Raw genomic sequence first — 121,818 nt, 5'->3', positions numbered from 1 at the left:
CGTTTATGTTTTTCTTTGCAGCCTAACATTCGTCCCTTTAAGTTCTTGTTTTCAATCTACAATTAGCTCGTTTAAATTCTTGGAAGAAGTCTATAATAAGCTTGTTTATGTTCTTGTTTTCAGTCTACCATTGGTTCGTATTTGGTCGAGTTTGCAGTCTACCATTAGGGATCATGTTTTTGTTTGCTGCCTACCATTAGCACGTTTTGTTTTTGTTTGCAGCCTATCATTAGTTCGTTTATGTTCTTGTTTGCAGTCTACCATTAGCTCGATCATGTTTTTGTTTGCAGCCTTTCGTTAGTTCATTTATGTTCTTGTTTGCTGACTACCAGTTACTCGATCATGTTTTTAAGTTCGTTAATGTTATAATTTGCTGCCTATCATTAGCTCGGCCATGTTCTTGTTTGCTGACTACCATAAGACTAGCTCGATCATGTTGTTGTTTGCTGACTACCATAAGACTAGCTCGATCATGTTGTTGTTTGCTGACTACCATTAGCACGTTACGTTTTTGTTTGCAGCCTATCATTAGTTCGTTTATGTTCTTGTTTGCTGACTTCCAGTTGCTCGATCATGTTTTTAAGTTCGTTTATGTTATAATTTGCTGCCTACCATTAGCTCGGCCATGTTCTTGTTTGCTGACTACCATTAGACTAGCTCGATCATGTTCTTGTTTGCTGACTACCATTAGACTAGCTCGACCATGTTCTTGTTTGCTGACTACCATTAGACTAGCTCGACCATGTTCTTGTTTGCTGACTACCATTAGACTAGCTCGATCATGTTCTTGTTTGCTGACTACCATTAGACTAGCTCGACCATGTTCTTGTTTGCTGACTACCATTAGACTAGCTCGATCATGTTCTTGTTTGCTGACTACCATTAGACTAGCTCGACCATGTTCTTGTTTGCTGACTACCATTAGAATAGCTCGACCGTGTTCTTGCTTGCTGACTACCATTAGACTAGCTCGATCATGTTGTTGTTTGCTGACTACCATTAGACTAGCTCGACCATGTTCTTGTTTGCTGACTACCATTAGACTAGCTCGATCATGTTCTTGTTTGCTGACTACCATTAGACTAGCTCGACCATGTTCTTGTTTGCTGACTACCATTAGACTAGCTCGACCATGTTCTTGTTTGCTGACTACCATTAGACTAGCTCGATCATGTTCTTGTTTGCTGACTACCATTAGACTAGCTCGACCATGTTTTTGTTTGCTGACTACCATTAGAATAGCTCGACCGTGTTCTTGTTTGCTGACTACCATTAGAATAGCTCGACCGTGTTCTTGCTTGCTGACTACCATTAGACTAGCTCGATCATGTTGTTGTTTGCTGACTACCATTAGACTAGCTCGACCATGTTCTTGTTTGCTGACTACCATTAGACTAGCTCGATCATGTTGTTGTTTGCTGCATACCATTAGACTAGCTCGACCATGTTGTTGTTTGCTGACTACCATTAGACTAGCTCGACCATGTTCTTGTTTGCTGACCATTAGACTAGCTCGACCATGTTCATGTTTGCTGACTACCATTAGACTAGCTCGACCGTGTTCTTGTTTGCTGACTACCATTATACTAGCTCGACCATGGTCTTGTTTGCTGAATACCATTATACTAGCTCGACCATGTTCTTGTTTGCTGATTACCATTATACTAGCTCGTTCATGTTCATGTTTGCTGACTACCATTAGACTAGTTCGATCATGTTGTTGTTTGCTGACTACCATTAGACTAGCTCGACCATGTTCTTGTTTGCTGACCATTAGACTAGCTCGACCATGTTCATGTTTGCTGACTACCATTAGACTAGCTCGACCGTGATCTTGTTTGCTGACTACCATTATACTAGCTCGACCATGGTCTTGTTTGCTGACTACCATTATAATAGCTCGACCATGTTCTTGTTTGCTGATTACCATTATACTAGCTCGTTCATGTTCATGTTTGCTGACTACCATTAGACTAGCTCGACCGTGTTCTTGTTTGCTGACTACCATTATACTAGCTCGACCATGTTCTTGTTTGCTGACTACCATTATACTAGCTCGACCATGTTCATGTTTGCTGATTACCATTAGACTAGCTCGTTCATGTTCATGTTTGCTGACTACCATTAGACTAGCTCGACCGTGTTCTTGTTTGCTCACTACAATTAAACTAGCTCTAATATGTTGTTGTTTGCTGACTACCATTATACTAGCTCGACCATGTTCATGTTTGCTGACTACCATTATACTAGCTCGACCGTGTTCTTGTTTGCTGACTACCATTATACTAGCTCGACCATGTTCTTGTTTGCTGACTACCATTATACTAGCTCGACCATGTTCTTGTTTGCTGATTACCATTAGACTAGCTCGTTCATGTTCATGTTTGCTGACTACCATTAGACTAGCTCGACCGTGTTCTTGTTTGCTCACTACAATTAAACTAGCTCTAATATGTTGTTGTTTGCTGACTACCATTATACTAGCTCGACCATGTTCATGTTTGCTGACTACCATTATACTAGCTCGACCATGTTCTTGTTTGTTGATTACCATTAGACTAGCTCGTTCATGTTCATGTTTGCTGACTACCATTAGACTAGCTCGACCGTGTTCTTGTTTGCTGACTACCATTATACTAGCTCGACCATGTTCTTGTTTGCTGATTACCATTAGACTAGCTCGTTCATGTTCATGTTTGCTGACTACCATTAGACTAGCTCGACCGTGTTCTTGTTTGCTGACTACCATTATACTAGCTCGACCATGTTCTTGTTTGCTGACTACCATTATACCAGCTCGACCATGTTCTTGTTTGCTGATTACCATTAGAATAGCTCGTTCATGTTCATGTTTGCTGACTACCATTAGACTAGCTCGACCGTGTTCTTGTTTGCTCACTACAATTAAACTAGCTCTAATATGTTGTTGTTTGCTGACTACCATTATACTAGCTCGACCATGTTCATGTTTGCTGACTACCATTAGACTAGCTCGACCGTTTTCTTGTTTGCTGACTACCATTATACTAGCTCTATCATGTTGTTGTTTGCTGACTACCATTAGACTAGCTCGACCATGTTGTTTTTTGCTGACGACCATTAGACTAGCTCGACCATGTTGTTGTTTGCTGACTACCATTAGATTAGCTCGACCATGTTCTTGTTTGATGACTACCATTAGACTAGCTCGACCGTGTTCTTGTTTGCTGACTACCATTAGATTTATTCTATCATGTTCTTATTTGCTGACTACCATTAGACAAGCTCGACCATGTTCTTGTTTGCTGACTACCATTAAACTAGCTCGACCATGTTCATGTTTGCTGACTACCATTAGACTAGCTCGACCATGTTGTTGTTTGCTGACTACCATTAGATTAGCTCGACCATGTTCTTATTTGCTGACTACCATTAAACTAGCTCGACCATGTTCTTGTTTGCTGACTACCATTATACTAGCTCGACCATGTTCATGTTTGCTGACTACCATTAGACTAGCTCGATCATGTTGTTGTTTGCTGACTACCATTATACTAGCTCGACCATGTTAATGTTTGCTGACTACCATTAGACTAGCTCGATCAAGTTGTTGTTTGCTGACTACCATTATACTAGCTCGACCATGTTCTTGTTTGCTGACTACCATTAGACTAGCTCGATCAAATTGTTGTTTGCTGACTACCATTAGACTAGCTCTATCATGTTCTTGTTTGCTGACTATCATTAGACTAGCTCGACCATGTTCTTGTTTGCTGACTATCATTATACTAGATCGACCATGTTCTTGTTTGCTGACTACCATTAGACTAGCTCGACCATGTTCTTGTTTGCTGACTACCATTAGACTAGCTCGACCGTGTTCTTGTTTGCTGACTATCATTTTACTAGATCGACCGTGTTCTTGTTTGCTGACTACCATTAGACTAGCTCGACCATGTTCTTGTTTGCTGACTATCATTATACTAGATCGACCATGTTCTTGTTTGCTGACTACCATTAGACTAGCTCGACCGTGTTCTTGTTTGCTGACTACCATTAGACTAGCTCGATCATGTTCTTGTTTGCTGACTACCATTAGACTAGCTCGACCATGTTCTTGTTTGCTGACTACCATTAGACTAGCTCGATCATGTTCTTGTTTGCTGACTACCATTAGACTAGCTCGACCATGTTCTTGTTTGCTGACTACCATTAGACTAGCTCGATCATGTTCTTGTTTGCTGACTACCATTAGACTAGCTCGACCATGTTCTTGTTTGCTGACTACCATTAGAATAGCTCGACCGTGTTCTTGCTTGCTGACTACCATTAGACTAGCTCGATCATGTTGTTGTTTGCTGACTACCATTAGACTAGCTCGACCATGTTCTTGTTTGCTGACTACCATTAGACTAGCTCGATCATGTTCTTGTTTGCTGACTACCATTAGACTAGCTCGACCATGTTCTTGTTTGCTGACTACCATTAGACTAGCTCGACCATGTTCTTGTTTGCTGACTACCATTAGACTAGCTCGATCATGTTCTTGTTTGCTGACTACCATTAGACTAGCTCGACCATGTTCTTGTTTGCTGACTACCATTAGAATAGCTCGACCGTGTTCTTGTTTGCTGACTACCATTAGAATAGCTCGACCGTGTTCTTGCTTGCTGACTACCATTAGACTAGCTCGATCATGTTGTTGTTTGCTGACTACCATTAGACTAGCTCGACCATGTTCTTGTTTGCTGACTACCATTAGACTAGCTCGATCATGTTGTTGTTTGCTGCATACCATTAGACTAGCTCGACCATGTTGTTGTTTGCTGACTACCATTAGACTAGCTCGACCATGTTCTTGTTTGCTGACCATTAGACTAGCTCGACCATGTTCATGTTTGCTGACTACCATTAGACTAGCTCGACCGTGTTCTTGTTTGCTGACTACCATTATACTAGCTCGACCATGGTCTTGTTTGCTGAATACCATTATACTAGCTCGACCATGTTCTTGTTTGCTGATTACCATTATACTAGCTCGTTCATGTTCATGTTTGCTGACTACCATTAGACTAGTTCGATCATGTTGTTGTTTGCTGACTACCATTAGACTAGCTCGACCATGTTCTTGTTTGCTGACCATTAGACTAGCTCGACCATGTTCATGTTTGCTGACTACCATTAGACTAGCTCGACCGTGATCTTGTTTGCTGACTACCATTATACTAGCTCGACCATGGTCTTGTTTGCTGACTACCATTATAATAGCTCGACCATGTTCTTGTTTGCTGATTACCATTATACTAGCTCGTTCATGTTCATGTTTGCTGACTACCATTAGACTAGCTCGACCGTGTTCTTGTTTGCTGACTACCATTATACTAGCTCGACCATGTTCTTGTTTGCTGACTACCATTATACTAGCTCGACCATGTTCATGTTTGCTGATTACCATTAGACTAGCTCGTTCATGTTCATGTTTGCTGACTACCATTAGACTAGCTCGACCGTGTTCTTGTTTGCTCACTACAATTAAACTAGCTCTAATATGTTGTTGTTTGCTGACTACCATTATACTAGCTCGACCATGTTCATGTTTGCTGACTACCATTATACTAGCTCGACCGTGTTCTTGTTTGCTGACTACCATTATACTAGCTCGACCATGTTCTTGTTTGCTGACTACCATTATACTAGCTCGACCATGTTCTTGTTTGCTGATTACCATTAGACTAGCTCGTTCATGTTCATGTTTGCTGACTACCATTAGACTAGCTCGACCGTGTTCTTGTTTGCTCACTACAATTAAACTAGCTCTAATATGTTGTTGTTTGCTGACTACCATTATACTAGCTCGACCATGTTCATGTTTGCTGACTACCATTATACTAGCTCGACCATGTTCTTGTTTGTTGATTACCATTAGACTAGCTCGTTCATGTTCATGTTTGCTGACTACCATTAGACTAGCTCGACCGTGTTCTTGTTTGCTGACTACCATTATACTAGCTCGACCATGTTCTTGTTTGCTGATTACCATTAGACTAGCTCGTTCATGTTCATGTTTGCTGACTACCATTAGACTAGCTCGACCGTGTTCTTGTTTGCTGACTACCATTATACTAGCTCGACCATGTTCTTGTTTGCTGACTACCATTATACCAGCTCGACCATGTTCTTGTTTGCTGATTACCATTAGAATAGCTCGTTCATGTTCATGTTTGCTGACTACCATTAGACTAGCTCGACCGTGTTCTTGTTTGCTCACTACAATTAAACTAGCTCTAATATGTTGTTGTTTGCTGACTACCATTATACTAGCTCGACCATGTTCATGTTTGCTGACTACCATTAGACTAGCTCGACCGTTTTCTTGTTTGCTGACTACCATTATACTAGCTCTATCATGTTGTTGTTTGCTGACTACCATTAGACTAGCTCGACCATGTTGTTTTTTGCTGACGACCATTAGACTAGCTCGACCATGTTGTTGTTTGCTGACTACCATTAGATTAGCTCGACCATGTTCTTGTTTGATGACTACCATTAGACTAGCTCGACCGTGTTCTTGTTTGCTGACTACCATTAGATTTATTCTATCATGTTCTTATTTGCTGACTACCATTAGACAAGCTCGACCATGTTCTTGTTTGCTGACTACCATTAAACTAGCTCGACCATGTTCATGTTTGCTGACTACCATTAGACTAGCTCGACCATGTTGTTGTTTGCTGACTACCATTAGATTAGCTCGACCATGTTCTTATTTGCTGACTACCATTAAACTAGCTCGACCATGTTCTTGTTTGCTGACTACCATTATACTAGCTCGACCATGTTCATGTTTGCTGACTACCATTAGACTAGCTCGATCATGTTGTTGTTTGCTGACTACCATTATACTAGCTCGACCATGTTAATGTTTGCTGACTACCATTAGACTAGCTCGATCAAGTTGTTGTTTGCTGACTACCATTATACTAGCTCGACCATGTTCTTGTTTGCTGACTACCATTAGACTAGCTCGATCAAATTGTTGTTTGCTGACTACCATTAGACTAGCTCTATCATGTTCTTGTTTGCTGACTATCATTAGACTAGCTCGACCATGTTCTTGTTTGCTGACTATCATTATACTAGATCGACCATGTTCTTGTTTGCTGACTACCATTAGACTAGCTCGACCATGTTCTTGTTTGCTGACTACCATTAGACTAGCTCGACCGTGTTCTTGTTTGCTGACTATCATTTTACTAGATCGACCGTGTTCTTGTTTGCTGACTACCATTAGACTAGCTCGACCATGTTCTTGTTTGCTGACTATCATTATACTAGATCGACCATGTTCTTGTTTGCTGACTACCATTAGACTAGCTCGACCGTGTTCTTGTTTGCTGACTACCATTAGACTAGCTCGATCATGTTCTTGTTTGCTGACTACCATTAGACTAGCTCGATCATGTTGTTGTTTGCTGACTACCATTAGACTAGCTCGACCATGTTCTTGTTTGCTGACTACCATTAGACTAGCTCGATCATGTTGTTGTTTGCTGACTACCCTGCTCGATCATTTTTGGCACATTATATTTTTGTTTGCAACTTATCATTAGCTTATTTTTATGATCTTTTTTTACGGTCTACCATTAGCTCGATCATGCTCTTGTTGCAGCCTACCATAAGGTCTAGTATGTTCTTTTATTCTAACGTGGCAAATGCTCTTCATAAACCAGCTAAACTAATTATCTTCAAGATACAGTATCAATATCAATTTCAGTTAGAGTTTAGCACATTACTTTTCAATGTTTATGACATTATGTAAAATTTATGACATACATTCTTTTACATTAAAAAATCAGTATCAATTAACAACTTTCGGATTGATTTTGACCCTGAGCTCACATATACGGACTATTGTTTTGTTCGATTGACACTGTATAAAATGCGAATCCAGAAAGTTAATTTCCAATGTCATGTGCGAGTATTATTATTGTAGAACAAATGATAAGGGGACAATGATTTCGTTTTGAAAATACAAAACAATTGATTTGAATGCATTTTTAACACAATTTCATAAGAATATGGCTAACAATGTTCATTTATATGATTGAAGTACAGAATCTAAAATAAATTTATTGAAAGAAATTAATTTTGACATTTGATGCGATGCATTATCACTGTAAATGCGATCATTTCTGATGTGGAATTTTTCTAGATGCGATGGATTTTCATTGTTGTTTTATGTGATAATTTGAAATGTAAAAACTGATAATATTCATTGACATTTACAATTTGAGTATTAAAACTGATCGTATATGCAGTAAACCATTCTGAAAAAAGTCATCCGTTATGAAATGATTTATTCTGTAGCGTTCGTTGAGCATTTTCGCAACAGAACTATACCCGTCGTTGCTAAATATAGCGAGAAGAGAATATGTTTTCTCTTTTGAAATACACATCTATTCTATTTTGTTACGACTTGACTATTCGCCATTTCTACATTTGTAACATTTTAAATTGAAATTAAATAAATTTTTCGTTTGTTTATTTATCATTCAACGTTAGAAATTTATGGCATATACAGTGAAAATTAGATTTCAGGCTACGCACTTGATATACACTTTTGACATATGCAACCAAAGGAAATTAAGTTCGGATTGGGTACTTAATTATGTTTAGCAAGGCAACATTTTTACTTATTTGACATATACACATGGAAAAAAGTATTGCAACACCTTGATTTTTTAAAACTTGAAAAATCAGCCTCTTTTTTTGGATGAAATATAATAAAATATTTGTATAATATTATTGAAACATAGTTTATGATAACATTGGCATTTAAACGAACAAAAAATGTTTGAAAAAAATATGATTTATATAACCACATTTTTAATAACAAAATGAAGTGTTTTTTTATACAAAAAAATGCATTTCACAACTTTTACTGTAGTCGAACTTTACAATGTCAGACATTTCAAAATTAATCTTCAGATGACTGTTCATATCATGGGTGATCGTTATACGCCAAAGAATCAGTACTTTGTGCGCCACCTCCATTCAAACGGATAACCGCATCATAACGTCTCCTAGCTGATTCCTGCCATAAATCGACTAATTTGTTGCTGAGGTAGCAGTACCCATTTCTGATGAAGGGCATTATTTATTTCATGATATGTTTGAACTGGGGTGTCCTTTCGCGCACTTTCAGCCCAATAGTGTCCCATATATGCTCGATATGGTTCAAATCCGGGCTACGATCGGGCCAAGGAAGATGAACCGAATTCTATTGGAACAATGGATCTTCCTCCACGATGCTAATTTTCAACTTTAGCGAGCTGTGCACTACATTGGATACGGAAAACTGTGGGTCTGTTCGTAAGCAAAGGTCTCCGAAATGGTATTCTCGCACGATAACCAGTAGCGATGTCGATGTCGAACAGTTCTTGTTAAAAGGCTCCTTTATACCCACCACTCTCTTTTTAGGATTGAATTGTATGCAGTGGGTTTCCTTCTGACCAACCTTCATTATGCTTGATTTTCCCTAGCAAATGGTAATGGGGGTCTTCATTATCTCGGAAGGTCTTTAACATCGTGTATTGCCTGATTTTTATTCTCAAAACAACTTATAGAGGAATGGTGATGACCAACAATACGTGCAGTTGTTACAGCGACAACCCTGCTTCTCTCGTGCTGATAATCTGCCATCTTGCTGCAGGTAAGAGTTGTCGAGGACCCATTACAAGGTGTCAATCACATAACTTTAAAAACTTGGTTATTTAAAGTGTTGAAAACAATGAGGATAAAAACATCTGTTTTGCCGTTAACGGATACAGTAGCTGCATGTGCAGATAAGAACTTATCGAGTCGATATTTATTTATTAAACTCGGGTGATACTTAAATAATGTTTAACTTATTCTATTTTACCAAATTACATTACAAAAAAATAAAGAGTGTTTTTTTAATTTCAATTTCAATTTGGTGTTGCAATACTTTTTTCCAGGTGTATATAACTCTTTTAACTTGTTGTTTGATTTTTGTGAACTTGTGAACTTGTAAGAAATTGAGTCCATGTTCAATATGTGCCAGACGTTGATGAGGTTTTCCCCATCAGTTTTCTTGTAGACTAAATTTCTAATCTAAATTTACACTAAATATTTGTTTTTAAATGACTTTATTCATTCTGATGTTATTATAATATCTCTTGTCAGTTGTAATCTTTTAAATATATATACACGTATAATATATATACACGTATAAATATATACACACGTATTATATATGATATAGTGGATTTGTGAAATCTTAAAGACACGTTGAGTTTTGTAAAATCTCTAAATTGAATAGAAAGTTATAATTATTTTTTTACTTGACATTAAGTTTGTGATTTTTCTAATTCAGTACTTTTTTTACAGATTCTTTAGGAATTAAGAAGAAGTAAACATCTTTTTTTAACCCTCTGGATGCTAGACGGTGGACTCGGTATCCCAAATAACTACTTCTCTATTGGTACGAGGCAAAAAGACTGCATCAAAATTCATTGATCTTCAAAAGATGGGTACAATTACATAAACAAAGTTTTCTTTGGCTTCAGTGATAGATTTACAAAAAACTATTCTTTCTTTTTGCTTTGTTTTGAGGTACTTGACATTACTTTCCTGGCTTGATACTTTATTGAATTAAATTCTATGTTCCATCTCTTCCTTACCGTACATGATGCAGTGAGATGCACACTTCTTGGGTTTGTCAATTTAGTGCACATTTGGTCTTTCAAACAGTTATCACACCTATCATTGCATTGTCGGGTAGCTGTTTCCCTAATGTTCACCAAATACTGGAACTATTACACTAACTGAACAATTTCTATATTGAACTTTCAAATTTTCACAAACTTTAATTTCAATTACCGCTTTAGATTATTAAAGCCTTAATTCAGTAACAAAATGATGTCAAATTGTATAAAAATAAAGATGTAATGTATACGTCAATTAGACAGCAATCCAGCGACACAAACATACGATTTATCTATTTTTCCCTATTGCCAACATTCTGTTTGATTGTCGGAGGGTTTTGGTTTCCATCGACTATCATAAGGTTTGAATATATCATACTGAGTCTCCGTGATCATCGGCCCTATATAATATATAATAATAAAGCACCGAAAGAAACGCCGGGTTTAAAATTTCAATTTGCGTCATGCTATCACAGTTATATTCATAAGATTATCAATGTATATTTGTATATTATAAATTAAGCGGTCTTAATGTCTAGCATTCTATATCATAAATTCGTTCATTTTTAAATTAAACTCCAAACAGACCAGCGAATGTCCTTAAGTCAGCATATATATAATGTTCACTTGACCTTTACTTGACAAATCAAACTATTTTTATTGCAATATTTGACGGATTGCCTTATATGGTAATGAAATCGTACACACTAGATAAGTACAGACTGAACTAAATAGTACTTAAGATATGATATCTCGAGTACTACAAATTGATCGGGGATTATCTATAAAGGTACTCTCATACGATGACACTTCCTCACCGTACGTATAATACAAGCAGGATGAAAAATTGGAAACTTCAACAAAATTGTCCGCTAGAAAAAAAATAACCCTTTTTTTTACTCTAAACTTGATTATGTCTTCTTCTTCGTAACCGTATAACGCAAGAAGTTATCATAATAGTAAAAGACAATTAATTTTTCTACATGATATTATTCACAATATGACAGCTTCTTGCGTGAACATTATCCTGAACATACATGAACTATTTGCCACTGGACGTTAAGCAACCAACAATCCATCATGTGTGAACTTTAAGGTTCTAGAAACATTATTTCGTATGACTGAACATGTAACCAAATTTTAAAATTCTTAAAGATAATTTAAAACTTTAACTTGGCAGATTTTGTTTATTTATGTAAAATTAAGAAGATGGATATTAAAAACCAAAACAACAAAATAATTCTTCTTTTCAAAGCTATTTTTTCCATTAAGAAATGGATCAAATATTGTTGGTTAAGAATGTGCTTTCTATGCACAATATTACAAACAAACATGTACTCTTTGCCCTAGACCAATTTGCTTTAATTGATATTATAAAACTATCGTCTTTTGATGAGGGAACTGTGTGGCCCTTAACACTTACAAGAAAATGATATATATATATATATAAAATAGATGTGGTATGATTGCCAGTAAGACAACTCTCCACAAGAGACAAAAATGAAACAGAAATCAACAACTATAGGTCACCGTACGGCCTTCAACAATGAACAAAGCCCATACCGCATAGTCAGCTATAAAAGGTCCCGAAATGACAATGTAAAAACAATTCAAACGAGAAAACGTTTCAAATACAAAATTTGTTGTAAGTAGTTTTTCCCCCATATGATTTGACAACTGCATCTTTTAGGCCTCAGAACGCAGTTGTTGTGTAATGTTTTTTTTAAGAATAAAAGCACATACTAACTAAATTGCACTTGCGTTTCGTATCCCTCAATAAGATTTTTACAGCGAAGTATACTTCTTTTTGGGTCAATTTATATCAAATTTTCAAAATTGTTGAATGATATCTGCCTATGTTTGCTTTGTGCATTTGTAATCTATGATATTCTGATATAAAATAGATAACTGTTCTATTAAACATTTACACAATTCAACGGTAACAAAGTTTAGCGTGATGGTGCAGTTATGGGGAATATGTTTTGAATTCTAAAGTAAATAATTTTAACTTATTACTAAGTTATTATAATAGATATAGGAAGATGTGGTGTGAGTGCCAATGAGACAACTCTCCATACAAATAACAATTTAAAAAGTATAAGTATACTCTTAATATTAATTTCTCAAAACTGGTGTATATACAAATGGGAATAAATACACATTGTTCACTCTCTTTAGATTACACATGGCAGTGAACCCCCCCCCCTTTTTACAGCTTTTAATTTACCCTTGATAAAGTCTTCTGATTTCTGCTGATATACGGACTTGGAAAGTTGCAAGTCGAATTGCAGTACCAACATTTCAATATGGAAATGAGTTTTTTTTTAAACCTAGAAAAAATGACAATTGTTTAACAGTAAATAAAACCCGACAATGTGTCAATCCATATACGTCTAACTGAAGATGTGTCAATCTAAACGTCTAACCGACAATGTGTCAATTCGAACGTTTAACCGACAATATGACAATCCATATACGTCTAACTGGCGATGTGTCAATTCAAACGTCTAACCGACGATTTGTCAATCCGAACGGCTAACCGACAATATGCCAATCCATATACGTCTAACCGAAGATGTGTCAATCCGAACGTCTAACCGACGATGTGTCAATCCGAACGTCTAATCGACAATGTGTCAATCCATATACGTCTAAATGACGACGTGTCAATCCATATACGTCTAAATGACGACGTGTCAATCCGAACGTCTAACCGACGATGTGTCCATCCGAACGTCTTATCGACGATGTGTCAATCCATATACCGCTAACCGACGATGTTTCAATCCAAACGTCTAACCGACGATGTGTCAATCCAAACGTCTAACCGACGATGTGTCAATCCGAACGTCTAACCAACAATGTGTCAATCCATATACCGCTAACCGACGATGTTTCAATCCAAACGTCTAACCGACGATGTAGTCAATCTGGACGTCTAACTGACGATGTGTCAACCAAAACGTCAAACCGACGATGTGTAAATACGAACGTCTTGACAATGTGTCAATCCAAACGTCTGTACAATAAGCAGCAGCTGTCATCAGTCAATGGAGTATATCATTTAAACTGAACATTGCTTAGACGAATGAACTGATAGGACCAGACCATGGTAGTGAGAAGAAATACTACAATATTCAGACTAACTGAATTATAATAAAAGCCAAATAAGACAAGAAACTCATTTATAACAAAAATTAAACATAGAACCGTTAAACATAACATGTGACGTAGAGTTTCTTGTTATATCCAACAATCTGAACCCGAAATAGTAGATCCGGTTAGGCCTTTTTTTGGCCCCCAAATATTGCAGTTTACAAAGTTGTTGAAATGTAAATTTTTAGCTATTTATTGGAAAGTAGAATACTTTTGTTAGTTAAATATGGACTATTTTTGACAATGCTATGCACAAACATCGGGTTTTAGCATCAATAACATATGCAAAATTATTGAAACCTTCACAATTGTAGCATTTGCGCAAGTTTAAAGACGGTTTTTGTTTAAAATGAAAGTTGCCGCCTTTGTGTCCCCATCAGTCTAAATGTGTTCAGTCTAAATATTTAATTTTTTTGTTGTTGATACTAATACATACAATATATACAGGAGCCTGTTATTCAGTGGTTGTCGTGTGTTGATATGTTCCATAATTGTTTTTCGTTCATTTTTTGTATATAAACTAGGCCGTTAGTTTTCTCGTTTGAATTGTTTTAGATTTGTCATTTCGGGACCTTTATAGCTGAGTGACTATGCGGTATGGGCATTGCTCAATGTTGAAGGCTGTACGGTGATCTATAGCTGTTAGTTTCTGTGTCATTTGGTCTCTTGTGGAGAGTTGTCTCATTGGCAGTTATACCACATCTTCTTTGTTTATATATAAAGTTTGAGACTGAACACGAATGCGGCTATTAATATTTTAGACAAAATCTGAAAAGTGACGTTTTATGCATATTTGAAAGATTTTTCATATGAAAGGCTATAAAGCTTGAATTTGAGCGTTTTTAATGACCAAATCTGTTAATAATTTTTAAATAAAATATTTGAATCAACTTTAATACACACTTTTGTCTTTAAAAAATGTCTTGCGATGTTCTTTGAATTTTATGCCGAAATGAGCCTATACTGGAACTTGTCCTTTTATACATTTCTCTTTTGAACCAAACATCCCCACAATGGACAATATTCAGATTCCCAGGATCCAGCCTTACCTCTAATCAGTTCACAATTATCTCAACCATGATAATACTAGAAGCTAGAAGTTAGAAGTTAGAAGTTAGATTTGTTAATGTTTCTATATATAACAAAATCAAACCACCTCCAAAATCTGACAAAACTCTGTGAAAAAATTATCGAAACGGCGAGTTTATGAAATTTATCACCGAAACTAGATCTTATATATCTGCTAATGCGAGACTCCTATGATGTCGTACATTCTGTCATTTTCATATAAGTGTCCGTTTATGGGAGAAGTTTAGCCAAAATTTGGTTAACCATTACGTATCACATTTGTATATTGATGTCAGCTTATTGTATAAGGCAGAATTCCGCATTAGTTGGTTAAAGAAAAAAAGTCCATTCCCACTTGTTTTCGAAGAATGCTGGATACCAAGTTTGGTGTTCAGTTAACCAGGTTTTTAGTTAACTAAAGTTGTCAAAAGAGAAGGTTTTTGGATATTTAAAAGGACAACAGACTCCAATTGATAGTGGTACAAAATATTGTTATGACTTTGTTTGGCCGGAATAACTAGCAGTATATTAAAAACAAAACCCTTTATTTTATTCTGCAATAATATGTAGAGGCATATATATGATATAGGAATCAAGTTTACGTGCATGAAAGGTAACGTTTTCCTTAGGTTTTTTTTATTGACAAGCAACTTACACAAATAAAACACCTCCTTTTCTGGAGATAGAACACTTCACCACAAACAATGCTTTTTTTTTTAGAAATTCATCCATATATTTCTATTGGAGATAAACCATGTTTTTTAACTGAGTAATAATCCAAATTCTGGACTGATGGATTTGCATATAGAATTGCTCATATTTATAGCTCAAACCATGTCACCAAAATAAGGATAGTAATACTAAGATGGTTTTGATAACAATTATTTCAAAACAAAAATACATGAAAATAGTGTATATATATACAGCACTATAAAATGTTTTGCTTTGAACTAGCTAAACGAACATTGTAATCACGTATATAGTTACAATCCAATTGGAGACGGACAATTCTTGTCTTTTAATACGGTTATTTTGAAGTTATATGTGCTGTTGTAGCTGTTTTTGACTGTTATCGGTTTTCTTACAATTGAACCTATTGTTGTAAACTGTTTTTGTTAAAAAATGACCCTTGTTAATTCTTTTATTTTTTTGTTTTTGAATTCACTGTATTTTGTTTTCTCATTTAAGATAATCCAAATTGCCTGATCGGTTATCAGTATTTGAAATTTACTGTAATCTGTCTTGTGCGAAATAAAAAAAATATAATGTTAACCTGTAAATGACCTTCCCCTCACACACAAAAACACACACTCATGGTGGTATGAGTGTCAATGAGACAACTCTCCATCCAAGTCACACTTTGTTAATGTAAACCATTATAGGTCAAAGTACAACCTTCAACACGGAGTCTTGGCTAAAACGGAACAACAAGCTATAAAGGGCCCTAAAAATTACTAGTGTAAAACCATTCAAACGGGAAAACCAACGGTCTAATCAATACATGATAAAATAAACGGCTGCGCTTTAGCGCATGATACGCAATATGCCACCCATGACCTAAAAAGGCAACTATGTTAATTATCTATCAGTCATTTTGTCTCCGATCTTGTACATGTACATCATTTCCAACTCAAATCACACAAAAATATTTATAGATGCAAGTGGATACTTGGGACTGGCATTAATCAGACTCTAACGGGACCTGATTTTATTTTTTTTAAATGTTTGCCGAATCAAGTTCAAAATGTATTTCTCAGCCTACGGTAACTTTCTCGGGCCTCATTCTTATGTTGCTGTCTGTCCTGTGTAGACTTGGTCTATGATATTACGAAGCTAGCACTTTATTTTTAAAATGTTTCCGAAAGTATATCGGATTTACTCTGTACAGACCAATGAGAATGTTTACACTTGGAACACAGGAAATGTTATTCGGCAAAATAACCAAGTTTAACCACTTTTCTACATTCCATACTAACAAACTATTTTCTGTATGAGTTTCAAAGTCTTCTTGTATTGTGCTTTTTTGCCTTATTCTATCCGTATTCTCATCCAGATAAATTTCCTTTTTCCATTTTGCCCGAGCGGTGTTTTTGACGACCATTTTAACACGAATTAATAGTTTTACAATTCCCCGTTTTTTTACACATCATCCTAAGTTTCTATAGACAAGATTTCTATTTTCAAAAAAATTTCATTGGGATACGGCGTGCATCATGAAAAAGTTTTTATTGCAAAAATAAACTAACTTAAGGGTAAAATAAAGTGATAAAACTCAGTCTATTTTGCATAAGAACATATATAGATAAATCGTGCAGATGCTAAAATATTAAAGAAACAGAATATGAATTAAAAGTAAATGTAAAGTAATACATTTTTAAAGGTTAACAATGAGCAGAAGAATTGCCGGAAAACTATAAAACAATCTATGTCGAAAAGTTAACCGTTACGTATTGCATCAAAACTCTCGGCACTCTGTATTTAGAAAAAGTAACCGTTAAAAATGTCACATAGTTATGATTATCAAAAATATTTTTTTCTTTATTATGTAATCACTTTGCTGCATTGGCTTGTATGTGTGAACGTTATTCGATAACGTCAGGAACGATAACTCGTGGCGTAACGTCATTCGGTATCGTGTTACCTTAAAAGAAAACGTAAAATCTAAAATTTATAAAAATGGAAATGGAGCTTATGTCAATAGATATAAACAATTTATCAAAGTTGCATAAAATTTTGTGAAAGTGTTAGTTATTGTCCCAAAATTGGAAAATCCCCCCTTTTTTAAGCATAAAAATTCATAACACGGAAATGTAAAATCTGAAATTTATAAAAATTGAAAGGGAGCTAACATCAATAGATATAAACAATTCACCAAAGTTTCATGGACATTGGTGAAAGCCTTTTTGAGTTATTGTCCGAAGTGTTGAAAATCCCCCTTTTTTTATGAATAAAGCCCCATAAATCCAAAACTTAAAATCTGAAATTTATAAAAATTGAAAGGGAGCTTACATCAATAGATATAAACAATTCACCAAAGTTTTCATGGACATTGGTGAAAGCATTTTTTTAGTTATTGTCCGAAGTGTTGAAAATCCCCCTTTTTTTATGAATAAAGCCCCATAAATCCAAAACTTAAAATCTGAAATTTATAAAAATTGAAAGGGAGCTTACATCAATAGATATAAACAATTCACCAAAGTTTCATGGACATTGGTGAAAGCCTGTTTGAGTTATTGTCCAAAGTGTTGAAAATCCCCCCTTTTTTATGAATAAAGCCCCATAAATCCAAAATTAAAATCTGAAATTATAAAAAAACGAAAGGGAGCTTACGTCAATAGATATAAACAATTCACTTAAGTTTCATGGAAATTGGTGAAAGTGTTTTTGAGTTATTGTCCGAAGTGTGGACGACGGACGGACGGACAGACGGACGGACAAAGGCAGTGGCGTAGCTTGCATGTATGCTCGGATGCTCAAGCATCCACATCATTTTGACAAAAATAAAATAAAAATAGCAGCAGCTTAACATTATATGTCATATTTTATCTATCAAAGGGCAATTAGGAGCAAGGCATTATAACTAAAAAAGCACTATTTTCTTTTTCTTTTTTCTTTTCAATATCTTAAGAGAAATAAAAGCTTCACAGCAAATGAAATGTGATTTCCATTACAATTTATATTTTAAAGGGCCATAACTGGTTAAAAATATTTGATTACGACTTATTTTCCAAATTGTCAAAGACATTGCTTAAGATATGAGTTTCATTTAATCTAACAAAAAGTGTACACACAGTGGCGGATCCAGGGGGGGGGGGGTTCCGGGGGTGCGCACCCCCCTTTATTTTTGCCGATCAATGCATTTGTATCGGGACATATGTTTTGCACCCCCCCTTTGCCCTGGGTTAGCCTGGGTTAGCACCCCCCCCCCTTTCGAAAATTCCTGCATCCGCCCCTGACACATGAGAGTGCTAACAAAACCAGACGATCGGACGCCCGGTATTTTTATGTCTCCTGCAAAGCGTTTAGCTCAGTAATCAAAAACCAAAAACCCAAGGTTGTAAACTCAAATTCCTGGAAAGAGAAGTCACTTCAGTTCCTATATTCCGAAGTTCCTAAATTTTACAGAAGTGCCGCTGTAATGAGGTCCGTTTTTGATATGTCAAATATAAGATTGGGTGGGAAACTTTACATCAAATATTAACGAATTGAATGATGGTAGTTTCGAGGAAACAATAAAATTTGGTTAAAAATATATGAATTGGTAGGTATTTTGAATTTAAACAAAAATCTAACTAGTGTCGGATTCTGGGGGAGTACATGTGCTTAAATAAAAAATATTTTTCTGCATAAAAAGGTCAAAATTTATTTTCGCCTCGCTCCGCTCGGCGAAACATCCATATCATTTCAACCCTGGCTACGCCACTGAAAGGTATACCAGAATACGTCCCGTCTAAAAGACGGCGTATAAAAACGAGAAACACTTATTAACCACATCATCAAACGACAAACTACTGAACATTTACAAATTGTGACTTGGATGGAGAGTTGTCTCATTGGCACTCATACCACGTTTTCTTATATCTATATATAACACTATAAGATTCACTCGACGAAATATTCTTCTTATAACGGCAATTAAACGATGTCAATTGCTCAAACATCACTTCTCGGTAAAGGTTTACTTCCTATAAGTATAGATACTAATTATAGCACATTTGAGACATTGAACAATCAAATTGTTAATAGTAACGTACGTTGCATACATATTTTGCATCTTGTCTTAAAATGTAGTACCTGACTGGATTAGTTTGATCTCATTTTAATTCTCTTTTAGTTTTAACGTTTAAAATCAGAAAATGCTTCCGCATTTATTTAAAGACTATTTGAGGCAAATGACTCTCTAATGAACTTTAGCGAGTTGACACTATACTTAGAGACACCCGAGATGTTAACCTATAACATATTATATTTTATTTCCACTCTTATGTTCATTTCTTAAATATTTCAGACAATATTTGTTTTTCAAGGAACAATATGCAAATTTGTTGTACAGGTCTATTTTGAAAACACTTCAAGATAAAATATAAAATTCCCCTTGTGTATAAGATAAGCACATATATTGTTGTAAATGGACTTTATTCAAGCTACTAGTAATCATATATATTATACTCGGTGCATTATATTTGCTACTCGTCGCCATTTCATTTGCGCGCATTCATTTAACAGGAAAATCAGGAATTTTTTTAAAGTTATTATTTTATGTTATGACTTTTATTCTTTCAAGTGCTTTGTGGTTTTTATGTTTGTAAAGTTTAATCATATTGATAATAAGGTCATATTGTTTTCGCCGATATAAACTACAAATACGATCCCCAGTAACATCGTGATATATTAGTACGAATATGTTTAATCGACCTATCTAAAATACATGTTTTTCGTTTCTTATCATTTTTTAAAATTATCTAATATTTTCTCAATCGCCTATGTCTATGTTAAACATAATTAAAAGTGTTTTTTTATGTACGAATTTATCGGTAGAGCAAAACATATCCTTTAAAATACTTCATATGACCCGTTTTCTAACCCCGACACAACAAGCCTTAGCTACATAAACTGTATAGTGGAGAAGCTTAGTTTCTAAATTAGTGACTTGCTATCCCAAAGATAGAGATCCCCGCCAATTCGGTCACGGTAGTACTTTGAAAATTAAATTATGCGCTGTTACTTGCGCTAATTTTTCCGATTTGCATTTTCAACTTGTAAAGTTCAAAACAGTTATGTAACTTGCAATGTATGTGAAACAAACAGATTTGTCTACACAATGACATGGATTTGTTGTAAAGAAGGATACATTAAGTATCTTAAGACATTTACTGACAAAATAAACAGGATACCAAAATGACGCACGGACAATCGGATGTGGACACTGTCGAGTGCCGTATATGGTCATATATTGTATTGTAAAACCATTTAATCCTTTTGTGTCTTAATAAAACTGTGCATGCCGGTATTTCTCATCATTCAGATTGTCAACTCTCCTATCTGTTAGTACCTCTAGTTTGTAAGGAAAATGTGTGACGACGACGTAGCCGCTTTAGTTGTAGACAATGGATCTGGAATGTGTAAAGCTGGATTTGCAGGAGATGATGCTCCAAGAGCTGTGTTTCCATCCATTGTCGGAAGACCCAGACATCAGGTATGTGAAAGTCGCACTTTATTACTTTAATTTTAAATGCTTTTTAATATTTTAAGGGCCTACTGAGATGCTTACAATAATTATTCACACGCAACTATCGACTAGCTCAAACACTTCATATTATCATTTTCTTGAATGAAGAACTACATAAAATTATACATATAGATAGATTTATGTCGTTTGTGTATACTTCCGAAGTTGTCCCCGATATCTATGAAAAAGGAAATAAATAAGTCTAATAACAAAAAAATGTAATTTCCTTTAAGCATTTTTTTTTATGCATAGATAACTTGAATAAATGATATATAATGCACTGTGTATTCTCTTTGTATATTCAAATACTGATTTCCTGCATTAAGTTTCCTTAATTGAACAATTTCTCGTTTAAATTTAAGCTTCCGTCACAGATGAAATTGCAGAATCAGTGTTAACCTATAGTTTATGTCTTTCAGCAAGATACAAAAAATTAATCATACTGTGTAAAAAATAAATGTATATTTTTTTTGCCATACAAAACAGGGACAATTAATTTGATATATTTGTTATTTGTTCAGAATATCCATTACCGCCGAATGCTCTTAAATCATATATCCCTACTTAAACCAATTTAATCGTCCTTCAATTAAATATTAGTTTAAGAATTATATCTAGAACCGGAATAAAGGCTTCGAACGACTTTATTACATTCATTAAGAGGACCTATAGATCCTTTTAAAATGTCTGCACCATTTTGTAAATGTTTTTGTACACTGAGTATAATATATGTGCATTCGTTTTAAAACGCGACAATTGACACTTTCATATCGGTATTCGATATTTTTGAGTCATAAACAGTTTATCACTTTCAAGAAAAATAAACCTACTTCGTGTTGACCTTTCTAAATGCCATGCATTTTACTAATATTTTGCATAGTTGATATGACATTGTATATGCAGTTTATGATCGTTTGTCTGTAGTTTCTGTTAGTTAATCATTTAAAAATAACACACTATTCATATTACAGGGCGTAATGGTTGGTATGGGACAGAAAGACAGTTACGTCGGTGATGAAGCACAGAGTAAGAGAGGAATCCTAACTTTGAAATACCCAATTGAACACGGAATTGTCACAAACTGGGACGATATGGAGAAAATCTGGCATCACACCTTCTACAATGAACTCCGTGTAGCACCAGAAGAACATCCCGTTTTACTGACAGAGGCTCCACTCAACCCTAAAGCCAACAGAGAAAAGATGACCCAGATTATGTTTGAAACCTTTAACTGCCCAGCCATGTATGTAGGAATCCAAGCTGTATTGTCCCTGTATGCCTCTGGTCGTACAACTGGTATCGTGTTGGACTCTGGAGATGGTGTATCCCACACTGTGCCAATCTATGAAGGTTATGCCCTTCCTCACGCTATCTTGAGATTGGATCTTGCCGGACGGGACCTGACAGATTACCTCATGAAAATTCTGACCGAACGTGGGTATTCATTCACCACCACAGCCGAGAGAGAAATCGTCAGAGACATTAAAGAAAAATTATGCTATGTAGCACTAGACTTTGAACAAGAAATGTCCACAGCCGCATCATCATCATCATTGGAGAAGAGCTACGAGTTACCCGACGGACAAGTCATCACTATTGGTAACGAAAGATTCAGATGCCCAGAGACCATGTTCCAACCATCATTCATCGGAATGGAAACTGCAGGTATCCATGAAACAACATACAACAGTATCATGAAATGTGATGTTGATATCCGTAAAGACTTGTACTCTAATGTGGTTTTGTCTGGTGGTACCACCATGTACCCAGGTATTGCTGACCGTATGCAAAAGGAAATATCTGCATTGGCTCCACCAACAATGAAAGTCAAGATTATTGCTCCACCAGAAAGGAAATATTCCGTATGGATCGGTGGTTCCATCTTGGCTTCACTCTCAACCTTCCAACAGATGTGGATCAGTAAACAGGAATATGACGAGTCCGGTCCATCCATCGTCCACAGGAAATGTTTCTAAACAAATAACTCAAGTTTAATAACATTTTGAAAACATTTATCGTAAGACAGTTTGAGACATGAACACAAGCAAGTGGCCATTGGTGACTGTTCTTTAATTACATGTACCTATACAATATTGTATTTATGATTAGGACACAAATAAAAAAAGATAGTTGATTTACAATGGTTTTTTATGAATTGTCATGATCAGAATTATAAAATGATTTCCAAATCTGGTATTCATATCAAAAACACCAATATATATATATATATATATATATCAAATCTAGTATACTACCAAAACATGATTTATTTATATCTCAAATCTAATAAACAACTCAAAAGTATCTATGACGATTTCAAAGAGCACTTAAACACCAGCAAATTCCAATAACATTGCACCAACGTAACTATACATTTAATAATTACAAGATAACTTTAAAAATACAAGGATAAAGAAAGAAAAGAAACCCAACAACGCTACACAACACAACTGTATACAATGAAAATAGAATTGGTCTGATGAAAAAAATGAACTAAAAGACATTATAAAAATATATCAGCACCTCGAAATAAAACAAAGCTTGTTTGCTCGTTTGCACGCTCAATCGGATGTAAAATGTACAAGGTTCACATTGTGACTCGCAACAGATATTTAATGATATCAATGTGTAGATACAAATAATCCCTTAGAGTTTAAATGATGTGGATGTAAGCAATCATGTGCCAACGTACGACCTTCAACAATAAGAAAACCCAATACCATATTATTGGTAACAACCAAAAATAATTTCATAATTTATAACAAAATGATTTATAAAAAAAAAAACCAGAAACGACAGACATGAACCATCGACAACGGAAGACATAAAGATTGTGGCGGACTTAAACAAATTGTGAATGCTGAACTCTCTCCATACATAGGACAGTGGTGTAACAGCACAACATTAAACAAACTGTCAAAATCAGTTGCAATTGCCTGAACTTAAACGTTCAGTACGAGTTGAAAACATATAATAAACATAAAACAATAGACACAAAACACCGTTCACGAGACTTGTAGTTTATAAAAGCTAGCTCAAAGGCAATTGCAAGTAAAAAAAACAAATCTTGTTCTCCAAGTGGAATAAAGTTCAAACGAACATATCACTGGCAGCTAGAATAAAATAACTTTAATGAAAATGACATTTATTTGGTTTAAAGAAAGATGTCATAAGTATCTTTAAACTGTTATACAATTGGAAGCGGATAACTAAATGGTACAAGGTCAATAGGATTTGGATACTGTCGAGGTCTATGTGTGGCCATTTGTTGTTAAGTTGCCATATATTTAATCCTGTTGTATCTAACATAAAACTGTTTATACCATAATGTCTCTCCATTCGGACTACTAGTATCCTATCTGTTAGAAGCTTTTAAGGAGTTTTGAGAAAAACTAGTAATGTTTTAGTGTTGGACAGTGGATCTGGACTGTTCAAAGCTGGATTTACAGGAGAAGATTCTCAAAGAACGATATTTCCAACAATTTGCAATCAAATGTATCAGGTTCGTGAAAAGACATGCATATATGCAATTCCTAAGTTAAATCGTTTCGTAAGAATCAAAGAACCAATAACATGCATTTCTCCCTCATTTTCCACAACTTTTAAACTGTACTAAAACAATTGAAGTAATAATTGATTCCCCTACAAATGTACCATGTTGGAATTTGGAACTGCATATAAAATCTTGTATAGATTTAATGTTGTCATTTAATTTAAAATTTAGATTTAAAACAATTTGTCCGGAAGATTGATTGTTATTGTTTGCTTTTTAAGTGCCAATCTGCCTAAGAATCAGGCAGTGGTGAAAACATGACCCAAAAAAACCCACCCAATTTGACATTGATTTCAGTTCATAATATGTAGTTATGCACAATAATAACATTCATTTCCATTTTCTGTTCTGGTAATAGAAGATACAATTTGGTTGAAATGCACTAGAAATTAACAAATAAGGGGAGATAACTCTGTAATTTGCTATCATTCTAACCGATTTTTTAACCAATTTATTTGATATTACCAGACACACACAAACGAAAGACTAATACTTTTTAACTCAGGATGATGGTTAGTATTAAATAGCATGATTAGCTCGGTGGGTTTTTTCTAATCATGTTTTAATTTTTACCTAAATTGCCTGATTCTTACAAAGACTGGCACTTAATGCCAAAGTAAAAAAATCAAGCAAAACAAAAAAGAAAACCGTGTCGATGGTCTTCTAGTTGCGTACTCGCCTCGAGTGTGGAAGTCGTGGCTTCGACTCCCGACTGGGTCAAATCAAATACTTGAAAATTGGCATTTGTTTGCTCTCCGCTAAGCACATTACATTTTAGGATAAGACCATAGGCTTGTCAAATTGGAGTTAAAATAATGTGACCGGGTAGGGGTGACATTTCTTCCTGCGCATTGTTACCCTTTGTAGCTAGCGCGTTACAAATCCAGCTCATCTAGTTATTTTGTATTCATCCTTCAACGATAATTTTATCACGGTATATCGCTGTCGCTCTATTCGTTCATCCCAGACAAAAAGTGAAAAATCTAACGTCCTTTGTTATGACTTCATAGTTAGCGACAAACCGATATATAACAAGCAGCAACGAATGCTAATCATTATATATTAAAAGCTCCTGAACTGAGGCAATAAAATTGAGAATGGAAATGGTGAATGTGTCAAAGAGACAACAACCAGACCAGAGAGCAGTAAACAGTAGAAGGCCACCAAATGGTCTTCAATACAACGAAAAAATCCTGAACGCAAAAGCGAGCTTCAACTGGCCCCTAAACAGAAATGTGTACTTATTCAGTGATAATGGACGTCACACTAAACTACGAAATATATAATGAACTAAAAGTAAAAATCATGCAAGATTAACAAAGGCCGGAGGCTCCTGACTTAGTACTGGCGAAAAAATGCAGCGGGGTTAATCATGTTTTTTTAGATCCCAACCCTCCTCTATACCTCTAGCCAATGTAGATAAAACACACACACACAGCAATACTCAAATTAAAACTCAGTTTAAAAAAAGTCCGAGTCTGATGTAAAAATAGGTAACTAAAGAAACAAAACAAAATGAAAATGATACAAACATTAACAAATGAGTACTAGCAGTTACTGACATGTCAGCGCCAGACCTAAATTAAACTGATCGAAAGATTATGTCTTCATGAATATCAAGCACTATCCCTCCCGTTAGGGGTTTAGTATCATACCATCATAAAATATATATGAGATGAACATAACCCGTATCATGCAAACAACTGGTTTTAGAATAAATGTGTTTATTTCCTATGCAATAACCCTATAAGTGAATCAATATTAAAGCCAAAATATGCCATCTTTAATGACCTGACAACAATATCGTAACTATATCCCTTCTAAATAAGTCTGTTTAAAAATTATTTTTTTTTTTATCTTTTGAGGTGAATGCCAACATTGTCGTGCTTTGTAAAGAATATTACCCAAAACAATTGGATGTGAAATACCTGAACGTATAAGATATCTGTCCATATAAAATTTGGCGGGGTTACACATATAGTGTCGGTGCTCAACTTTTACCGTAACCTGGGACAATGATGTAACGACAAAATCGTTTGAACAAATTGTAAAATATCAGTTTGAAATGGATTTACTCAACAGATTGACACTTACATAAACTATAGGTAAATACAAATGTTGTTTTTCAAGTTTGGCTGTTACTGAAAAAAACTTTTACATCACATCTTTTGATTTTTACCGTAATGTTGTTTATAAAGCCAGAAAACTTCAATACGATCCATTGACTTATTGGTCTTTTAAATCAACATATATTTTAAATATAACATTTTAACATCGTAGTAAGATCTTAGCATATGTTTTTTGTTGGTGGATAGTTGTTTCATTGTAATCATGCCCCATCTCATTTATTTTAAACATGATGAACTACAATTTTCTTATGACAAAGTCAAATTATCAAGTAAATTAATCAATTACAGCCGATTTCAATGAGTATGTAGCTAAAGGTAATATCTTTTGTTAGCTTGCTTGCTAGCTGAACCGTGAAGTCATTGTTAGGTAAGGTATACAACCCTCTTTTCGATGTAGCCTAGTCCTTAACTGACATATAGATTGGTTATCTGTTGGACTAGTCTACTCTTTAAGGAGGGTAGTTTGCCTAACCTAACAATGACTTCATGGTTCAGCTAGCAAGCAAGCTAACCAAAGATATTATCTTTAGCTACATACTCATTGAAATCGGCTGTAATATCTAAATGAAGTATGATACAGATTTCCATGGGTATATAAAAAAGAAGATGTGGTATGATTGCCAATGAGACAAATATCCACAAAAGACCAAAATGACACAGACATTAACAACTATAGGTCACCGTACGGCCTTCAACAACGGGCAAAGCCCATACCGCATAGTCAGCTATAATAGGCCCCGATAAGACAATGTAAAACAATTCAAACGAGAAAACTAATGGCCTTATTTATGTAAAAAAATGAACGAAAAACAAATATGTAACACATAAACAAACGACAACCACTGAATTACAGGCTCCTGACTTGGGACAGGCATGGTATGGCCTTTTTTACGGTAAGAGTTAATAAACGTATGATACTGAATTCTATGGATATGACTTTTTTAGTAGGAGTTTATGTTAAGAATTGAATGCTCTTTTTTGTAAATTTATTGGGGTGTAAAAGCGTTGACCGAAGTACATTTTGTATGAAGCGCTTCATACTAAAAATGTGCGCACGGTCAACGCTATTATAACCCTATAAAGTTTAAAAAAAAAGCATTCAATACTTATAATTACATTTTTACCTATAGGATCATGAAAACACGCCTTTTATCAATTTTTTATTTCATTTACCTATGCACTTTATTGTGGGACCTCGTGTCATCATGAATGAAAAGTTGCATTGTGTAATGCAATTGATTAAGGAATATCACGAGGTTGCTAGTTAGCCAATCAGAATAGCGTATTATAATGAAACATACATCTAATGTAATTATAAACGTATGATACAGATTTCCGTGCGTACAACATTGTTTTCTGGAATTGCTATTATCAGATATGCTCGAGTATTTAAAATGATCGAATACATATTTTGCATGCGTATTTCATATAATTATACCCCCTCGTAAGTCTGAATGACTTTTTTCATAATAGTATAATTCTTTTTTCTTGTGATAGAAACTTTGTTATAACATAAGAGCTATAATGCAAATCCAATGATGAAAGTGAATCTGCATTTATTGTTTGCTCGATTAAGAAAAAGACCAGATTTGGTAATTTGTAAAACGTGTTTGTTTTAAACTGAGTTATACTGTGTGTATTGTTATGTGTTTCTATATTCTACATTGGCTAGAGGTATAGGGAGAGGGTTGAGATCTCATAAAACAAGTTCAACCCGCCGCATTTTAACGCCTCAGGAGCATCTGGCCTTTGTTAGTCTTGTATGTTTTTTTCAATTTTAGTTCATTAATATGTTTTGGAGTTTAGTGTGACGTCCATTTTCACTGAAATAATACACAATTTTATTTAGAGGCCAGCTGAGGACCACCTTCGGGTTCGGAATTTTTTCTCGTTGCGTTGAAGACCCATTAACGGCTCTTCGGTCGGGTTGTTGTCTCTTTGACATGTATTCCCCATTTCCATTCTTAATTTTATTGTGTCAATCATGAATGCAAATGTTTTTTCTAATTCCATTAACCTCCTCTTTCAATAGTTTCACAAATCTACTAATACTGGACAGTAAACCATTCTTACAACTTTTTTTAAATATTATAACAAAACCGAAAAGTTAACACGTTAGAAACATTTTCTGTGTACAATACATGGACCAGACTCGTCGTATTCTTCTTTACTAATCCACATTTGTTGAAACGTGGACAGTGATGCTAAAATTGACCCTCCAATCCAGACAGAGTATTTTCTTTCTGGTGGAGCTACTACTTTAACTCTCATAGTTTGTGGCGCCAATAAATTGATTTCCTTTTTCAACCGATCAGAAATCCCTGGAAACATGGATGATCCCCCGGAGAGAACGACATTTGCATAAAGGTCTTTCCGGATGTCGACATCACATTTCATAATGCTGTTGTATGTTGTGTTATGGATACCTGCGCTTTCCATTCCAAGAAAAGAAGGTTGGAACAAAACTTCAGGACACCGGAACCGCTCATTACCGACTGTAACTATTTGTCCATCCGGAAGTTCATAGCATTTTTCCAAAGAGGAAGTAGTCGCCGCTGTTTGCATTTCCTGTTCAAAATCATAGGTAACAAAGCAAAGTTTTTCTTTAATGTCTCGTACGATTTCTCTTTCGGCAGTAGTTGTGAATGAATATCCACGTTCTGTGAGAATTTTCATAAGATAGTCTGTGAGATCACGTCCAGCTAGATCCAATCTCATGATAGCGTGAGGAAGGGCATAACCTTCATAGATGGGTACGGTATGGGTGACACCATCACCAGAGTCCAACACAATACCAGTTGTACGACCAGAAGCATATAAAGATAATACGGCCTGGATAGCAACGTACATGGCTGGCGAGTTAAAGGTTTCGAACATAATCTGTGTCATCTTTTCTCTGTTGGCTTTAGGGTTGAGTGGCGCTTCCGTCAGTAAAATTGGATGTTCTTCTGGTGCTATCCGGAGTTCATTGAAGAAAGTGTGATGCCATATTTTCTCCATATCGTCCCAGTTTGTGACGATACCATGATCAATAGGATATTTTAAAGTAAGAATTCCTCTTTTGCTTTGTGCTTCATCACCAACGTAGCTGTCTTTCTGTCCCATTCCAACCATCACACCCTTTATATGAAAATTAAGATAAAAGAGTAACTTTAGAAATATTCCTCTTGTTAAAGAATCATTACACATTAATATAAGATTATAATTTATGATGGAATGGTTTTTATGTCTTGTTTGTTGATTAATTTCTGAAAAAAAAATATAAAGTAAAAAATCCGAAACTTCATTCCGATATATATACCCTTTCATTACATTAGGTTGAGACAAACTAAAGTTAGAGAACAGGAACGAAAAATGTAGCATTTTTTGTATATAAAGGATCATTACTCATGACGATAAAAGTGATGCCACCCACTTTCTGTATTTTGTGGTAATAAGCACTGCGTATAAGTTCTATAACATATGGTTGAGGCAAACATAATGTGTAGCAATAATGACAGAATTGTTGACAATGGCATAATTTGATGTGGAGCAATAATGAATGAATTGTTTACGATGGCATAATTTGATCTGTAGCAATAATGACAGAATTGTTGACGATGGCATAGTTTGATGTGGAACAATAATGACAAAATTGTTGACAATGGCATAATTTGCTGTGTAGCAATTATGACAGAATTGTTGATGAAGGCATAATTTGATGTCGAGCAATAATGATTGAATTGTCGACGATGGCATAATTTAATATGTAGCAATAATTACAGATTTGTTGACGATGGCATAATTTGATGTGGAGAAATAATGACATAATTGTTGACGATGGCATGATTTGATGTGGAGCAATAATGATAGAATTGTTGACGATGGCATAATTTGATGCGGAGCAATAATGATTGAAATGTCGACGATGGTATAATTTGATGCGGAGCAATATTGATTGAATTGTCGACGATGGCATAATTTGACGTGGAGTTATAATGACAGAATTTTCAACGAAGGCAAATTTTGATGTGGAGCAATAATGACAGAACTGTTTACGATGGCATAATTTGATGTCGAGCAATAATGATTGAATTGTCGACGATGACATAATTTGATGTCGAGCTATAATGACAGAATTGTCGACAAGGGCAGAATTTAATGTGGAGCATTGATGACAGAATTGTTGAAAATGGCAGTTTGATGTGGGGCAATAAAGACTGAATTGTCGAAAATGACATAAATTGCTGTGGAGCAATAATGCCTGAATTGTCGACGATGACATAATTTGATGTGGAGCAATAATGATTGAATTGTCGACGATGGCATAATTTGTTGTGGAGTTATAATGACAGATTTTTTAATGAAGGCATAATTTGATGTGGAGCTATAATGACAGAACTGTTTACGATGGCATAATGTGATGTCGAGCAATAATGATGAATTTTCGACGATGGCATAATTTGATGTCGAGCTTTAATGACAGAATTGTCGACGAGGGCGTAATTTAATGTGGAGCATTGATGCCAGAATTATTGAAAATGGCATAATTTGATGTGGAGCAATAAAGACAGAATAGTTGACGATGGAATTATTTGATATGTAGCAATAATGACCAATTTGATGACCATGGCATTATTTGATGTGGAGAAATAACGACATAATTGTTGACGATGGCATGATTTGATGCGGAGCAATAATGACAGAATTGTTGACGATGGCATAATTTGATGTCGAGCAATAATGATTGAATTGTTGACGATCGCATAAATTGATGTGGAGCAATAATGACAGAATTGTTGACGATGGCATAATTTGTTGTGGAGCAATAATGATTGAATTGTCGACGATGGCATAATTTGATATGGAGTTATAATGACAGAATTTTTAACGAAGGCATAATTTGATGTGGAGCAATAATGACAGAACTGTTGACGATGGCATAGTTTGATGTCCAGCAATAATGATTGAATTGTCGACGATGGCATAATTTGATGTCGAACTATAATGACAGAATTGTCGACGAGGGCGTAATTTAATGTGGAGCATTGTTACCAGAAATTTAGACGATGGCATAATTTGATGTGGAGAAATAATGACATAATTGTTGACGATGGCATGATTTGATGTGGAGCTATAATGACAGAATTGTTGACGATGGCATAGTTTGATGTCAAGCCCTTATGATTGAATTGTCGACGATGGCATAATTTGATGTCGAGCTATAATGACAGAATTGTCGACGAGGGCGTAATTTAATGAGGAGCATTGATGACAGAATTGTTGAAATGGTATAATTTGAGGTGGAGCAATAAAGACAGAATTGTTGACGATGGCATAATTTGATGTCGAGCAATAATGATTGAATTGTTGACGATGGCATAATTTGATGTCAAGCTATAATGACAGAATTGTTGACGATTGCATAATTTGATGTTGAGCAAAATTTTTTGAATTGTTGACGATCGCATAATTTGATGTGGAGCAACAATGACAGAATTGTTAACAATGGCATAATTTAATGTCGAGCAATAATGATTGGATCGTTGACGATGGCATAAATTGATGTTGAGCATTTATGACAGAATTGTTGACGATTATATATATAATATGATATGGAGCAATAATGACAGAATTGTTGACGATAGCATAATTTGATGTGGAGCAATAATGACAGAATTATTGACGATGACATAATTTGATGTGGAGCAATAATGACAGAATTGTTGACGATGGCATAAATTGATGTTAAGCATTTATGACAGAATTGTTGACGATTATATATATATATAATATGATATGTAGCAATACAGACAGATTTGTTGACGATGGCATAATTTGATGTGGAGAAAAAATGACATAATTATTGACGATGGCATGATTTGATGTGGAGCAATAATGATAGAATTGTTGCGTTGGTATAATTTGATGTGGAGCAATAATGACAGAATTGTTGACGATGACATAATTTGTTGTGGAGCAATAATGATTGAATTGTCGACGATGGCATAATTTGATGTGGAGTTATAATGACAGAATTTTTAACGAAGGCATAATTTGATGTGGAGCCAAAATGACAGAACTGTTGACGATGGCATAGTTTGATGTCCAGCAATAATGATTGAATTGTCGACGACGGCATAATTTGATGTGGAGCAATTATGACAGAATTGTTGACGATGGCATAATTTGATGTGGAGCAATAATGACAGAATTGTTGACGATGGCATAATTTGATGTCGAGCCATAATGATTGAATTGTCGACAATGGCATAATTTGATGTGGATTTATACTGACAGAATTTTTAACGATGGCATAATTTGATGTGGAGCAATATTGACAGAATTATTGACGATGAAATAATTTGATGTGGAACAATAATGACAGAATTATTGACGATGGCATAATTTGATGTGGAGCAATAATGATAGAATTGTTAACGATGGCATAATTTGATGTTGAGCAACAATGACAGAATTGTTGACTATGGCATAATTTGATGTGGAGCAATATTGACGATGGAATGATTTGATGTGGAGCAATAATGACAGAACTATTGACGATAGCATAATTTGATGTGTAGCAATAATGACAGAATTGTCGACGATGGCATAATTTGATGTGCAGCAACAATGACAGAATTGTTGACGATGGCATAATTTGATGTCGAGCAATAATGACAGAATCATTGACGATGGCATAATTTGATGCCGAGCAACAATGATTGAATTGTCGACTATGGCATAATTTGATGTGGAGCAATAATGACAGAATTGTTAACGATGGAATAATTTGATGTGGAGCAATAATGACAGAATTGTTGACGATGGCATAATTTGCTGTGGAGCAATAATGACAAAATTATTGACGATAGCATAATTTGATGTCGAGCAATAATGATGGATTGTCGACGATGGCTTAATTTGATGTCGAGCTATAATGACAGAATTGTCGACGATGGCATAATTTAATGTGGAGCATTGATGCCAGAATTGTTGAAAATGGCATAATTTGATGTGGAGCAATAAAGACAGAATTGTTGACGATGGAATTATTTGATGTGGAGAAATAATGACTGAATTGTCGACAATGACATAAATTGCTGTGGAGCAATAATGCCTGAATTGTCGACGATGGCATAATTTGATGTGGAGCAATAATGACAGAATTGTTGACTATGGCATAATTTGATGTGGGGCAATAAAGACAGAATTGTTGACAATGGCATAGTTTGATCTATATAAAAAATGACTGAATTTTTGGATGGCATATTGATGTTGAGCATTTATGACAGAATTGTTGACGATTATATATATTATATGATATGGAGCAATAATGACAGAAATTGTTGACGATAGCATAATTTGATGTGGAGCAATAATGACAGAATTGTTGACGATGGCACAATTTGATGTCGAGCAATAATAACTGAATTATCGACGATGGCATAATTTGATGTCGAGAAATAAATACAGAATTGTTGACGTGGCATATTTTGAATAAAATGCAGAGAAACGTATTCTCAAAATATGTGTTTTGTGATGAAATATTAGACTGCATCATTAGAAAAAGTCAAAACATCTTTCTTTAATTTGTTTAATTTAAATGTAATATGTAATAGGTTATCTGTTTATATTATTTTTGTTAGGTTGATTCTATTAAAAAAATTTAAAGGCCGCAGACATGTTTTATGGCCGATGACTTTCAAGTTTAAACGATCCTTCTTATAAGAAAAAAAAGTAGTTTGCAAACCTGATGCCTGGGTCTTCCAACAATGGATGGAAATACAGCTCTTGGAGCATCATCTCCTGCAAGTCCAGCTTTACACATTCCAGATCCATTGTCAATAACCAACGCTGCTACATCTTCCTCTGACATGGTATAATTTATAGTTACTCTATCAAAAACAATGTCAAGTATCTTTCTAGAAAAAGAAGGACTTTGGCAAAACTAAATTTACATTTTTTTCACGTAGTTTCCGCTCAAAACTTGATAAATATCCGTTGTCGGAAATAAAAATAAATAAACTTACGCACTTATTTAGTATGTCCATATGTAAAATACATGTATACATTAGACAAATTTGAAAGAATGGATTATTAGATAACGATGCGTTAAAACCCAGTAAATGGACCAATTTTAGTATCTAATTCAATGATTTAGGTACGTTTACGTAAAGGAATAACAGTAATGGATATTTACCGATTTGAAGAATTACTACTGTCGCGATTGCCAATTTGGAGTTTTAAAAGCGAAGTAAAACGGATAAATGATGATAATAAGAAGATGTTATAAGTCTGCCAATCAGACAAAAAAACTTCAAATTACGGCTTTCATCAATGATAAAAACACGATCCGTATAATCGGCTTTAAAAGTCCTCGACATGAAAAATGTGATACAATACGACCGAGAAAACTACAGACTTTTGTCACCAGAGACTGTTCCCTCAAATTGACAAATCTGAAGATCATAAACTTCATAAAAATAAAATATATAAAAAATATCGTCCACTATGGCAAGCCATTTTACTATTTATTCTAACTTCAAGATATCTCATATAATATATAAGATATCTCATAAAATATATAAGATATCTCATATAATATATAAGATATCTTATATAATCCAGTTTTTATAAGATATCTTATAAACTTTAGAAGATATCTTATATACTTTATAAGATATCTTATAAACTTTAGAAGATATCTTATAAAGTATATAAGATATCTTCTAAAGTATATACGATATCTTATAAAGAAAATTATATGAGATATCTTATAAATTATATAAGATATCTTATAAAGAAAATTATATGAGATATCTTATAAATTATATGAGATATCTTATAAATTATATAAGATATCTTATAAACTTTATAATATATCTTATAAACTTTATAAGATATCTTATAAACTTTATAAGATATCTTATAAACTTTAGAAGATATCTTATAAAGTATATAAGATATCTTATAAAGAAAATTATATGAGATATCTTATAAATTATATAAGATATCTTATAAAGAAAATTATATGAGATATCTTATAAATTATATGAGATATCTTATAAACTATATAAGATATCTTATAAAGTATATAAGATAAGATATCTTATAAAGTTTATAAGATATCTTATATAATTTATAAGATATCTCATATAATTTATAAGATATCTCATATAATTTTCTTTATAAGATATCTTATATGCTTTATAAGATATCTTATATATTATATGAGATATCTTATGTTTTATCTTTTCTAGTTTCAGGATAATAACTTGTGTATTAGTATTTCTATTGCTCTGAAATTGTACAACAATGTTTAATACCACACGTAAAAGGTTGGGATTCATTTTAGGGGTCATGGGGGCAACAGTTTAGGAATTAGGGGCCCAAAAGGGGCAAAAAAAAGAGATTTTTTCTAGTTTCCAGACAATAACTTGTGTGTAAGTGTATATATCTCTCTGACATTGTACCACATGGTTCTATATAACACAGGAAAGGTTGGGATAGAGTTTTGGGTTAATTTCCCCAAAACATGTAGGAATTAAGGGTCAAAAACAAGCATTTTCCTAGTTTCGAGACAATAACTTGTGTTTAAGTGTATGGATCTCTCTGCAATCGTACAAGATTCCTTACTACAAAGGAAAGGCTGGGATTGAATTGGGGATTATTGCTCCAAGTGGGGTTTCTAAAAGTTAAGGGGGTGGGGTCAATTCTTTAAAGGGATTCATATTTTTTTTCTTCAAAATTTATTTTGCATTCAATTGCACAGTATTGCGCAATAGATTTGTTAGATCTTTGACCACATTTATTTTGTGTCAGAAACCTATATTATGTAAAACATTTGATCACAATCCAAATTCAGACAGTATCAAGCATGAATATTGTGTCCAAATTTGCCCCTATTGTTCAATGTTCGACCTCTGCGGTCGTATCAGGCTGCGCTCTGCGAAGCATTTTATTAAACAAATGACATGCTTTAAATGGTCCATTTAATTTGGCTAACAATTTTGACTTTTCTCCTCTATACACTAAACGTCCACACAATCTTATCAAAAAAAGTTTTCCTACTTTAATATGGTCGTTCGATAGATCTGGTTTCAAATTTATTTGCTGCAACTCTTATAAAGCCGTCTTCTCAAACAAGAAGGGTAAATATACTAGATATACTTGGATGGAGAGTTGTCTCATTTGCACTTATATCACATCTTCTTATAATCTAGATATACTTACTTGAGATGTAATGAGATGATTATATATTAAAGCCAGAAATTCTCTCCTTAACAACATTTATGTACGTTTCGGCAATACAGTTTGTCGACAGATTGTAGGTATTCCTATGGGTATCAATTGTGCCCCTTTAATAGTAGACTTTTTCCTTTCCTATTTTGAATCACAATTTATGGCCAATCCAAGTAAAGACCCGTCTAAATTTCATTTACTAGTAATTGAAAAGTTCAACAACACATACCATTATCTTGATGATATTGTTTTTGTTTAATTTTAATCAAAAAATCTTTTAATATATACGGTCGAAATTCACAACAGGATCTTACCTTAAAAAATCAAATTTTACAGTAATGAGTGTTTATCCCTATAGATTTAGACATTTCATAATTAAACCAGAAACTCTACACCAAAAATTATGACAAAATGAATGATTTTTCTTTCCCTATATATTGTTAATTTTCCTTTTTTGAACGGTGATGTTCTTCTAGCACAATCTTATGGTGTTTATATATCCTAACTCGTTCGTTATGCCCGTGTTTGCAGTGGCTTTTTTTTTAAATTTTAATGACCGCAATCTCTGTATTGCTGGTTAGGGATTTCATTACCACAGATTACTTTAAACCTTTACTAAATTCTTCCATAGATACACAGATTTGGTTTGCAAGTTTGGCTGTTCCCGAAGAAAACTTATTTCAGACGGAAAAAGCACATCCTAAATTTTACGGTAATGTTGTTAATCGAGCCCGAAAAAAATTGGATACGATCCGGGTAATCTTATTAATACTTTGAATAAACTTATTCTAAAAGGTTACGTATTCAACACTGTAATTAAACCTGTGAATACTATTTTATTAGTATAAATATTGATTTTGTTATCAGAAAATTAAAAAAATACTAAATATGATATACGTATCTACTTTCAACAATCTGTCGATACCTATATTTTGACATTGCACAAGATCATATTTTTCTCCGACTGTAAATGACGTCTTTACACTAAATCCATTGGATGTTGGATGTGTACCGATTGCTATTTTAGTTTTAAAAAGACTTAGATACATGATTTTTTATAAGTTGTTATAGGCTTTTGACTAGCTGTCAGTAGCTATGAGTACATGTTCTTTCAGATCAGTACTTAGTGTATTTTTGTTGTAAGGGATTATGAATGGATATATACCAAGCCACGTCCATGTTTTTGTTTTATGTTTTTCTATGTATCGATCTAATGAGTTGAGCCTTTTTCAACTTATTTCTATAGTTCTGTCCCAGGTTATGGGAGGGTCGAGCGCTCGCAAACGTGTTTAACCCCGCTGCATTATTTAATGATGTGCCTGTCCCAAGTCAGGCGCCTGTAGCTCAGTGGTTGTCGTTGGTTCACGTCTGTCATATTTGTTTTTCATGAATTGTTTTGTTATAAATTAAGCCGTTAGTTTTCTCAATTAATTTATTTCCTATTTTTCATGTCGGGGCCTTTTATAGCCGACTATACGGTATGAATGTGTCTCATTGTTAAAGGCTGTATACGATTGCATATAATTATTTACATCCACTTTGGTGGATAGTCATCTCATTGGCAATCATAACACATATCTCCTTTTCTTTTTTTATAACTTATAACAAAAACGTTTTACGAAAAAAAAAGATGGACAGTCATGACCGACGACAACCACTGGACTGCAGGCTCCCGTCTTGGAACATATGATTATCTTACCTCCTATACATTTCTAGGAATATGATTGGTTAAAAGCGCCCTCGTGGAGACCGTGTATATTTCATATTAGGTTAGTAGGGAGGCGGGGCTTATCTCATACACGGTTGGTAGTGGTGTTACGTCCCTTTACATTCCTTATAAGTTATTAGGGAGGCTGGGCTTATTTCATACACGGTTAGTAGTGGTGTTACGTCCCTTTATAAAAACAAAACGGTACTGAGAAAAGAATCGTAAAGGTTTCAACAGACGAAGAAAGTGATGATTAAGATTGAAATAAATTCATAAAACACATTTAAACCTAACAAGTTGTTATTGTTGGTATCTGTTTTTGTAGGGTCAATGGAAGTAGTTTCTTACAGCGGATTTCATTGAGTGTGTATTCAAAGGTAATATCGTTGGTTAGCTTGCTTGTTAGCTGAACCGTGAAGTCATTGTTAGGTCAGGTAAACTATCCTCCTTTAAGAGTAGACTAGTCCGGCAGATAACCAATCTATCTGTCTGTTGGACTAGGCTACTTCAAAAGAAGGGTAGTATACCTGACTGATAATGAATTCACAGTTCAGCTAACAAGCAAGCTAACCAAAGATACTACCTTTGGCTACATACTCAATGAAATCTGCTGTAATGCTTACAGTATTGAAGACTTGCTCATTTTGATAGGTCACTAGTCTAAATTTCACACGTCGAGCTTCGCCCTCATCCCATATGGAATTTACTGACCCCATATATACCGCATTAGGTCACTAGCACACTATGTAACTAATAATATCAACTTTAAACATGTTGGGAGGTCGTTAAATGTAAGGGCTAAAAAATATGAAATATTTTTGAAATTGAATAAATATAAATACGGCTTCTCTATATGTCTGTACAGTTTAGTGTCTGTGGTTGTATCTACATAGTACATGGTAACTGTCACATATACATCAATGGTAATTAAAGCTCTTGACAATATATTATTAACAAAAACACAAAATATTAAAAGAAAATATGTACAAATGGCTTAGTTATAAATAACATTGTTGGTTTATCTTGCAAACTCTAATGTTTCTGTTTTAAGTCTGTATCACCAATATTTCTAATACTTTCGTCGAGTTTCCTTTTACGATATTGGTTATGGAGACGTTTTCAATCGCCAAATGATGTGAAACCCGATTTTGTGTCTTGAGGTTATTCTACTTTTAATCATTGACAGGTTTTACTTGTGTTTTTTTTTTAATTCAATGATTATGTGTGAGTTTTAGAACTACTGAAATAAATTTCTCAAATGGGCATAACAATTGCTTCGTTATTTAAGATGATATTGCACCATTGAAGTCGTTCAAAAAATGGATTACGTGTTTCCAGCATTAAGAAACTTTCCTTAAACGTAAATATTTTCAATTCATTTCAGGATGTTTGCTGCTCAGTTTCATAATATATAACTTTCCATAAAACTAGTATATATCGATAGGGGATTAATTGAGGAATCAAAAAAGAAAAAAAATATAGGGGTCAATGTGCTTATTGAGATATTAGCCATCGGAGTTTTGGCGGGAAAATGTTCTCTCTTGATTTTTCATAGCTTTATCATTGGCCAGTTAAAATTCTCAAAAACTATTAAAAAATAAATAAAATTTTATAAGACTTTTACAAATGGCTTATAATTATACATGTAAAAGATTTATAAAAAGAAAAATGGGGGTCCATGGGCAAAATTTTTTAAGGCATTCAAATGTTAAAACCAGAGGATTTCGAGAATCTGACAAAAATTCCAAACCATGACAAGCAGACATCCTTAAGGCTGGTTGGCTAGAAATATACATGATTATTGACTGCATATGTTTTAATTTGTAACACAATGTATTTCATGTATTTATATGTACTTAAAACATATATATCTATCTATCAATATTTTTTCTATTTCATTTTAATTTTTGAGTGTGAAATAAAATGTTACATTGATCGAGAAAAATAAAACTTCAAGTAGGTAAGTAAGTAAGATGATTGATTATTATTTTGAAAAATATAATTATAGGGATATGCGGGTATGGTCGCCAAATGGAATGAGTGTCTAAACCGGTTTTAAGATAAATTTTTGTTTTATCATAAAATTTTATCGCAAATAAATCACAATTGAATGTACCCTAATGGCATAGAATTGAAATGTAATTTTTAGTTTTAGGGCAAACTTTAATTGTGTCATAAACATGAGTATTATTATATGTACCCCAGTAAACTTGAATGACGTATACTCGATACACCTGATTAAATAATCACTATAGGGTTGACCATATATGGATTTTTTTACCTTACAATTCCGAGAAATCTCCGCCCATTTTACATATAAAGTAGACACCCACCTAGGATTACTTCACAATACTCTAACAAGTTGAAAGGTTCGCACGTGGAGAAATAACACCCAAGAAATAAGCAGAGAAAATGTGTGACGACGACGTAGCCGCTTTAGTTGTAGACAATGGATCTGGAATGTGTAAAGCTGGATTTGCAGGAGATGATGCTCCAAGAGCTGTATTTCCATCCATTGTCGGAAGACCCAGACATCAGGTTCGTTAATTTCTTTAGTTTTCTAATTACGAAAAAGAACCGGTCCCAAACCGATTACACATGTTTCATGTACCAAGAAAAATACCACGATTAGAAAGGACCACCCCCTGTTCCCACTTACACCTAAGATTTTTTACCAATCAGTTTGATATTTGATAAATTTTGTTTTCCCAAAAAAATGTTAGTTGTTTTACATTCATCAGTCGATTCTGATGCGTTGTTTACTAGTTAAAAGTAGCGACGGATGAACTAGTGAAAGAGTAAAAAAGTTTGAGAAATGCAATACTTTTTTTCTGAATTAAAATATGTTGCCATCATTTCCAAAACAGCAATTCTTCCAAAACAACAGTTCTCCGTAAACATTAAAATACGCTTTTTTTTGTAAAACAATCCGGATATTTTTTTTGGGTGATAATCATCTCAGAAAATGATGTCGGATACAAAAAAAAGTTTCTTCTTCTGCCATGCCGACGAAAACGTCTGTAATTACTAACAATATTCAAAATCTAGATCGTTTAGATTGTCTGGTTTGATTTTACCTATCACAGAACTATGTTGACCACTTTTATTAAGATTATTAGATGAAATAAAGATATGTCTCTTATATACTATTTAAAGTATTTTTGATATTTGTTCAGATTGCAGCCGACTTGGTAGTTCGACGAAAATTGTCTTTTTTAGATTGTTTAGAAAAATATTTAGTTAATTCACACTTTAACCTTTTGGTATTTCCCTGCAAAAATTTCCGGTTAGACGTAGAGATTAATATATGCTGACATATGATACCATGCCCTAATATTGCGGGAAGTAGATAACATGGTGTACATTGGCCCTCTCGTGTGGAGCCAATAATGATACCTTTATCAGCGAACGATAACCAACAATTGTACTACCCGACAAGTTTAATATCATGCTCGAATTGCAAGATTGTATTAACATCATGTCCTAGATTGTGCAAAACAAACAAAAACCAATTTTGGTCGTAGAGACACACAAAACAAATATAAGAAAAACTTAGCAATGATAATTAACGAATTACTGAATTGTACTACAAGATGCATACTTTAAATATTTATTGTTCTTGATACCTATAAGCTGTATTGCTTTTTGAAGCAAGAATATATACTACTCTAAATAAATTGCAAAAACAACTTCTATAACTGACACATGTGACAATATATAGCAAAACAAACTCTCTCATTGCATTATTGATAACATACGAGTTAAACCTTATTGAATCTGAAGAAACTGTTGCCGAACTTAATTTTGATAAGTATATACTGGTAATCTACCAAGTTCCATGCAAACATGACCACTCAATCAGCTATTGTTACTTAATCTATTCCTTGCAATTTTATTAAGTAACACATCACATACCACACATATATCTCGTTAGGTATACTTATGTAATTATTACTTGTTTGAATTAATGTACTTGTAAGTATTACGTGTTTGATTAATAACTATATACAAAAGTATGTACTTCTAGTAGGTATATGTTTCATATCTATATCATCTGGAAACGGTTCTATATATGAAAGCCATTTGGATTCAAATAAATGTTTCTGAAAACTAACACGCACACAAAACACACTGAGACTATTTCGATTAAGAATTTTACAGATATTTAAAGCAATTATGCCAATTTATAAGTTGCACAATACTTTGGAGCAGATTTTCATTTTGAATTTCTTTTATCATTTAGGGTGTAATGGTTGGTATGGGACAAAAAGACAGCTACGTTGGTGATGAAGCCCAGAGCAAAAGAGGAATCCTTACATTGAAATACCCAATTGAACACGGAATTGTCACAAACTGGGACGATATGGAGAAAATCTGGCATCACACTTTCTACAATGAACTCCGTGTAGCACCAGAAGAACATCCCGTTTTACTGACAGAGGCTCCACTCAACCCTAAAGCCAACAGAGAAAAGATGACACAGATTATGTTTGAAACCTTCAACTCCCCAGCTATGTACGTTGCCATCCAGGCCGTATTATCTTTATACGCTTCTGGTCGTACAACTGGTATTGTGTTAGACTCTGGTGATGGTGTTTCACATACCGTGCCCATCTACGAAGGTTATGCCCTTCCTCATGCTATCATGAGATTGGATCTTGCCGGACGGGATCTCACAGACTATCTTATGAAAATTCTCACAGAGCGTGGATATTCATTCACAACCACAGCCGAGAGAGAAATCGTAAGAGACATTAAAGAAAAGCTATGTTATATGGCTCTAGACTTTGAACAAGAAATGTCCACAGCCGCATCATCATCCTCATTAGAAAAAAGTTATGAATTACCCGATGGACAAGTTATCACAATCGGTAATGAAAGATTCAGGTGCCCAGAGGCTCTTATGCAACCTTCATTCCTTGGAATGGAAACTGCCGGTATCCATGAAACAACATACAACAGTATCATGAAATGTGATGTTGATATCCGTAAAGACTTGTACGCTAATACCGTATTATCTGGTGGTACCACCATGTACCCAGGTATTGCTGATCGTATGCAGAAAGAAATTACTTCATTGGCTCCATCAACAATGAAAATCAAAATCATTGCTCCACCAGAAAGAAAATATTCCGTCTGGATCGGTGGTTCCATCTTGGCTTCACTCTCAACCTTCCAACAGATGTGGATCAGCAAACAGGAATATGACGAGTCTGGTCCATCCATTGTGCACAGAAAGTGTTTCTAAACAATACATTTACTGATTTGGATTGTGCAATGTCGTCCCATATCATCTAACATATATACAAGGCAGTATATCATGTTATCCGTCACTCGTTATATTTAACAGTCAAGTGTTCAAATTTTCTCTTGTTATACATTTTTATATTTGTAATAAAAACATAAAGGTACCATATATAAAACCTTGCATACAATAAACAATATGGCGCTCTATTTTAGACTTGATTCTTTTTCCAAAAAGTACTGATTAAACTGATACTATCATAGATGTTTATTGTTCGTCTTTCTTTCAAGGAAGTTCCTAGGAAAATTTGTGACACATTTATGTTTCTTTCCTGGTTTTTATATTTTAAAGAATATTATCTAGTATGCATATCCTACATTTGTGACTAAAGAATATTATCTTGTATGCATATCCTACATTTGTGACATGATAATTTGGATTTGTTGTTGTGTTTAAATGTCTCATCCTGATGAATCGTATTTTTCAATTGGTCTTTGGTGTTTGACTATTTTGATGTGATTACAGCAGTTTCCCAGGTCAATGCAGAGTCTGTGGCGGATCCAGATTTTTTTTATAAAAAAGGGGGGGGGGCAATTATTGCATTAGAGGGGTTCAAGTCGTCCTTCAGTGATTCACTTATTAATCAACAAAAATTTCCCCCCAAAAGAGCCAAACCGTAAACCTAAATCCGCCTCTGAGACTTGAATTCTCTCAAACATGGGTTAAAAGCATTCGGTATGTGCATTTCCCAAGTCAGTAGCATGTAATCCTTCTGATAGATTTAGTAGAAAATAAAAATAGGGGGGGGGGGGGCATATATTATTAAATTATTGTATAATATCGTATGTATAAGAACAAGAACTTGTGAAATTTAAAATATACAATACAATAAACTCTAATAGATAACAAAAAAAAAAACATACGAACATACGATTGAAACAATGACAAGTTTAACTCGCAAATTGATCCTAAAACTTTGCCAGAATCGGGATTAAAGAAGCTCGGTGTTTGAAACTAGTGCATCATACCAGGTCTTTTTTAAAAGCTCTTTATCTCGTAGATTTTCATTTTCTAGAGCACATGAGATCACCCAAAGTTTTGGTGGGGTTCGTGTTGCTTAAGTTTTCTATGTTGTTTCTTGTGTACTATTATTTGTCTGGTTCCTATTTATTTTTTCGCCATGGCGTTGTCAGTTTATTTTCAAACTGATGGTATCTTTCGCCCCTATTTTGTACAAAAGGGGATAAATTATAACAGAAGAAGCGTTTTGGAGGTTTTTTCAAATAAGGAAATGTGATATGTTTGACAATAAAACTATATATTCAATTGAGTTCATCTGTAGTCGATTTTAGCAACCATAGGTCACTGTACGGCATTCAACAATGAACACAGTCCTTACCGTGCAGCCAGCTTTAAAAGGCCCTGACATTACAAAAATTGAATCAATTCAAATATAATAAATTCAAATAAAAATACAACGACCTGACTTATGAAATAACAAACTAAAAACAAAGATGACAGACGGAAACCAACCACAAAATGCACGTAAATAAGAAGCATGTACACGAGGCTATATTAAACATGTTTGTAAGCGCATAACCCTCCTCTAGACTTAGGGTCATGGTGTAACTGCACCAAAAAAAAAGGACAAATTATAAATCCAATGATATTTAATTTTCATTGGCCATACTTTTTTTTATCAGAAGAATATCATTTTGTAGCAGATAATCCTTTAATGTAAATATATTGATTCGAATCAGTTTCATCCCCTGTTATAGAAAGAAACGCACTAGTTAATCAATGTCTTCAAATAGGATTATTCAATTAACCCCCATGTCGCAATGTATATACAGAAGAACCGTCTTTTAAAACTTAGTTTTAGACAATATCGATTTATGAATAATATTTCCCAACCGGTTTCAGCGGTTTAAATGTGTTTGTTTAGTTCACCGAACACGAAGGGCCCCATGTGAGCTTATGCCATCACTTGGCGTCCGTCTTCGTCATCGTCTAGCTGTCGTCGTCGACGTAAACTACTGCAAGAATTAACTCCTCTGAAACTACTGAGCCAAATACCTTTAAACTTTATAAATTGAATCCGAAGTTTTGATCCATCAGCAAACCTGCCAGCCATGAATAAAAAAATTCGAAGTTTTGATCCATCAACAAACCTGCTAGCTATGAATAAAAATAGAACATAGGGATCAAATACAGTTTTTGGCTTGTATGGTGTATCTAAAAAAAATAAAGCAGTTAAAGCAAATCTGACATGGGGTAAAATTTTCAATAGGTCATGATCTATCAGCCATGAAATTTTCAGATAGACAGTACACAGCAATAATGTTCAGCAAAGTAAAATATATATATAAAAAAAAGAGTTTATATGACTAAAATTGTCAATTGACCCCTTAAGGAGTGATTGGCCTTTAAAGACATTTTTACACAATGTGTCCATCATGTTTGCCTACATTTAAAAATCTTCCTTGAAACTAATGGGCCTTATACTTTTAAAATTTAACTGAATGTTTCTTAAGGTATCAAGTTGATAAATTGAATCCGGAGTTTTGATTAATCAAAACATGGCTGTTATCGCTAAAAATTGAAAACAGGGGTCAAATGCAGTTATAAGATTATATCTCAAAAACTAAAGCATAAACCGCAAATCTCATGTGGAGTTTAAATGTTCAATATACATCAGCCCTGAAATTTTCAGCCGAACTGAACAACCCAATTTTAGCTTGTTGCCACTTAATTTGTTATTTTAACGAAATTTTTGCAGTTTTTGATGATTTTTTGTCGAGCCTGCAACTTTTGTTGCAGAAAGCTCGACATAGGGATAGTGATCCGGTGGCGGCGGCGGCGGCGGTGTTAGCTAACTTCTTAAAAGCTTTATATTTTAGAAAGTGGAAGACCTGGATGCTTCATACTTTGTATATAGATGCCTCATGTTACGAAGTTTCCGTCAGTCACATGTCCAATGTCCTTGACCTCATTTTCATGGTTCAGTGACCACTTGAAAAAAAAGTTCAGAGTTTTTGTAATGTTGAATTCTCTCTTATTATAAGTAATAGGATAACTATATTTGATATGTGCGTACCTTGAAAGGTCCTCATGTCTGTCAGACAGTTTTCAATAGACCTCGACCTCATTTCATGGATCAGTGAACAAGGTTAAGTTCTGGTGGTCAAGTCCATATCTCAGATACTACAAGCAATAGGGCTAGTATATTCGGTGTATGGAAGGACTGTAAGGTGTACATGTCCAACTGGCAGGTGTCATCTGACCTTGACCTCATTTTCATGGTTCAGTGGTTATAGTTAAATTTTTGTGTTTTGGTCTGTTTTTCTCATACTATATGCAATAGGTCTACTATATTTGTTGTATGGAATGATTGTAAGGTGTACCTATCTAGCGGGCAGATGTCATGTGACCTTGACCTAATTTTCATGGTTCAGTGGTCAAAGTTAAGTTTTTGAGTTTTGGTCTTTTTATCTAATACTATATGCAATAGGTCATCTATATTTGGTGTATGGAAATATTTTATGATCTTTATGTCAGTCGCGCAGGTTTTATTTGTCTTTTATTTGACCGTGACCTCATTTTCACGGTTCATTGCACAGTGTTAAGTTTTTGTGTTTTGGTCTATTTTTCTTAAACTATAAGTAATAGGTCAACTATATATGTTGTATAGAAGCATTGTTAGCTGTACATGTCTGCCTGGCATGGTTCATCTGACCTTGACCTCATTTTCAAGGTTCATTGGTCTTTGTTTAGTTATCTTGGTTAATGTTAAGTTTATGTGACAGTTGTATTAAAGCTTAGCTTTATACTTAGGACTATCAACATAATATCAATGATTAGTATAGAAGGCGAGACATTTCAGCGTGTGCACTCTTGTTGAATATTATTGAAGATAATGATAAACTGTTTAACAGAAAAAAATGTTCGGGCGAAGTAAGATTTACAAAAAAGTTTATATGACCAAACTTGTCAATTGAACTTTTGAAGGGAGTTATTGTCCTTTAAAGACAATTTTTCACACTTTGTTCATCTAGTTTGCTTCCCTTACTTTAAAAATCTTCTGCTTTGAAACTGCTGAAATATTATGAGCCAATCTTGGGCTGAATGAGTTTCAGCGTATCTAGAATAAGTTTGTATTTTATTTCCTTGCATGTCAAGAAACATAGCCACTATGGCTAAAATGGAACATAGGGGTAAAATGCGTTTTTTGCTTTTGAAGAAAATATGGCAGATACAAAGAACATTTAAATTGCATTTTTAAGCCACTCATTATTAAATATTGAAAAGCAAAAATAATCATTGATAAAAGATTTTCAGCAAAATTTTATAGTGAGCGATTCAGGATTTTGAGAGACTCTTTTTAAGGTGTGGGGCTTAAAAATTGGCCCGCTTCTTCTTACTTCAGTTTTTCAATTTCATTTGAATAGACAATGCTAAATTGGTCTAGATTTTACAATCTACTTAAAAGGGGACGGATTTCAACTAAGCTTCTATTTCTTTATGTAGAAATAATTAGATGGATTAGGGTTCCCCAGTCTATGTAGAATTTTAGGAAATTGTATATCGTTTCGTCGTTTTAGCTTTTTTTTGTTAAAACAAAGCTAGTTTTCCAAACGTGTGCGTTTTTGCCATAACATTGCAAGTTACTCCTTATGTGTATTGTTTTGCCATAACATTAATCAATTTCTACCAACGTGTGAATTTTTGCTATAACGTTGCCAGTTTCTCTCTTGTGTGTGAGATTTTGCCATAACTTAGCAAGTTCCTCTCGACTTGTAAGTTTTTGCCATAACGATATCAGTTTCTCCCTATATATATTTGTTTTGGCCATATTGTTGCCATTTTCTCCCTACGTGTGAGTGTTTTCGTAATGTTATTAGTCCCTACGTTGAATTTTTGCCATTGCATTTCCATTTGCTCACTACGTTTGAATTTTGCCATAGAATTGTCAGTTTCTCCGTACGTGTGAGTTTTTGCCATAATGTTGCCAGCTTATCCTTGCGTATGAGTTTTTGCCATAACGTTACCAGTGTCTCCCTATGTGTGAGTTTTTTCCATAGTTTTGTCAGTTCCTCCCTAGGTGTGAGTTTTGATAAAGAGATACAAGCTTCTTCCTACGAGTGAGTTTTGCAATAGCGTTACCAGTTTCTCCATACGTGTGAGTTTTTCAACAGCGTTACCAGTTTCTCCCTACTTTTGAGTTTTTGCCACAACGTTATCAGTTTTTTCGTTCTTCGTGTTCGTTTTTGCCATGTCGTTGTCAGTTTCACCTGACATGAGCGTTTTTCATACCTTAACAGTTTCTCCCTACTTGTGAGTGTTGCTAAGCTTTACCAGTTTCTCCTAACGTGTGGATTTTGCCATATCTTTGACAGTGTCTCTCTACGTGGAAGTTTTACTATAATGTGGTGAGTTTCTGCATACTTGTGAGTTTTTGCCATATCGTTATCAGTTTCTCCCTTCGAGTTTTGCCATAGCGTTCCTAGGGTGTCCCTACGTGTAAGGTTTGCCATAGCGTTGTCAGTTTCTCCCTACGAGTGAGTTTTTCTATACCGTTATCATTAACTCCCTACGTAAGAGTTTTTGCATTAACGTTATCATTTTCTTCCTACCTGTGAGGTTTGCTATAGCGTTGTCAGTCTCTCCCTACGTAGGAGTTTTGCCATAACGTTATAGTTTCTTCCTACTTGTTAGTTTTTCCATAGCGTTGCCAACTTTTGCCTAAGTGTAAGTTTTGCCATAGCGTTGCAGTTTCTCCCTATGCGTGAGTTTTTGATATGGCGTTATCTGTGTTCCCTCAATCTAATTAAAAACCGATCTCTCATGGCTCCTGTTTCTGATATGTCGCGTGGGAGATCTAACGAAACCGGCTTTGAGGTCACATGTGAGTGAACTAAAAGTTATGAATTTATAAAGATATGCAAATGAGTTGACGACCTATTAATAAGCCAATCAAAAAAGTTTATGAATTATTTTGACTGACGATTTCGTCGTAAATAAAATGAGTTACATCCCTTTGCCTTACGTTAAACTTCCAAGATCGTGGAAGACTCAATTTCATTGGTCGAAAAAGACACACCTACGAGGTCACTCACATGTGACCTCAAAGCAGGTTTCGTTAGATCTCCCACGCGACATATCAGAAACAGGAGCGATGAGAGATCGGTTTTTAGTTAGATTGGTGTTCCCTATACGTGTGAGTTTTTGCCAAAGCATTAGTAATTCTCCCTACATGTGATTGTTTGCCATTACGTTATCAGTTTTCCCTACATGTGAGTTTTTGCAAAAGCGTTACAAGCTTTTCGCTACGTGTGAATTTTTGCCAGAGCGTTACCAGTTTCTCGCTACGTGTGAGTTTTTGCCAAAGTGTTACCAGTTTCTCGCTACGAGTGAAATTGTTCAAAGCGTTACCAGTTTCTCCCTACGTGTGAGTTTTTGCCAAAGCATTATCAGTTTTCCCTACATGTGAGTTTTTGCCAAAGCGTTACAAGTTTCTCGCTACGTGTGAATTTTTGCCAGAGCGTTACCAGTTTCTTGCAACGTGTGAATTTTTGCCAAAGCGTTACCAGTTTCTCGCTACGAGTGAAATTGTGCCAAAGCGTTACCAGTTTCTCCCTACGTGTGAGTTTTTGCCAAAGCGTTATTAGTTTCTCCCTACGTGTGAGTTTTTGCCAAAGCATTATCAGTTTCTCCCTACATGTGAGTTTTTGCCAAAGCGTTATCAGTTTCTCCCTACGTGTGAGTTTTTGCCAAAGCATTATCGGTTTCTCCCTACGTGTGAGTTTTTGCCAAAGTGTTACAAGTTTCTCGCTACGAGTGAAGTTGTGCCAAAGCGTTATCAGTTTCTCCCTACGTGTGAGTTTTTGCCAGAGCGTTACCAGTTTCTCCCTACGTGTGAGTTTTAGCCAAAGCGTTACCAGTTTCTCCCTAAGTGTGAGTTTTTGCCAAAGCATTATCAGTTTCTCCCTACGTGCGAGTTTTTGCCAAAGCGTTACCAGTTTCTCCCTACGTGTGAGTTTTTGCCAAAGCGTTACCAGTTTCTCCCTACGTGTGAGTTTTTGCCAAAGCGTTATCAGTTTCTCCCTACGTGTGAGTTTTTGCCAAAGCGTTATCAGTTTCTCCCTACGTGTGAGTTTTTGCCAGAGCGTTACCAGTTTCTCGCTACGTGTGAATGTTTGCAAAAGTGTTACCAGTTTCTCGCTACGAGTGAAATTGTGCCAAAGCGTTATCAGTTTCTCCCTATATGTGAGTTTTTGCCATAGAGTTTTCAGGTTTTCCCTTCGTTTGAGTTTTGAATGTCCTATCGGTATGTTCCGCTACTTTTTGAAATACAATTTTTCAAGACTTTTCAATCTTAAGTTCTTGTTTTGTGAATTTTCCTACCCCAATCCTGTCAATGTTTAATTCAATTAGTATTCATTTGTACTTTACTTCATCATAATTGAGTTGCACATTAAAATCTTTATATATTGTTTGTATTTGCGATTTTGTTTAAAACGTTTATAATTTTGTGTCAATTGTCATATCTTGAAGTGTAAGCCACTCTTATTTTTCAATTGGTCCTGGCTGTGCGCTGTCTAGAAACATAAGAAGATGTAATAGTAGGTTTGCCAATTATTGGGACAATTATACTCCAAAGTTCAAAAGGAAAAGTGTAAATGCATATATATAGAAATTGTTATGGATTCATGACATGACAGGATTTGATTGATTGATTGACTCAAAGCTATATTGCGGCGACCATGCATAGTTTAAGAGCAACTCTGACCTCCTGCAGGAGAACCGTTAGCAATCCAAGTAAATTAAGATTGGAGTCGGAAGCACATGCCACTTACCGACTCAAACTCACAACCTACATGTGTTGGCAGGATAACGATACAGTAGAGGAACGACTCAAACTCACAACCTACATGTGTTGACGGGATAACGATACAGTAGAGAAACAACTCAAACTCACAACCTACACGTGTTGACAGGCTAACGATACAGTAGAGGAACGACTCAAACTCACATCCTACATGTGTTGGCGACTAACGATACAGTAGAGGAACGACGCAAACTCACAACCTACATGTGTTGGCAGGATAACGATACAGTAGAGGAACGACTCAAACTCACAACCTACATGTGTTGACAGGATAACGATACAGTAGAGGAACGACTCAAACTCACAACCTACATGTGTTGACAGGATAACGATACAGTAGAGGAACGAATCAAACTCACAACCTACATGTGTTGACTGGATCACGATACAGTAGAGGAACGACTCAAACTCACAACCTACATGTGTTGACTGGATAACGATACAGTAGAGGAACGACTCAAACTCACAAACTACATGTGTTGACTGGATAACGATACAGTAGAGGAACGACTCAAGCTCACAACCTACATGTGTTGGCAGGATAACGATACAGTAGAGGAACGACTCAAACTCACAACCTACATGTGTTGACAGGATAACGATACAGTAGAGGAACCACTCAAACTCACAACCTACATGTGTTGACTGGATAACGATACAGTAGAGGAACGACTCAAGCTCACAACCTACATGTGTTGGCAGGATAACGATACAGTATAGGAACGACTCAAACTCACAACCTACATGTGTTGGCAGGATAACGATACAGTAGAGGAACGACTCAAACTCACAACCTACATGTGTTGACTGGATAACGATACAGTAGAGGAACGACTCAAGCTCACAACCTACATGTGTTGGCAGGATAACGATACAGTAGAGGAACGACTCAAACTCACAACCTACATGTGTTGGCAGGATAACGATACAGTAGAGGAACGACTCAAACTCACAACCTACATGTGTTGACGGGATAACGATACAGTAGAGGAACGACTCAAACTCACAACCTACATGTGTTGACAGGATAACGATACAGTAGAGGAACGAATCAAACTCACGACCTACATGTGTTGACTGGATAACGATACAGTAGAGGAACGAATCAAACTCACATCCTACATGTGTTGACGGGATAACGATACAGTAGAGGAACGAATCAAACTCACAACCTACATGTGTTGACAGGATAACGATACAGTAGAGGAACGACTCAAACTCACAACCTACATGTGTTGGCAGGATAACGATATAGTAGAGGAACGACTCAAACTCACATCCTACATGTGTTGACGGGATAACGATACAGTAGAGGAACGACTCAAACTCACAACCTACATGTGTTGACAGGATAACGATACAGTAGAGGAACGACTCAAACTCACAACCTACATGTGTTGGCAGGATAACGATATAGTAGAGGAACGACTCAAACTCACAACCTACACGTGTTGACAGGATAACGATACAGTAGAGGAACGACTCAAACTCACAACCTACATGTGTTGACTGGATAACGATACAGTAGACGAACGACTCAAACTCACAACCTACATGTGTTGACAGGATAACGATACAGTAGAGGAACGAATCAAACTCACAACCTACATGCGTTGACTGGATCACGATACAGTAGAGGAACGACTCAAACTCACAACCTACAAGTGTTGACAGGCTAACGATACAGTAGAGGAACGAATCAAACTCACATCCTACATGTGTTGACGGGATAACGATACAGTAGAGGAACGACTCAAACTTACAACCTACATGTTTTGACAGGATAACGATACAGTAGAGGAACGACTCAGTTTAAACTTTATAAGGGGAACTACGTTAACCACTTGACGATCGAGGGCCTCGAGAACAAGAAATAAATAAGAGTGAAGAGTAATCTGTAGAAAAATGTAGAATACAATTTTGAGTATTGGCCTCGGTAAAGTTGTAAAGCACAGAAGATATAGTGGAAGAGCAACGCAATGACTGAAAAGTATCTTGGGGCCATTTTATTCTTTGTTTACTTTGAATTCAAGCCTTTTCTTTGACCAATTGACAGAAAAAATGATATTGACTTAAATACTTTTGCACAGCAATCATACCAAATCTTCTTATCTTTATATTGTGTAAATACTATATATATATATATATATATAATAGTCATTGAAGACCCAAGACCTCCCCCCCCATCCCCCCTCCCCCATTGAAACCTGAAGGGTCGAGTTGTATCTTGGAATGTTTGGCCATGGATTATAATGAAAAAATGACGTTTGTAATCTAAAGTGTTGTTAAAAGACCAAAACGGTTGAAGATTTATGAAATGTAACAATCCGTCTACTTAAAAAGTTAGGCAAATTTATTATAATTATAACTCTAAGCTAACCGCTTTATGTCTGTTCTTTGCATTTCTATTTTTATTTTGTAATTTTGTAGTGTGTTTGTTAATTTATTTGTACATGTCTCTATACCATTGTACTTTGGTTTAAGAGAACATATAAAAATAAAGATTTATTTATATATGCGTGTGTTTAGAAAGACCAATATGTATAAAATTATTTGACGCTTTTATATTAAACAAAACTAAGCTTTCTTAGTTTTTGAAATAAAAAATTTGCTAGTTTTCAAATTACAAAAATAAATTAATAATCTGCACTTTTAGTAGTGTAAAAGACGTGTGTAAACATTTTTGAGAACACAATAACAAAATAAATAGCAACGTATGGGAAAAAAACTTGTAGGTATATACGTTAAATAATGAGACAACATTTATGTACGTTTAAACATACATTTCCTTTACGTATGGTCTATTAATCATTCTGTACAGAACGAATTTGAACTAAAGGTGTTTGTTTACTAGATTATTTCATAAACCCATAATTAGATATACCTGTATAGTATGTAAAGTATGTCAACACCTATACCTACCACATGATAGATATTATTGGCCAATCCATATAAGGGAACAAGGTATTCCCAAATTTGGTATTGATTTCTTACGATATGAGTCTATTTCTTGGAAAACTCCGCCCCTTCGCTTTTTACTGCATAAATACGACTGAAATTTCTCACCTATCTTATTAACCCAATAACTAAAGGTTTTAAGACGTGTCAGAAAAACAAGAGAAAGGAAAATGTGTGACGACGACGTAGCCGCTTTAGTTGTAGACAATGGATCTGGAATGTGTAAAGCTGGATTTGCAGGAGATGATGCTCCAAGAGCTGTATTTCCATCAATTGTCGGAAGACCCAGACATCAGGTTTGTGAAATTTAACAAATTAAGTCGAAATTACGAACTACAGAAAAGAAAATCATATTGGAACATCAAGTCGTCTAGCGTAGTTCTTAAATTGATTAAAGTTCTTAAAAGTTTTATTGAGACATAAATTATGAATAACATGCTTATATTGTATAATTATATTTCATGCACTTTTTGAATAAAATTTTGTTTAAACTAAACTAATCTGCTATGGTACCCAGTACAACACAAGATGTAAATTGTTGAAACTATTATATATGGAGATATCAATGTAATCTAAATACTTCCACGACAATAAGCAAATCATAACGTTGAAAAATACTACATATTTTTTCTCACAAAACTAGACTACAATTTTCGTTTTTTGTCTTATTTCTCGAATTCCTTTTATTTTCCATCTGAAAGAATAACATATGAACAAGAATCAAAATTATTAAAAGTTTGATAAAGCTTAATGATAATCGTATGTGTCAGTTTTTAAATATATATTAGTTAACTAAAATAATAAGTGCATGTGGCGTATAATTGGGGGCGTATGTCCGTACATCTAGTTATCTTGGATCGTGATCTGTGTACATTATTCATTAATATCATGTCATGGTAGGTTGCAATAGATTATCTATAACATTATATAATTCATGATTAGTAATATTAATCTAATAAGTAATGATATCATATATTTACATATGATTCAACGGTTTTAATCAGTACATACCGAATATAGCCTGGGATCCTGGCCAAGTCTGCTCTACGTATCGAACAGCGAGCCATGGACCCACCCTGCTTACGTAGGAAATTACAACACTAACTGTTTTTAGTTTAAAATCAGTATCGATCGCCCCAAAGTTTAAAATCAGTGTCGATCGCCCCAAAGTTTAAAATCAGTATCGATCGCCCCAAAGTTTAAAATCAGTGTCGATCGCCCCAAAGTTTAAAATCAGTGTCGATCGCCCCAAAGTTTAAAATCAGTGTCGATCGCCCCAAAGTTTAAAATCAGTATCGATCGCCCCAAAGTTTAAAATCAGTGTCGATCGCCCCAAAGTTTAAAATCCGTATCGATCGCCCCAAATTTATAAAGTGTTATTTATAATATAAACCCCACTTCCTTAATGAAATATTTTTCCCCCTAAATTTCGAATCAAACTATTTAAAAAATATGTTTCTTTACAAAATGTCTGTGTCTTGGAATCCTTACTTCTAGTATAGGTGTTCACAGGGAAGTCAAAACTGTGTGAAAAAAGCGATCATATAATTTAAGTAGAAATGAAGTTTCCATTCAACAAGAATGTGTTCTAGTTTTCGTCGGAAAATTCCAAAGAACGACTAATGCAAGACCTCGGGTATGTTGGTTAAGATAACACAAATGAGCAATCTAAAAATCATGACAAACATGTTTTCCAATCTACTCAAATGCTTTGTTAAAATTTTAAATCAAATGTTTGAAACTTATATGTATAAATACATAGTGCATCTAATCAGTCAGTTAATTTATTCTAAAATGTTTTATTTTAGGGTGTGATGGTTGGTATGGGACAGAAGGACAGCTACGTTGGTGATGAAGCCCAGAGCAAAAGAGGAATCCTTACATTGAAATACCCAATTGAACACGGAATTGTCACAAACTGGGACGATATGGAGAAAATCTGGCATCACACTTTCTACAATGAACTCCGTGTAGCACCAGAAGAACATCCCGTTTTACTGACAGAAGCGCCACTCAACCCTAAAGCCAACAGAGAAAAGATGACACAGATTATGTTTGAAACCTTTAACTCCCCAGCTATGTACGTTGCTATCCAGGCCGTATTATCTTTATACGCGTCTGGTCGTACAACTGGTATTGTGTTGGACTCTGGTGATGGTGTTTCACATACCGTACCAATCTACGAAGGATATGCACTCCCTCATGCTATCATGAGATTGGATCTCGCCGGCCGGGATCTCACAGACTATCTTATGAAAATTCTCACAGAACGTGGATACTCATTCACAACCACAGCCGAGAGAGAAATCGTAAGAGACATTAAAGAAAAATTATGTTATATGGCTCTAGACTTTGAACAAGAAATGTCCACAGCCGCATCATCATCCTCATTAGAGAAAAGTTATGAATTACCCGACGGACAGGTTATAACAATCGGTAATGAGAGATTCAGATGCCCAGAGGCTCTTATGCAACCTTCATTCCTTGGAATGGAAACTGCCGGTATCCATGAAACAACATACAACAGTATCATGAAATGTGATGTTGATATCCGTAAAGACTTGTATTCTAATACCGTACTATCTGGTGGTACCACTATGTACCCAGGTATTGCTGACCGTATGCAGAAAGAAATTACTTCATTGGCTCCATCAACAATGAAAATCAAAATCATTGCTCCACCAGAAAGAAAATATTCCGTCTGGATCGGTGGTTCCATCTTGGCTTCACTCTCAACCTTCCAACAGATGTGGATCAGTAAACAAGAGTATGACGAGTCCGGTCCATCCATCGTCCACAGGAAATGTTTCTAAGATGTTAAGAACTCGGGCTACGTTGCCTCCTAGATCTGTGATATTTGTATGTCTACAGGGATTGTGCAATTTTTTTCATACTGTTTTTGTTGAAATAAATATGAAATAAAACTATATGAATAATATATTTTTGTGAAATTTTCTCTAATGGGTTTTTAACTTACGAGTTCATATTATAATATACCAATGCCTGTCCTTCCTTTTGATGAAGTTTCGCAAAAGTACTAAACAGTTGTTTTCATGATCCTTTCAATTTAAATGATCTCTTATATTTTATTATTTTAGAGAGTCGTTCAAACTTAAAATTTCGATTTCATTTCATGTTTTAAGTTATCCCAAGCAGATCGTTGTGAAAGGAGTAGGTCCGGACTCATTTTGGCCTCAAATTTCAGTTTCATCTGACGAAAGATTTTGACCACTTTTTAAACACTTAAGTGTCTATTTCATTTGATTCAATTAGTTAATGTGAAAGATTTTAACTGATTTAGTCATTAAAAACGATCCGATTCAAGCTCAAATATGAAAAATCTACCAAATATGCCGAAAATTGTCATTTTACAGATGTTTTTTGTCAAAAATGAAAGTGGCCGCATCCGTGTTCATCCACAACCTTTATATATGTTATGCATTATCATAAAACACAACTTACATTTCAATATTAAGGATGAACACGAATGCGGCCACTTTCGTTTTAGACGGAAACCGTCTAAAATTTACCTAAAATGCTAGAATTTTGAAGATTTCAGTAATTTAGCATGACTTAATGGTGCTACAACCCGATATATATGTGCATTGTATGGTCAAAAACAGCCCATATTTATGTAGCAGAAGCATTCAACTGTCCAATAAATAACTAAAAGTTTACATTTAAACAATTTTGTAAAACTGTTATATTTTGGGGCCAAAAAGGGGTCTTACCGGACCTTCTCCTTAGTGCAAAATTACTATGATCTTTCAAGCAATTTTCGTATTGATTTTGTTGATTTACGGATATTTCGTCGTGTAATTTTTGGTGGCGCATTCGATAAGCACTAGCATATTATATATACCTAGCAATATCCGAAGTAAAACAGTTCTCGTGTATGAACATTACAAAATTAAGGTTCAATTGGTATGCATTGTTATGAATTTCCTAAACATCATTCTTATTTGTATGTGTTAGTCCCAAGTCCGAAGCCTAAAACAATGGTTGTCGGTGTTTACTGTCTGCAATATGTTTTCATGGTTTATTGTTTTAATATAAATTGGGTTGGTTTTCTCGTTTGAATTGTTTCACTGGCATTCAAGTTGTCACGGTGGGGCCGTTCATGGATACTGTGTGTATTTTTCATTGTTGAAGACCGTACGGACGGAGTTTCTCCATGATTAGTAAGTAAGTAAGTAAGTAAATTTTATTTAGAGTCGGCATATATATACATAATAACAGAGAAAACATGAGCTCTGGTGAGCTCTTTAACCGACTATCACATAAAAAACATGCAGCATCATGCAAATACTACCAAATAAAACTAAAAAAACATGCAATATAATGAAAGCAACTCTATTTGATTTGTGAGCCTCCAGAGTCAGAGTTCATGTGGCAAGTGCCTCTATGTGCATTGAAACGGGGGAATCAGCAAATCACTTGGGATCATAAAATATAACAGACTAAAAGCATAAAAACAAAAAATAAATAAATATATTGACCGTCCCAGTTGTCCTTCTACAAGAACATGTTATCTCATGTCAATTTCTTTAAACTTGAAACACTACAATTGAGGTATGCGAATATTACCAGAAAAGTATATACAGTAGGCCGTACTTTGACATGTAATGGTTTACTTTTTACAAGAACATGGAGAATTGTCTCATTGGCACACGTACCACATATTCTTGAACCTGTATCTTGTATTATCACAATTTTTTGGAATTTTAGATCCTCAACGCTCTTCAACTTTGTACTTGTTTTGCTTTATAAATATTTTGATATGAGCGTCACTGATGAGTCGTATGTATAGACGAAACGCGCGTCTGGCGCACTAAATTATAATCCTGGTACCTTTGATTACCATTTATTTACACCACTGGGTCGATGCCACTGCTGGTGGACGTTTCGTCCCCGAGGGTATCACCAGCCCAGTAGTCAACACTTCGGTACTTCGGTGTTGACATGAATATCAATAATGTGGTCATTTTTATAAATTTACTGTTTACAAAACTTTGAATTTTTCGAAAAACTAGGGATTTTCTTATCCCAGGCATTGATTAACTTAGTCGTATTTGGCAATTTGTTTTGGAATTTTGGATCCTCAATGCTCTTCAACTTTGTACTTGTTTGGCTTTATAAATATTTTGATATGAGTGTCACTGATGAACAGTCTTAATTCTATATGAATGGGATTTTGAATAAATAAGCATATTCACTTGCGGTAAAAGTATTTTCACCGCGCAAAACGTCGCGTGCTTTTAACGTGCATAATTTTGATAAAAAAATGTTTGATGTACAATTTGTTTTGGTAAATAATTGCCATTACATACATTTCTCTCTGGGTATGGAATAAAAGAACTACTGTCTTTTGTTTCGGTAAATCATGTGGTTTAATTGACTTTTGTAAAACTGATATTTACTTCGGCCGTTGGCCTCAGTGAAAATCAGTTATTCAAATGTCGATAAAACTATTTACCTCATAAAAAACAGCAATTGTAGAATATTTAAACAAATATCAAAACTTGTGTTTTAACAATAATTTGTTTGTCAAATAAGAAATTCAAGGGGAGATAACTCTTTTCGTAAAAAATACATACTGAGATGATAGGGAAAAATTATTTGTAACAAGAAACAAAAACGTTAACACTATTTTTCTTTTTATTCTTCGTAAAACATATTATAAAACCTAGCTTCCCTCAATTTATTTCAAAGTTCTATTTCATAATTCGTTTGTATAAAATTGAGAATGGAAACGGGGAATGTGTCAAAGAGTGACAACAACCCGATCATACGGCAGACAACAGCAACAGGTCTTCAATGTAGCGATAAATTCCCGCACCCGGAGGCGTCCTTCAGCTGGCCCCTAAACAAATATATATATTAGTTCAGTGATCATAAACGCCATACTAAACCTACAAATTGTACACAAGAAACTAAAAGTTTAAATAATACAAGACTAACAAAGACCAGAGGTTCCTGACTTGGGACAGGCGCAAAAATGCGACGGGGTTGAATATGTGTATGATATCTCAACCCTCCCCTATACCCCTAGCCAATGCAGAAAAGTAAACGCAAAACAATACGCACATTAAATTTCAGTTCAAGATAAGTCCAAGTCTGATGTTATAATATATAGAAGATGCACGCAAATGTGTTTTTTCATGAAGAATTAAACCAAATTTAGGCTACTTTCAACGACTCATAGCTTGAATATACAGATATTATTTCACGTCCCCTCACGCATGGAATAATGACAAAATGAGGTTTTAAGATTTATTAAGACGTCTATCAACACCGGACAGCGTACACGTCGCCCAAAACGGCATTCATACCCATTGACCGAAAAAAGTGTAAATTTAAACTTGTAGGTCAGTTAATAGAACCATTTCAAAATTCAAATGTCACTTTTTTAGGCAATTTCTCGTGGGACAACTGATTTTGTAGGAGTTTAACACCATGTACAACAGTAAATGATACATATATCTCTTCGTTAACTTATTCACCACAGCATAGTATTCTCCGATTTTAAATATTTTGATCAGTTGAATTAGAAAATTGCGATTTAGAAATGTACATACCTTTTGAAGCGGTGACAATTACTCCACTCAAGCACAACCGGAAAATCCTCTCACAGTTTTCATTGCAGAACCAAATGTTCTGCGTGTGTAGATTACCAGCCGTGTAATGTGGTGACCATAATGTATAAAATTTAGCATGCATTACAACTACATGAGTAAAAATTAAGCATACATTACATAACAAACAGTTATAATATTTAATATTTCATACTTTAAATATAATCTCAATCCATGAATTGAAAATGACAAATGTCATCAATTATAAAATTTGAAAAGTCAAATAATTAAGAGTTATCTCTCTTTGAATAGACATTTGCTAATAATGGTTTAACATCTCAGACTAGACATTTGACATCTCAACTATTGAAAGCAGATACTGCAAATGCCATGATTTTTTTAAATATACACCAATCAAACATCTACATATAAATTGTAAATGAAATTTTTAGAAGAGAGATGGTGAGGCAGAGGGGATTTTTTTTTTGTGTACAAAATGGAATGTCACCAATTTTCTGAATGTTCTTCAACAGGATATGTCAAACTCGACTATCACAGTAGAGCTTTCAGAAGCTTTATAGTTGAGTTTGACATATTTATAGACCTTTATTACTCAGAAGAAGCTGAATATTGAAACATATACTCGTAGGCAATTGGGAATCAGCTAAAAGTTGTCCATGCGCGTGATTGAGAAGTTATAATGTCATATGTTTTACATATTATTATATACTGGCTCTTATATGTACTACTTTTCTTTAGGAATAGCTATATATCGAGTTTGTTAGTGTCTTTTTGTTATGTGGATGTATGGGTAACCGTCCACCCTTACTCTGTGTTTCTGTTATGTGGATGTATGGGTAACCGTCCACCCTTACTCTTTGTTTTTGTTAGATGTATTCTTTAGGAATAGCTATATATCGAGTTTGTTAGTGTCTTTTTGTTAACGTGGATGTATCCGGGGTAACCGTCCACCCGTACTCTGTGTTTTTGTTAGATGTATGTTTGTTTGATCTGATGAATTTTGTAGTTAATGTTTTACTGTACAATCAATGACTGTCCCAGGTAAGAGAGAGGGTTGGCGTATTCAAACGAGTTCAACCCCGTCCCATTCTGTGTGTGCCTGTCCCAATACAAGAACTCGTAATTCAGTGGTTGCCATTTGTTGCTGTGTAACATATTTGTGTTTGGTTCATTATTTTGTTCATAAATTAGGCCGTTAGCTTTCTCGTTTTTGTCGAGCCTGCGACTTTTGTTTCAGAAAGCTCGACATAGGGATAGTGATCCGTCGGCGGCGGCGTTAACTTACTTCTTATAAGCTTTATATTCTAAAAGGTTGAAGACCTGGATGCTTCGTACTTTGTATATAGATGCCTTATGTTACGAAGTTTCCGTCTGTCACATATCCATTGTCCTTGACCCAATTTCATGGTTTAGTGACTACTAAAACAAGAATGTGTCCATAGTACACGGATGCCCCACTCGCACTATCCATGTTCAATGGACCGTGCAATTAGAGCCAAAACTTTAATTTGGAATTAAAATTAGAAAGATCATATCATAGGGAACATGTGTACTAAGTTTCAAGTTGATATGACTTCAACTTCATCAAAAACTACCTTGACCAAAAACGTTAACCAAAACTTTAACCTGAACTTCGCACTATCATTTTTTTGTTCAGTGGACCATGAAATTGGGATAAAAAACTAAGTTTCAAGTTGATTGGACTTCAACTTCATCAAAAACTACCTTGACCAAAAACTTTAACATGAAGCGGGACGAACGGACGGACGGATGGACGGAGGCACAGACCAGAAACATAATGCCCCTCTACTATCGTAGGTGGGCATATCGGAGAGGGGAATAAAAAAGTGGATCAGTGGACAAGGTTAAGTTTTGCATGGTGGTCAAGTCAATATCTCAGATACTATTAGCAATAGGTCTAGTAGATTTAGTGTATGGAAGGATTGTAAGGTGTATATGTTCAACTAGCAGGTGTTATCTAGCCTTTTACCTCATTTTTACGGTTCATTGGTTATAGTTAAGTTTTTGCGATTTGGTCTGTTTTTCTGATGAGTCATGGACATGTTTAATTTCTACTTTCTTTTTGGCTAATTATTATATATTTAATTGATCCAACTTTTTGTGTACTATACATATGTGGATATCTATTTTTCTTTTTTTCTTTTTGGGCTGCTTGTTTGTTATCTATATCAACCACACTTGCAATAAAATGCATTAGTATTAAAAAAAAAACATACTATAGATTCTTTATCTACGTATTCTTTAAGAACTTAAATAGTTCTCGTTTAACTTTTTCTTTTTTTTTATCTCATTGTTTGTATTGTATTATGAAAAAATTATTGATGTTGTAATGTTTATGCCCTTTGGGGCCCATAATTGGAAAAAAAAAAAAAAAAAAAAAAAAAAAAAAAAAAAAAATAAAATATCTTATCTTATCTATCTATACTTAACAGTGTATGCAATTGGTCTACTATATTTGGTGTATGGAATGATTGTAAGGTGTACCATCCAACTGGCAGATGTCATCTGACCTTGACCTCATATTCATAGTTCAATGGTCAAGTTAAGTCTTTGAGTTTTTGTCTTTTTATGCCGTAGAGTTGGGGGCATTGTGTTTTACCCTTCTTGTCTGTACGTACATCCCAAAGTTGGTTTCCGTTCTCTAACTTCAGTTTGCTTCAACCAATTGTCATGAAACTTATACAAAATGCTTCTTTTTTACTCCCTCGTTTCACTCCTACGAAAATAAAATTTGTCTTAACTATATATCGTAGAAAAAAACAAACACAGTATAGGGTTTAACATGTTCAGCATAAATATATACAAAAGCCATACATAAATGAATAAATTTTTACCATACACAAGTCGATCAGAAACCAGGGCCGTAAATTACATAGAGGCATGTAGGCAGTTGCCTCCTATTGCTGGCTGACTGAAAAAAGAAGGAAAAACAGAAAAGAAAAAGGGTTAAAATCATACATTATTTTAAGAACTCTGTTTGTAAGTTTAATCAACAAGGTGATTAATCATACTGGCAGGTTTTTTTCGATATTTAGATCTGGTAAATATCTCTGAACCCAACTTCTTTGCACACTTTGAATTTAAGCTAATATTAACGAATTTTACTTGCTACCCCGGTATTTTCGTAACTTAAACCGAAGACATTATTAGGCTCTATTGCAAATGAGTATACAAATGATATCCCATACCCTGGTTCACAGATGGAAAACTTTTATGTTGGCGAATAAAACTTTCTGTCTGAACAAATAGTGTTACTTTATAATACTTTGAATTAAAGTAAAATTATGAGTCCTTACGCGTGCATTTACATTTTAAGTATTGAAAATTGAGTCTGTGAAACGAATTTATTAAAACAGCTCGATTGGGACAGCCATAAAAGCAGAAACAAAAAACAAAAATGCTCAACTTCAGAAGGGCCTTTCATTTGAAGTTCGCAAATTGTTAGCTTCCCTAAGACTAAGTAGAATGAAATTCAAAACAGTGTAGCTGTGGCCATTGATTGACACATTAAATTCATTCATTAACTGGAACAATTTACGTGAACGTTTGTCTGAAACGACCACTGTTCACGACGTACCTACGATAGATATTTAAACTGTGGTGTCACCAAAGGTTTCTTAACGCCTTTAATTATAAAATAATTCGAAAAATTAATCAGGAATAACCTTTATGTTTTGATTATATAATATATATAAATTAAAACATCGTGTTATTTCTGATTAATTTTTCGAATTACTTTATTTATGTGTTGAGAACCTTTGGTGACCCCATAGTTTAAGTTTCTTTAAAAAGTACATAGTTAGCAGTGGTCGTTACATACAAACGTTCACCTAAATTTTCCCAGTCAATGAATGAATTTAATGTGCCAATCAATGGCCACAGCTACACTGTTTTGAATTTCATTCTAAAATAGTTTGTGAAGAGTCATAAAGCAGGAAAAACGTTAAAAAAAAATCTTACTTTACTGGCACACCTAATCTAGCTCTTGTTTATAACTGTATTCAATATATTTCAGGCGCTTATTTATTGAAATGTAACAAAAATATAACAAGTGGTGGATTCTGGGGAGGTACATTGCATACAGGAATATTGCCCGATAAATATATTTTTCTGCATAGAATAGGTCCAAAAATTTTTAGCCTCACTCCGCTCGGCAGGCTGCATGCCTCCTCTTAAACACAAGGCAATTTACGGCCCTGGAAACATTAAGGTTACATATAAAACGGTTAAGGGGTGGGAGGCTGGGGAATAGTATACCAAACTAACATAGTCCTTACTATCTTGTAACGAGCGTCGCATTGGTCAAACAGCCGTGGTGTAGTGATTAGTGGATCGGACTACTATCACAAAGGTTCCTGGTTCGATTCCCGTTTGGGATGAAAATGTCAGGGACTGGTCTTGAGGAAACGATGATAGTCCGTCGGAAGGGGACGATAAAAGGCTGACCCGTGTTAAGAGAGAGCCATATCTCTTGCACGTTAAAGACACCCTTGTAGATTTCGAAAAAGAGCAGGCTAATGCCGCTACAAGGCAGCACTCGCACCCGCAAAGTGGAAAGAGATTCATATAAGTTGCAAAACTTGTTTCCCAATCTACTATAAATAAATATGTTTTAACTAAACACACCTCAAATCTTCCTTATATACTAACTGCCAAAATCGTCCGTGCAAAAAGGAATTCAATGGGTATTACCCTATCTCATTTAAATATAAAAAGACCGTTATATATAAAACATAGGGCCGTAAAGAAATGTATTTACTACAAAACACAGATCAAGTTTGAATTTTGGTGGCGTCACATTTACCGTTCTAGAGTTATGCCTGTTTACAAATGAAAAAAATGCTGATTTTTTTGTTTTCGATCTGTAACTTTAGTTTGCCGCAACCAAATGTTATTAAACTAATACACAATGCTTATTTCCACAAAATACTGATCAAATTTGAATTTTTGTGGTGTCACTTCAACCGTTCTAGAGTTACATGTATGCTCCCTTACAAATGGAAAATAGGAATCTAATATCTGTTCTAAAATATCAATGATGTAATTTTTCAAATTGATTTTAAAAATTGGACTTAATATCTTTCTTTGTCCATAATTGTAGTTGAATCAATTGTTACAATTTAGAATTTGACATTTGTAAAGACACAATTTTACTGTCGAAAACTTATGTCGCCCTCTAAAAGATGTTTGCTATTTTTTTCGTTGAGTTGCTTTCTCTTTCACGTACGTAAACCTATATTTCTTTTGTTCATATTAAAAATGCAAACATAATCACTTATCATGTTTTTGCTTTAAAAAAACTTGGTAGACTTCTTTCAAAAATGTTTTTTTATAACATGGTTTGCCATTCTTTTTTAAAGTAAAAGTAAAAATTATACCGCATTCATCTTTTAATTCATAAGACTTAAAAGACATCTTATTTAACTAAAGCCCCCATATGGAGTATGATAGTAAAACATTTTAACAAACTATAAAATAAACTCATCACAGATAACAGGATTAAATTTTGTAATTACGCCAGACGCGTGTTTCGTCTACAAAAGACTCATCAGTGACGCTTGAATCTCAAAAAGTTAAAATGGACAAATAAAGTACGAAGTTGAAGAGCATTGAGGACCAACATTCCTAAATGTTTTGCTAAATACACCTATAGTAATCTATTCCTGCGGTAGAAAAACCTTAGTATTAGTCAAAGCGTGAACATATTTATTTTAGAAAACAAAGGTGCAAGAATAGTATATATATATATATATATATACAATGAATACTGATATGTGACAGGAAGTACAAATTATAGTAATACGATAAAGTACATGTATTGACAGGTTTTTATAACACTTTTGCAAAATTTACTATTCCAGCAAAGAGTAAATAAATCTGATGTATTCATCAGTTATGCATACAAAACATATAGAGTTGCTTCCCTTATAATAGTAAAATGGTCATTCGAACAAACATGTATACATGTACTACCGATACATCTTTGTTTATACTTTTTTCAATAAAAACGCCTGAGCAATGTACGCATGGCTAGCAAGAACTCGAAAATTAGTTTGTAAATTGGTTTGAACCCGCTGCATTTGTTTACACCTGTTATTCGTCAGGAACCTAATGTTCAGTAGTTGTCGCTTTTGTTGTGGTTCATAAGTGTTCATCGTTTTTTGTTTTTCAATAGATTAGATCGTTGCTTTTCCTTTTTAAAATGTTTTACACTAGTTATTTTGGGGCCCTATAAAGCTTGCTTGTCTTAATTCTATTGTGTAATAGTGTTCAGCTAAGCTGCAGAGTGCAATTATGAGTGAGAGCAAAAACTGGTTTGGAAGAGGTCACAACGATATATTCCAACTCGAACAAGATTTGAATATTGAAAATCGTAGCCTTTAACCGAGCCAAGCGTTTTTTCGACTAAATCAACATTAACATTTTATATACTGTGCACGCATGCTTCAGGACATTCCAAGTATAAAAATGTTATCTAATGTTTCGAATTTGTTGTCGTAAAAAAATGAATTAGAATAGCAAAAAGGTTTTTGTAATAGAATAAGACTAATGTTGTTTAAACATATACAAGACCATCTATATACACGTTTTATCAACAGGAAATCGTCATTGTGAAAATAATAAAGAAGTATACATTTAAGGTTGCCGAGTGACAACAAGTATTTATGGAATGCAAGTATGCATGTACGTGATATAAAGATAAGGAGATGTGGTATGAATGTCAATGAGTAAACTATCCACAACTATTCTACAAGTTCAAATAACGTAGGATTAAGCTACTGTATGTCATCGTGCGTTTACCGAACATACAACGCATCTATCGTATTCATGGGATACTAAATACTTACAAACAATCCGAATGATGTATTTGGAATAGTTTCTTGATTTCGAATAGACTAAAAGTTTACCTTAAAAACTATTATTTTCTATCCTTACTTGAAAGACGAGCTAGAGTTTATATTCCTAGTTTATATATGATACCTCGTGTAAATAAATATAGAGGGGTATCATATAAAATCTACTGCTAGTATCATAGTTAAGATATTGGATAAGAGCAAGAACAAATGACTAAATAAGTGGAAATATTAAGAGATATTTACTAACAAACAAAATGATAAAACCCAAAGATAGAGAAAAAGGGGATCTGTTTCTCAAAGGCATGTGGATTTATTCTCATATGTCTTTTCTGGATATGCAGTATACTATCCTTTTATTGCTTGTTAATGAAAATCTTCCCGATACTGAAAAAGTATTACAAAATATGAATATGCTGCTTATAAGCAGACGTGTATCAAATTAACATGGAACCATATTAAGCTTTATTAACCAACTAAGTATATTATAGCCAAAAATGACTGTTTATTAAAAATTACATATTTTCTGTAATGGCCCTGTTTTTCTGTAATGGCCCTTTTTTTTCTGTAATGGCCTTGTTTTTCTGTAATGGCCCTGTTTTTTCTGTAATGGCCCTGTTTTTCTGTAATGGCCCTGTTTTTCTGTAATGACCCTGTATTAATGCCCAGTTTGTCTGAATTAAGCCCAGTTAAGGTTTTTATTAAATGTTAATAAAATTAAGTTGTAAAGAGTATAATACCTTTTTGTATTTTATTTTATTTAGTAACCATCAACCAACATTAAAGAACCATATAAAGGGATCACTGTTCATCCTGTTTTTCAACACATAACTTTTTTCAACTTAATATCTTGGATTTTTGGTATATTCAAACGCTTTATCATGGTGAAGTACAGATATTTTTTTTCTCAAACTATATAAACTGTCATTAAAAGAGTAAGAAGGTACATCAAGTTGGCAGCAACACATACACTTTTGTTCAGTTGGTTAATAAATGTATTAAGAAATGGGTGTTTTTATAATGGCCCTGTTATATGTCCTCGGTCAGTAATAATGGCCTCGGATGTCTGTAATGGCCCTCGGCGTTGCCTCGGGCCATTACAGACTTCCTCGACCATTATTACAGACCTTGGACATATAACAGGGCCATTATAAAAACACCCATTCATTAATACTATAGTATTGACTTTTTAATGACAACTCTTTTGAAGTGACATTCACAGATAAGCTGCTGACATAAGTATAATGAACTATATATAGGAACAGTTATTCAGGGATTAATGGGTAACTATATATCCGATCGACATCAAAAGTAAAAATGGTGTACACCAAATCTTTTAATTCCGAATAGTTCTATCCTGTACTTATTTTCGAAATAAAAAAAACAAACTTTTTATGGAATGCAAGTATGCATGTACGTGATATAAATATCTATATATAACAAGACAAAGCAGGCATATCAACATTCTTTCCATGACCCTTAACCTTAGTTGACCAATAGATGACACGAAAGGAACAACTCCTTCTGCATATTGCTTTAAATGTATTGTTGTATTGGATTAAAGATAAACCTTTATAACACCATGTATAATTTTAGTGGAGCTCAAACTTTTAATTAAATTTCACATGAGCCGATTAGAGGTACGAGAAGTTATAGTTCAAGATTTTATTTAATAGTCAATAGGTAGTAGCTGATTTCACAAGGCGAACATTTTAAGTCTTATTCTACGGCATTTTATTGTAATTTACTCATTGAAGTTTTTTAAGACGGGATATACAATAATTTTGGAAATATTTTCTCTAAAGAGTTCTACGTTTGCTGTGCTGCATTTTCTTTGCAAAATCTATTTTATTAATCTTTTGTGTTAAAGTCTTAAACTGTTAAAGCCGAAGTAGTTAAAAATAAAGTGGTTGTAGATGAACCATCGCATGAAAAGATTAAAGACTGGGAGAGTACTAAAACTGCAGACTTTATTGATAATATAGACGGAGAAAAAGTAAACGAAATACTGACTCAACTAGTAAATATGGTTGACAATGCAACAATAAATGAAACAACCATAAATACCGCAGTTGAGAGTATAAGTAATTTACTAACCGATGCAGCTAAGAGTACTTTTGGCACATATACCTAGCAAAAACGAATCCAAATTTACAAAAATATAAGAAGGCATCCAAACCATGGTTTGATGATGATTGTAAAAAAGCCAGGCAAAAATATAAATCGTCAAAAAGAAAGTTGAGAAGAAATCGATCTCAACTTCAGGAGGCCGAAACTAAATCATTAGAGCAAAATATAAGAGGACTAGATAAAAGTATGAGAAAACATAGGGAAAAAAATTACAAATAAAATAAATAATTTGAAATCTACTAACCCAAAAGAATATTGGAAAATTTTGAATAGTGGAAAAAAACAGAAAAGTCCTAATATACCTAATCTATACTATTAAACGAGAAGACCTCATTTTTGGTATCGCTTCTCTTCTTTCCACAATAAATTAATTAACACGCCTCTGTGTCCTATAGGTACAGTGCATAGTCGCATTTGTCATCCATTCATATGATTATTCAGATTGAGTTATTTTAGGAGAAAAACGAGAAAAAAGGCATCCGGGTATTGTCCCGTCATTGTACGAAATTTTAAGTCAGATTAGACTTCCGGTTTGCGTTTTTCTGTATACTTTGAACATACATATACTACGAATAAAGTGTATTTTCAGAATTTTATCTGCTATCATTTTCAAGTTTACTATCCACGGCAGTCACAGAGTTTATTAAATAGAGAGGGTCTGTATACTATATCAATGATCACCATGGATCGATAAACTTAGAATTGAAAGTAAATACGCTTTATTTATATAATAATGAATGTTCATAATATACAGATAAGAGCTAAAATTATTCATGTGAACTTTTGATACTTTTTCTGAAATTCTCCAGTCATTAAATCTTTTACAAAATTCATTGATTACAAAAAAAAAGAAGATGTGGTATGATTGCCATGTTGAGACAACTCTCCACAAGAGACCAAAATGACACAGAAATTAACAATTATAGGTTACCGTACGGCCTTCAACAAAGAGAAAAGCCCATACCGCATACTAAGCTTCAAAAGGCCCCGAAATGACAATGTAAAACAATGCAAACGAGAAAACAAGCGGCCTTATTTATGTACAAAAAATGAACGAAACTAAACAAATATGTAACACATAAACAAACGACAACCACTGAATTACAGGCTCCTTACTTCAATAAATGTTCATAACATACTAAATGTATGTTCATATTGAAATTGATAGAAAACCAAAAATTGGGAACTTTGGAAATAAAGGTGGAGGGTAAAAAAAAACATTTTCCTGTCCCCAATAACCTATGACTTATGATACTTTTGCTGAAATTCTCCAGTCATTCTGTATTTAACAAAATTCTTCCAACAACACTTTACATACCGATACTTTAAACTACGCTCTGAATGCCCGCGATTTCGCGGGTGTCTTCTAGTATACCTTTATGAACATATTGTTAGATTATTTTAAAACATTAAATGCTGGTAGCGAAAATGACGATGGCGAAAATGTAAACAACCAAAACGTTATGGATAGATTAAACATGTCATTAAATGTACCCATAACTGTAGATGAAATTGAAAAAGCAGTTAAAAATCAGAAAAATAATAAAGACTCTGGTTCCGATATTATTATAAATGACTATTTCATATTTTATCTAGTATATTAGTAAAGCTAAAGTATATGTTATTTAGTTAAATGAAAAGTAAAAAGATAAAAATGTATTGTGCCTTTATAGGCTTTGCATTTGATATAAAGCATTTGATAATGTATGGAGAAATGGATTGTTTCAGAAATTGCTTGGAAACGAAATTAACGGTAAAATTTATAACGTTATATTCAATATGTATAGTAGTATTAAATCAAGAATTGTATATAATGGACAATCATCAGACTATTTTCCTTGTAATAATGGGGTAAGACAAGGAGAAAATCTAATTATATCTGAATGATTTGGAATCTTTTTTTACAAATACATGATGTTTTGGGACTAAGTAGTATATCTGAAGAAATTGAGAATGAGATGAATGTTTATATTAAACTTTTCATTTATTATATGCAGATGATACAGTTCTATTTGCTGAATCTGATTCTCTTCAGTCTCAACTTAATACATTTAGTGAATATTGTAAATTTTGGAAACTAAGTGTAAATTCTAGTAAAACGAAAATTATTATTTTTTTCTAGTGGACGTTTATCACAAAATCCTCATTTTTATATTGATAATATTAAATTAGATGTTGTCAAAGAAATTCAATATAAGGGATTGACTTTTTCAAGAACAGGTTTGCAAGTACTAAACAGATATTAGTTACTAAGGCATATCGTGCCATTACGTTGTACTTAAGAAGGGGAGAATTCATAACCTTTCGGTGAGATGTCAGTATGATTTGTTCGATAAGATGGTGAAGCCGATTTTACTTTAAGGATGTGAAATTTGGGGGTTCAGTAATATGGATATTATAGAAAGAGTACATTTGAAATTTTGCAAGCTACTACTGAACTTGAAGAAGTCAACTCCAAACTGCATGGTATATGGTGAACTTGGTGTGTATCCCATGGTAGTCTATGCTAAACTGCGTATGGTAAATTATTGGTGTTAATTTGTCCACGACAAAGAAAATAAGTTGTCACATATTTTGTATAACTTTATGTTTTTAAAACATTCACAGAATAATTGTAAGTCTGAATGGGTTATGTTTATAAAATATATTCTTGATACATGTGGTTATAGTAATATCTGGTTAGCACAAACTGGCTTTAGCACAAAATGGCTGAGTAATAGTTTAAAACAGAAGTTATTTGACCAATTTCAACAAAACTGGCGTTCAGATATATGTAATTAGTCAAAAATTATATAAGGACAAGTTTGAATTCGAAAAATATTTAGATATATTACCAGATAGAGATAGGGTTATATTTTGTAGATTTAGAACTGGTAATCATATATTACCAATTGAAACTGGAAGATGGATAGGTTTAGATAGAGAAATTAAGATATTGTAATTTGTCAATGTCAAGAATTAGGGGATGAATGTCACTTTCTTTTGAATTGTAGATCCCTAGACGACTCAAGAAAATTGTTTTTGGATAATTGTTATTGTAACAGAGTAAATATAATTAAATTTTGTAAATTATTACAAACAACACATAGAAATAATTTTAAAAAATATATGCAAATTTATAAAGGTTATAAATTCAGTAGCAAGTCTTCCAGGTTAGCCTTTGTCTATTTGTTTTTCTATATATTTATATAACTAGTAATGGTAACATTCCTTTTTTGTCATGTGCACAATTTATTTTTTTATACCATGTAATATTATTCCATTCTTTGTACCAATGTGTATACAGTGGTTTTAAAGAATAAAATTGCCTGGTCTTGTCTTGTGTACTTTTATTAACATAATCAGAGCGAGCGGAATGAGAAATTGATATGAAAGTGTGAATGATCCGTGTTAAATGTTGTAATGCCTGAAAGGGTCCTACGGCAGTTCTTTTCTTGACATATACCTGTATGTATGGTGTACTGTTTAGTTGTCTCATTGATATTATATTCACAGCTACTTTTGCGTAGGTACTATTTCTGTACTAAAAGTATGCAGTACTGAAAATTTACTTTTAATATTTAGTACTATTTCTTTACTTTAAAATTATTGTAATATTTAGGTACTTGCATCAGGGGCGGATCCAGGATTTTTGAAAGAGGGGGCGTAGTTTTTATTTTTGCCGAGCGGAGCGAGGCGAAATTTTTTTTTTTGGCCCTTTATAGGACTAAAAACATAAAATAAGTGAAATTTACACTTTTTAAACGGGTCCTGGCGTGGGGCATGCATATTTTGTAGTTGCTGTTAAGGTGTAAGGGTTGGACATTTTCGATACTGTATTCTCCCTATTAAGTGTCGATCATAAAATGATATCATGGATCCAAAGCTATGTACTGATACATTTAATGTTGGATTTGTCAGTAAAACATAGACATGGAAAATTCTCGCACGACTGTATGTTGTAAGTTAAGTTAGAATAACCTGACAGATTTCTTGTTGTAAACACGATATACGCTGGGCTATTCGATTGAATTTGAAATACGACCGACACGAGTTAAAAAAACATACAAGCAATTTTTATCCAAATGTTTGGTTGATATGTTTCACCAACAACATTATGGGAAGTATTAAAGGGTTCCAAATCAATCAAAGGCTAAGAATGAGTCTGAAATGACAACGAATTTATGAATAACGGCCGACAAATGGAGACATAAAGGTCACACCCAGCAGGCAGGTTGCAGTCTGGTCTTAAAAAAAGTATTCCATATGATATATATCAGTTCGGCGAAACAGACATTCGGTCAGACATGAAAACCCCTGCCACAAAAAAATATGCCCGCTTTCATTCATCATGTTCATTTAATGCTAAATAATTCTGTTGGGAATTTTCGTTTCTAATAGCATCGTAGTACACGGCTGTGGCGGATCCAGAAATTTTCATAAGTGGGGGGCCCACTGTCTGACCTAAGAGGGGGCCTGCTCCAGTCACGCTTCAGTGATTCCCTATATAAGCAACCAAATTTTTTCCCAAAAAGGGGGGCGCGGCCCCCCCCCTAAATCCGCCTCTGCACGGGAAATGGCAAAGTTCGAAATCTAGTCTGATTAATCATTTTACAAAAAAAAAAAAAAAAAAGTCCGAGCAAAAGGGGAAGGGGCGTACGCCCTCTTCCACTGTGCATTTTACAGTACTTGATACAGAAATAATACAATATTCCATGTTTGAAAATCATTACTTGAAGAGATTTGAAATAGAAAAAATCTTTCAAAATGCTGAAAATGTAACGGTAGTAACCAAAAATCTGTAATTCCTAAATTTCAAGTACAAATAAAGTACTGTAAAATACAGCTACCTAAATATTACGATAATTTCAAAGTAACAAAATAGTTCTGAATATTAAAAGTAGATTTCCAGTACTACAGATTTTTAGTACAGAAATAGTACCTATGAAAAAGTAGCTGTGTGCTATAGCATATAGAAGAAAATCCACCCCCGTAAGCGTTTTATAAATCCTTAACCGCGAGATATGATATACTAGTATGACATTGACGAGAATACGAGCATATATCATCTTGCAATAGCTCTTATTATTTTCGATTTGTTTGCGTTCCCATTACTAGCCTAGGCAACTTGTTCCAGTTTAATATATAGCTCAATACCTCAAGCTTGTTCCAGTATAATATATAGCTCAATACCTCAAGCTTGTTCCAGTATAATATATAGCTCAATACCTCAAGCTTGGTCACTTTTTTCAGGCTTGAAGAAATACTATGTTATCATGCTAGTTACTTGTTTTCAAATAAATATATTTAAGTGTGAAGCGAACTATGTCGTATGATATACAGGAATGAAGTTTTTAATTTGACTCAGTGGCAGAATATTTCAACTACCCTCAGTATTGTTCTATGAATCGTTTATTATCAAAATGTTAGGTTACCCCTTGTTGGTCTATGTACTTGGTATGAAGTACTATGCTATAATGTGTTATACTACCGTCTAGTGGGACATCGCCGACAAAATAAAATGTAAACATAGAGACATTGTTTGAGGTCTTCAATGAAAATTAGACTAGTTCTAATCAGTTAACTCTTTAATAGCTTGTCGAGAACAAAAACATAAAGCAGAATAAACTACTGGAATATTGAGACCACACAGGAATACAAAATAAGCATGGGTACTCTTCGTTCCGACACAGGAGACTAGATAAAATATGCAAAATACACCTCGTTCTGGCAAACTCAGATCAGACAGACAACTTGAAGCATCATTATACCTTTAACCAGAAACAACAATACATATATTTAATAAGCACATCAAATTGGGTTTTACAGCTTTATTTGTGTACAACGAAGAACTCTATAAAAGTAATACAAAATAGTTCGAATTAAGCGTCTTGCTTGGAGTTCTCCACGACACGGACTGTAACGACGGTGCAGATCATTACTAGTTTTCAGATCTATATTTAACTTCAGATCTCGAGATAAAGTTTTAACAATGATACAAAAGTATGCTATCTGCACCAGTATATAACATAACAATAATTGCAGTTTTGAACATGATAGTTTGTAGTTTAAAAGCATTTTCTGTGGACAATGGATGGACCGGACTCGTCGTACTCCTGTTTGCTGATCCACATCTGTTGGAAGGTTGAGAGTGAAGCCAAGATGGAACCACCGATCCATACGGAATATTTCCTTTCTGGTGGAGCAATAATCTTAATTTTCATTGTTGATGGAGCAAGTGCTGTGATTTCTTTCTGCATACGATCAGCAATACCTGGGTACATGGTTGAACCACCAGATAATACGGTATTAGCGTACAAGTCTTTACGGATATCAACATCACATTTCATTATACTGTTGTATGTTGTTTCATGGATACCTGCAGATTCCATACCCAAGAAAGATGGTTGGAACATTGCTTCTGGGCACCTGAATCTTTCATTACCGATTGTGATAACTTGTCCGTCAGGTAATTCATAACTTTTTTCTAATGATGATGATGATGCAGCTGTGGACATTTCTTGTTCAAAGTCTAATGCTACATAGCACAATTTTTCTTTAATGTCTCTTACGATTTCTCTCTCGGCTGTGGTTGTGAATGAATATCCACGCTCTGTGAGAATTTTCATAAGATAGTCTGTCAGATCCCGACCGGCAAGATCCAATCTCATAATAGCATGAGGAAGTGCATAACCTTCATAAATGGGTACGGTATGGGTAACACCATCACCAGAGTCCAACACAATACCAGTAGTACGACCAGAAGCGTATAAAGATAATACAGCCTGGATAGCAACGTACATAGCTGGAGAGTTGAAGGTTTCGAACATAATCTGTGTCATCTTTTCTCTGTTGGCTTTAGGGTTGAGTGGGGCTTCTGTTAGTAAAACGGGATGTTCTTCTGGTGCTACACGGAGTTCATTGTAGAAAGTGTGATGCCAGATTTTCTCCATATCGTCCCAGTTTGTGACAATTCCGTGTTCAATTGGGTATTTCAATGTAAGGATTCCTCTTTTACTCTGGGCTTCATCACCAACGTAGCTGTCTTTTTGTCCCATACCGACCATTACACCCTGAAAATCACAAATGAATGAACATGTACTTTTTGTTACATAAGACAACATGTAAATTTATGTACAACACTAAATTGAGGATTTATAAAAACAAAATAATAATGTAATTGTTGAAAATATAGACATATCTTCGCATGTTTATTTCTGCTTTAAAAAAACTCGTTGGGGCGTAGTAAAAATTCAGTCATTAAAAAAAAAGGAAAAAAAAGGTATAAAATCAAGGGTATTTTTTGAAAACTGTGACAAAGTTCAATCCGGGACATAATTTGTCGATCCAGGATCACAGTAATCGCTTAATTTTTATTTCAAATATCCGATAGAACATTGTTTAATTATTCAAAAGTATGAATATTCAAATCCGTTGTCGTTAGCAACATGTGATTACTGCCATTGTCTCAAGTGGTCACCATATAAGGCGTTGTTCCACATTGTAAGCTACGATAAAGCATTTAAAGATCACACCAATGGCATTTCTGATCATAGACAAAAAGTTTTAAATAAAAATGGAAATGTTAGAAAGTCAACGTAGACACATTGCATTTCACGTGGATAAATCATCTCTCAATTTCTTTCATTAAAGTACACACGGGGGCGTGGCTAACTGCCGATCATGACTCATCTCCAAATATGGGCACCGGCAACGTGTACCGGCATATTTCATCATATTCAAACAATATGATTATGTTTCGATTCAATCTGCGATTCACGAGATTTATTACACGAAAAATGAAGCATTTAAATGAGTTTATAATAAAACACGATTGCTACCATAATTTGGCGTATTTTATTTTAGCTGCACGATGTGGGATATCAAATCAGATCAAATAACATCAAATAAAATATACTTATCCCAAATCAAAGGTAATTGACGTAAATCTTGATTGAAAAATTCTCAAATAAATCAATAGTATCACTGTTAACCATGTTTGATAATTTAAACAATATGCAAAGATTTAAAAAATTAAAATTTAAATTACAAACCTGATGTCTGGGTCTGCCAACAATGGATGGAAACACAGCTCTTGGAGCATCATCTCCTGCAAATCCAGCTTTACACATTCCAGATCCATTGTCAATTACCAAAGCGGCTACATCGTCGTCACACATTTTGAATTTAGTTTGATATTTGGATTGTTACAACCTTACTGTTCAGTTCTCAACGATCTACTGTGAAAATTTAAAATTCACAGTTAGTTTTATTCTCCCGTCTTTCTCACCTTTGCACCCTGGGAAAAGAAAGCCAAATGTTACCATATATGGTTATTCGGAATGAATCATTTGCATACGATTCTCGGAAAAGCTCTCAGTTTAACAGGCCGTATGCCTGTTTATGGTAAACGTCCTGTTTATTGATTGGTTAAGCTACTGAATATTCATAATGACCTCACCTAAAAGGTAATGGACACACAGGTATTTTTACAACTCGTTAGTGTGGCATTTACTGTTAATCATCAGGTGAGATAAGTCCTGATTGTTTTCATTAAAATTTGACAAATAGAAAAGATAAGAGTATGTCATAACAGTGATTTATTCTATATGATTACGTCGACTTTGAATAACATGTAACATTCTTGTAATGGGAGTGCAGACGTACATGCATAATTAGTAATATTAAAAAAAATAAAAATAAACGTAATATATATGTTATTAAAATAGGAGTTTTACTATAATTAAACTGAGTACGTAAGAAAGATTTTGCAGTAAATAAGATACTATATTTATACACAAGTATTTTTTTCTTATAAAACGAAATAACGGGTATATAATATTCGATTCGACAGGGACAGATATTACAACAATGTCAAGTTAGTAAGGAGGAACAAATACACGTGGACAAGCCCAGGCTACAAATTTATGTGTATAGACAAACCAATCAGGGGCGTATAAATCCAATTTAAAAAGGGGATTCCAACTATATGTCCCAATTCAAATCGGCAATGATCTTAAAAAAAAAGGGGGGTTCCAACCCCCTAGATCCACCACTGAAATTAATTCTGAGACTACTGTCTTACTGGCGTACTAAATTATAATCCTGGTACCTTTGAATACTATTATTATCAAATCATGTATTGGTCAACAATACAAATAAGGATCGTTAACAAGACTAAACAAGACAGTTTCAAAATCCAGTAAATTTCTATCAAATTTTAAGATTCTTTGATTTCTCAGCCACATGTGCAAATTGTGTACGTGTACATGTGAGACATTCTCGCCTTTAAGCCACAATCACCCGTCATAGATAATGCATGTATATGTCAATATCGACTGTCAATATAATCAGTTTTCTTTAATTTTTCTTTGGGTGGTTATATAAATGTACGTAACAAAATGATCAATGATCACACATATTGATAGATACATTTTATATATAAAAAGTGTTTGTTTTCTGTTTTTCGGCAATAAAAACAGTTATGAATTGAAAGATTGTCTGTGTTCGTCGAATATGAGTATTGACTGTCAAATTTATTAACATAATTATGCTATTATAGTGTCAGCAGTATTTCTACAAACTTAAATAGTCATTAGTGTAAAATATTGAAATTCTTGCAAAAAGCCGTGAATTATTACTGAAAGCTTAAAATCAGGTTCGTCGCAACATAGCCTTTTCTGAGCTGATGAGACGTTTAACAATCAATAATATATGATCTGGTTACTGGGGTACGCTTTGATATTTTTAAGATGTATGTTTTTATTTATTTAAACCCTCAGACAAAGTATTTAACGCGACAAGATGAAAAAACAAGAGCAGATAGAAAATGAGTCAAGACATTGATTTTAGCAGATGGTTTGTGTTGGGGACGGAATGGAGACAGTCATCGATGAATCAGTAATTACTAGGGTTAGAATCTTGCCAATGTTCGCTCATACTCGGGGAATGACATATGATATATTCAGTGGAACGGTGCAGCAAACAAACAATATAAAAAAGGGACAAATTTAAAAGCTGACTGTGACGGTCTGCAGGGCGGATCCAGGATTTTTCATAAGTTTGGACCCACTGACTGCCTAAGAGGGGCCCGCTCCGGCTATGCTTCAGTGATTCCCTATATAATCATACAAATTTTCCCCACAAAAAAGGGGGGCGCATTTTGATCTTGAAAAAAGGATTACTTTTGATAGCTTTTTTAAATACTATGTCGCCATTCAAAAATGTTTGAACAAAAGCTGCAATAACTGAAGAATGTCATAATGGAAACATAACTATTATATAATTTTCTTCACAAAGCTGACTACTGGTTTATCTTATAAATATTTAACATGTTTGTATTCTTCAGCGGAAGATGTAAACCGCAATTTTAAAATTTATTGACCGCTGCAAAGGAGTGAGGATTTTTTTTTAAAAACATTCAAGTGTCTATTATATTGTTTACGTGAACACAGATTTTTGCAAGTTTTGTCATTTTAAAATTATTTAAAAAAATGACAAACATTAAAGGAAAATGTGGTGTCAAAAGTATTTTTTACATTTTTGAGAAGGAAGCTTGATATAATGTACATGTTAATGTTTGGGAATGTTGATATATCAAACATAAATATAGAAATTAAACAAGGATACGAATTAAATTTCAGTGGTGATATTTCAGATATAATTACTCCAAAACGAACATAATATCACATTCTATAAAAATGCTGACCAAGCATATTCATTTTACAGTGTTAATGTACCTATATATGGAAATTGTTTATTTCACCATAGGACAGTTTACAGCTTATTTACTTCGTGGTAGAACGCAGGGAATTTTAAGCTTTTCGACTTCTGTTTCCTTTGAGCTGTTTCGTTTTTCCTGTTTTAGATATAGGTTTTCGCACGATAAAAACTTACGACGTAAACTCTATAAGGATATTTCCATATTTGGATATTTAAACAGAGGTCGTTCTTTTCGACTGTAATATATACACCCTTTGGCTTAGATATATAAAAGATTTCATTGTGACATTCTTTAAGTACGCATATTTTAAGTGTTGTATTTGAACTATATACATGTATAAGATATTAAGGCATTTAAACATTCACGTTTATCAAACACAGATATTCACATTCATGATTTTGAATACGAGATATTTCATTGAGACAGAAACCAATAATCATACAGAAGCAAAAATTTAAATAATTTCTTTTAAATAGGTTCGCTCAGAAATAACTCAAGTATGGACAAGGTGCAGAATATAATGGGGTCATCGAATTCATTCATTCTTTTAACTGAAAATAAAATAGATTTCAGTGCATGGAAGTATGTTAAGTATAAAACCAAGATAAGAAGCAAACGTACTATACTGTGGTTGGAAGGGTTGATAGTCATAAAACACAGATCTACGCGACAGTTTGTCATGATGAGGGGAACATATATACTTCTGACAAAGGTTATGATATTAATGAATACTTTGCTACCCTTACAGATGAGGGGAACATATATACTTCCGACAAAGGTTATGATATTGATGAATACTTTGCTACCCTTACAGATGAGGGGAACATATATACTTCTGACAAAGGTTATGATATTGATATATACTTTGCTACCATTACAGATGAGGGGAACATATATACTTCTGACAAAGGTTATGATATTGATATATACTTTGCTACCCTTACAGATGAGGGGAACATATATACTTCCGACAAAGGTTATGATATTGATGAATACTTTGCTACCCTTACAGATGAGGGGAACATATATACTTCTGACAAAGGTTATGATATTGATATATACTTTGCTACCATTACAGATGAGGGGAACATATATACTTCTGACAAAGGTTATGATATTGATATATACTTTGCTACCCTTACAGATGAGGGGAACATATATACTTCTGACAAAGGTTATGATATTGATGAATACTTTGCTACCCTTACAGATGAGGGGAACATATATACTTCTGACAAAGGTTATGATATTGATGAATACTTTGCTATCTTTACAAAACCGCAACCTCCCTTGTATAACAGTGCCTGTCCCAATTTAGGATAAATGTTCGTCTCATATTAAATCGTTGAAACGAGGGATACACAACTCTTACTAGAATCTCTTGTCAAAATTGTCTGAACATCAGGGTGGATATATAAATTAGATTTTTATGAACGCTTGTTGTATCAATTTGGTCAGATGGAACCTAACACCACACTCACTCACCAAAAAAAACCCAATTAACCTGAACTAAATAGGTCTGCAATACGAAAGCGTGGTTTTCAGCCTTTTTTCTCCATCCGTGGAAAAACAAAACGTATACAACAATAACGAAGCATACAATCAGCTCAGAAAATGTGCTGTACTCCATGTTAACACCAATATCATAGACAAAAAAAACACCTAAGACTCTGGGAAACATTGTTAAAATAATACTGTATCAAATAATTAAGACACTCGCGATGCTGCTCCTAATAATCCCGACATCACTTTCGGCGGCTAACCTTTGGATTAGTATTCATTATGCAGTACAGGAGAGCACGATTTTGTTAATTCAAAAAAATATAAAAAAAGAAAAAAACAATACAAGAAAAAGAAAAATAAACATTTTAGCCTTGATCAAATGCATACTGGTGATAGTTCTACGGAATGTTTTCATTCAGAGCATGACTGGCCATGATGTTTTCAACAATGATTATTGTTTCATTTTAGGAATTTTTCATAAAAGCATGTCAGATACAGATTCATTGACAACCGCGAGAGCATTATATTTAATCTTTAAGTAGTCTATGGATAGTTTTTGGTTCTTATAGCTCCCTTGTAACTTGTAAGATATTATCGTGTATTCCAGTAACCCTCTCTAGTGTCAAAACATACTGAGAGACTGCATATGCAATTAACAAATGAAGCATATACCACAAATAAGTAGCAAAGAAAAAACCCAAACATCAGTAGTTATTTGCATCGCTCTTATCGAACAGCATTAACTCGCTTAATTAAAGACGAGCTATAAATGCATATGCAGTATTATCAAAACCGAAAATCTATACCCTCCCTCTAAAAAATAGGAATGAAATAATACAACGTTACTACTATTGGTTTCAAAGACATTTTGTTAAATAAGAAAATGTATAGAAGTCCTCTTTTGTTAAACATAACTTGTTTCATACAATCCTGAGTTACTTTTAGTGTTGACCTCCACAAAAAAAATCAGCTATATCTGATAAAGGTGTTTTAAATTCTATTGTTTCCAGAAAGGACAGAAGACGCATATAATGCATTGATTGTAATATGATCTCATGTCTTCAATTACGTTTTAAAAGACGTAATTGGTGCATTTATTTTGTCATTCATAGTAATTTAAGTCGGTCAATTCCCTCGACTAGATCATCTTTCATGTTTTCATTGATCCCTCATTCAAAGTGCCTGGCAAGAATTGTAATGTATATTATAGGGCTGACTGTGAAGACTCGGATATGTGAAATTCATTATTATCAACATTGAATTAGTTCAATTGTTTTACTCTATTTTCCATATTTGTCATATATTTCATTTCATACATTATTATTCTAGTCAGTAGACTTTGTCTTACATATATAAATGTGTGTTGTAGACGGATTTATTGCCATAATCTTGGCCAAACTTGAAAAGACTGGATTTCTATAATTCTATTTATTTAATTACTTATAATCTGCAACAGTTTGGACAATAAATTACTAATACATTGTACGTCTTACAAAACCTTGCAGCGAACACGTATTGTTATATTTAAATGAATGGTTATTTCGTTTTGGCATCTTTTAAACCTTCTTAATCCCTTAATTAATTGCCTTTGCTTATGTTACAGGCTTTTTATAAATTGACAATTTCTTCAGGCATTAAACGTTTACAAAAAACTGAGCTGTTGAAAGTAATTCTAACACTTGGATTTTAAGAATTTTAAATCGACTTTTATTTGCTATTTCATTTAATTTGGATGGCACGATCTGTTACCGTGACTTGTTTCCAAATACCCTCCCAAAAAATAAAACTAAATACGCGTCTTTTGGTCTTAGCACTACAACCACATTTAGTGACACATTCTTTGAATACGTTTTCTAATAAAACGCTTAATGTTAAAATAATGAGGTTTTGCAAACATCACATACATGAATATATTCTTTATTTTGTGTTCCTAAAAGATTTAAAATAACATTAGCATATTAGCATAGTCCGGTAGACATATTGCCAGCTGTTAGCTTATCAGAGAATTCACCGAAAGAGCAAAGAAGAACTTTGCATAGCTGGCGATGCATGCAAAACAGAAGATGCTTACCCTGTCGAACCAACCGGTCTTGCTTCTTATGGAGTTCATACATTCTCCTCAAGTTAATCTCCTCAAGTTAATGGATTTCATACAATCTCCTCAAGTAAATGGAGTTCATACAATCTCCTCAAGTAAATGGAGTTCATACAATCTCCTCAAGTTAATGAAGTTCATACAATCTCCTCAAGTTAATGGAGTTCATACAATCTCCTCAAGTTAATGTAGTTCTTACAATCTCCTCAAGTAAATGGAGTTCATACAATCTCCTCAAGTTAATGGAGTTCATACAATCGACTTGTCAAGGTAGGGAAGAAAAAGATACTTTACTATCTTTGAATCACAACCAAACACGGCCCAGTATTTTATGGTTAAAACCATGCTAGTATATATTGGGGGTAAAGCTGGTGACTCGTCACGTGTAATGGTGAGTTTCACGATCTCACGTGTATATAGTCTGTTGAAATGGATCCTTTCTGTCTCTATCCAACATATGGAGGTCGGAATTCTTGTCCGTTCTCCAGGGGTTTGAATTTCAACTTGTCGTTTGTGCTAAAGAGTCTAAAATTTCTAAATAATTTGATTACAAATATTAAATAAACTCCTGGTCAATCTATAATTGCAGAACTTACCTATCAGATTTACTAAATAATAGATATGCATGAACCATTTGCTATTGAGCGCAAACAACAATAATCGGCGCATCACATCCTTCTTTATCTTTGCTTCCTATTATCAGAGACACACACATGTCTCTAATATTACACTTTTATATTTTGAGGCTATATTTTTCGAAAAATTGGTTTGTATTTTTTTGTTCTATTGTAAGAACAATTTATTCTTCTTTCAATCAACATTACAAGAGTATTATAAAATTACTACCTGAAATACATTGATATACATAATCAACGGATAGTTTCACTAAAACGAACTTTTTTCCTTGCAAAATATTTTTTAAGGAAGTTCGCTACTCAGTTTCAAAATAACATGCTTTTCATATAAACACTGGTATATATTGATAGGGGATTTATAAAGAAACAAAAAGAGCAAAAGAAATATATAGGTCAATGTGCTTGTTTTCAAGATATTAGCCATTGAAATTTTGGCGGAAAAATGTTCTCTCTTGAATTTTAATAGGTTTATCATTGACAAGTTTAAGTTCTCAAAAACTATTAAATTATAACAAAGATTTTATAAGACTTTTGCAGATGGTTTATAATTATATATATATATATATATAAAAGTCTATAAAAAAGACCAACCAGCAAATTTACTATGTACCGGATCGTCTAAAATAGGCGATACTATGCAGATAAGGAAAAAATTATATCAGTCTAAAGATTTGCACAACGGTACTAATATAAGATGTTATTATACGAAAATGTTGTTATTAAATCGGTACTTTTTATAAGGCCTTCCAAATACCGTTTCGATCCCTAACATCACTGAAGAGACATTTATTGTCGAAATCCGGATCTGGTGTACTAAAAAAATATTGACACCTTATGTTTGTGGCATAACATCGTGACCACAAGTTAATTTTTTTCTGTTTAGTATTAAATTTATATTAAGATCCATTTTGTTACATCTTGTGATCAATTTTATTTGGCAATCGCCAATGGCAGTCAGCAGGGTTAAAGATCATCAGTTGTTCGACCTGTTAGTCAAATGCGTTTTGTTTAAATATACTTTTTCACTTTTTTTGGTTTTTTGGAAAATGTTGTTTGTGCTGTTTTTAGACCCTTCTACAACGAAATTTGTTTTACATGCACACGTATAAAAATTGCGGTTTTTATCCAACGCAATCATAGGTTTGAACGTAGTTTTCAATTTAGACTCGTTTATATTTTTTCGTTTGGGCTTGTATCATATTTTCCCTCCGGTTTATATGATCCGTTCATCCTATATTGACTCTTAAAATTGAAGAGTCTATCTAAAAATGAGGGTACTTTTTCTAAAAATGAGGGTACTTTTTATATGGCCTTCCAAATACCGTTTCGATCCCTAACATCACTGAAGAGACATTTATTGTCGAAATCCGGATCTGGTGTACTAAAAAAATATTGACACCGTATGTTTGTGGCATAACATCGTGACCACAAGTTAATTTTTTTCTGTTTAGTATTAAATTTATATTAAGATCCATTTTGTTACATCTTGTGATCAATTTTATTTGGCAATCGCCAATGGCAGTCAGCAGGGTTAAAGAACATCAGTTGTTCGACCTGTTAGTCAAATGCGTTTTGTTTAAATATACTTTTTCACTTTTTTGGTCTTTTGGAAAATGTTGTTTGTGCTGTTTTTAGACCCTTCTACAACGAAATTTGTTTTACATGCACACGTATAAAAATTGCGGTTTTTATCCAACGCAATCATAGGTTTGAACGTAGTTTTCAATTTAGACTCGTGTATATATATATATATGTAAAAGATTTATATAATAAAAAATGGGGGTCAATGGGCAAAAATTATGATGGCTTTCAAATAGTTCAACCCAGAGGATCCCGAAAATCTGTTGTTCGGTCTTATATTGTTGATGCAATACATTACAGCTGATTTGTTTGGAGTTTGTTGTTCGGTCTTATATTGTTGATGCAATACATTACAGCTGGTTTGTTTGGAGTTTGTTGTTCGGTCTTGTATTGTTGATGCAATACATTACAGCTGGTTTGTTTGGAGTTTGTTGTTCGGTCTTGTATTGTTGATGCAATACATTACAGCTGGTTTGTTTGGAGTTTGTTGTTCGGTCTTGTATTGTTGATGCAATACATTACAGCTGATTTGTTTGGAGTTTGTTGTTCGGTCTTGTATTGTTGATGCAATACATTACAGCTGGTTTGTTTGGAGTTTGTTGTTCGGTCTTATATTGTTGATGCAATACATTACAGCTGATTTGTTTGGAGTTTGTTGTTCGGTCTTATATTGTTGATGAAATACATTACAGCTGATTTGTTTGGAGTTTGTTGTTCGGTCTTATATTGTTGATGAAATACATTCCTTCTTGATTTATATTCAATATATATAGAATCGGAAAGCCTGTCTTGATTTATATTCAATTAATATAGGATCGGAAAGCCTGTCTTGATTTATATTCAATTAATATAGAATCGGAAAGCCTGTCTTGATTTATATTCAATTAATATAGGATCGGAAAGCCTGTCTTGATTTATATTCAATTAATATAGAATCGGAAAGCCTGTCTTGATTTATATTCAAATAATATAGGATCGGAAAGCCTGTCTTGATTTATATTCAATTAATATAGAATCAGAAAACCTGTCTTGATTTGTGAACAGAATGATTTAATTTAAAACTGTATACTGAGATTCTAAGACAGGTGTTCTTTTTATCTTGTATGGTATCATTTCCGATGTTGTATCCATTAATACAATACAGATGAGTTTTTTTCATCAAACATAAGTACATTTGGAATAAAATTTAATATTCACCGTCTTATCATATCTCACTGAAATATTTGTCTTCTGAAACCGTCTCGCCTGAAACTACCCTGTCAATTTGCGTCGGTCTATAATTGGTATAGAGCGGACTGTTGTATTCTGTTCATGGCCGCCCTAATTTTGGTTCATTTCATGTAGGGGTTCTCTTTAAGAGGAAGATTTACCCGTCAGCTACTGTTTCTCATTGTTCTCCGTGATTATGCAGTTTAAATATTTAGATATATTTACACTTTCTTGGATCTGATAGTTCGAAATAAGAAGCTAAATTCATAAAGGTGCTTTAGACGAACGAAATTTAAACAGCATGAACAGATGCATTACGTTATACCATTATGTTCAGTGGCTTGTTCACTCTTGTGTGCACTTGTTGCTGCAACCGGTATCTGAAGAAATTACACTCTGGACTACAGCACAGCAATCATAGAATTGACATCCTCGAATTGGGCACATCAATCGTATTTTTCATATGATTGAGGAATGGAGGTTTAATCTGAAAATATATTTCAATAAAAACGACGAGTAACAAATAATAACTTGTCAACACTTCTTATTTTATCGTTTTAAATACTTTAAAAAATATTTACTAGTATAATTAATTTAAATGAAATAAACTGATTTACTTATTCTTAATTCTTTAAATTGTAATTCTAATAAAAAAGAAAATAGTATGGTGAGATAGAAGTACATGTAAATTAATCAAAAGTCATCTAAACTTTTATCTCTTTTTCATACACACATCTATGACACTTTGAAATTTATATGATTACCCACTTTTTACAGATTTTTTATAACAGTTCTATTTTAATGTCAAAATTTCAGACAAAACTGAAATTTCAAGTATAAAATTCAAGAGTTGTCCCTCTTTTTACAATAATTTGAGCTTTTATAAGATATTGTGTCTAAGAGTACATGAGTGCTTTCCCTTAGACAAAGTGCCGATTCAATTTGAAAGAAGGAAAGAGATTCAGCATACATAACTCTGACCGGATAGTGTATTCTGATGTATTTCTCATGGTTCTAGTTGGATCCAAGTATTCAGTAAACAATACTATGACCGGATAGTGTACTGATATATTTCTCGTGGTTCTAGTCGGATCCGAGGATTCAGTATTCATTACTTTGACCGGGTAGTGTATGGATGTATTTCTTTTGGTTCTAGTCGGATCCGAGTATTCAGTAAACATTACTATGACCGGATATTGACTGATATATTTCTCGTGGTTTTAGTCGGATCTGAGGATTCAGTATTCATTTCTCTGACCGGATAGTGAATTGATATATTTCTCGTGGTTCTAGTTGGATCCGAGTATTCAGTAAACATTACAATGACCAGATAGTGTACTGATATATTTTTCGTGGTTCTAGTCGGATCCGAGTATTCAGTAAACATTACTATGACCGGATAGTGTACTGATATATTTCTCGTGGTTCTAGTCGGATCCGAGGATTCAGTATATATTTCTCTGACCGGATAGTGTGTTCTGATATATTTCTCGTGGTTCTAGTCGGATCCGAGGATTCAATATATATTTCTTTGACTGGATAGTGTATTCTGATATATTTCTCGTGGTTTTATTTGGATCCGAGGATTCAGTATCATTTCTCTGATCGGATAGAGAATTCTGATATATTTCTCGTGGTTCTAGTCGGATCCGAGAATTCAATATATATTTCTCTGACCGGATAGTGTATTCTGATATATTTCTCGTGGTTCTAGTCGGATCCGAGGATTCAATATATATATCTTTGACAGGATAGTGTATTCTGATATATTTCTCGTGGTTCTAGTCGGATCCGAGAATTCAATATATATTTCTGTGACCGGATAATGTATTCTGATATATTTCTCGTGGTTCTAGTAGGATCCGAGGATTCAATGCAGTGGCGGATCCAGGGGGGGGGGGTGTCCGGGGGTGCGCACCCCCCTTTATTTTTGCCGATCAATGCATTTGTATCGGGACATATGTTTTGCACCCCCCCCCCTTTGCCCTGGGTGCCCTGGGTTAGCACCCCCCCTTTCGAAAATTCCTGCATCCGCCCCTGCAATATATATTTCTTTGACCGGATAGTGTATTCTGATATATTTCTCGTGATTCTAGTCGGATCCGAGGATTCAGTAAACATTTCTCTAACCGGATAGTATATTCTGATATCTTTCTCGTGGTTCTAGTCGGATCCGAGGATTCAGTATATATTACTCTGATCGGATAGTGTACTGATATATTTCTCGTGGTTCAAGTTGGATTCGAGGATTCAGTAAACAAAACTCCGACCGGATAGTGTATGGATGTATTTATCGTGATTCCAGTCGGATCCGAGCATTCAGTAAAAATTACTCCGACCGGGTAGTGTATGAATGTATTTCTCGTGGTTCTAGTCGGATCCGAGTATTCAGTAAACATTACTTTGACCGGGTAGTGTATGGTGTATTTCTTTTGGTTCTAGTCAGATTCGAGTATTCAGTATATATATACATTACTCTGACCGGATAGTGTATGGATGTATTTCTTGTGGTTCAAGTCGGATTTGATGATTCCGTATACATCACCTTCCCTATTGCCAGTATGACTTGACCTCTTCACAAGTCGTTGCTAAATTGCATCCATCATTGATCTTTAAGTTTCTAATTTTAATTTCTTTAATCTAAACAAGGATTTGTATAGTGATACAAATCCTTGATCTAAACGAACGAATGTTTTCAATAATCGATGTCGAAATTGTAAACGTAAGTCCTTAGTCCTGAATATTCACCAAACATTTGCCACTGGACATTTGACAAACAACAATAAAATTTTCACATTCTAATGTCAGTTGTTTCATCTACATTTTTAATAACAATTTTGTCTTAATTTCAAATAACCAAGCGATGACTTAATTGATAATACACCATACTTACCAGACCCATGTATAAAATTCACGAGTTATTCATCTTTTAACTGTTTTTTTTTATTAAATCCGAATTTATGGTTAGGCACACACGAGTGATTTCCCTTAGACAAGTTTTACAAAACACTTTTCGTTACATATGATCAATGAGATCAAATTAGTTTACAGTCTGTATGGATGAAAAGTTAAGCGTTGATCACCACTTTGCGTCCGTCCTCGCCAGTTACCATCCGGTATTAAACTTCACAAAACTTTCCATCTGAAAATACTTTAAAAATTTCATTCAAATTTGCTCTGAATGAAAGGTTTCAGGTTCGTATATAACTTGTAAATTTTGCGATCGCCGACCAACTTACTAGACCGTCATGGCTTAGACCGGCATCAGATTAAACTTAGTGATCGTCAAAAACCTTGTAAACAAGTCAAAAAACATGTATGATAAAATGTTTAGAATAAAAATCTCTTATCTCGAAAATTATAACAGATGAATAGAAACTGGAAAAAGAACAATTGAAAGATATATCAAAACGATTGGCAGTTTCTAATAAAAAGTAAAAATGAATAAATTTCATATTAACTGAAGTAATATATTGGAGATATATGTCGAGTTTTTACAAAAATTTGCTCATATTCTAGAAACTTTTAGAGAGAATTCTCGAGTTGTTCCTCGTTTAACTTGAATTCTAACTTTTATCATAATTCATGTTCAGGCTTACACGAGTGATTTCCCTTTAGAAAATACCGATAGTATAAATTTGTAGTTAATTTGTTACAGTTCACATTTACGGAAACATTATTCTTACGTAAAAAAAAAGACGATTTTCATTTCCAAATGTTAGTTATCCGTTTTTAGATGAGGATGTTCTCTTGGCACTATCTTATGGTGTTTATATATCTCAACTTGTATAATTTGCTCGTGTGTGTAACAACGTATTTGATGCCAGTTAACGAAAAAAATATCTGTATTACTGAAAAACACCAGAATTTTTGATATCACAAACTGTTCAACACTTTTACTAATCATTATCAACATTCGTAGATATAAATCAACCTTCTTTTAAAGTAAACTCAAATAAGTGTTCATTCACACCAAAAACGTCTTCGTTTACACCAACAGCTAACGAAATATTTAAACAGACTTATTTTCTGCTCTGTCGTATTGTCTTTTTGGCGCATCATCAATTTTATTATTCACAGTGGATATAGTATTCTTGGGTCTTTGCATCGGAAATAAACACATTTACTTTAAAACCAGTTGTGTGCATAATAAGTAATATGTTCTCTCCTGCTCATATATTTGTGATTGTATGCTACTAAACTTTAAATCGGAGGTTTTGTGGTTAATTTTCATATGTTGAAGACATAATCTTTCAATCAGTTTAACTAAGGTCTGGAGCTGGCATGTCAGTAAATTCTAGTAGTTCTTGGTTTATTTATGTTTATCATTGTCATGCTTAGTTTTTTTTTCTGTTTGCTTTTCTAACTTTGTTCTTTTGAAATGTGTTTCACTGTAGATGTGTGTATTACTGTGCTATTGTTTATTCGTCATTGGGGAGAGGTATAGGAGGATGGTTAGATTTCACAAAACATGTTCGACTCTGCCGCATTGTTTTCGCCTTTCTCAATTCAGGAACCTCAAACCTTTGTTAGTCATTTCAATGTGTACGTTTTTTTTTCTTTCAAATTTTGGTTCATTTTATTTTTTTTAAGTTAAGTGTGGCTTCCATTTCACTGAACTAGAATACATTATTGTTTAGGGACCAGATGTAGCACACTTCCGGGTACAGAATAACTCGCTGCGTTGAAGACAAATTGATGGGTTGGACGGATCTCTGCTATATTGTCGGGCTGCTGCCTCTTTGACATATTCCCTGTTTCCATTCTCCATTCTCTATTCTATCAGCCGTGATCATCACTTGACGTCCGTCCTTGTTCGTTATTCAACTTTTAATATTTCTATTTGAAATCATATGACACTTACCCTTAAGGTTTCCAGAACTTATATTTTACTTTTTATTGTTTTCATCGTCGACCAACTTGATAGGCTTACATGGCTTAAAATCGAATCCGATGTAAGACACTAAATGATTGCTGAATGCCTTACACCACAAATCATATAGAAAATCGTACCTTGGAAAATATTCAGTAGGAAGATATATTAATAACAAATATTGAAGTATTGCTCATATTTTGAATGATGAGGTACTCTTTTACTAATTTCAAACGGTTGTGCAAATTTCTTGAAAATATCTACATACGTAGAAAATATTTACAACAAACATTATCCTCAAGGCAAATATTAACAGATATATCACTTGACAAAAACCTGTCAATTGTCACAGTTTTTAAATTCTTTTATTACATAACCACTGACAGTTTAACAAAAGACAGTGTCATAAATTAAGACAAAAAAGAAAGAAAGTCACAAGTGATCTCCTTGATTAACATAACAAATTACCAAAGTTAAGAAAATCTAGTGCAACCAAGAACATTGAAGTTCAAGGTCACGGGTTCCCTAACATACAGTTAAATCACATCATCTAGACAGCAGACAAATTATTGTAAAGTTTATTAACGTTATAGTATTAGGAGAGTACATTAATCTGACTGAGATATTTGAAAATCATTGTTCAATTTACATAGAATTTGTAAAATTAATATATGTATTCTAGTTATTCTTTAGGTGTAAACCTAGAAAATAACTTTGTTTTAAGTTGTAAAGAAATTTATATCATGTCATTTTACTTTATTCAAACTTTCAGGGAGTTTGAATTACCAGGCTTTCCGAAAAATTTCGTTATTTCAAACATCGGCTTAAATATTGTCCGTGTAAGAGATGAATAATCTGGTACTACGAACAACAACTTATTTGTGAAGTTTATTCTCCATATGTTTAATTTGCACTAAAAGCCTCTGGAAGAACACTGTAGTCCAGCACCGTAAAACTGGCACACAATATATAAAATTTTCAAGTTTAGATATTTTTGTGTGATTTTTTCATTGTTACCGTACGTATAACTACAGAAGGTTGATCATTTCAATTGATAACATGACAGGAAGCGGAAGTTAGATATGTGCTTGAGTAACAATTACGCCATTAAACACATCATGATTAATTATAAGCTAGGGGATAATGATCAAATCATACATTTGTACATACAGAACTGAAGACTGTTTTCATTATTCGCACTTAATTTCTACCGAAATGAAATAAGTGTTTGACGAATAGAACTTTCTAAAATATAAAATGTTTGAGTTATCTCGCTTTCCATAGGGAAGGCTTCTTTTGATGTTGTAATGTTACATCACTATCTAGGGTTATGGTGAAGGTTAACGCTTATTTAAAAAAACCGTTTAAACCCGCTGCATTTATATGTACAAGTTTGACCTAAGTCATGACTCGGTTGTTCAGTGGTTATCGTTTGGTAAAAAACTAACACCGATAATTAGGAAATATTGAAGATGACTTTTTTGCCATATTGAACGATTTTATAATATTTTAAACACGGTTGTAAATTTGTTTTAGTTATTAAGCAACTCGACATCGAAATTCGTAGTCCAAAATGAGGCCCAAAATAAGGCTTCATTTGAAAAGTTTTAAAACTACATATCTAGTTGGTATGGTCATTTGATTTGAAGTGTCTTTTAATACTAAACTCTGACTGAATTTTAGTCCTGCTATTTTTTATTTAAGTTTTGCTACCTGATTTAGATAATTGCTACATGTCTTGACCGGTCATGTCTTGCTATATTCTTTCAAGAGTGCTTTCTGCTTTATATTGTGAATTTTAAACATGCTAGATCCGCATTTGATTGTTTTCACTATTTATTTATGTGCTTAATATGTGACATTTTAAAGCGGCGAGTTTGACCGATTTTCTGTTTAATTTTAATCCGTTGGTTATACTTGCAGGCTTTATTTCATGTTTATATGTTTGCTTTTCTTATTTAATAAATATTATATTTATGGTAATATTGATATGCCTATTTGTACTTGCATTTAATGAATCTTGATGTATTGTCTAGATGTTATATTCGTTTGTAAGAGCTTTCTAAAGCTAATGTTATTTGTTATTTGTACATATGTGCATTTTTTTGTATAGCGATCAAATAAGTTTAATGTGGTATATGTAAAACTATTCAAATATCTTCTTTAAATTATCAATGGACCTGTTGGTATATGTACAAGGTTTCGATAACTTTCGAATTTTGTCCCGGAAGTGAAACATTTTTCTGTGTACATTCGTATGCAGCTATACACTCTGCGTGAGTTTATGACATACACTTTTGGAATTGTAGTGTTTCCAACTAGTACTACTTCTAGTAACCGATATTTTGTAACGAGTTTATTTTTTAATTTAAGGTTGAAATGTTGATCTTGTAAAACAGCAGAATTTCAAGTTCAAAAAATTTGAGATGATTACTTATTTATTGAAAGTAAAAATCAATCACTTACTTAATTTAAATAGCTCCAATAGCAGGTTCCTCATGAATTGATTGATGTTGAACAATGCATCAAAGAAAGAATTTCATTACTTCCATTTTTGCCAAAGACGTTTAACTTTGAATTTTAAGTTGTTTTTCCACATGTCAGAAATGAAAGCACATATTTTTTTTGCATAATTTAAAAAAGTTTAATAAATAATAAATGAAAATTTCTGCTTTATTGAGTTTAATATTTATTGTGTAGTTAAAATCATTTACCGTGTATAATACTAAAGAATTAGATGTCATTTTATAAGATATGTGTATTCGTGTAAGGGCAGAAAATGTATGTCAAACTATAAATAACTGGGAAATGTATCCATGGAACACAGATGTTGTCCCACTAGAATACAATGTTATAAAAGGACATAACTCAAGTAACCTTAACCCTAACCATTAAGTTAGAAAACGGTAACCAATTTTGGGACCATACGGACAAGGGTAAATCTTAATGCCCCCATCTGCTATAGCGGAGGCTTAAAAATGCAAACAGTAAACATCTGCACAAGGAGTGCACGATACGTCCGTACTGAACTTATTGAAATTGATGCAAGAACAAAATGAAATGTATATTAGGAATTTAATCAGAAGTAAGTACAACGAAACTTGAAAAAGGATATCCTCGAGTATATAAATATTTACTACAACACACCCGCGAAATCGCGGGCATTCAAAGCGTAGTTTAAAGTATGTAAAGTGTTGTTGGAAGAATTTTGTAAAATATTTAATGACTGGAGAATTTCAGCAAAAGTATCATAGGTTATTGGGGACAGGAAAATGCTTTTTTTTTAATCCCTCCTCCTTTATTTCCAATATTCCCATTTTTTGGTTTTCTATCAATTTCAATATGAACATACATTTAGTATGTTATGAACATTCAAGTAATGAGCCTGTAATTCAGTGGTTGTTGTTTGTTTATGTGTTACATATTTGTTTTTCGTTCATTTTTTTGTACATAAATAAGGCCGCTAGTTTTCTGGTTTGAATTGTTTTACATTGTCAGTTCGGGGCCTTTTAAAGCTGAGTATGGGCTTTGCTCGTTGTTGAAGGTCGTATGGGCTTTGTTCGTTGTTGAAGGTCGTACGGTAACCTATAATTGTTAATACTCTGTGTCATATTGGTCTCTTGTGGAGAGTTGTCTCAGCATGGCAATCATACCACATCTTCTTTTTTTGTAATCAATGATTTTTGTAAAAGATTTAATGACTGGAGAATTTCAGAAAAGGTATCAAAAGTTCACATGAATATTTTTAGCGCTTATCTGTATATTATGAACATTCATTACTATATAAATATAGTGTACATGTATTTACTTTACTAATCGATCCATAGTGGTCATTGATATAGTATACAGACCCTCTCTATTTATTAAACTCTGTGACTGCCGTGGATAGTAAACTTGAAAATGATAGCAGATAGAATTCTGAAAATACACTTTATGCATTGTATATATGTACGTTCAAAGTATACAGAAAAACGCAAACCGGAAGTCTAATCTTACTTAAAATTTCGTCCAATGACGGGACAATATCCGGATGCCTTTTTTCTCGTTTTTCTCCAAAAATAAGTCAATCTGAATAATCATATGAATGGATGACAAATGGCACTATGCACTGTACCTATAGGACACAGAGGCGTGTTGATCAATTAATTGTGGAAAGAAGAGAAGCGACACCCAAAATGAGGTCTTCTCGTTTAATAGTATAGAAGAAGATAGATAGATACTGGATCATGTCTGTTAAATATATTAGTCTGGAGCAACAAACAAACCAACAGAAAATCTTAATTTTGCATAATAGAGCACGTGAAATAAATGAAGAATGTAAGTATTGGACACCTATGCTCCCGCTTGTAAGTAAGTAAAAGACAAATTCTGCAATTTTTCAATAAACAAAGGGACATGCTTAAAGAACTGCGGCAGTGATGCCATATCAGTATTTGTTGTTTCTTTATAACGATACGAAATAATTAATGTTAGAACCAGCTTACTCAATAACAGAAAGATGTCTTGTTTTTGGCCATTAGTTTTTAAACGATTAAAGGCCACAACCCACAAAATCAATTACAACCTGTATGTGGTACGGAACCTTGTGGTACAATTTCATAGAGATGCGTTGACTATTACTTGAAAGTATTTGTCCAGAAAACAGAAACACATCGTTCCTCCCCTCTTTGTTGTCTCTTATTCTTGCACAGTTTGTGCAATAACCTCCAAAGTCAATCAAAACCTGCCCTTTGTGGAATGGAGCCTTGTGGTACAATTTCAAAGAGATCAATACACTTAAACACTAAACACACATAATTGTCTAGAAACCAGAAAAATGCATTTGTTGCCCCTTGTTTACCACTAATTCATAAACAGTTGGGACAATAACCCCCATAATCAAACCAAACCTCGCTTTTGTGCTATTGAACCTTGTGGTATAATTTCATAGAGATCCATTCATTTATACCTAAGTTATTGTCCAACCATATGACTTCGGACTACAACGACGACATGATAGAAATATGCAATTGCAAATTTTAAGCGGCCGGTCGAATAGAAAGGTGTCACATATATGACAGGAAATCGTTACCCTGGGAGGTACATGAGTTAAACCGGTATTTGGTCTAAATTTCAATTTCTGTGTCATCTTTCAATCATTTTACAAGTATTTTTTTCGTCAATAACCAAGTTCTGACAAATACATTTGTGATTTCCCGATGTTACTTTTCCCTCTCAAATAACTATCAAAATATGTATTCATAAGTCGTCTGTAAGTATCTTTCTTAACCATTTGAGAAAGCATTTCCATAGTTTTAAGATTTTATTTGTATCAATCTGAACTCTTCTCTTTCAACACTAAAGTCTTTACTGTCAGTAAGCTGTCTTGTGATTGGTTTATCGTGGTGGTGGTTATGGTTATCGTGGCGCCATCACTATTTCTCAAAAAGTGTCGATACTCGACTGGTATGGACGGAATTAATGTTGAACTGATTTGACAATCATAATTTAACTATCGTGATTTGACAATCATTTCACAGCAGTTATACACTGTTTATCTTTACCTGAAAGGATACAATATATTTCAATAACATTTATACATCTATATATGATTAAAACAAAATTTGGAATTATCAATTTTATATTAACAATCAAGTTCCAGTAAGTCTCCTGTTCAAAATTCCATTTAGAATGAAATTCAAAACAGTGTGGCTATGGCCATTGATTGACACATTAAATTTATCCATTGACTGGGACAATTTACGTGAACGTTTGTCTGTAACGACCACTGTTCACGACGTACCTACGATAGACATTTAAACTGTGGGGTCACCAAAGGTTTCTTAACGCCTTTAATTATAAAATAATTCGAAAAATTAATCAGGAATAACCTTTATGTTTTGATTTATATAATTGATATAAATCAAAACATCATGTTATTTCTGATTAATTTTTCGAATTACTTTATTAAGGTGTTGAGAACCTTTGGTGACCCCATAGTTTAAGTGTTTTTAAAAAGTACATAGTGAGCAGTGGTCGTTACATACAAACGTTCACCTAAATTGTCCCAGTCAATGGATGAGTTTAATGTGTCAATCAATGGCCACAGCCACACTGTTTTGAATTTCATTTTAATTCTTCAATTAATTTTTTTTATTGGAGTGAAATAGCGCGACAAAAGCACACGTTTTAGAATAATTTCATGTAATAAACGACAATTAAAATAAATTCTTTCAGACAAGAAATGAAACATACCTGGAACCAGGCTGATGAAAATAACATTAGGAATCATGGATTTTCATACTGGTAGATCTATGACAGGTGGTGAGAACATGTCGTCTGCTAATAAAGATTTGTCACAGAATTCTCCAATCATGTCATCCAAGTTGTTCTGGAATTTTGGGTGCTGCAAAAATAAAATTATATATGAACACCAATAAAATTTTAAAGTGCATTTTAGGTGAATCACCAGCATCAATCCATAAATTCAACCAATTTTTTTATTCTACATTATTAATATATAAATCCTGATACAAGTCTGATATAGATTAACAGAAGTTGTTATAAAAGCTTAAATTCATGATAAAAAATAAAAATAATAAATAATTATGTAAAGAGGAATTCACCTACCTGGACAAGAACACAGCTGTAATCCACTTTAGAATTCCTGAATTCACCAGCAGGGAGTTCCAACACCTCTCCAATTTTGTCTAAATTAGACACCTAGAAATACAATAAACACAAGCTTATAAAACAGTGATCTGAAAATAGACGATTTTGTACAGGTGTGGTGCTTATATGGACATTGTCCTCAATTTAGTTCTAAAAATATTAAATAATTTCTCTGCTAAATTGATATAGAAGAAGATGTGGTATGATTGCCAATGAGACAACTCTCAACTAGATACCTAATGATAGAGAAATTTTAAAACAGCTATAGGTATTAACCGTCTGCTATTCCACTTTGAGAGAAAATACATAAATAGATCTTTTTTTCATAAAATAAAATAGTCATTAACATTTTTTTTTATCAGAATAGAGTTTTGAATGTACAAATCCTTCTTTTGATTGATATGTTAATTGTTAAAAACTAATTTTAAAATTCAGGTGAATATTTTGAAAATACAACTAAAAGGACGAATCGTCAAATATCGGACAATTATTTGATTGATTTTAATTTGAAAATAAAGAGTTCCATACTATGCATTAAAATACTGATATTGAAGTGTACACCATTGGTACTATTATTTGTTTGGAAAGTTTCCCTTTCTTAATACTCATAGTCTTTGTTGAGCATTGGTAAAGGCATTAAATGTTTTTAAAGATGGCATAATGCAGGCGCGGATCCAGCCATTTTAAAAAGGGGGGTTCCCAACCCAGAGTAAGGGAGGGGGTTCCAACCCCCGGACCCCCCTGGATCGGCCACTGTAATGTGGCTGGTCAGAAGTATTTACATAAGACAGGGATGACAAAAGGATGTGATAGTGTATGCCCGAATAGTATCTACCAAATATGCCCATGTAAGACTAGAACTTAGAGCCCTTGACAATAGACATATCTCCTCACCTTTAAGAAATGAATGTCCTGTTCCAGACAGTATGCTTCTATCAATGTATGCTGTATGTGAATTGATACGTCCTCGGAAGGATGTGCATCCATGATAAGACATAACATCACCATCTCGGGACTTCTGGAAAAATAAATAAAACTGTTTTTAAACATATTACCGGAGTTATAGTAATCTTTCTTTTTTACACAGTTGTCATGACCGAAGGGGAACATTTTCTTATCTATTTATGCACCTCAGTACTTCACATCAAAACCTTGATGTTTCTCTCTTTGAAGATTTATTATTTATTGTTGTACGCGAATAATATATTGATCTTGTTCTTCACATGTTTCCTAGATTTTCTAACCCACAAATACCCAAAGGCACTTGTCTAAGGTATATAAGACAACACACTATGAGACAAGTGGCTGTGAAATATCACTATTTAGATATGTTAGCTCCTGCAGTTTAACTTGAACGTACAATTTTCGATAATTCAGCTAGCCTATCAAAATTCAAAATCCAAACGATGTCAGTTCTAAAAGAATAAAGAATGTTCTACTCAAACCAGTATTTTAATTTCAAACCAGCCCTACATGTAATATAAACATAAACATAAATACAAACAAACAAACAAACAAACAAACAAACAAACAAACAAACAAACAAACATACATACATACAAACAAACAAACAAACAGACAGACAGACAGACAGACAGACAGACAGACAGACAGACAGACAGACAGACAGACAGACAGACACACACATACATACATACGACCAAGCGGAATAACACGATGTTTTCATTATAATATAAACAACCCCAGCTGTGTCTATGTACATGTATATATGTGAAATCATCTGACCAATATACAATAACAAATGGGAACGTAACCAGTATCTAATATACATTAATTGCGTGTTGTTTGCTGAGCGTCCAGTGGCAAGTATTTCATGTAACTTAATTAGGAAGAGGTCAATGCAAACAAAACACATGGACTAACCATATATCTTTAAGCTATATATATCCTTTTCGATTCATTGCATTAATATGTCATATCGCGTAAAGGCACCTAGGATTGGAGTTTCCTGAACTCTAAACATGCAGCAAGGATCAACGAAGTGAAAGTAACTCACTATGTTGGAAGCAGCCCCTTGTCAGACCTTAATAAAGTACTAGTCTTAAAGCAATGATTGAGGAGATCAATTTTACTTTATGTCTTTATGTCATGTTCAGAATCACAAACATGAGCGTTTAACACTAACAAATATAGTTCAATATATAATTCATTCACAAACAATCAAGCTACAAAATGCGTTTTCCGTTCTATAACGATTGTGTAGGCAAATTGGCCGCAATCCACATACGACTTAGCGATTTTATTAGTCACAATCTTCAATGAATTAATCAGCATGTAAACAGTCAGCAGATGACCAGTATGACAAATTATAATTCAGTGACTAAAAGCTCAATATGCATGACAAAATGTTTTTTCTTCTGCATTTTCTATACAATTCTTTTCCATGATTCGCTCCGCTCGTCTACAATTTTCAGGGTGTAATATGCTAAGTAACAACCACCCAGGGAACCCCCCGTCATTACAGTACTGTTCATAAAAAAAATAATACCAAGTTATATTCAACTTACATTTGTAGAATCTTGACTGATGAATAAATCCCAGATGTAATTCTGTCCTCAGTCATGGCCCTAATTAAAGTTTCGTTGATAGCTTCTCCAATATTCATGGATTTCCTATCAAACCAGAAATATTACAATATAAGACGATTGCTTTACTACTAAGCAATATATTTTGTAAATCCTGAAAATATGTCATCACGACGGTTTTATATATTTAATGTTTTCGCAATTTTGAATAAAATGATGGCGTAGATATTAATCAATAGTATCGAGTTATTCAAAGAAAATAATTTCACTAGTGCGTAGGACATTGAGCCATGATGTGTATTTGACGTCATTGATCAAGGTTTAAATATTCAAATATGGATATAAATATTCATGTAAATTTCCGATAAACATTTAATATAATGTGCATTTGAAAATGCAGCACATGCAATAAAAAAGGAAAGGAAATCAATTTAACTATAAACATATATTGATCATTAAACGTGAAAATATTACATTTCGTCTAGCCGTCTGGAGATGTAAATATTACTTGTTACCTATAGGCATGCCTACGCAACGTGACCTGGCGGGGTCAGCAAAAACGTGGCTACATGAACAAAGACGTCAGTAAATTTATATACAAAGAATTAAATTTTCGTTAATATTACAAAATAATACAAATCCGTCCAAGATGATGCAGCATCTAGATGCATGGCTTAAATGCAACGTATGTTATGACAAGTTGACATATCGTCCCCCCTTTTTATTTGCACATGCATGGTCCCATGTATGCAATAACTACAGTTTTACATTTTTTTTTGAAAATATTAATTGTAACTGATTCCTACAAGGGCTTTATATCATGGAACATTAAATGCATAACAAACATGAATTTTGCGCTTTAACAATGTGATTGCGCAATTTTAAACACGCATGATTTAATTTTAACTGCTGCCAAAAAAATATATATACAGAAAAAAAACTTACGCTTTGCAATCTCCAGTCATATTTTTCGCTTCAGGCAATGTCATAATGAAGAAAAGACTAAAAAAATCCAAGGTTTCTGTTGTTTAGATCCGTTGCGGAAAAACAAAGTGTAAAATGTGTATTGAATCTTTGTTTGTTGCTCTTTGTTCCGTATTGGGCGGAGTTAAAGGTAGTTCCCGTTGAAATCCCACGCTTTGATTGGCTAGCTATTTATAGTACTGCTTCCGTGGTTACAAACCGACAGCAGATGTTTCTCGCTGGCACTGTTTTTTAAAAAAGTAAATCAATACTTAGAGCATCATATTTATCAAGACTTCAAATTCTGCTTTGTTCGAAAATGATTTATCTCAGCACGAAAAAGAAAATTAATGTAGATCATTTACTTAAAATTATCGATATAATTATTTCAAAAGGTAATACTGTACCTCGAGTGAGGGTTGATACTAGTAATTGTCTGCAGGTATTTTACAAATATATAATCACTGACTGTAATCTTCAAAATGTTGATGATTTTCTGTAACTAAAGAAGAAGACTATGTAACGCTTTCCTACCCTTTCCCCAGAGTTCCTATCACTATTTGGTTTTTGGTTGTCCTTTTTTGTTGGAATGGGTGGGGTTTTTTTTTGGGGGGGGGGGGGGGGGGGGGGGGGTTACCGTGATTAGATGAATTTCATGCACGGTGATAACAAAGCTCTGATTTTTGCACAGGATGTTTTTGATTTTTGCAGACTTACATAAAATTAACTTGTCATATTTAAATAAGTGGGTCTTTTTCAAACAACGTTCTTGATCACGTCTTATTCTATCTTGAGCATGGAACGTTTTAAATATTCCTTTCATCCTTTCAAAACTGCAATAATTTAACAGCTAGTGTCTCGGTTTTATCTGTTGTACTGTTTATGACATAATTCCATTTTGTGTAACATTCTAATCAAATTTACTTTTGAAAATTGTGACTTGGATGGGGAGAGTTGTCTTATACCACATCTTCTTACATCTAATCAGACTTTCCCCGATACGAGATTGCGAGAGAGCGTTACATTTATTTAACACATGACATGGGTAAAATTTCTTTGTTTTTACTGTGCTATAATCTTAATAATGCACAGATAAGGTGTGCATTAACTACCTCAGATAACTGCACCGTTCAAATCTGTTCTTACCTTTAGGGGCGTTTCCTGGATTCTGAAAGGGGTGTTACATGTATTCTATAAAATTAAAAAATACCAACGATTGTAGCGAGACTAAAAATGATACGCTGTCCAATTCAAGGATGAACAACCTATCTTTTTATTTTTTTTAAATCCGCCATTTGACTTGAAGTTACAAAAAAGTTGATCAATTAAACACTTTGTACTACGGAAGCCGATAAGGGCCATAAAAAAAAAAAAAAAAAAAAAAAAAAAAAAAATTATGTCGTATCGCTATGTCGTAATTTTGACATAACATGTCGTTAAACGACATCGCTACATATGTCGTTATTTCGACATATCATGTCGTAATAACGACATCGCTATATATTAAAGAATATATGTATTATGATTGCCAAGAGACTAAATGAAACAGAAATTAACAACTATATGTCATCATAATGCCCCCAATAATTAGAAAAGCCCCCGCATAGTCAGCTATAAAAGAGGGAGGAAAGATACCAGAGGGACAGTCCCCGAAATGCTGTGTGGCAGAGGGTGTTATTAATTATAATTATTAGATCCCTTGGTAAAACTCAAATTTCATATCTAATGTATTTCATTGTTAAATAATGTACATGAAGCTTAATAAGTATATATTTGTTAATTGCATAGCTTTTGCTATTTGAATTCATTGGTTAAAGATATTTATTTATATTGTAAAGTTTAATATTTGCATCGTTGCAAAATCTTTGGTTACCTTCTATAGATACCTTCAGTGAGAAACTTATATATTTTATAGTTCCCATAAAAGTGTTTTAAGAGACCGTGGCTGCATGGCCATATAAAAAAGAAGCTGCATAGCCACACAAGGTCGACATACACTTCAATTTGTTGGAAGAATAATTTGAGAATTATCTCAAGATTGTCATTCAGCCCTACCAAAACAAGCCAAGCTTTCCATCTCCCTATATATAAGCGCAAACTACATGGTTTCTTGTAATAAGAGTGAATTAAAGTATTCATTGCTCTATTTCTACTTTCAAACGTTGGGCACGATGTCCCTACAACCCCTAGGTTTAAAACAGAATCTTCGAAATTTCATCCGCAAAACAAAATAAAAATGTTACAAAACACGAACCAATATTAAAAACAAATTCAATAAATGTTTTAAATTATGTTTTTACAGTTCTTGATCATATACTCAGTAATATCTAGTATATTTGAGGATTAAAATAAGAAAGCTATATGTGAAAAAAAAACGGATGTCAAACGTTACATTTATGAAAAACTGTTTAACTCTTATGTATAGTGATCCTATTTCTTATTCTCTGATCTTCTTAATTCTTGGCAGGAACAACGACATGTGTCGGTTCTGTGTGGCGTTAGAATGAAATTCAAAACAGTGTGGCTGTGGCCATTGATTGACACATTAAATTCATCCATTGACTAGGACAATTTACGTGAACGTTTGTCTGTAACGACTACTGTTCACGACGTACCTACGATAGACATTTAAACTGTGGGGTCACCAAAGGTTTCTTAACGCCTTTAATTATAAAATAATTCGAAAAATTAATCAGGAATAACCTTTATGTTTTGATTGATATAATTGATATAAATCAAAACATCATGTTATTTCTGATTAATTTTTCGAATTACTTTATTAAGGTGTTGAGAACCTTTGGTGACCCCGTAGTTTAAGTGTTTTTAAAAAGTACATAGTGAGCAGTGGTCGTTACATACAAACGTTCACCTAAATTGTCCCAGTCAATGGATGAATCTAATGTGTCAATCAATGGCCACAGCCACACTGTTTTGAATTTCATTCTAAAGCCGTTATTTTGCCAAATTTCATTTGACTCGGTGGCTGCATATTAAGCTGGAATAAGAAAAATGTCCAACGACATTTTTCGTTATCTCAAGGACTGAAAGTGAATTTTATAAGTAGATATAGCAGAAAATGAATAAAAAGAGTAAGACAATAATAATATCTAACAAAAGTACAAGTATTTGCCTCATGTGAGTTCAAATATTGCTGATTCAATGAAATCTTATCTACACAGTCGTTTTTCAAACGGTAGGCATTTTGTCCAAGGTTATATTTCATTTTTTAAAGCAGTTAACGCGTATTTTTTATAATTGATCAAAACAAGAGTTAGATACACGAAGAGTAAAAAATGCCAAGATTCTATTCTTATCATATTTGGGTCTTAAAGGAATAAAATGCTTCCACACATTACAAAACGGTAACCAATTTGTCCAAACGTCTGAAAACGTCTAAAATCCTAAAGACGCTAATTTCCGACGTTACATGTGCTAAAGTTTCAATTACATGAATCGTGTTATGAAATTTGGAAAAAGAGGTTGATGATTGCTGCCGAAAAAAAGAATAGTGCATGTTGCTATAGTATCCGCCCGGGACATAGGTTCGACACAGGTTAAATTTTGCTATTTTTATTAATCGTTTATAGCTTTTAACGATTTATTTAAAAAAAAATGGGAAATGGGGAAAAATCCCATTACATGAACTTCGTCCAACTTTTGCAAAGACAAATTGGAGACACCAAGACAGTCCTCTAAATGTAAAATGCGAATTGAAATTTATTTTACGGAAGTACTCCGAAATAAATCATTTAAAGTCGTCCCTATAGTAAGGTGCAATCACCAAAATTAAGAGACTTAATACCAGTTCACGGAATGTTTACTTCGCGATTTGTCCTACATCATTTTTTTGTCATTTTTTACTATTTCAAATATGACGTCACTTGGCGTTGAGGTTTAAACTTATTCGGATGTGTCTACATTTTGTGTTGCAAATGTCTGGTTATGTAATGTATTTCAGTTGTTTCCTGTAATTAGTTAATATTTCAGTTCTATCATGTACAGCTTTTGTTTAGTAATTTTATAAATTTACTGTTTGCAAAAGTATAAATTATTGTTCGACTTTGTGCTTGTTTCGGCTTTCAAACTTTTGTATCTGGGCATCACTAGTAGATCTTGTGTGGATAAAATGCACTTCTGGCGTATTAAAATTTTCAACTTGTTGCCTTTTGTTGGCTGTTGTTCGTGTGTTTCTTTGTCAATTGTATTCTCCAATTTATTTATATTGTAGTCCTGTGGTGTTGAGTTGTCATTTTAATGTTATATTTCACATGGCTATAAAAGGGGAGGTTTGGCATGCCACAAAACCAGGTTCAACCCGCCATTTTTTCCTTTAAAAATGTCCTGTACCAAGTCAGGAATATGGCCATTGTTATATTATAGTTCGTTTCTGTGTGTGTTACATTTTAACGTTACGTCGTTTGTTATAAGACGTGTCACGGTACTTGTCTATCCCAAATTCATGTATTTGGTTTTGATGTTATATTTGTTATTCTCGTGGGATTTTGTCTGATGCTTGGTCCGTTTCTGTGTGTGTTACATTGTAGTGTTGTGTCGTTGTTCTCCTCTTATATTTAATGCGTTTCCCTCAGTTTTAGTTTGTTACCCCGATTTTGTTTTTTGTTCATGGATTTATGAGTTTGAACAGCGGTATACTACTGTTGCCTTTATTATAACTGTCGTGATGAAAGTAATTCCTGTACTAGCGAAGCCGGAACTTTTCGTCAATATAAACTTGTGCATGAAATGGAGGTGATTGAAAGACGAATCCCAAACAGCGAGGAAAACCGTTTCATCGAATTAAAAAAAAAAAAACCAGGGATTATATTCGCCGTCTTCGCGGACGATCCAGGAGTAGATTACTATATTTTAAAATGTATATCAGAAGTTAAACACTATAGATGACTTGAGAAATAATTCTCAAGCCAAGGTTCAAGTAATTGAAATGGTGTATTTTGACAACTTATGTGCCAGGGAAAATACAATTCTATTCAAATTTAACCAAGGGTTAAACAAGTTCGATTTACTTGCAGAGTGTCAGATATATTTGTATTGGGGTTGAATTAAGATATAGAATGACAGATGATATGCACCTTGAAAGTTAAACATCCTATAATAAAAGTTTTGTATATATTTTTTTTTTATGGAAAACCGTTTACATGTTTTTCCGTCCCATCTTTCCTTCCTACATTACTTGCGACAGTACTACATGTTTACTTGAAATGACTTAAAGGGTAAACATTATTGAATAGATTTCCTGAGGTCACCCCTAGTTTTTTGGTGGGGTTCGTGTTGTTTATTCTTTAGTTTTCTATGTTGTGTCGTGTGTGCTGTTGTTTGTTTGTCCTTTTTTCATTTTTAGCCATGGCGTTGTCAGTTTGTTTTAGATTTATGAGTTTGACTGTCCCTTTGGTATCTTTCGTCCCTCTTTCCACAACTTGAGGTAATTTATGATAAGATGACATCACAAAACAAACAGAACCAGAATCAACCAGCATATAAAAAAACGAATAAAACTTAAAAAAATTAATCGAAGTCAAAAACCCTGTTCGACCCGTTTTACAAGAAGGCATGTAGTATGCGCTTACATATAAGGAGGTGGAATGCTGCCATGCCAGTCCATATAGAATTCCACACATTAATGTTGTTAAATTCCTTCCCTAATTTATAGCCCTTCTTTTTTTTATCATTAATATATAACCCTTCTAATCTATTGTTGGTACATTGGGTTTCATTTTAACTGCCATGGGGTCTATAAAATATATAAGTTTTGCAACGATGCAAATATTAAACTTTACAATATAAATAAATATCTTTAACTAATGAATTCAAATAGCAAAAGTTATGCAATTAACAAATATATACTTATTAAGCTTCATGTAAATTGTTTAACAATGAAATACATTAAATATGAAATTTGGAGTTTTACCAAGGGAGCTAATTATTAATCAATCACACTGTCTGCCACAGAGCATTTCGGGGACTGTCCCTCTGGTATCTTTCGTCCCTCTTTTATAGCTGACTATGCGGGACTTTTCTAATTATTTGGGGCATTATGATGACCTGTGATTGTTAATTATGGGTCATTTAGTCTCTTGGCAATCATAATTCATATTCTTTCATATATATAGTGATGTCGTTATTACGACATGTTATGTCGAAATTACGATATAGCGATGTCGTTAAAAAGACATGTTATGTCGAAATTACAACATAGCGATGTTGTTATAACGACATAATTTTTTTTTTGAATGGCCCTTATCGGCTTCCGTTTTGAACAAACATCGTAGTTTCAAAATAGAAAACACAAATGATGGATTGATTTTTTGTGTTTTTAACGTAACTTTTAAGAGCAACATTTCGGCTATTTCGTGGCGCCCAGCCTTTATTGGTTAAGGAAGCCGAAGTGCCCTGAGAAAACCACACACCTTTGATAGGAATACTGACAGTCCCAATCAATTGAAATTGGAGTCGAATACTCCCGCACGGGGGAGATCTCCCTCAAACCCTCAGTGTTAACTAGTGATTACAGTAAAAAAAACTACTTAGACGTCTTGGAACCAGGCCCCTGATGAAGAAAGAAAGGTTTCTCCTTCATTTTTTATCATCTAAACTGGGACATAACATATTTTATTTTATTTCGTGTGTACACAATGTAAATCTTAAATCAGTGTTTTAAAGTCAGAACAGATAATCTAGTTTCTGCCAAAAATTATATATTTAAGAATATTTAAATAAATTAAATCTGATTTAAATAAGTTTTAGACTCAATGAAATTCATTACGATTTTTTGGCATATTAATTCATATAAAGGGACTCTTGGGTATCGAATTATTTGGGGTCGGAAAGGGGTGTGTGTTAATTAAAGATTGGAATGAGAATCATTATTTCTGTTTATTTAAAATAATTTGTAAATTTATGTACTAACATCTTCCTCGGTTCATCTTTCACTAAACATATCAAACATATCATTAAGGAAAGAAAAGAAATTAATCTTTACTCAAGAACACCGATTTGAGACTTTTAATATAGTGAAATATTTAGAGGTACTAACTGATACTAATTACAATTGTTTCCTTGACATATGCGGCGAAAAAGATATTGTATGAAATGAAAATATTTGAAGGTGAGAAAAGTGACGTCATCAAGAGGGTAATATATGTTATTGTCTGGCAAGGTCTGTTCACACCTAGATTTGTGTAATATGGAACCCAATATAGATAATTTGCACCATATATATAACTTTGTGTTTAATTTGTTATCAGCGAAATTGTTTTTTAAAAGTTTGTTTTTCTATTCGTAAATGTGATTCTTTGTCATTTCCATTCATGTTGTAGAAATAAAGTGCATTGTCAATGTCGTAATGAAATAAGGAAGCAAAGTAGGCTGAAACTACGAAGCAAACTGGTTTAAATTTTATCCAAAAATAAGATGAGTAACTCCCTCTGTTAACCTGGAAGGTGACATCCCATTAGTCCGACAACCATTATTCCGACAGCCCATTACTCCGACAGCCTATTATTCCGACAGCCCATTACTCCGACAGCCCGCTATTCCGACAGCCCAATACTCCGACAGCCCACTATTCCGACAGCCCATTACTCCGACAGCCCATTACTCCGACAATGCATCTGTCTTGTGTGTATTGGTAATTTTTCTTTAAAAAGACCAACTCTGTTCTCTTGAATATTTGGGGTTGTCCGTTTTGATTCCTATTATTCTTTCCATGCGGGATAGTTGTCTCATTATATTGGAGTTGATACACATGCTAATTGCTACTACTAAGTCCTTACATTCGACCCTCTTTCGTTTTACGTGTTTGGGTATTTATTTGTTTATATTTCGTCGTTTGTGTGTCAATTGTCAGTCTGTGATGTTCTAGTCCGCCTGGTGTTTTTTATGAATACGGTATCATGTTCGGGAATGTGAATCCACGAAATACTGAGACAACTACAAGTCACCTCCAAAAACGATAGATCAAACATAGTCCGAGAGATGACACTCAATAGATTTTTAGGGATACTAATTTTATATCCCAAGCTTATTTTAAAATCTAGGAAAAATATCCCTCCTTTAAAATGGTTGGGGGAGGTGCAGGACTTATGATTTACAACAAAACTTATTACGAAAAACAAGTATGACGGACATGAACATTTCGGCAACTTCTATTTAAATATTTATGAGGAAAAGTGATATCGGTTCAGGGACTGTATATGACAAAGAAACAAACAGTCAACTCAAAATGACTGCTTTTAAAAATAGAACGAGTGCAATATAAAAGCCAAAAACAACTAGTAAAAAATCTAAGACAATGTGTGAAATTCTTGTCACGCTTGTGTCTTTCTCAAATTATCTAGTTGTAAAAACTTAGTACCGTATGTGTTTTGTGGCATACTTGACACTTATTTTTCATTATGTTTCAAGGAGAAAAATATTTAGATATCATTGATTTTAAGAAAGGTAGATCATATGTTAATTAAGAATCGGTGCTCACCCATAACATTAGGAATAGAAAATGCCAGATACTAAACAAATCGTATTGTACAGCTGATAGGTTGAGGATGAGCGTCATTTTTCAATCGAATGCTCCCTTCATAATAATTTGAGTGAGGAACTCTTTCAGCATATTTCTAGCACTTGTCAGAACTTTAAAAAGTAAGATAAACATGATTAATCTTCGATGTTAACACAAGAAAACTTACCTTTTATTGGAAAAATTATGATTTTATTATTAGTTCATTTGAATTATGTAGTACAGGTCTTGATACTGACTGTTGTTTCATATCAATGTGTTAGTTCTTTTTTTCCTATTTTGTTTTATCTCATATTGTGACTGAGGCTTATGGTGAAATAAATATAACTAGTATAAATTAGTATTGTAATGTCTTAATGTTGACCCAATCATTATACCGCCGCTTCAAAAAAGTGGGGAGTATACTGTGTTACCTCTGTCTGACCGTCCGTCCATCCGTCAGTTCGTCCGTCCGCCCCGTGAATATTTTCGTTGCTTCTTTTTCATGAAAAAACATTACAAGGATTTCTGAAATTTGGTGTCAGGGTTTATTGAAGTCGAGTTTATCGCGTGATGCATTTTCAGATTCTTAACTCAACATCTTTCTGTTTACCGGACACTTTTTACATGAGAGCTAAGTTGAACATTTTCGTCATATTTTTCTCAGAAACTACATTACAATGATTTCTGAAATTTGGTTTCAAGGTTTATATAAGTCAGTTATACTGTGTGATGCTTTTTTAGATTCACATCTCCAAAATTTCCTGTTTACCGAAATATTTGGGCGGGGGTATCACCAGTAGCTCGCACCATTACTGGTTGGTCATGATTTGTATGCTCTTTATAGACTGTGTTATTTGGAAAATGAAATATTCTTTTCTGTTCTATTCTATATACAGATTTCGAATTGAATATATAGAAAGTATTCGAACTACCTTAGTCTTATGTAATATATACGGAGTTATTTCTTAAAATATGCTATTACATAAACGTAATAATACAGACAGACAAAAAAATATTTTACCCTGATACTTGACTTGATAAGTGTCGGACTTATGGGTTGTCGGAGTATTGGGCTGTCGGAGCAATGGGTTGTCGGACTGTTGGGTTGTCGGACTAATGGGTTGTCGGACCAATGGGCTGTCGGACTAATGGGCTGTCGGAATAATGGCGTGTAACCGCCTGGAACATTGCCTGGTTAACACTATGAACACACAAAAGAATGAGAGAGACATATTCTCCTAAACCACTCTATCGTTTACGATGTTTGTCCTCTAAAGAGAAAGTTTTTCAAAATTTGAAATACAAGGTTTACCGAACATTTAACTACCGTCAGTGCAATATATTAAAGTCAACGGGTAAAGTGGTAGAATCTGTTTCTCTTTGATTTAATGGAAAAATTCTGAGTGCAATGTTTTGAATGGATAAAGCTTGAAATAACACAAACAATTTGATCAACATGTGGTTTATCAAAATTCACCAAACAGGCATCAGCATGATACCAGTACATTCAATAAGTTATTTTGGTACCAAATAAATCCTTATTTAACTCATTATTGTGACAATGTTGCTGAATACTTTGCAAACATATAATTGGAACAGTTGAAATTATTCTTTGGAATTAAAACATGTTATGAATTAATGATCTAATGGAATAAACATATTATGTTTGTATATTTGCTAGATTGGGTCTTATCTTTTATTTTTTATTATTTGTTCAATATAAACATTCTCCTTTTTATATTTTCTTCTCCTTATAAGCATGGTCAAATAACGTGTTTGGAATGAAGATATCGATCTATTTGGCCGCAGACATAGAATTCAAACGTATATCTCACATATTGCGCACAAATGTTTGTTCTACTTATTATTGTTGTTAGTTTGACCGACTAAATGAATTGATACTATTGTTTCTTTTACCCGTGTGGCGCAATAATAGTCCTAAATATGTCGAATACTGCGTTGATATGATAACTGTACTTGGATTTTTACTACATATAATATTTATAAATCATCTGATATAAAAATTCAATAGTACTTTTCATATTAGGATAATCTTCTGCCTCTCAATAATCCCGACCTCGGTATGTACTCGAAAGAGATTTATCCAGTTGTACTTGCTTTACATAAAGCTGATACTAAAACAAACACTGCACTTCCCGATTTTTTTTTATATCTATAACTCTATCTCTATCAAGGAAACTTATTCAAACATTTACCACAAAAGAGAGGATTTTTTCATTGCCTTTTGTTAATAATTCGTTTTTAAATGGTGATGTTTGCCTTTGCACAGGAATAGGGAAATGATTGACATTTTTAACCCGGTCGCCTTTTTCATTTTATAGTCTACTAACATTGAAAAGTTTGAAAAAACTATCTTGAGTTGATATCAGAGGAGTGGTTTGGTAGAAACTCTCTCCCTCATTCTTTTGTGGGTTGACAAAGATGAGCGTACCCTGTCCCGGGAGAGATTTTTCTATACCACTCAGATTTTTCTTATTTGCGAAAAATACTAAAACGTACCGACATTTCTTGATTAGCCAGACCAATGAATGTTTATAGTCAGAACTATAGAAAATCATACTGCATAAATATCCAAGGCTCCAAATGATCTAAAATACAACAAATAGTGAACTATCAAAACGGTCTTAGGTCAACATTGTTACATTTGTATTTGTCATTTCAAGAGACCCATTTAAAAGATAGACATTGAAGGCCTGCATGTATTTTCATATATTCTTACTAACTACATAATAATTTTATCTATCAATGGCTATAAAAGGTATATGTGTGTCCGTTACATTATTTTCATGTTTTCTTTTGTATTTTTAAGAAGTGAGCGTATTTTCAATAAATATTTATTGTCATTCATAAAAAAGTACTGGTGAAGGTTTGAACTTTTAAATTTGAAACTATTTCTGCGTTAAATTTTATATTAATGTTTTTTTTTAACAGTAAACAAAATAGGCAGGTGATTAGTTGAAAAGTGATTATATACGCATGTGTTATCTAAAAAAATGTAGCAAAAACTCATCAACGACTTTTCCTTGAAATTCATGTTCCAATTCTATTCCTTGGCGTTTTAGTAGCTTCAGAAAAAAACATATTAAAACTGTTTATAACCACTCAACGATCTCTATGATCTGATTGATTAAGCTAATAAAAACACCTACTCCGTGTTATCAACATGTACACCGGAATATAGCAAATCTGCATAAGCATATTTTCTGAAATTAACTCGAGTTTTGAAGACTCCATAGAATCCTCATCACCAAAACTCTCAGACAACCATACGAAAAGCCAACAACAATCAAACCAAAAGTCACAGAAGCAACTTAGCGTTTTGTTGTTCAATTTTCGAGGCATTAAAGAAATGATCTCCAGGATTTGGTGGAGTCCGCACGCATACTCATCATCTTAGGGACGGAAACTTGGTTAAGCAACAAGACATTACCCATTTTAAGTCGGGGAAAACACTGAACTTTTATCTGGGAGCATCAACATAAACCAGAAAAAGAAAACCATAATAACCTACTTATATAGACCACCAAATAGGCTTGATCAACAAACTGCAAACACCACAATACCGTACATTACTCATCTACGCAATAAAAAAGTAGAATTTTCATCGTTGGTAGAGATTTCAACTAACAACATATTGACTGGAAAAATTAAACAACACAGGGTACTCAAACATGACGAGATATTCATTACGCGTTCTTAACATACATCAGACGGTAGATAAACCAACCAGGGGGACAACACCTTAGATGAGCTGTTTACAACTCAATAGATGTAAAACTATACCACCTCTTGGAAACAGTGACCGTGATAAAGTTTCACACGGCTTACAAAAACCTCACCAACAAAAAAAAACCCAAACATTATTTATGCAAAAAAGTTTTAAAAAAAGAGGGGCGAAAGATACCAGAGGGATAATCGAAAATAAACTGGCAAAGTCATGGCTAAAAAAGAAAAAGACAAACAGACAAATAATAGTACACATAAATCAACATAGAAAAATAAAGACTAAGCAACACGAACTCCAGTGATCTCAAGTGCTCCGGAACAGTAAGCAGATGCTGATCCACATGTGGAACCAGTCGTGTTGCTCATGTTATTACAAATCTGGAAAATAGTCTAATTCGGTAGGTCACATCCGTGAAAAGAGATATATTGTAATAACGATATAAGGAACATATCAAATAGCTTCTGTGAAACGGTTATTCAATAACGGTCAACCAACTCGTGATGGCGTTCGTAAAATTTACGATTGGAAGATTTCAACTTCGCCATCCGGAACTCTTAGTGTAATAGATTCCTTGTGATAAGCAACCCACTATCAAGGTAATCATGATAGGAAATACAAGCCCGGGAATAGGTATCAATTTGGAGATATATACTCCGTATGCAGGCTCTGCTGGAATGTTGCTACATAAAAATGGAAAGTTCACAATTCAGAAGCTGAAATCATCTCTTTTGTCATAATGTTTTGTTTTGAACCGACATTGTCATAAATCAACACCTTAAAGAAAAAGACAACATAGAATGAAATTCAAAACAGTGTGGCTGTGGCCATTGATTGACACATTAAATTCATCTATTGACTGGGACAATTTAGGTGAACGTTTGTATGTAACGACCACTGCTCACTATGTACATTTTAAAGACACTTAAACTATGGGGTCACCAAAGGTTCTCAACACCTTAATAAAGTAATTCGAAAAATTAATCAGAAATAACACGATGTTTTGATTTATATCAATTATATAAATCAAAACATAAAGGTTATGCCTGATTAATTTTTCGAATTATTTTATAATTAAAGGCGTTAAGAAACCTTTGGTGACCCCACAGTTTAAATGTCTATCGTAGGTACGTCGTGAACAGTGGTCGTTACAGACAAACGTTCACGTAAATTGTCCCAGTCAATGGATGAATTTAATGTGTCAATCAATAGCCACAGCCACACTGGTTTGAATTTCATTCTATTTGTAAAAGAACATATATTTTGAGGATGTTAACACTCTTTGTACCAACATAAAAGTCTTCATTTCAGATGCAATCAACCAACACATAGCAACCTGTTACCAACAAAATATTCTCATCAATAGATTAACTCAGATCTTAGACGACTAAGTTATAAAAAGCAGAGGGTTTATACCCTGGCAAAAAGCAGTGGTTAAACGCATGACAAGAAGAGATACAAAATTTTGAAAGCACAACTACAGAAAATGTCAAGACAAGCTCTCAGTTCTTATATTGACGATTCTGATTATATGTTAAGAGCCGAAAACAAGATGCATCCTAGATTGGGACATTGAAGTCAAAAGATAGCTTTCTCCGTAGTGACACAAGTACTAAGGCATTTATACTGAACCAACAATTTCATTCAGTGTTAACAAAAGGAGACATCAGTCCGTTACCTGATCTAGATACAAGTTCACATCCCATCATGGACAATTCAATGTCATCATTCATGAAAGAGGCTTCTACAAACTCTTAAAAGGACTGCGACCATTTAAAGCGACAGGCCAAGACAAACGCTTGAAATTCAAAATGGCAGATTATAGAGTGAAAGAAACAACATTATAAAGTACTTCATAATATGTATGTATCACCAGCCCAGTAGTCAACACTTCGGTGTTGACATGAATATCAATAATGTGGTCATTATTATAAATTTCCTGTTTACAAAACTTTGAATTTTTGGAAAAACTAAGGATTTTCTTATCCCAGACATTAACTTAGCATTATTTGGCACAACTTTTTGGATTTTGGATCCTCAATGCTCTTCAACTTTGTACTTGTTTGGCTTTATAAATATTTTGATATGAGCGTCACTGATAAGTATTATGTAGACGAAACGCGCGTCTGGCGTACTAAATTATAATCCTGGTACCTTTGATAACTATATTGATGAGCAGCAGAACCCAATCAGTCCTAGTAGGACATACATCTACCCTTTAGATGTTCTATTTGGAGCTTCACAAGAGCCAGTTTAAGTCCTCTATCTACCCCTTTAGATGTTCTATTTGGAGTTTCACAAGAGCCAGTTTAAGTCCTCTATCTACCCTTTAGATGTTCTATTTGGAGTTTCACAAGGGCCAGTTTAAGTCCTCTATCTACCCTTTAGATGTTCTATTTGGAGTTTCACAAGAGCCAGTTTAAGTCCTCTATCTACCCCTTTAGATGTTCTATTTGGAGTTTCACAAGGGCCAGTTTAAGTCCTCTATCTACCCTTTAGATGTTCTATTTGGAGTTTCACAAGAGCCAGTTTAAGTCCTCTATCTACCCTTTAGATGTTCTATTTGGAGCTTCACAAGAGCCAGTTTAAGTCCTCTATCTACCCCTTTAGATGTTCTATTTGGAGTTTCACAAGAGCCAGTTTAAGTCCTCTATCTACCCCTTTAGATGTTCTATTTGGAGTTTCACAAGGGCCAGTTTAAGTCCTCTATCTACCCCTTTAGATGTTCTATTTGGAGTTTCACAAGAGCCAGTTTAAGTCCTCTATCTACCCTTTAGATGTTCTATTTGGAGTTTCACAAGAGCCAGTTTAAGTCCTCTATCTACCCCTTTAGATGTTCTATTTGGTGTTTCACAAGAGCCAGTTTAAGTCCTCTATCTACCCCTTTAGATGTTCTATTTGGAGTTTCACAAGGGCCAGTTTAAGTCCTCTATCTACCCCTTTAGATGTTCTATTTGGAGTTTCACAAGAGCCAGTTAAAGTCCTCTATCTACCCCTTTAGATGTTCTATTTGGAGTTTCACAAGAGCCAGTTTAAGTCCTCTATCTACCCCTTTAGACGTTCTATTTGGAGTTTCACAAGAGCCAGTTTAAGTCATCTATCTACCCCTTTAGATGTTCTATTTGGAGTTTCACAAGAGACAGTTTAAGTTCTCTATCTACCCCTTTAGATGTTCTATTTGGAGTTTCACAAGAGCCAGTTTAAGTCATCTATCTACCCCTTTAGATGTTCTATTTGAAGTTTCACAAGAGCCAGTTTAAGTCCTCTGTCTACCCCGTTAGATGTTCTATTTGGAGTTTCACAAGAGCCAGTTTAAGTCCTCTATCTACCCTTTAGATGTTCTATTTGGAGTTTCACAAGAACCAGTTTAAGTCCTCTATCTACCCCTTTAGATGTTCAATTTAGAGTTTCACAAGAGCCAGTTTAAGTCCTCTATCTACCCCTTTAGATATTCTATTTGGAGTTTCACAAGGGCCAGTTTAAGTCCTCTATCTACCCCTTTAGATGTTATATTTGGAGTTTCACAAGAGCCAGTTTTAGTCCTCTATCTACCCGTTTAGATGTTCTATTTGGAGTTTCACAAGAGCCAGTTTAAGTCCTCTATCTACCCCTTTAGATGTCTACCCCTTTAGATGTTATATTTGGAGTTTCACAAGAGCCAGTTTTAGTCCTCTATCTACCCGTTTAGATGTTCTATTTGGAGTTTCACAAGAGCCAGTTTAAGTCCTCTATCTACCCCTTTAGATGTTCTATTTGAAGTTTCACAAGAGCCAGTTTAAGTCCTCTATCTACCCCTTTAGATGTTCTATTTGGAGTTTCACAAGAGCCAGTTTAAGTCCTCTATCTACTCCTTTAGATGTTCTATTTGGAGTTTCACAAGAGCCAGTTTAAGTCCTCTATCTACCCCTTTAGATGTTCTATTTGGAGTTTCACAAGAGCCAGTTTAAGTCCTCTATCTACCCCTTTAGATGTTTTATTTGGAGTTTCACAAGAGCCAGTTTAAGTCCTCTATCTACCGTTTAGATGTTCTATTTGGAGTTTCACAAGAACCAGTTTAAGTCCTCTATCTACCCTTTTGATGTTCTATTTGGAGTTTCACAAGAGCCAGTTTAAGTCCTCTATCTACCCCTTTAGATATTCTATTTGGAGTTTCACAAGAGCCAGTTTAAGTCCTCTATCTACCCCTTTAGATGTTCTATTTGGAGTTTCACAAGGGCCAGTTTAAGTCCTCTATCTACCCCTTTAGATGTTCTATTTGGAGTTTAACAAGAGCCAGTTTAAGTCCTCTATCTACCCCTTTAGATGTTCTATTTGGAGTTTCACAAGAGCCAGTTTAAGTCCTCTATCTACCCTTTAGATGTTCTATTTGGAGTTTTACAAAGGCCAGTTTAAGTCCTCTATCTACCCCGTTAGATGTTCTATTTGGAGCTTCACAAGAGCCAGTTTAAGTCCTCTATCTACCCGTTTAGATGTTCTATTTGGAGTTTCACAAGAGCCAGTTTAAGTCCTCTATCTACCGTTTAGATGTTCTATTTGGAGTTTCACAAGAACCAGTTTAAGTCCTCTATCTACCCTTTAGATGTTCTATTTGGAGTTTCACAAGAGCCAGTTTAGTCTTCTATCTACCCTTTAGATGTTCTATTTGGAGTTTCACAAGAGCCAGTTTAAGTCCTCTATCTACCCTTTAGATGTTCTATTAAGAGCCAGTTTAAGTCCTCTATCTACCCTTTAGATGATCTATTTGGAGTTTCACAAGAGCCAGTTTAAGTCCTCTATCTACCCTTTAGATGTTCTATTTGGAGTTTCACAAGAGCCAGTTTAAGTCCTCTATCTACCCTTTAGATGTTCTATTTGGAGTTTCACAAGAGCCAGTTAAAGTCCTCTATCTACCCTTTAGATGTTCTATTTGGAACTTCACAAGAGCCAGTTTAAGTCCTCTATCTACCCCTTTAGATGTTCTATTTGGAGCTTCACAAGAGCCAGTTTAAGTCCTCTATCTACCCCTTTAGATGTACTGTTCTATTTGGAGCTTCACAAGAGCCAGTTTAAGTCCTCTATCTACCCCTTTAGATGTACTGTTCTATTTGGAGCTTCACAAGAGCCAGTTTAAGTCCTCTATCTACCCCTTTAGATACTAGTATTCTATTTGGAGTTTCACAAGAGCCAGTTTAAGTCCTCTATCTACCCTTTAGATGTTCTATTTGGAGTTTCACAAGAGCCAGTTTAAGTCCTCTACTATTCCTTACATATATCAACGAAATGACAGTTTGCAAATCTTTAGATGTAAGATTGTTTGCGGACTTATCTCAAGTAAACTTAGTGTTTAAAAGTCATTTTTACAGAAATATTTAAATTAAGAATCTTAATCAGAGTGCTACAATCACAAATCAACAACATATCTGGTAAGTTTTAACAGAAAAGACATTCTTTGTAAAAGTTGCAAAATGTCTTCAATTACGAATGTGTTATAAATCATGGCAGGTGTAAATGCATGAACTACTAGTGGTACGTCCTAAGAACTAAAATGAACCAGTGATTCAAGAAAAGTGGCATATCAAATTGAAATGTGTTGCGTCTATCATACTGAAATGGATGTATTGTTTGTAGTAAAATACAATGTGTAAGAATACATTCAGAGAGAAATATATTTGTTTTCGATGTAGGCCTGTTTATAGAATGTCGTATTAACCAGTAATAGGATCGTTTTTTAATTATGTTAAAACGGACGTTTTAGTGTTTATTAAAGTTTTTCTTGACTACTTATATAGCATGTGTCTCGCAAACGTTTTGATTTGGTTTGTATACAGCTAATTTACTTAGTTTCAGAAGAAAATTTGAGATTGACTTCGATTAAAACACTTTTCTTTGATCATTATAGAAGAAGAAGGTATGATCCTTATTTTATTTATCAAAAGAAGTTGTGGCATGATTGCCGATGAGACAACTGTCCACAGGAGACAAAATGACATAGAGGTTTATTTGTATATATTTTTGTAACATGTTCATTGTCTATCGACCAAGCCCTCTTGGTATTTGCTGTGGACATGGAGTTATCCTTCTTCGTTTGGACTGACTCTTTCTTTTTTAATAAATGAGCAGTTATTATTTGTCATATATAGTAATGATCATAATTATATTGTATTTTCCCGTATCTTTAATTTGAATCGAACTTCAATATACCGGTATCATATCATTTGTAAAATGTTGTGGAGAAGATCCAGTTTGAGTATATACTTGACTACCGGTAACACCCAGCATTTGCATTTAAACGATTATAGATAAACAGTATTTTACTTCTGTTCCGAATGATGCCAAACGTTTCGTATAATGATTGCTAT

General features: G+C 34.0%; 5 protein-coding genes across 5 annotated transcripts; 2 read left to right on the top strand and 3 right to left on the bottom strand.

The window, feature by feature from the left end:
• Positions 1-20,912: 20,912 nt before the first annotated feature.
• Positions 20,913-23,300, top strand: LOC143064232 (actin, non-muscle 6.2). Its single transcript, XM_076236909.1, has 2 exons — positions 20,913-21,126; positions 22,131-23,300. The coding sequence occupies exons 1-2, from the start codon at positions 21,001-21,003 to the stop codon at positions 23,133-23,135; spliced, it is 1,131 nt and encodes a 376-aa protein (XP_076093024.1). The 5' UTR covers positions 20,913-21,000; the 3' UTR covers positions 23,136-23,300.
• A 5,604-nt stretch (positions 23,301-28,904) lies between these two features.
• On the bottom strand, positions 28,905-34,784 carry LOC143064226 (actin, cytoplasmic-like). The gene is made up of 2 exons (XM_076236895.1): positions 34,574-34,784; positions 28,905-29,961 (listed from the first exon to the last, which is right to left on the bottom strand). The coding sequence occupies exons 1-2, from the start codon at positions 34,697-34,699 to the stop codon at positions 28,957-28,959; spliced, it is 1,131 nt and encodes a 376-aa protein (XP_076093010.1). The 5' UTR covers positions 34,700-34,784; the 3' UTR covers positions 28,905-28,956.
• Positions 34,785-41,112: 6,328 nt separating this feature from the next.
• On the top strand, positions 41,113-57,802 carry LOC143061713 (uncharacterized). The gene is made up of 4 exons (XM_076233771.1): positions 41,113-41,311; positions 43,017-44,018; positions 54,993-55,160; positions 56,673-57,802. The coding sequence occupies exons 1-4, from the start codon at positions 41,186-41,188 to the stop codon at positions 57,675-57,677; spliced, it is 2,301 nt and encodes a 766-aa protein (XP_076089886.1). The 5' UTR covers positions 41,113-41,185; the 3' UTR covers positions 57,678-57,802.
• Positions 57,803-76,260: 18,458 nt separating this feature from the next.
• On the bottom strand, positions 76,261-78,761 carry LOC143064219 (actin-2). The gene is made up of 2 exons (XM_076236883.1): positions 78,499-78,761; positions 76,261-77,517 (listed from the first exon to the last, which is right to left on the bottom strand). The coding sequence occupies exons 1-2, from the start codon at positions 78,622-78,624 to the stop codon at positions 76,513-76,515; spliced, it is 1,131 nt and encodes a 376-aa protein (XP_076092998.1). The 5' UTR covers positions 78,625-78,761; the 3' UTR covers positions 76,261-76,512.
• Positions 78,762-98,346: 19,585 nt separating this feature from the next.
• LOC143064211 (growth arrest and DNA damage-inducible protein GADD45 alpha-like) lies at positions 98,347-103,362 on the bottom strand. The gene is made up of 6 exons (XM_076236869.1): positions 103,206-103,362; positions 102,243-102,347; positions 100,609-100,732; positions 99,673-99,765; positions 99,298-99,448; positions 98,347-98,606 (listed from the first exon to the last, which is right to left on the bottom strand). Exons 1-5 carry the CDS (start codon positions 103,247-103,249, stop codon positions 99,341-99,343), a joined length of 474 nt encoding a protein of 157 aa, XP_076092984.1. The 5' UTR covers positions 103,250-103,362; the 3' UTR covers positions 98,347-98,606; positions 99,298-99,340.
• Between the last annotated feature and the right edge of the window lie 18,456 nt (positions 103,363-121,818).

Source organism: Mytilus galloprovincialis, chromosome 1 (assembly GCF_965363235.1).
Source record: "Mytilus galloprovincialis chromosome 1, xbMytGall1.hap1.1, whole genome shotgun sequence".
NCBI lineage: Eukaryota > Metazoa > Mollusca > Bivalvia > Mytilida > Mytilidae > Mytilus > Mytilus galloprovincialis.
The sequence above is the reverse complement of the archived record's forward strand: the minus strand, read 5'-3'. Positions and strand labels throughout refer to the sequence as shown.

Excerpts from the sequence above, each read along its gene's own strand:
- LOC143064232 (XM_076236909.1), top strand. The coding sequence starts at position 21,001 with ATGTGTGACGACGACGTAGCCGCTTTAGTTGTAGACAATGGATCTGGA. Across the intron at positions 21,127-22,130 it reads TCGGAAGACCCAGACATCAG|GGCGTAATGGTTGGTATGGG; the intron begins GTATGTGAAAGT and ends TTCATATTACAG.
- LOC143064226 (XM_076236895.1), bottom strand. The coding sequence starts at position 34,699 with ATGTCAGAGGAAGATGTAGCAGCGTTGGTTATTGACAATGGATCTGGA. Across the intron at positions 29,962-34,573 it reads TTGGAAGACCCAGGCATCAG|GGTGTGATGGTTGGAATGGG; the intron begins GTTTGCAAACTA and ends TTTCATATAAAG.
- LOC143061713 (XM_076233771.1), top strand. The coding sequence starts at position 41,186 with ATGTGTGACGACGACGTAGCCGCTTTAGTTGTAGACAATGGATCTGGA. Across the intron at positions 44,019-54,992 it reads TTGTGCACAGAAAGTGTTTC|CTAAAGGTTTTAAGACGTGT; the intron begins TAAACAATACAT and ends TTAACCCAATAA. Across the intron at positions 55,161-56,672 it reads TCGGAAGACCCAGACATCAG|GGTGTGATGGTTGGTATGGG; the intron begins GTTTGTGAAATT and ends GTTTTATTTTAG.
- LOC143064219 (XM_076236883.1), bottom strand. The coding sequence starts at position 78,624 with ATGTGTGACGACGATGTAGCCGCTTTGGTAATTGACAATGGATCTGGA. Across the intron at positions 77,518-78,498 it reads TTGGCAGACCCAGACATCAG|GGTGTAATGGTCGGTATGGG; the intron begins GTTTGTAATTTA and ends TGTGATTTTCAG.
- LOC143064211 (XM_076236869.1), bottom strand. The coding sequence starts at position 103,249 with ATGACATTGCCTGAAGCGAAAAATATGACTGGAGATTGCAAAGC. Across the intron at positions 100,733-102,242 it reads TCAGTCAAGATTCTACAAAT|AAGTCCCGAGATGGTGATGT; the intron begins GTAAGTTGAATA and ends TTATTTTTCCAG. Across the intron at positions 99,449-99,672 it reads ACAGCTGTGTTCTTGTCCAG|CACCCAAAATTCCAGAACAA; the intron begins GTAGGTGAATTC and ends TTATTTTTGCAG.